The sequence below is a fragment of the Mobula hypostoma genome, chromosome 8, assembly GCF_963921235.1.
Source record: "Mobula hypostoma chromosome 8, sMobHyp1.1, whole genome shotgun sequence".
Taxonomy (NCBI): Eukaryota; Metazoa; Chordata; class Chondrichthyes; order Myliobatiformes; family Myliobatidae; genus Mobula; species Mobula hypostoma.
In genome coordinates, this window is record NC_086104.1 from 158865707 (window position 1) to 159002364 (window position 136658).

Consider the following 136658-nt stretch of genomic DNA (forward strand, 5'->3'; position numbering starts at 1 on the left):
CAGAAATCTCTATTTTTATTACTTTCTGGTACAGGATTGGAAAAAGCTGCAGAAAGTTTTAAATTCAGCTCCATCATGGGCTCTTGCCTCAGCAGTATCCAGGGCATCTTTAAAAAGTGATGCCCCAGGAAGGTGATAACCATCACTAAGGACCCCCATCACCCAGGACGTGCCCTCTTCTCATTGCTACCATCAGGGAGGAGGTCCAGGAGCCTGAAGACACACACTCAACGATTCAGGAACAGCTCCTTCCCCCCACCATCCGATTTCTGAACGGACTATGACCCCATGAACACTAACTCACCGTTTTTGTTTGCCTTTTTGCACATGTTATATTTCATATTGTAATTTAAATTAATGTTTATGTATTGCACTGCACTTCTGCCACAAAACAACAAATTTCACAGCGTCTCAGTGATAATACGCCTGATTCTGACTCTGAGAAATCTGTTGGCCGAGGGGAAGGAGCTGCTTCGAAAACATCAAGGCAAGTCTTCAGGCCCCTGCTCCTCCTCCCCGATGGTAGCAATGAGAAGAGGGCCTGTCGCAGATGGCGAGGGTCTTTGCCAGCTGCTCTACCCCTTTCCCCTTGTGCTGCCTCCTGACTCCCCCCGTCTCTCTCCCCCTACAGCTAGATGCCAAGAAGAGTCCGCTGGCCCTGCTGGCACAGACCTGCTCGCAGATCGGAAAGCCTGACCCTCAGCCGTCCAGCAAGCTGGGCTCGGTGGTCCCCAGCGAGAAGGAATCCCCCCGACCTGCCAGCTGCCTGAAGCTAGGGGAGGCGGGAGCCGAGGACAAGTCCAGCTTCAAGCCCTACTCCAAGGTGGGAGAGGCCGCCGAGGGAGGCAGTGACAAGCCTGGGTTCCGGGCGCCAGGCGGCCCTTGCCAGGCCTTCCCGGGCCGGCCACCCTCCCTGCCGGCCCTCAGCCCCTCGGCACACGTCGACCCCAAGGCTGGGGAGGTGGAGGAGAGGAAGGAAGCTGAGGGCAGAGCGTGCCAGGAACGTTCCCCCATCAGCACGGCCCACAGCAGGCCTGAGTCCGGCCCGCCCAGGGACACGGCCGGTGCGGCTAAGGGGGAGGTCAGCGGAGGGGGCAGTGGCCTGGTGCCTGGCCACGTGGCCCCCGTCTCCCCGTACAAGCCAGGACACTCCGTCTACGCTCTGCCCCCATCCAGCATGGGCTACCCGGCGTCAATAGTGGGCACTTACTCACCGGCCTTCCCCTCTCCGCTGGTAGGCGGTGTGGAGCCCAAGCCGGCTGTGGTGGGGGGCTCGCTGACCGGCTGCCCTCCCCTCTCTGCCGGCAAGTCAGCCAACTCCAGTCCACTGACCGGGGCCTCGCCCCCCTCCTTCATCCAGGGTCTCTGCCGGGACCCGTACTGCCTGAGCTACCACGGGACCCCTCAGCTCGGGAGCACGGGCTGCTCGTCCTGCCTGCCTGACCCCCCCTCCCTGAAGACCGGCTTCCCGCTGGTGTACCCGTCGGCCCCTCTGCACTCGCCGGTCCTCAGCACTGTCTCCACCCCGCCCCTCTACACCTACGGCTTCATGCTGCACAGCGACCCCCGGCCCCACGCCTGCAACTGGGTGTCGGCGAGTGGGCCCTGTGACAAGCGGTTCGCCACCTCCGAGGAGCTGCTCGGCCACCTGAGGAACCACACCGCCTTGCCCATGGCCGACAAGCTACTGGCGCATTACCCCTCGCCCGCCCCCTGCGGGCTCCACCTCCCTCAGGGACCGCCCGGCAGCCCCGGCGCACTGTCGCTGCGTAGCCCGCACAGTCTGCCGCTGGGCAGGTACCATCCCTACGGCAAGAGCCACCTGCCTACGCCCAGCAGTACGGCACTCAGCCTGCCCGTCACCAACCCATATTACTCCCCGTACTCCTTCTACGGACAACAGCTGACCTCCGCGTCTGCCTTGGGATACCAGTGAAAGTGCGAGTGTCCCAGCTTTTCTGGGAAGGGCAGGCGGTTGTCCCCTCTTTTTCTGGCCTTAGTCAGGACAGACTCGACACTCACACCAGGTACGTTAGCTCGGACCGCAGACTGTCCAATTTCACAATCTCACCACTTCCCTAACGATGAATGCAATGTACATACCAAACGGTCGGGTTTTTTTTGCAACAAGTTCTCTTATTTAAAAATATTTTTCATTCTGTTTCCTGTGGGAAGGGCGGGAGTTGAAATGCATGTTTTAGTAATCCCTCATTCCGTTCTCTTTGGAGATTTTTTCCCTTATTTTTAACCTGTACAATGGAGATGTAATATTTTTTTGTATTGTATTTCAAAGGGGATGATAAATATGATGGCAGGGCTATCCGAGATGTGGGACGTCTTATTTTGTTATTAAATGAGAGCCTGATTATATTTATATTCTGACGGCTTCTGCTTTTCATGAAATCTTCAGCCATTCCCCATGCTAAGCACACATCCCGAGGGCTGCTTGTTGCTGTAGGATACTGAAGGAGGCTCCTACTGTGGGAGGGGTGGTACTGAGGGAGGGTCACACTGTGGGAGGGGTGGAACTGAGGGAGGGTCACACTGTGGGAGGGGTGGTACTGAGGGTGAGTCACACTGTGGGAGGGTGGTACTGAGGGAGGGTCACATTGTGGGAGGGGTGGTACTGAGGGAGAGTCACACTGTGGGGGGTGGTACTGAGGGAGGGTCACACTGTGAGAGGGGTGGTACTGAGGGAGGGTCACACTGTGGGAGGGGTGGTACTGAGGGAGAGTCACACTGTGGGAGGGGTGGAACTGAGGGAGGGTCACACTGTGGGAGGGGTGGTACTGAGGGTGAGTCACACTGTGGGAGGGTGGTACTGAGGGAGGGTCACATTGTGGGAGGGGTGGTACTGAGGGAGAGTCACACTGTGGGGGGTGGTACTGAGGGAGGGTCACACTGTGAGAGGGGTGGTACTGAGGGAGGGTCACACTGTGGGAGGGGTGGTACTGAGGGAGAGTCACACTGTGGGAGGGGTGGAACTGAGGGAGGGTCACACTGTGGGAGGGGTGGTACTGAGGGAGAGTCACACTGTGGGGGGTGGTACTGAGGGAGGGTCACACTGTGAGAGGGGTGGTACTGAGGGAGGGTCACACTGTGGGAGGGGTGGTACTGAGGGAGAGTCACACTGTGGGAGGGGTGGTACTGAGGGAGGGTCACACTGTGGGAGGGGTGGTACTGAGGGAGGGGTGGTACTGAGGGAGGGTCACACTGGGAGGGGTGGTACTGAGGGAGTGTCACACTGTGGGAGGGGTGGTACTGAGGGAGGGTCACACTGTGGGAGGGGTGGTACTGTGGGAGGGGTGGTACTGAGGGAGGGTCACACTGTGGGAGGGGTGGTACTGAGGAAGAGTCACACTGTGGGAGGGGTGGTACTGAGGGAGGGTTACACTGAGGGAGGGGTGGTACTGAGGGAGAATCACACTGTGGGAGTGGGCGTACTGAGGGAGGGTCACACTGGAGTGGTTACTGAGGGAGTGTTTGATTGTGGGAGGGGCATTATCAGAAGTGCCTTGTTTGAATTAGACATTAAACTGGCTGTTCAGACACAGCATAAAAAACCTGCCAGCAGATTGGTATGCAGGGGATGTCCGACCGGTGTCCAGGATAATAATTAATCCTCCGAGTCACATCTCTCATGAAGGGTCCTTTGTAACAATGCCTTTTGTGGGATCTTGCTATGCACAGACAAGCGCCTTGATTGGTCCAGTACAACAGTGAGTGAAACACCCGATTGGCTGCGGGACGAGCTGATGAAAAGCGCTATGGAAACGTACCTGTCCTGTTGAGACTTGCCTGCAGTCCCTCTGGGAGATGTTACCATGTTCGGTTTAATGAGTTAATTTGAATGCAGATGAACACATCATAAATTTGACAGGGGGGGTGTGTGTGTGAGCATTGGGAAGTGCCGTGGGGTGGGGAGGGGGAGAGGGCTGTGTTTAACCTGAGGATTTTAACTGTGAAGACACAGTTCCAAAGGGAGAGTGCCCCAGGAACTGGCCAAAGTGAGGAGGGGTCGCCATCTAGTGGTGAAACCCACAAATTTCCCTTCGAAGCCCAGTTACTGGCAGGAATTGGGAACACAAGAGAGTCTGCAGATGCTGGAAATCCAGAGTAACACACACAAATTGCTGGAGGAACTCAGCTGGTCAGGCAGCATCCATGGAGGGGAATTAAGAACATTTTGGGTCAACTTGATTCTGACTTCTATCCTCTTCCTTTCCAGTCCTGACGAAGAGTCTCAGCCTGAACTGTCGACTGTTAGTTCCCCTCCACAGATGCTGCCTGGCCTGCTTGAGTTCCTCCAGCATTTTGTGATTGTGGATCAGGACTCCAGGGAAAGAAGTCCTGGATCAATCCAAGAGTACACACAACATCCAAGCCCTTTCCCAGCACGCCCTCCAAACCTGCAGACGCACGATTTCACCGTCAGCTCTGTCTGGAATATCATGTTTCAAGTTAAATCATTCTTAGTACTGAAAATTAAAATGAACATTTAAAGAATGGAGGGAAATTCTCCAAAAGGTTTCTCCCTGCCTGTTCTAATGCACCTTAAAGGCAAGGTTGTGGTGAATAGGTTTCACGTTGTCAGAGGATTCAAGATAATCTAATGTTGACGTGAGTTAGATGCAGGGATGTGTTTATGGACATCTTCAGTCTCTGGGCAATAGGGACTGCGGATCTGGGATGTGAATGATTAGTGGATTTATTTATTTATTTATTTAGAGATCCTTGCCATTCTTGTTCAACGAGTCCACGCTGCCCAATTACACCCATGTGGCCAATGAACCTACTAACATTAACGTCTTTGGACTGTGGGTGGGAGGAAACAGGAGCACCCGGAGGAAATCCACACGGTCACAGGGAGAATGTACATGCTCCTTACAGACAGCAGTGGATTTGAAGCCAGGTCCCTTGTGCTGTAATTGTTACACTCACTGCTACACTACCAGGCCGTCCAATCTGCCCTCGTATTCATTGATACAGGATGCCACTCTGAACTGATGGGTTCCGGACAAAGTGCTGGAAATACTCAAAGGGTCGGACAGCATCCGTGGAGAGAAGCAGTCATTTCATTTCCATAATCTTTCATCAAATCTGGAAATTGAGCAGATGGAGCTCATCATCTGTGGTTGGCGGCTCATCCAGGAGAAGGAAAGCTCTGATCTCAAACCTCCGCTGCCTTGTGGCTACACCCACTCGTGGGGAAGACTTTGGGAGTTAATCCCGGGGAAAAAATCTGGAACTGGAGTCCCTAAGGCAGTCCTACATTGAGTTCAATGTTGACTGGCAACTCCTGCAACACCGCTGATGCCAAACTGTATTGGTCTCTGCCGTTCCTTTGGATTCATCAGCTGTCTGGGAAAGGGGAGCTTGCTGCATGGGCAACAGCTCGCTCTCCATGTCGTACTGCCCTGGCTTGCGTATCACGTAGACGGCTCAGCTGCAACATCCATGGTTGACCCCAGCCAACAGAGGAGCCTTAGATCTGGAAACCTTTAGTTCTAATTACTTGTAACATTGACTCAGTTTCTCTCTCCACAGATGCTGCCTGACCCACTGAGTACTTCCAGTTCTTTTTTTTTTGATTTTAGTTCAGATTTGCAGCACCTGCAGTTGGTGGATGCTGGGTTGATGTTAGACAGGTGACTGATCTGTCAGTGTGGGGGTGATATGGGCACTGGATGGTGTAACTGAGATTAATACTGGATGAGCAGATTACAGGCTCTGAATTTATTGGAGAGGGGCCACTTGGCCCTGTGTGTCTATGCTGCCACTTTGAATGGACTCTCCAATCTGAACCACTGCCTCGTACTTTCTCCACAGCCTGTAAATATTTCCTTCCGTGTTGGCTTTTGAAAGTTCCTATTGATTTTGTTTCTACCGTGCTTTCAAGCAGTCAAAATAAATCCCCTCCCTCTGGGGGAGGGGGTTCCTGTTTGTACATTACGATGATTCTGTCTCAGTATTTTCCTGTCACCAAATTTAGACCCAGTTTTAACTGGCTCCATCAAATCTCTTCACAACTTACTGGACCTCGAGGAGGTAATGCCAACCCTCTCCAGAAAAATCAAGTGTATGCACATTTCTGACTTTTTCAGAATGTGACTTTTTTTTAATCCTTTTCCTCTCTGTGTGAGTGAGGGGAGAGAGTTTGATCCAGGGCAGAATTTGCTTTCAGAGCTGGATATTTACCAAGTGACGCAAGGTGCTGGAGAGGATACACGTGAACCGACAGTGTCTGTGTGGCTGTTGTACAGACTGTTTGCATTACCAACCTCTGAGCTGAGGTCAATTCGATTAGCTGTGGAGTGATGGCTGAATCCCAATGTTACACAGAACCTTGGAGTATGGATTGTGCACACAGGATTACGCAGCAGAAGAGAAGGTGAAGCTGACATTCAGAATTATGTGGGAATTATATTTAATGACTGGAAACTGGGAACCTAGTGCAACTGTTCTGTGGCCTCACTGTGCCCTTTGGAAACTCCCTCCACCATCCAGTGACTGTTTGGGATTACCTGCTTGACTGCGGACCCATCTGTTATAAAATTACCGTGTTGGGCTGCCCTCGTCCACTGGGGTGTGCAGACTGCAGATTTGTTGATTAGCCACAGAACTATTTGGTCAGGTGTCGACAGATTGTTTGTGATGTAAATCAGAACATTGATGTCTCCTTTATCTCTTATGAAGTGTCAATGCTCCCCTGTCCACTTGTTTCTGTATCTCTTTCAATCAATATCTATTGCTCTGTCTGTATCTTTCATTCTGAATCTATTGATCAGACTGTTCATTTCCAAGCCTATCGCCCCTTGTCTGCCTATCTCGATCAATGCACGTGTATCCATCGATCAATATCTGTTGCTCCAGCTATTGATCAATATCCATTGATTAGGCTGTTCACGTTGGAATCTATTGCCCCCACTCTGCCAATCTCTGTCAATTAATACATGTGGACCCATTAATCAATATCTATTGCTCTATCTATCAGTCAAAACCTGCCAGTGTACCTCTCGATCAACATCAGTCGATACTGTCATTTCATGACCGAGAAGAGGCAGCACCTTATATTCTGTCTGGGTAACTTCCAACCTGATGGCACGATCTCTCCTTCCAGTAAACAAGTTCCACCCCTCCCTTCCTCTATCCACCACTCTGACTTTTTAGCTCTTCTCACCTACCTATTACTCCGGTCAGGTCCCCTCCTCCTTCCCTTTCTCCTGTAGCTCAGTCTCGTCTTCTTGCTCAGATTCCTTCTTCTCCCAACACCTGGCTTCCCTTACCACCTCCCAGCTAGCCTCCTTCCCCTCCCCCCACCTTTTTATTCTGGCATCAACCCCCTTTCTTCTCAGCCCCGAAGAAGGGTCTCAGCTCGAAATGTTGGCTGTTCATTCATTTCCATAGATGCTGCCTGACCTGCTGAGTTCCTCCAGCACTTTGCGTGTGTTACTCGATATCTAATGATTTCATTGGTTCTATCAATCAATCAATATCTGTTTCCTTCTATATGTCAATAATTGTCTTTATCATTTGATTCATCTGTTGCCTTATCACGTCAAACTTGTGGCTGGATTTTGGAATGGACACAGGCTGCTCCTGTAAACCAGACAAAAGAGTGACGATGCTGGAGCCTGCAGCAAACAACTGTGCTCAGCAGGTCGGGCAGCGTCTACGGAGACAGTATCCGTACATCAATGTTTCAGGACTGATGTAGGGTTTCATCTCAAAACGTTATTGCTCCTTTTGCCTCCACAGATATTTCGGGACCTGCTTGTTCACATTTTGCCTTTGACAGACTATCTCCTGCTGGTGACCACTGGTGAGGGGTGTAATTACATAGAACATAGAATAGTACAGCACAGTACAGGCCCTTCGGCCCACAATGTTGGGCTGACCCTCAAACCCTGCCTCCCATATAAACCCCCACCTTAGATTCCTCCATATACCTGTCCAGTAGTCTCTTAAACTTCACTAGTGTATCTGCCTCCACCGCTGACTCAGGCAGTGCATTCCACGCATCAACCACTCTCTGAGTGAAAAACCTTCCTCTAATATCCCCCTTGAACTTCCCACCCCTTACCTTAAAGCCATGTCCTCTTGTATTGAGCGGTGGTGCCCTGGGGAAGAGGCGCTGGCTATCCACTCTATCTATTCCTCTTATTATCTTGTACACCTCTATCATGTCTCCTCTCATCCTCCTTCTCTCCAAAGAGTAAAGCCCTAGCTCCCTTAATCTCTGATCATAATGCATACTTTCTAAACCAAGCAGCATCCTGGTAAATCTCCTCTGTACCCTTTCCAATGCTTCCACATCCTTCCTATGGTGAGGCGACCAGAACTGGACACAATACTCCAAGTGTGGCCTAACCAGAGTTTTATAGAGCTGCATCATTACATCGCGACTCTTAAACTCTATCCCTCGACTTATGAAAGCTAACACCCCATAAGCTTTCTTAACTACCCTATCCATCTGTGAGGCAAATTTCAGGGATCTGTGGACATGTACCCCGAGATCCCTCTGCTCCTCCACACTACCAAGTATCCTGCCATTTACTTTGAACTCTGCTTTGGAGTTTGTCCTTCCAAAGTGTACCACCTCACACTTCTCCGGGTTGAACTCCATCTGCCACTTCTCAGCCCACTGCTGCATCCTATCAATGTCTCTCTGCAATCCTTGACAATCCTCTACACTATCTACAACACCACCAACCTTTGTGTCGTCTGCAAACTTGCCAACCCACCCTTCTACCCCCACATCCAGGTCGTTAATAAAAATCACAAAAAGTAGAGGTCCCAGAACAGATCCTTGTGGGACACCACTAGTCACAATCCTCCAATCTGAATGTACTCCCTCCACCACCACCCTCTGCCTTCTGCAGGCAAGCCAATTCTGAATCCACCTGGCCAAACTTCCCTGGATCCCATGCCTTCTAACTTTCTGAATAAGCCTACCGTGTGGAACCTTGTCAAATGCCTTACTAAAATCCATATAGATCACATCCACTGCACTACCCTCATCTATCTGCCTGGTCACCTCCTCAAAGAACTCTATCAAGCTTGTTAGACACGATCTGCCCTTCACAAAGCCATGCTGACTGTCCCTGATCAGACCATGATTCTCTAAATGCCTATAGATCCTATCTCTAAAAATCATTTCCAACAGCTTTCCCACCACAGATATAAGGCTCACTGGTCTATAATTACCCGGACTATCCCTACTACCTTTTTTGAACAAGGGAACAACATTCGCCTCCCTCCAATCCTCCGGTACCATTCCCGTGGACGACGAGGACATAAAGATCCTAGCCAGAGGCTCAGCAATTTCTTCTCTCGCCTTGTGGAGCAGCCTGGGGAATATTCCGTCAGGCCCCGGCGACTTATCTGTCCTAATGTATTTTAACAACTCCAACACCTCCTCTCCCTTAATATCGGCATGCTCCAGAACATCAACCTCACTCATATTGTCCTCACCATCATCAAGTTCCCTCTCATTGGTGAGTACTGAAGAAAAGTATTCATTGAGGACCTCACTCACTTCCACAGCCTCCAGGCACATCTTCCCACCTTTATCTCTAATCAGTCCTACCTTCACTCCTGTCATCCTTTTTTTCTTCACATAATTGAAGAATGCCTTGGGGTTTTCCTTTACCCTACTCGCCAAGGCCTTCTCATGCCCTCTTCTTGCTCTTCCCAGCCCCTTCTTAAGCTCCTTTCTTGCTTCCCTATATTCCTCAATAGACCCATCTGATCCTTGCTTCCTAAACCTCATGTATGCTGCCTTCTTCCTCCTGACTAGATTTTCCACCTCACTTGTCTCACATGGACTGTGACTGTTTACATAGGCAGTTTCCATTCCATATCAACCGATGCGCAGGCATAGGGGAAAAGTACCGGAATTTCTCTTTAAAGTGAGTTCTAATTTTGTCCTGCATTTGTCTTTTTTGATCCACTTACCCCATGAGATTTAATCTCAACTACTCCTGTCCCTATTTGTCAACTCACCGTGATCAGGACGGCTACTTAAATTTGGAATCTTGCAGGGACACTGATGTTGGAATGCGGAGCACCACACAAGATGCAGGAGGAACTCAGGGTCGAGCAGCATCTATGTGTGTGTGTGTGTGTGTGTGTGTGTGTGTGTGTGTGGGGGGGGGTGGTGGTGGGGGGTGGTTTGTGGGGATAGCTATTCAGATAAAAATTAGGTAAGATTAGCTTTATTTGTCACATGTACATCGAAACACACAGTGAAAGGGTGTGCTGGGGGCAGCCCACAAGTGTTGCCACTTTTCTAGTGCCAATATAACATGCCCACAACTCACTAACCCTAATCTGCATGCCTTTGGAATGTGGGAGGAAACCGGAGCACCCGGAGGAAACCCACACGGTCACGGGAAGAACGTACAAGGTCCTTACACTAATAATTATACTACCACACTGTGCCAGCTGTCGAGGTTTTGGGTCAAGACCCTGACACCATCTAATCTCTAACCCTGTGATCACTGACACACAGTGGGAGAATGTGAACTCCCTGTGACACCAGGAATCCCTCGTGGAAGTATTTTGGAGTCAGTTGTATCTAGGCCATACATCTTTGGACTGTGGGAGGAAACTGGAGTGTCCGGAGGAAACCCACGCAGTCACGGAGAGAACGTACAAACTCCTTACAGAGAGCGACGGGAATTGAACACGGGTCTCTGGCACTGTAATAGTGTAATGCTAATGGCTACACTGTGTATACAGAGACAATAACAGTGACTAACATTAACTGGATTAAACTGTTCCCCATCCCTGGCTAGGATGGTATTTATCCTGATGAAGGCTCTCGGCTTAAAACGTCAGCTCTTCATTTCTCTCCAGAGAAGCTGCTTGACCTGCCGAGTTCCTCCAGCTTTTTGTGCATTGCTCTGGCATTTGGTCCCGGAAGATCACCAGGCAGTCCGCCCAGGCGGGACCCTCTGCCACTTGCTATCTTGGCCAGCTGCCCCAGTTCCTTTCTCCCAAGGAGCTGGTGAGGGTGACGGGGGGGGGGAATGGAATATTAAAGATGCTGGGCACCATGCTCTAAGTCACTTGTGTGGGAACAGAACCATTATCAGGTTTAATATCACTGGCATATGTGGTGTGTCACGTACCCCGTGACGGGTTAAAGAACCAGCAGAAATGGAAAATACTTTGGACTCCAGTATTGCTATTAACTAATGGTATTTATTGGTAACTACGCAATACAGTAATATAAATGCAGATATATCAAATAGGTTAGCAATGATTTTATATATGTAAGTAAGTGTGGAAATATATCAAAACCAAGCTTCTTCAAGTCTAGGGGTAAATAGATAGTCTTATGATGATGGGTAAAGTTCAGTTCAGTTCGTGGTGTTGAGTTGAGTAGTGATGGAGAGAGAGGGAGAGATTTGAGTCTTCAGGTGAGCTGACGCCGTCGATCTTCCCGGTGTCCTCGGGAATCCTTTAGGAGTCACCGACTGTGACCACAACAAAGGGGACCGTTCTTCTGTGGTGGAATTATCAACCCAGGCAAGGGTCGGACACACGAATAACTCCCCACCAGTTACACCCTTTTCACACTGCAAAAGAAACTGATCAATCCGCCTGATCGATCCTCCAAAACCCACCTTTTCTGTGGGCACAACAAAGTTCATTCAGTGTCCAAAACCATGTGTCTGTGTGTCTACCATCTGACCTTCTATTTATCTCACCGTGCTGAATACCAGCTGTCCACCAAATAGCTCCTCCCTTTTCTCTCTGTAAGAACTTGGAAACTGCTCGTGTCCTTGTAGAAAGTGTAAACGTGCTGCCGAAAAATCATAACACCATCTCAAAGCCGTCTTTGTCTCTCTCTCTCTTTAACAACAAGGTGTTTGTGTTAGACACCTCTCTCTCCCTCCTTTCAAAAGCACAGTTCATAGGGGTGATTCAGGACCCCGTCACAGGTGAAATATGTTGTTTGGCGTCAAGAGCAGTATAATGCAAAAAACTGTAAGTTATGATAAGAAATATATGTATATGTTTATACAAAATTTAAGTTAGTAGTGTGAAAAGAGAGCACAAATGGTGAGGTGATGTTCATTATCCGTTCACAAATCTGATGGCGGAGTTCCCCTTCACACCTGATGAAGCTGTTCCTGAAACGTTGAGTGTGTGTCTTCAGGCTCCTGTACCTCCCCCTGATGGTGGCAAAGAGAAGAAGGCATGTTCTGTGTGATGGGGGTCCTTAATGATGATGCCACCTTTTTGAGGTGGGTGGGCTAGTGCCACAATGGAGCTGCTGAAGCCCAGTTGTTTCTGGTTCCCCGCAGGGAAACTACCTTCCCAACCCAGCACCGGATCATACTGGGGTGTTAGGGAGGTCAGACACAAGACAGCAGACAAACACAAGACAAGTGGAACTCAAAAATACTGGAAATGCTTGGTGGGTCAGGCAGCGCCTGTGGAGGGAAAAACAGCCATCGTTTCCGCTGGAAACTCTGTCAAGAACAGAAGCCAAAGTGCCAATAAGCATGTCAAAGTGCTTGTTCACATACTTGGGCAATGTTCCCAGACATCTCTCTTCCCCACCTCCTCCATACAATCCCTCTGGGAGTGCCTAGGACAATGTTCCCAGACCTCTCTCTTCCCTCCTCTGTATACAGTAATCCCTCGGGGAGTGCCTCCGATACATCTTCAGTGACAGGCAAACGTTGTCTTCGGGACTGCATACTAATCTCCTCCTTGTCTGCACCTGGAATCTGAGACTGACCCAAGATGTCACCAGAGGGACAGTAGAGTCTTCACTTGGTGATCACAGCAACGGATTGAACATTGGTACAGGGGTGGGAGGCTGAAGAAAGAGTCCATGTATATAAGGTCAGCAACCAGAAGGCACAGATATTTGGCAGGAGAGAACATTCCACAGTGCATTTGCTGTGATCACTCACACGTTGCGTGGTGACACATTCCCGTTCAGTGTTCAGACTGGTGCTGTGCACAACATCAGTCAGGAGCAGGGGTTGGTCACTCAATAATATCCGGTCCAATCTTAGACCATAAGGTAACAGAATTAGGCCATTCGGTCCATTGAGTGCTCTGCCATTCCACCATGGCTGATTTATTATCCCTCTGAACCCTATTCTCCCTTCTCCCTGTAACCTTTGACGCCCTCACTAATCAAGAACCTATCAGCCTCCACTTTGTCTATACCTAATGACTTGGCCACCGCAGCTATCTGTGGCAATGAGCTGTCTGTGGCAATGAATTCCACAGGTTCACCTCCCTCTGGCTGAAGAAATTCCTCCTCATCTCTCTTCTAAAGGGATGTTCTACTCTGAGGCTCTACACTACAGGAAACTTCTTATCCACATCCACTCTATCGAGTCCTTTCAACGTTCCATGGGTTTCAGTGAGATCCCCCTCATTCTTCTGAATTGCAGTGAGTACAGCCCCAGGTCTCAGTTTGACATCCTTGCTCATTCCTCATTCTTGTGAACCTCTCCGTACCTTCGCACATCTCCACTTCCTAAAGTGAATGACCAGCTCTTGTTTTGGTGACTTTGAGGGAAAGAACGATTCCATAACAATAACATGTCACAAAGGTCTCCATCACCCCCCTCTACTCTGACTCATCGTTACTTGAGATACTGCCGACTATGCTGGTACCTTCTGTTAGCTTGTGGATGGATCTAGAGCACAACCTGGCCATGCAGTTGTGAGTGTACATTCTCCATCGTTCTACCGCTCTATCCTTAGATAAAGAGCCCAAGACTGCTCACAATATTCCAAGTGTGGTCTGACCAACAGCTTATGAAACATCAGACTCAGAATCAGGTTTAATGTCACTGGCATATTAGATTAGATTATGAGGACACTCGGTCCTCATATATTGTCATTTAGTAATGCATGCGTTAAGAAATGATACAATGTTCCTCCAGTATGATATCACAGAAACACAAGACAGACCAAGACTAAAACTGACAAAAACCACATAATTATAACATATAGTTACAGCAGTGCAAAGCAATACCGTAATTTGATAAGAGCAGACCATGGGCACGGTAAAAAAAAGTCTCAAAGTCCCGATAGCCTCATCATCTCACACAGACGGTAGAAGGAAGAAAAACTCTCCCTGCCATGAGCTTCCAGCGCCGCAAACTTACCGATGCAGCACCCTGGAAACACCTGACCACAGTCCGACTCTGGGTCCGTCCGAAAACTTCGAGCCTCCGACTAGACCTCCGACACCGAGTACCGAGCACCGTCTCTGCCGAGCGCTTCAAACCCGCCCCAGCCGCCGAGCAACAAGCAAAGCCGAGGACTCGGGGCCTTCTCCTCCGGAGATTCTGGACCACACAGTAGCAGCAGCAGTGAAACAGGCATTTCAGAAGTTTCACCAGATGTTCCTCCATGCTCTCACGTCTGCCTCCATCAGATCAGGATTGTGCACGGCCTCCTACTTGACAGATTACAGATATTAATTCCAGAGTGGCCGCTGTGCACTGCCATCTTCTCTTCTCGACATATGTCGTGACATTTGTTGTTATGCGGCAGCATAATAATAAAACAGTAAATTACACTAAAGAATATATATATATATATATTATATATACGCACATTAGAAAGAAAGTTAAATTAAGTAGGTGGTGCAAGAATAGAAATAAAAAAGCAGTGAGGTAGGGTTCATGGGTTCAATGTCCATTCAGAAATTGGACGGCCAAGGGGAAGGGAACAAAGGGGCTTGTTTGTACATTCTCCTCGTGACCAAGTGGCTTTCCTCCAGATGCTCTGGTTTCCTCCCACAGTCGCTGAGCGTGTGTCTTCCGGCTCCTGTACATCCTCCCTGTTGGGAGCAATGAGAATCCTTGTTTTTAGAGAGAGATCAGATTAATTTGTCACATGCACTTTGAAACAAACAGTGAAATATATCAACAACCAACACATTCCGAGGACGTGCTGGGAGAAGACCACAAGTGTCACCATACTTCCGGTGCCAATGTAGCATGCTAACAGCTGACTGACCCTCACCCGTACATCCTTGGAATGTGGGAGGAAACTGAAGCACCCGGAGGAAACCCACGCGGTCACAGGGAGAATGTACAAAACAAGCCCATTCCTCCCTCCCACCCACACACAGGACAGAGCTTCCAGGCACCAAGTCTCCAATCTCCGGGCTCTGGCTGTCAGAACTTTGGCCGACCTTTGGGCTTTCATCTTCAGTATCGACCCCTGAAGTCTAGGCTCAGAACTCCTCTCTTTATAAGTAACAACACCCTATCTCAGCAGCCTCCTGGTGAAACTTCTCAGCATCCTCCCCAAAGCTTCTAAATCCTTCCTGTAATGGGGTGAACAGGAATGTAATGGAGTGAACAGAACTGTAATTGGGTAAACAGGACTGTAATTGGGTGAACAGGGCTGTAATGGGGTGAACAGGGCTGTAATGTGGTGAACAGGGCTGCAATGGGGTGAACAGGACTGTAATTGGGTGAACAGGGCTGTAATGGGGTGAACAGGACTGTAATGGGGTGAACAGGGCTGTAATGGGGTGAACAGGGCTGTAATGGGGTGAACAGGGCTGCAATGGGGTGAACAGGACTGTAATTGGGTGAACAGGACTGTAATGGGCACCAGAGTAACGGAGCAATTAGTGTGATGCCATTACAGCTTGGGGGTGTCAGGGTTGGATCCCAGCATCCTCTGTAAGGAATCTCTGTATGTTCTCTTCATGACCGTGGGTTTCCTCCGGGTGCTCCAGTTTCCTCCCACAGTCCAAAGACGTACCGGCTAGGTTAATTGGTCATTATGAATTGTCCTGCGATTAGGTTAGGGTTAAATCGGGTTGTTGGGGTCTGCTGGGCGGTCCACCCTGTGCCCCTGAATAAATAAACTGCACACAATACTTCAGGTATGGCTCAAGGTTTTATACAACTGCAACATAACTTCCCAGCTAGTGGACCCAACACCCTGATCATTGGAGACAGCTATGGTATATGGGTTCCTTGCTGCCCCGATCTATGTGTTATCACTTTCAAGTTGCTTTGGACTTGCACCCCAAGATCCATCTGTACATCAGTGTTCGTCAGAGCCCTGTCATTGTTCTGGCTTTGGCAATCCAAAGCGCAACATCTTACAGTAGTCCAGATTAAAAGTCACCTGCCATTCCTAACTGGTCCATATCCTTACACATCCTTCATCACTACTCACATTTTGCCAATTTTTATTTTGTCAGCACACTTACTTAATCGATCTTCATGCATTATCATCAAAATATACATCCAGTGTCCACTTTATTAGGCACACCTGTACCCCTGCTCATGAATGCAAAGATCTAATCAGTCAATCACATGGTAGCAACTCATAAAAACATGCAGACATGGTCAAGAGGCTCAGTTGTTATTCAGATCAAACATCAGAATGGGGGAAGAAATGTGATCCAAGTGACTTTGATTGTGGAATGATTGTTGGTGCCAGACGGGGTGGTTTGAGTATCTCAGAAACTGCTGATCTCCTGGGATTTACACACACAACAGTCTCTAGTGATTACAGAGAAAGATGCAAAAAGGAAATAAACATCATCAAGAAGCGGGTCTGTGGATGAAAACACCTTGTTAATAAGAGAGGTCAGAGGAGGATGGCCAGACTGGTTCAAGCTGACAGGAAGGTGACAGGAACTCAAATAACCACACATTACAACAGTGCTGTGCAGAAGAGAATCTCTGAATGCAGAACATGTTGAACCTTGAAATGGATGGGCTACAGCAACAGAAGATAACAAACATACACTCAGTGGCCACTTTATTAGGTACAGGATGTACCCAATATAGTTACCACTGAGTGCATATATTACACATAATATATATCATATAAATATATATGCAAATATACCAGAGACAACAGCATTCCAACACTAATCCCTGTGAACAGGCCTGGTCAGTGTCCTTCAGTCAGGTAACACCCCTTCATCAATATTGTCCAGTGTGCCCGGGCTAAGTCTGCGTCTAATTACAGGCCCTGCTGTGGTGTCGCAGTTAGCTCGATACTGTCACATCTCGGGGCATCAGAGTTCGAACTCCATCTCTACATCCTCCATGAGGAGTTTGTTCATCCTCCCTGTGGAATGTGGGGGTGTCCGCCAGATGCTCCAGTTTCTTCCCTCAGTCCAAACCCGACTAACCTATTAACCAGTTAGTAGGTTAACTGGCCATTATAAATTGTCCTGTGATTGGACTAGGGTTAAATTGGGGGCTGTGGGGTTGCTGGTGGGTGGCTCAGTGGGCTGGAAGGGCCTGTTCTGCACTGTATCTCAAAATAAATAAATGATATGTGACGTCTCCGTGGATCCCAAGTGCCTTAGTCTTCTGAATCCATGCCAACATTCCCAATGCAGCAGTGGGGCGGAACTGCCCTCTCTATGGACACAGCCCATGGATTAGAATGGTATGGATGGGACCTCATCACCCTCACAGGGTGAGATGGATGGGTGTGGGATCTGTAGGGGATCTTGTCACACTCACAGAGTGCGTGGGATGGGTGTGGGACTGGATGGGACCTCATCACTGTTACAGGGTGCTCTGGACAGGTCTAAGGACTGTACGGGACCTCATCACCATCAAGAAGATGAAATATCGATCTGTATTCCTCTAGGTTACTGTCCCAGTGACATAGTCAGCTAGTGTGTGTGTGTGTGTGTGTGTGACTATATGTGAAGGTAAGTGTGTATCTGTGTGTCCTGTTGTCTGAGAGTGTGTGTATGTGACTGTATGTGCATGTGTGTTTGTATATGTGTGCTTGTGCATGCGTGTGTCTGTCTGTGTGTGTGTGTATACGAGAGTGTACAGTATATTTGTATGTGACTGCATATCTGTGTGTGCCCTAATATCAAACAGACAATGTAAGCTTTTGAAAGAGGTAAAGACAATTCAATTGTGTAGCCTCTCAATATGGGATTTAATGTTCTGAAAACAAACACAAAGTTTGTAAGATATGTGCGTGTTTGATGAGATAGGAAATGGAAGTAGGTTATGCTTTTCTTTGCTCGATTGTTTAATGAAAGCCCAGCTCAGAGAAATGTAGCAGTTCATCTACATAGGAGATCCTGCAGATGCTGGAAATCCAAACAACACACACAAGATGCTGGAGGAACTCAGCAGGCCAGGCAGCACCTATGGAGAGAAATAATGTAGAGAAGATTCAATGGGCTGAATCACCTAATTCTGCAACCTTTAAACGCAGCACAAATCACCTTCTGCAGATGTTTAAACACAGCACAAAACACTGTCTGCAGATGTTTAAACACAGCACAAAACTCCTGCAGATGTTTAAACACAGCACAAAACGCCTTCTGCCGACCTTTAAACACAGCACAAAACGCTTTCTGCAGATGTTTAAACAGCACAAAACACTGTCTGCAGATGTTTAAACGTAGTACAAAGCACTTTCTGCAGACGTTTAAACGCAGAACAAAACACTTTCTTCAGGCATTTAAATGCAGCACAAAACGCCTTCTGCAGGCGTTCTTCGCCATCTGAGTCACTTTCAGGGCAATTTTTTTTCTTGCAACGTGTGGATTCTGTCCTTGTATCCTGAAGGAAGTTTTACCCTGGCAAAACTGTGCTCATTCCCATCTAAACTGTAATTTATTTTAAGCTCTTCCATATGCAAGCTGTCATTTCTGTTGTTTCCGGTGGGGAACAGAAGGCGAGCAAACTTTGGCCAGCTCTGACTGCTGGCAGTGGCTGGGCTCATTCTCAATCTCACCAGGACTCATTAATCATCCTCTCTGCTAACTGCCAGTTCCTTTCAAGATGTTTCAAGAAACATTTTCACCCAAAATAGACCGGCAAATGCGCTGGATCTGCCTGAAGCCATCAATCTGTGGATTACGGGGTGTGTCAGAGATCTGTGACAGACAAGGGCTCTCTGTTCAATCGGTCCTGACTCCCACAACCTGTCATATTAAGTGGCTGATGAGATGTGACAGCTTCACTGGTGCCTACAGAGGAGATGAAAGACACTGTTCATTCAAACAAATAACAAGTCCCAGATGTAAATAACCAAATGCATCTTCAGAAGAGCTTATTAACTGTGATCAACTCCGCTTGGAGTAAATTTTAACGAGTTCACGAGAGTCCGTCTGCATTGTTGCCTCCTGCAGCAGGCACTGAATAGGGGAAGTTAAACTCACACCGGGGACTGACACAATTCAGTTCAGGATTAACGACAGGAGTGCTTTCCAGTTCCGTGGGGTGAGGTCCTCTTCGTATCTCCCCTGCCCACGGCCACTCGGGTTATCCAAGGGGCGCCTCACCACCTCTTTACCACTGAACTGGATGGTCACGGGGGTCAGCTCGCCCCAGAGACCTGACCCAACCCACCCCCATCACCCCCCCATTGGTGTCGATCTCACAGTGTGCAACTGAGCGAACTTTGCACTGCGGGAGGGGCGGTACTGAGGAAGGGTCACACTGTGGGGGGGGTGGTACTGAGGGAGAGTCACACTGTGGGAGGGGTGGTACTGAGGGAGAGTCACACTGAGGGAGGGATGGTACTGAGGGAGGGTCACACTGTGGGAGGGGTGGTACTGAGGGAGAGACACTGAGGGAGGGGTGGTACTGAGGAAGGGTCACACTGTGGGGGGGGTGGTACTGAGGGAGAGTCACACTGTGGGAGGGGTGGTACTGAGGGAGAGTCACACTGAGGGAGGGATGGTACTGAGGGAGGGTCACACTGTGGGAGGGGCGGTACTGAGGGAGAGTCACACTGTGGGAGGGGTGGTACTGAGGGAGAGTCACACTGTGGGAGGGTGGTACTGAGGGAGAGTCACACTGAGGGAGGGATGGTACTGAGGGAGGGTCACACTGGGAGGTGTGGTACTGAGGGAGGCTCACACTGTGGCAATACTCCCCTCAATCTGTTGAAGCACCAGGATTGAGGGTTTCAGACGCTAATGGCAGCAGATGAGAATGTGGTTTCTATGAAGCAGCCTGTGAAAGATGGGACGAAAGGCCTCATTCTGAGCAATGGACATGGTCTGCCAATATCATCTTGAGGTGGTGATCAGGCCTGACCAGACATGCCAGCCTGCACCCACAGTCAGGGCAAAGAGGGGAACCTCTGTCGGATGTTTCCACCGTCAGGTCAACAAACTCATTTCCAACAATTGCAGGATGTGCCTTCCAAGGAAAATGAAAGAAGAACATTCATGTTTTTCAGAATGTCTCTCAGAGATCTGTTTTCCCACAGCATTTCCCTGCTGTGACCCAGAGTTTATCACATGACTCTCGAGGGTCCAGGAGCAGGGCCGAATTTCCTGGGTTGTTTGATCCAGATGTGCTGTGAGACAGCCTCCCGGACTCGAGATTCCTCCAGAACCATCTTCTTACAATGTCCTCCAGGATGTGTAACTGGGGCTGCTCCAATCCCCATTCCCACCAGGAATACCGGAGCAGCCCCAATCCCCTTTCCCACTGGAAACACCGGAGCTGCCGCAATCCCCGGTCTCACCGGGAATACCGGGGCTGCCCCAATCTTCTTTCCCACCGGGAATACTGGGGCTTCCCCAATCCCCAGTCTCACCGGGAATACTGGGGCTGCCCCAATCCCTTTTCCCACTGGGAATACTGGAGCTGCCCCAATCTCCTTTCCTACCGGGAACACTGGGGCTGCCCCAATCCCTTTTCCCACCGGGAGTACTGGGGCTGCCCCAATCCCTTTTCCCACCGGGAGTACTGGAGCTGCCCCAATCCCCTTTCCCACTGGGAACACCGGGGCTGCCCCAGTTCCCTTTCCCACCGGGAATACTGGGACTGCCCCAATCCCCAGTCTCACCGGGAATACTGGGGCTGCCCCAATCCCTTTTCCCACTGGGAATACTGGAGCTGCCCCAATCTCCTTTCCTACCGGGAACACTGGGGCTGCCCCAATCCCTTTTCCCACCGGGAGTACTGGGGCTGCCCCAATCCCTTTTCCCACTAGGAATACTGGGTCTGCCCCAATCCCCTTTCCCACCGGGAACACCGGAGCTGCCTCAATCCCTTTTCCCACCGGGAATACTGGAGCTGCCCCAATCCCCGTTCTCACCGGGAATACTGGAGCTGCCCCAATCCCCTTTCCCACCGGGAATACTGGAGCTGCCCCAATCCCCTTTCCCACTGGGAATACTGCGGCTGGCATGGACAGCAATAGATATTTCTCCTCCCTGGAAAACCATCAGACGTAGGAGCAGAATTAGGACATCGAGTCTGCTCCACCATTCCACCATGGCTAATTCATTTTCCCCATTTTCCTGCCTTCTCCCCGTGACCTCGATGAAGAACCTGTCAACTTCTGATGTAAATATACTGAATGACTTGGCCTCTACAGCCGTCTGTGGCAATGAATTCCACAGATTCACCACTAACTGGGTAAGGAAATTCCTCCTCATCTCTGTTCTAAAGGAGCGTCCTTCTATTCTGGGGCTGTGCCCTCTGGTCCTAGGCTCCCCCACTATGAGAAACATCCTCTCCACGTCCATCCTATCTAGGCCTTTCAATATTCAATAGGTTCAATACTCATTCTGCTAAACTCCAGCGAGTACAGGCCCAGAGCCATCAGACGCTCCTCAGGGAAGTGGGGGTAGGGTGTGATTCTGTTCTTCCATCTTGTTCCTCGACGGCCTGACCTCAGAGTTTGCTCTCCACTCCACGCCCCCCTCTCACTGGTGCTGACAGGATGGGGGATGGGGGTGCGAGCGCCTCCAGCTCTTTAATCAGTCACTGGACGGGATGATTTATTGGCCTGCTGAATGTTTTCTAGCTCTGTGTGAGAGTACAGAGAGTTTTTGATGCACTTGGGCCACACAGCATCCCTGGCTTTCAGAGTCGATTTGGATCATATTTTAAGCCAGCAACGTTAAACAAAGTCTGGAGTCGATCTGACGGCCTGCGCCAGGCAGATGGTTTTTAAAACCAGAGCTGGAGGATTCCTTACTGTGTCAGGGGATGATTAATGAAAGGCAGTCTGTGAGTTGGCTTCTCCGCCAGCTCAGCATTGTTCCCGCTGACAGCTGAGGAGAGCGGTGCAGTCTGGGCCAGGTCTCAGCCACGGGCTCTTTGTCTACGGGACAGCCCCAACACAGGCCCAGGCCGGCAGGGAGGGGGGCTTTGAGGACAAGAGGGATGGGGAGTTGAAGAAAGTGATGAATGCAGGGGCAGACGATAGCAGTGTAGTTTCCGCAGGCGGGGGTGAAGCCTGCTGTGAGTCGTCGGGCTGAATGGCTTGCAAGGTTGTGAGGAAATGTGGGAGAGGAGGAGGGGAGCAGTGGGGGACAGGCAGGGTAGAAGAGGATGAGGGGAACCCGGGGGAAAAGGAGCAGGGAGAAGGAGAGGAAGGAGAATGGGGAAGGAAGAGGAAAGGCAGGGGTCTGAGATGGGGACGGAGGAGGAGAGAGGGAGAGTAGAGGTAGGGGAGGGGGAGAGGAGGGGTTGGGTAGGAGTAAGGGAGGGTGAGTGGGGAAGAAGTGGGCTGATTAAAATGCAGCAGGTTAGCTGGAAGCATCTCTTGGGGGGAGCTCACACAGGACTCTCGAGTCCGGATGCAAAGTTTCGACCCAAAGTGATAACGGTTCCTTTCCCCCACCACGGAGGCTGCTCGGCCCGCTGAGTTCCCACAGCCGAGCGTGTGTTGCTTCAAACCCCAGCACCTGCTGCCTCCAGTACCGTGCTGCTGTTGTGCGTTACGTACCCGCTCTGGGCGTATCTCCGCTCGGTACAGCAACTGCTCCGCCTGTGACCACAAGAAGCTACAGAGAGCTCAACACATCACAGAAACCGGCCTCCCCTCCGTGGACCCTGTCTACGCTCCTCACTATCTCAGTAAAGCAGCCAGCATCATCAAAGACCCAAACCACCCCGGGCATTCTCCCTTCTCCCCACTTCCATCGTCCATCAGGCCAAAGGTACAAAAGCCTGAAAGCACATAGCACCAGGATCACCTTGTACACCTCCGTCAAATCACCTCTCATTATCCTTTGCTCCAAAGAGCCCCAGCTTACTCAAACTCTCTCTCCAGACTTTTCTCTAATCCAGGCAGCATCCTGGTAAATCTCCTCTGCACCCTCTCTAATCCAGGCAGCGTCCTGGTAAATCTCCTCTGCACCCTCTCTAATCCAGGCAGCGTCCTGGTAAATCTCCTCTGCACCCTCTCTAATCCAGGCAGCGTCCTGGTAAATCTCCTCTGCACCTTCTCTAATCCAGGCAGCGTCCTGGTAAATCTCCTCTGCACCCTCTCTAATCCAGGCAGCGTCCTGGTAACTCTCCTCTGCACCCTCTCTAATCCAGGCAGCATCCTGGTAGATCTCCTCTGCATCCTGCCTAAAGCTTCCTCATCCTTCCTATAATGAGGCGATCAGAAGGGAACACAACTCCCCGTGGGGTCTAACTAGGGCTTTACAGAGCTGCAGCATTACCTTGCGATTCGTGAATGAAATTCCTGACTAATAATGGCCAACACACCAAGTGCCTTTTTACCCACCCTGTCACCTGGACAGTAATGGGAGGGATTTAGGGGCAAGATCCCTCTGATCCTGCACACGGCTAAGAATGAAAGGTTAGAGTAGCTACTGGCCCAAGACGCACTCTCTCCAGTAACAACTACAGCAGCTTTCACTTATATAGCATCTTGACTAAAAAATTCCAAAAAACATCAACTGGTTGAGAACAGAGCCAGAGAGCGAAGGGATTCAATTCACAATCAAAAAGGAGAACAGAGAGGTTTGGAGCCCAGGGCTCAGGCACCAGGCTGAAGAACATTCTTCACAAGGTGACAAAGGACATCCATGGATATCAGTCTGTCCCAGGTGGCTGGGTCCTGCAGTCAGACATCCGTGTGAGCAGGAGGCATGGCAGCTGTGGAGGCCAAGTCTTCGGGTATATTTCAGGCAGAGGTTTATAGATTCTTGATTAGTCAGGGCATAAAGGGATTAGGGGAGAAGGTAGGGGATTGGGGCAGAGAGGAAAAAAGATTGGAGCCTGAAGGTTAATTGGAAATCCAGAAGTTGAAACCCAATGGCTGAAGACTAGAGGCCAGAGTTAGAGACCTGTTCTGGAGTTAGAGGCCTGTTCCGGAGTTGGAAGCCTGCTCCAGAGTTCGAAGCCTGTTCCAGAGTTGGAGGCCTGTTCCAGAGTTGGAGGCCTGTCTGGAGTTGGAGGTCTGTTCCAGAGTTGGAGGCCTGTTCCAGAGTCAGAGGCCTATTCCAGAGTTGGAGGACTGTCCCTATGTGTGGGTGGGATGGAGGAAAGTGGCTTGTTTTGCTGTAGTTGTTTTGTTGCCTGCTGTGTTCTATGTTGTTCTACAGAGCATTGTGGACATGTTATGTTGGCACTGGAATGTGTGATGACTACGTGTTAACATGTGTTGATTGTGAATGCAGATGATACATTTCACTGTATGTTACCATGTAGACGTGACAATTAATCTGAATACGGAATCTGAGGAACTGCTTCTATCCTATCAGACAGTTGTCCACTACAATAAAACGGATTTCTGACCTTAAAATCTACATCGTTGTGAACTTACGTTGCACTTTCTCTGCAGCTGTTACACTTTATTTTACATTTTGTTATTGTTTTACTGCGTCCTACCTTGACGAACTGGGTAGTGATCTGATCTGTACGCAAGACAGGTTTTTCACTCTATCTCTGTGAAGGTGACAATATAAACCAATTCCAATTCCAAATTCAATCAAATCAAAGGACATAATGACAGGGAACAACATACATCAAAGTTGCTGGTGACATAATGACAGGGAAGTTGCTGAGTCTTGATCTGAGTTATAGGGAAGGGTTCAAGAGGTTCCGGCTTTATTCCTTCGAACAGAGAAGACAGAGAAGTTTTGATAGAGATATAGAGAGGGCAGGTAGGCTTTTCCCACAGGGGTTACAGGTGAGACTAGAACTAGAGGACATGGGTTAAGGGTGAAAGGTGAAAAGTTTAAGGGAAACACAAGGGGGAGGGTGGAAGGAGCTGCCAGTGGCAGTGGTGACGGGAGTTTGATCTCAACATTTAAGAGACATACATGGACAGTGGGGAAGGGGTATGGAGGGCTATGGTCCGGGTATAGGTCAATGGGATTAGGCAGAATAACCGTTCACCATTGACTAGATGGACCAAATGGCCTGTTACCGGTCTGTAGTGTTCAATGACTCTAATTTTATCATCAGGAGCAGAACATAGCTTGAATCAGGACATGGGTGGCAGGGTTGGGGCAATTTTGACCTTCCAGAAAGGAAGGTGAAATACAAAATGAAATCTGTGCGCCATGTGTTCATTCCCTGCTGTTAGCTCAGAACAGAGTTCCAAAGCACTTTTATCCCAGGTGGCACACATCAAAGTTGCTGGTGAACGCAGCAGGCCAGGCAGCATCTCTAGGAGGAGGTACAGTCGATGTTTCGGGCCGAGACCCTTTGTCAGGACTGAAGTTGACGAAGGGTCTGAAGTTGATGAAGTCCTGACGAAGGGTCTCGGCCCGAAACGTCGACTGTACCTCTTCCTAGAGATGCTGCCTGGCCTGCTGTGTTCTCCAGCAACTTTGATGTGTGTTGCTTGAATTTCCAGCATCTGCAGAATTCCTCGTGTTTACGTTATCCCAGGTGGAAAGGCTTCTTCACCATGAACCCAACAGGGAGAAAACAGGGGCATGCTCCACCTGGTGGTCTGCCTCACAATTACAGCACATCCCAACCGTTCACCTGCAACACACACAAAACGCTGGACGAGCTCAGCAGCTCAGAAGAGGAATAAATAATGGATGTTTCAGGCCCAAACCCCTCTACAGATGCTGCCTGACCTTCTGAGACCCCAACCATTCTATGTGTGTTGCTCAAGACTTCCAACATCTGCAGAATCTCTGGTGTTTAAAACAACTCACCTATTAGTGTTGTCTACTATAAGCCTACTGACTCTCACAGCTACCTGGACTATTCCTCTTCTCACCCTGTCTCTTGCAAAAATGCCATCCCCTTCTCGCAATTCCTCCGTCTCTGCCACATCTGCTCTCAGGATGAGGCTTTTCATTCCAGCACGAGGGAGATATCCTTCTTTTTTAAAGAAAGGGGCTTCCCTTCCTCCACCTTCAACTCTGCTCTCAAATGCATCTCCCCCATTTCACGTACATCTGCTCTCACTCCATCCTCCCGCCACCCCACTAGGAATAGAGTTCCCCTTGTCCTCACCTACCACCCCACCAGCCTCCAGGGTGCAACATATTATTCTCTGTAACTTCCACCACCTCCAATGGGATCCCACCACTAAGCACATCCTTCCCTCCCCCCCCCCCCGCTTTCCACAGGGATCGCTCCCTGACTCCCTTGTCCATTCGTCCCCCCCATCCCTCCCCACCGATCTCCCTCCTGGCACTTATCTTTGTAAGCGGAACAAGTGCTACACATGCCCTTACACTTCCTCCCTTACCACCATTCAGGGCCCCAAACAGTCCTTCCAGGTGAGGCGACACTTCACCTGTGAGTCGGCTGGGGTGATATACTGCGTCCGGTTCTCCCGATGTGGCCTTCTATATATTGGCGAGACCCGACGCAGACTGGGAGATCGTTTTGCTGAACACCTACGCTCTGTCCACCAGAGAAAGCAGGATCTCCCAGTGGCCACACATTTTAATTCCACATCCCATTCCCATTCTGACATGTCTATCCACGGCCTCCTCTACTGTAAAGATGAAGCCACACTCAGGTTGGAGGAACAACACCTTATATTCCGTCTGGGTAGCCTCCAACTTGATGGCATGAACATTGACTTTTCTCTAACTTCTGCTAATGCCCCACCTCCCCCTCGTACCCCATCCGTTATTTATTTATATACACACATTCATTCTTTCTCTCTCTCTCCTTTTTCTCCCTCTGTCCCTCTCACTATACCCCTTGCCCAGCCTCTGGGTTCCCCCCTCCCCCTTTTCCATCTCCCTGAGCCTCCTGTCCCATGATCCTCTCGTATCCCTTTTGCCAATCACCTGTCCAGCTCTTGGCTCCATCCCTCCCCCTCCTGTCTTCTCCTATCATTCTGGATCTCCCCCTCCCCCTCCAACTTTCAAATCTCTTACTCACTCTTCCTTCAGTTAGTCCTGACGAAGGGTCTCGGCCTGAAACGTCGACTGCACCTCTTCCTAGAGATGCTGCCTGGCCTGCTGCGTTCACCAGCAACTTTGATGTGTGTTGCACCTATTAGTATTCATCTTTGAATCAAAATCTGGTTAAATATCTTTGGCATATGTTGTGAAATTTGTTGTTTTGTGGCAGCAAAACATTGAAATACATAATAAAAGAACTGAAAACTACAGTAAGTGTGCGTGTATATATATATATGTGTGTGTGTGTGTGTGTGTGTGTGTGTATGTGTGTGTGTGTGTGTGTGTGAACATATATATAAAAGATGAAATAAATACTGCATAAAGAGCAAAAAAAAGCAGTGAGGTATTGTTCATAGATTCCGTGTCCATTCAGAAATCAGATGGCAGAGGGGAAGAAGCTGTTGCTGGATCATTGAGTGTGTGTCTTCAGACTCCTGTACCTCCTCCCTGATGGTAGCAATGATGAGAGGGCATGTCCTGAGTGATGGGGGTCCTTAATGATGGATGCTGTCTTTTTGAAGCATCACTCCTTGAAGATGTCCTGGATACTGCGGAAGCTCGTGCCAGTGACGGAGCTGACTGAGGTCACAACTCCTTGCAGCTGATTTGATCCTGTGCAGTAGCCCCCCCCCCCGCCCCTCCATACCCGACAGTGATGCACTCAGTTAGAATGCTCTCCATGATACATCTCAAAGTGGAGTTTATTTTCATCTGCACGGGATGCAATGAAAAACTTACCTGTAACAGCAAGCCAAACATAAAGTCGCTAGCGCTTCCTTTTGATTGCATCGACATGCTGGACCCAGGACTGGTCATCCCATACTCTGATGTCCAGTAATTTAAAGCTGCTAACTCTCTCCACCGCTGATCCTCCAACGCACGCTGGTGTATGTTCGCTCTTTCCCCTTCTTGAAGGCAGCAACCAGCTCTTTAGTTGAGCGGCACCACTTTTTATTTCAAGTTCAGGCATGGGAAGAGTTCACAGCAACATCCAGGAAACGAAAGAGCTGGTCATTGATTTCGGGGGGTTGGTGGTGTACAGGCTCCTGTCTACATCAATGGTCTGAGGTCGAGGGGGTTGAGAACTTCAAGTTCCTAGGTGTGAACATCACCAGTAGTCTGCCCTGGTTCAACCACATTGATATTACGCCCCGGAAAGCTCACCAGTGCCTCTGCATTCTCATGAGGCTAAAGAAATGTGTCATGTCTCCGTTGACTCTCACCGATTCTCATCGAGACAAAACATTCAATCGGGATGCATCACGGCTCAGTACGGTGACCGCTCGGCCTGAGACCACAGGAAACTGCAGAGAGTCGTGGTCACAGCTTCGCACACCACGGGAACCCATCTCTCCTCCGTGGACTCTGGCCTAGCTCCTACTGGCTCAGCAAAGCAGTCCGCATAATCAAAGCCCACATCCGCCGAATACCATCTCTCTTCTCTCCTCTCTCACCAGTCAGGAAATACACAAAGCTGATAGTACTTACCACCAGGCTCAAGGCCAGCTTTGTTATAAGACTGTTGAATAGTTTCCTAGTATGAGAAATTGGACTTTTGGATTCATAACTACCATTTTATGATCTTGCACAGTATCATCTACCTGACTGCACTTTCTCGAAAGCTGTTACATTTCATCGTGCATTGCTAATGCTTTAACCTGTTCAACCTGTGTAATGAATTAAACTGTACGGACTGTATCTCAGTACTTGTGCCCGTGACATAGAACAGCACAGCACAGCAACAGGCCCTTCGGCCCATAATGTTGTGATGAACCAGCGAAAAAACAAATCAAAAACACCCAAACACTAATCGCTCACACTTACAGAGTCTATATCTCTCCACCTTCATGTTCATCGCTCACCCTTAGAGTCCATATCCTTCCATCTTCCATCTCAACATCAATCCTCCTCTACACCCTAAACCCAAACCCCAACATCGACCCTCCTCTACACCCTAAACCCAAACCCAAACCACAACATCAACCCTCCTCTACACCCTAAACCCAAACCCCAACATCAACCCTCCTCTACACCCTAAACCCAAACCACATCAACCCTCCTCTACACCCTAAACCCAAATCCCATCAACCCTCCTCTACACCCTAAACCAAACCCCAACACCAACCCTCCTCTACACCCTAAACCCAAACCCCAACATCAACCCTCCTCTGCACCCTAAACCCAAACCCCAACATCCAACCCTCCTCTACACCCTAAACCCAAACCCCAACATCAACCCTCCTCTGCACCCTAAACCCAAACCCCAACATCAACCCTCCTCTACACCCTAAACCCAAACCCCATCAACTCTCCTCTACACCCTAAACCCAATCCCCAACATCAACCCTCCTCTACACCCTAAACCGAAACCCCAACATCAACCCTCCTCTACACCCTAAACCCGAACCCCAACATCAACCCTCCTCTACACACTAAACCCAAACCCCAACATCAACCCTCCTCTACACCCTAAACCCAAACCCCAACATCAACCCTCCTCTACATCCTAAACCCAAACCCCAACATCAACCCTCCTCTACACCCTAAACCCAAACCCCAACATCAACCCTCCTCTACACCCTAAACCCAAACCCCAACATCAACCCTCCTCTACACCCTAAACCCAAACCCCAACATCAACCCTCCTCTACACCCTAAACCCAAACCCCATCAACCCTCCTCTACACCCTAAACCCAATCCCCAACATCAACCCTCCTCTACACCCTAAACCCAAACCACAACATCAACCCTCCTCTACACCCTAAATCCAAACCCCAACATCAACCCTCCTCTACACCCTAAACCCAAACCCCATCAACTCTCCTCTACACCCTAAACCCAAACCCCAACATCAACCCTCCTCTACACCCTAAACCCAAACCACAACATCAACCCTCCTCTACACCCTAAACCCAAACCCCAACATCAACCCTCCTCTACACCCTAAATCCAAAACCCAACATCAACCCGCCTCTACACCCTAAACCCAAACCCCAACATCAACCCTCCTCTACACCCTAAACCCAAACCCCAACATCAATCCTCCTCTACACCCTAAACCCAAACCCCAACATCAACCCTCCTCTACACCCTAAACCCAAACCACAACATCAACCCACCTCTACACCCTAAACCCAAACCCCAACATCAACCCGCCTCTACACCCTAAACCCAAACCCCAACATCAACCCTCCTCTACACCCTAAACCCAAACCCCAACATCAATCCTCCTCTACACCCTAAACCCAAACCCCAAAATCAACCCTCCTCTACACCCTAAACCAAAACCCCAACATCAACCCTCCTCTACACCCTAAACCCAAACCCCATCAACCCTCCTCTACACCCTAAACCCAATCCCCAACATCAACCCTCCTCTACACCCTAAACCCAAACCCCAAAATCAACCCTCCTCTACACCCTAAACCCAAACCCCAACATCAACCCTCCTCTACACCCTAAACCCAAACCCCAACATCAACCCTCCTCTACACCCTAAACCCAAACCCATCAACCCTCCTCTACACCCTAAACCCAAACCCCAACATCAACCCTCCTCTACACCCTAAACCCAAACCCCAACAACAACCCTCCTCTACACCCTAAACCCAAACCCCAACATCAACCCTCCTCTACACCCTAAAACCAAACCCCATAAACCCTCCTCTACACCCTAAACCCAAACCCCATCAACCCTCCTCTACACCCTAAACCCAAATCCCAACATCAACCCTCCTCTACACCCTAAACCCAAACCCCAACATCAACCCTCCTCTACACCCTAAACCCAAACCCCAACATCAACCCTCCTCTACACCCTAAAACCAAACCCCATCAACCCTCCTCTACACCCTAAACCCAAACCCCATCAACCCTCCTCTACACCCTAAACCCAATCCCCAACATCAACCCTCCTCTACACCCTAAACCCAAACCACAACATCAACCCTCCTCTACACCCTAAACCCAAACCCCATCAACCCTCCTCTACACCCTAAACCCAAACCCCAACATCAACCCTCCTCTACACCCTAAACCCAAACCCCAACATCAATCCCCCTCTACACCCTAAACCCAAACCCCAACATCAACCCTCCTCTACACCCTAAATCCAAACCCCAACATCAACCCTCCTCTACACCCTAAATCCAAACCCCAACATCAACCCGCCTCTACACCCTAAACCCAAACCCCAACATCAACCCTCCTCTACACCCTAAACCCAAACCCCATCAACCCTCCTCTACACCCTAAACCCAAACCCCAACATCAACCCTCCTCTACACCCTAAACCCAAACCCCAACATCAATCCTCCTCTACACCCTAAACCCAAACCCCAACATCAACCCTCCTCTACACCCTAAACCCAAACCCATCAACCCTCCTCTACACCCTAAACCCAAACCCCAACATCAACCCTCCTCTACACCCTAAACCCAAACCCAAACATCAATCCTCCTCTACACCCTAAACCCAAACCCCAACATCAACCCTCCTCTACACCCTAAACCCAAACCCCAACATCAACCCTCCTCTACACCCTAAACCCAAACCTCAACATCAACCCTCCTCTACACCCTAAACCCAAACCACAACATCAACCCTCCTCTACACCCTAAATCCAAACCCCAACATCAACCCTCCTCTACACCCTAAACCCAAACCCCAACATCAACCCTCCTCTACACCCTAAACCCAAACCCCAACATCAATCCTCCTCTACACCCTAAACCCAAACCCCAACATCAACCCTCCTCTACACCCTAAACCCAAACCCCAACATCAACCCTCCTCTACACCCTAAACCCAAACCCCAACATCAACCCTCCTCTACACCCTAAACCCAAACCCCAACATCAACCCTCCTCTACACCCTAAACCCAAACCCCAACATCAACCCTCCTCTACACCCTAAACCCAAACCCCAACATCAACCCTCCTCTACACCCTAAACCCAAACCCCAACATCAATCCTCCTCTACACCCTAAACCCAAACCCCAACATCAACCCTCCTCTACACCCTAAACCCAAACCCCAACATCAACCCTCCTCTACACCCTAAACCCAAAACCCCAACATCAACCCTCCTCTACACCCTAAACCCAAACCCCAACATCAACCCTCCTCTACACCCTAAACCCAAACCCCAACATCAACCCTCCTCTACACCCTAAACCCAAACCCCAACATCAACCCTCCTCTACACCCTAAACCCAAACCCCAACATCAACCCTCCTCTACACCCTAAACCAAAACCCCAACATCAACCCTCCTCTACACCCTAAACCCAAACCCCAACATCAACCCTCCTCTACACCCTAAACCCAAACCCCAACATCAACCCTCCTCTACACCCTAAACCCAAACCCCAACATCAACCCTCCGCCACAGCGCTCCCGTGGAGGAACTGTAGTGCGTCTCTGTCACCAGGAGGCGCCGCTGTTGCCATGTTTTGGACTTCGGGTCGCTCGCTGAGACGTCATCAGTGGTGGCCGCGGGCGGGGAGGTGAGTAACTTGGGGAGAGCGGTTCTGGCCGGGACCCGGTAGGGAGGCGGGAGGTCGGGGGTCGGGGGACGGGGGACGGGGGACGGGGGACGGGGGACGGGGGACGGGGGACGTGGCCAGGACTGGGAGGCGGGACGGGGATGGGGATGAGGGTCGGCGAGGTGCCGAGCCCGTGGATATCAGATGGGTGTTGGGGACCCGGGTGAGGTGGCTGTATGGCTGGGACTTTGCTCACCCCCCCGTCACCCTTCCTCACCTCCAGTCACCCTTCCTCACCCCCCCCGTCACCCTTCCTCACCCCCCCGTCACCCTTCCTCACCCCCCCGTCACCCTTCCTCACCTCCAGTCACCCTTCCTCACCCCCCGTCACCCTTACTCACCCCCAGTCACCCTTCCTCACCCCCCCGTCACCCTTCCTCACCCCCCCGTCACCCTTCCTCACCCCCCCGTCACCCTTCCTCACCCCCCCGTCACCCTTCCTCACCTCCAGTCACCCTTCCTCACCCCGTCACCCTTCCTCACCCCCGCGTCACCCTTCCTCACCCCCAGTCACCCTTCCTCACCCCCCGTCACCCTTCCTCACCCCCCCGTCACCCTTCCCCACCCCCAGTCACCCTTCCCCACCCCCAGTCACCCTTCCCCACCCCCAGTCACCCTTCTTCACCCCCCCGTCACCCTTCCCCACCCCCGTCACCCTTCCCCACCCTTCCCCTCACCCCTGTCACCCTCAGTCTCCCCCCGTCACCCTCCCTCTCTCCCCTTATCCTACCCTACCTGGCCCCTCCCCCACGCTCACGTCTCCCTCCCCATTGCTGTCATGCCCACAACTTACTAACTCTACCCGTATGTGTGTGGAGAGTGGTGAGCCCGGGGAAACCCCACGCAGTCGTGGGGAGAATGTTCAAACTCTTTACTGCCACTGGCAGAATTGAGTCCTGATCGCTGGTAATGTCGAGCTTTGGGTTGTCAGCTAAGCTACAGTGCAGTGATTGGGTGGAGTTGCTGGTGGGAAATGTCAGCACGATTTTTGGGCTGAATGGCCTTTGCTGGGTCTCTGCATCACCTTCTATCTGTCTGGCAGACTGCTGAAGATGGCTCAGCTCAGCTCAGTCCTGGCAGCGGCTGCGGCTGCTCTTGCTGCCATGATCTTCTCCTCGGTGCACAAGGTGGAAGAGGGTCACATCGCCGTGTATTACAGGTGAGCCGTGCAGGGTCCCCAGCCCCTGTGCCCTCACCCCCCCACCCAGCTGCATTGTGTGTCCCGCACAGGCAGGGCTGGAGGGAGGTTATTGGGCTTGGAAATGTGTTGTGGGGTGGGGGGGGGGGTTTGCTGGGCTTAGAGATGTGGGTGAAAGAACAACGGACAGCAGTGGGTAAACACAAAATGCTGGAGGAATTCAGCAGGTCAGGCAGCACCCATGGATAGGAATAAGCAGTTGATGTTTCTGGTTGAGACCCTTCATCAGGACTGGAAAGGAAGGGGGTGGGAGGGGAACGAGTGCAGCTCGCAGGGGGGAGGGAGAGGAGGAGGGGGAGGGCGTGGAGTACAAAGTTGGGGGGTGATGGGTGATAAAGGACAAGGGCTGAGGAAGGAAGAATTGGATGGGAGAGGGGAGGGGACCGTGGGAGGAAAGGAAGGAGAGGCACCAGAGGGAGGTGATGGGCTGGTGAGCAGAAGGGAAGATCATAAGATAGAGGAGCAGAATTAGGCCATTTGGCCCATCGAATCTGCCCATGGCTGATCTATTTCCCTCTGAACCCCATTCTGCCTTCTGCCCGTATCCTTTCATAACCTAACTAATCAAGAACCTATAAACCTCCACCTTAAATACACCCAATGACCTGGCCTCCACAGTTGTCTGTGGCAACAAATTCCACAGATTTCGTCACCTCTAGCTAAAGAAATTCCTCATCTCTGTTCTAAATGGACATCTCTGTATTCTGAGGCTATGCCCTCTGGTCTTAGACTTCCACACTAGAGGAAGCATCCTCTGCACATCTATTCTTTCGAGGCCTTTCAGTATTTGATGGGTTTCAGTGAGATCCCCGCCCTCTCATTCAGAATTCCAGCGAGTACAGGGGCAGGAGAGGAGCAGAATGGGAACTAGAGAAAGAAAGAAGGGTGGGGGAGTTTGAGAAATCTATGTTCATGATGTTAGGTTGAAGGCTATCCGGACAGAATATGAGGTGTTGCCCCTCCAAACTGAGCTGGGCCTCATGCTGGCAGTGGGTAAAGTTGGCACAGTGGCATTGTGTGTAACTGCCCAGCGAGATAGAACAAGTGGGCTATTCACAGGCTCGACAGCTGACTGAAGAGACCCGGACTGAGACTCCCAGCTCTTCAGTACAGTAGTGGGACCACATCAGGGGTGCAGCGTACAGTCCAGGTCACCCTGCTGTCAGAAGGATGCTAAGGTGGCAAAAAGTATCCACTGGGGGGCTGGAGACTGCATAGGGTGGGGCTGTTTGCCCGGAGCCAGGGAGGATCAGGGGTTATAGAGGTTTATAAAATCATGAGGGTCAAGGGTAAGGTGGAGGGTCTTTTCCCCGGGGTAGGGAATAGATTGAAGGTGAGGGAGAAAGACTGAGAAGGGGCCTGAGGGAGAGGGTTTTCACACACAGGCTGCTGAGTGGATGGAACGGGCTGCCAGAGGAAGTGGCTGAGGTGAGAACATTTGGACAGTTATTTAATTTTATTTAGAGATGCAGTGCAGAACAGGCCCTTCTGGTCCTTCGAACTGTGCTGCCCAGCGTCCCACCGATTTAACCCTCGCCTAATCCAGGACAATTTCAATCACCAATCGACCTACTCATTGGCGCATCTTTGGACTGTGGGCGGAAACCGGAGCACCCGGAGGAAACCCACATGGTCACGGGGAGAACATACAAACTCCTTACGGACGGCATTGAAATTGAACTACAAACATCTACGCCCCAAGCTGTGACAGCATTGCGCTAACCAATACACTACAGTGGTATCCTAACGTGGACAGGAACGGATTAGATCAGGGATCCCACCCTGGGTCCATGGACCCCTCGATTAATGCTAGGGGCCCATGGTGTAAAAAAAAAGGTTGGGAACTCCTGGTTTGGAGGGATCTAAGGTAAATGGGAATAGCTCAGATAGACAACACGGAATAGAAGGGCTGAAGAGCCTGTTTCAGTGATGTATGCACTGAACCGGCTGACGCTGTCAGTGGCTGGAGGTGGACTAACTTGTCACAGCCACAGAGTGACCCCCAGCTCCCTGACCCCCAGCTCCCTGACCCTCAGCTCCCCCTCAGAGCAGCCTGGGCTTACGGCAGCAGTCACCAGGAGCTGATGACAGGTTGTGGCAGGATGCCGAAACAGAAGTTTATCACAAGGACTGAAGCAGGTAGATTTGTTTTCTTCCACTGAGTTGGTCCCCTGACGATCCCTATCCCTTGTTCCTCAGGGGCGGAGCGTTGTTAAAGGCGACAAGCGGTCCAGGGTTCCATCTGATGCTTCCATTTATTACCACCTTTAAGGCAGTGCAGGTTGGTCTCCTGTGAGTGAGTGTATGTGCGTGTGTACGTGCGTGTGCAAGGGTGCAATGTTTTGTAAAGTTAATTCTGCCACTGGGTCTCTTTTCATCATGAATTCAATGGTGAGGGAAATGTGAACAGATCAGTCTTTCCACTCCCTGAGAAGGAGACGGTGAGCTTCCTCTGGAGCCTGGTCCATGTGGTGAGGTTTTCCAAAGCAAGCGTTAATTTTATTTTATTCAGAGATACAATCCAGAACAGGCCTCTACAGCCCTTTGAGACACACCACCCAGCAACCCTTGACAACCCCGATTCAACCCAAATCGAGTCACAAGACAATTTACAATGACCAGTTATCCTGTCCGGAATGTCTATGGACTGTGGAAGGAGACCAGAGCACCGGGGAAAATCCAGGCGTTCCACTTGGAGGACTTGCAAATTCCTTACACAGAACACTGGGATTGAACTCTAAACCCCCGACACCCCAAGCTGTCATTACGTCATGTTAGCTGCTACGCTTTCCTGGTACCCAGAAAAAGTCAAATCAGAGTATATTTATTATATGTATATGTCACCATAACCCACCTGAGATTCCTTTTCTCATGGGCAATTACAGGAAAATAGGTAAACAGTGCGCGCTGACTTTGCACAAGTCATTATTTATACCCTTGTTCTTTCCCTTTTTGTTTACCTGGTCTCTTTCAGAAGTTTTTGTTAATTCAGTCTTGGCAGTGAATCCAAAACCTTGAAACTTGTTAATTCAGTCTCAGCAGTGAATCCAGAACCTTGAAACTCAGTGGTCTCTTTAAAAATCCAGCATTTCCATGTGTGCCCTGTCAGACATCTTAAGCACCAAACCAGAGAATGATTGAAGAGATTAAAATTGGATTAGCTTTGCTTGTCACACACACATCGAAACACACAGTTTCGATGTCAACGACCATCATAGTCCGAGGATGTGCTGGGGGCAGCCCGTAAGTGTCACCATGTTTCCAGCACCAACATAGCAAGCTCACAATTTATAAACCCCAACCCGTACATCTTTGGAATGTGAGAGGAGATGGGAGCACCCGGAGGAAATCCATGGGTCACACGGATAACGTACTAACTTCTTGTGGACAGTAGTGAGAATTGAACACTGGTACTGTAAATTTTATGCTAACCACAACGCTTCCATGTTCCCCAAACTGCCAGGTTGCTCTGTGGCAAGTCCCACCAGTGCTTTGTAAAGCCTCAGTATCAAATCCCTGCTCTTATATTGAGGCTCTATGAGGCACTTGTGAGACCACACCTGGAGTATTGTGTGCAGTTTTGGGCTCCTTATTTTAGAAAGGATATACTGACGTTGGAGAGGGTTCAGAGAAGATTCACGAGAATGATTCCGGGAATGGAGGAAGATCTGGCAGTTCCTGGGCTGTATTCCCTGGAGTTCGGAGAATGAGGGGGGATCTCATAAAAACATTCCGAATTTTAAAAGGCCTGAATAGATTAGATATGGCAAAGTTATTTCCCATGGTAGGGGAGTTTAGGACAAGAGGGCACGACTTCAGGATTGAAGGACGTCCATTTAGAACAGAGATGCGGAGAAATTACTTTATTCAGTGGGTGGTAAATCTGTGGAACTTGTTGCCACGAGCGGCTGTGGAGGCCAAGTCATTGGGTGTATTTAAGGCAGAGATAGATAGGTTCTTGATTAGCCAGGGCATCAAAGGGTATGGGGAGAAGGCAAGAATTGATTGAATGGCGGAGAAGACTCGATGGGCAAATGGCCTACTTCTGCTTCTATATCTTATGGTCTTACATTCTAGACGCCTTGAAATGAATGCTAGCATTGCATTAGCCTTCCTCACCACTGACTCAACCTGGAGGTTAACCTTTAGGGTGCTGCACAAGGATCCCAAATCCCTTTGCATCTCAGATTTTTGGATTTTCTCCCTTTTTAGAAAGTAGTCTGCACATCTATTTCTTCTACCAAATTGCATGATCTTGCATTTTCCAGTGTTGTATTTCATTTGCCACTTTCTTGCCTGTTCTCCTAATCTGTCTAAGTCCTTCTGCAAGCTACCTTCCCCTCCACCAAACTTGGCAACAAAGCCATCTATTCCATCGTCTAAATCATTGATATACAGTATTAAAATAAGCAGTCCCAACACCGACCCCTGCGGAACACCACTAGTCACTGGCAGCCAACCAGAAAAGGGTCCTTTTATTCCCACTTGCTGCCTCCTGCCAATCAGCCAATGCTCTAACCATGTTACTAGTGTTCTTGTAATACCATGGGCTCTTAACTTGGTAAGCAGGCTCGTGTGTGACACCTTGTCAAAGGCTGCCTGAAAATCCAAATATACAACATCCACTGCATCCTCTTTAACTTGTAATCTCCTCAAACAATTCCAACAGGTTCATCAGGCAAGATTTTCCCTTAAGAAAACCATGCTGACTGTCCTACCTTGTCCTGTATCACCAAGTACTCCATCACCTCATTCTTAACAATTGACTCCAATGTCTTCCCAAACCCTGAGGTCAGGCTAACTGGTCTATAATTTCCTTTCTGCCATCTCCCTCCTTTCTTAAAGAGTGGAGTGACATTTGCAATTTTACAGTCCTCTGGAACCATGCCAGAGTCCAGTGATTCTTGGAAGATCATTGCTAATGCCTCCGTAATCTCTACCGCTACCTCTTTCAGAGCCCTAGGCTGCAGTTCCTCTGGTCTGGGTGAATTGTGTACCTTTAGGTCTTTCAGCTTTTTGAGCACCTTCTCCTTTCCTATATTAACTGCATTCACTTCTCTTCCCTCACACCCTTCAACACCTGGCACACTGCTCGTGTCTTCCACAGTGAAGACTGATACAAAGTACTCATTTAGTTCCTCTGCCATCTCCTTGACCCTGTTATTATTTCTTGGGCATCATTTTCTAACAGTCCTATATCCACTCTCATTTCTCTTTTATTTTTCATTTACTTGAAGAGGCTTTTTCTATCCACCTTGATATTGTTTGGTAGCTTGTTTTCATATTTCATCTTTTCCTTCCTAATGATTCTTTTAGTTGCTTTCTGAGGGTTTTTAAAAGCTGGCCAATCCTTGATCTTTCTGCTAATTTTTACTTTGTTGTATGCCCCTCTTTTGCTTTTACATTCGCTTTGACTCCCCTTGTCAGCCATGGTTGTACTATTTTGCCATTTGAGTATTTCTTTGTTTTTGGAATATATCTATCCTGAACCATCCTCTTTTTCCCCAGAAGCTCAAAGCCATCGCTACTCTGCTCTCATCCTTGCCAGCATTTCCTTCCAATTTATTTTGGCCAACTCCTCTCTCATACCACTGTAATTTCCCTTACTTCATTGATATACTGCTACATCAGACTTTACTTTCTCCCTATCAAATTTCAAGTTGAACTCAATCATATTGTTATCACTGCCTCCTAAGGGTTCCTTTACCTTAAGCTCCCGAATCGCTTCCGGTTCATTACATCACATAGCATATAGCTGATCCCCTAGTAGGCTGAATGACAGCCTGCTCTAAAAAGCTATCACATAGGCATTCAACAAATTCACTCTCTAGAGATCCATTACCAACCTGATTTGCCCAATCTACCTGCATGTTAAAATCTCCCACGACTATCATAACATTGCCCTTTTGACACTCCTTTTCTATTTCCCGTTGTGATCTGTGGTCCACATCACAGATACTGTTTGGAGGCCATCAGGGTCCTCCTACCTTTGCAGTTTCTTAACTCAACCCACAAGGATTCAAAATCTTCCAATCCTATGTTACATCTTTCTACTGATTTGATGCCATTCTTTACCAGTAGAGCCACACCACCCCCTCTGCCCACCTTCCTATCCCTCTGATATAATGTGTAACCTTGGACATTCAGCTCCCAACTACAACCATCCTTCAGCCATGATTCAGTGATGGCCATAACATCATACCTGGCAATCTGTAATATTGCAACAAGATCATCCACCTTATTTCTTATACTCTATGCATTGTGATACTGTATTTGCTCCCCTTTTTTGGTTCTACATCTCTAATGCACTGATACTCACCCTGCTGGCTGCAATTATGTCCTATCATCTGCCTGCCCTTTCTGACATTCTGACTGCTCACTACCTTTGCTTTTTGACCATCCGTCCTATCCTGAGTCCCATCACTCCGGTTCCCAACCACCTGCCAAATTAGCGTAACCCCTCCCCAACAGCTCTAACAAACCTGCCTGCAAGGATATTGGTCCCCCTCGGGTTCAGGTGCAGCCTGTCCCCTGTGTACAGGTCACACCTCCCCCAGTGGAGATCCCAATGATCCAAGAACCTGAAGCCCTGCTCCCTGCACCAGCTTCTCAGCCAGGCATTTATCTGCCAAATCATCCTGTTTCTACCCTCACTGGTGCGAAGCCTTCCCCATGAGTGGATATAGCCACAAGGCAGCGGAGATTTGAGATCAGAGCATGTAAGGTGTATATATGGCACACTCAAACAGTTGTGTTTTATCAGATTTCTTATCTATATTTATGTCTAGTGTGTTTTTTTATACAGCATCGAATCCATAATAATCATTTTGTTCTCCTTTATGCCCGTGCACTGTAGATTGACAATAAACCACCTTGATTCAATACAGTTAGAAACAGGTTTCTTGATATCAGTGTCTGGACATCCGTGATTAAAGAGCCCCCGATGACTTTCACTCGGTTCAAGATTAATGTCATATCTTGGCCTCAGGTATAAGGAGAATGAAAATAATTGTCCACATCCAGCACTGTATCCAGCATGAAACTGTTCCTTTCCTACGTTTGACTCGAAGTTTGTATTTCAGACCACTCTGCAGACCGATGAAGTGAAAAATGTTCCCTGTGGTACAAGGTACGTGCGTTGCTAGCCTGCGTGCGTCCCTGCCGTGTGCTGTCTGTCACCTGATCGCTCTCCCTCCCAGTAATACAGCACCTGAGGCAGAACTGATTTAATTGCATGGTCTATTTCTATCTTCTGCTTATGAACCCTGCATACATTGGCATATCTGTGTCACTGGCTTGATGTGGGTGAATTAGACTTTGCTTTAGCCTGAGCAGCTGATCTCTGGGTACTTTCTGCTGACTCCTGAGGATTGATGTTGGGCCCTGGAGGTTACTATTCCACGATTACAGGCACACGTCAACAAAAATATTGTTTAAAATTCATTGCCTGTCCTTTTCTGATTCAGTAGCAAGGGGTATCTGCAAACAAAGGAGGCACTGTATACCTGTTAAAGATTAGAAGAAATTATCTTGTCAAAGTGATATAAAATACAGAAAGAAAGAAAACTTGTTAATAATGTAGACAAAGTAATGAACTGGTCAGCGAGTCACTCCACACAATGTACCGCTGGAGGCAAACACAGATGCCTGCCAGCTCTCACCTTCCCCCCTCACCCACATTTCTCTGTGTTAACTTTGCTTTTTACCTCTCTCTCTGTCTCTCAGTGGTGGTGTAATAATCTATTTTGATCGGATTGAAGTGGTGAATTTCCTCATACCAAGTGCAGGTAATGAATTTATAATACTTGTATGCATAGCACATCACCTGTCTTCTTTCACCCCCCCACCCCCTTCCCTGCACTGCAGAAACACCCACCCACCCCGTTACTCTGTCACGCTGCAGCTCCACCCCAGCTATCATCCTGCAGTCCCCAGTTCACCCAAAACTCGTCACTTGTTCTGTAATGTGTGCCAAATCTTGTCCCACCCCTTCCTTACTCCTGTCTCCAGAACGACTGCTGCATTTTAAAATATTCACCTTGGATTCCAGAAAGATACAATTGAAGTGTCTTTTACCCTCTTGCTTTGGATATGCCTACGGGGGTGGAGGGTCGGGAGGGGGTAAACGGTGATCATCTCCCTTATTGTGCCTCTTATAATCTTATATATAATCTAATGTTCCAAGATTCAATATTGTTTACTGTCATTTCCAGTGCAGAAGTGGAAAGAAGAATGAAATAATTGCTATCCTGGATCCGATGCAGCACAGAGAAAACACAATAAGATAACAATAAATGTACAGTGCCTATAAAAAGTATTCACCTGCCCCAACCCCACCCCGGAAGTTTTCATGTTTTATTGTTTTTTTAATCGTTTTACAACATTGAATCACTGGATTTAATTCGGCTTTTTTTGACACTGATCAACAGAAAAAGATTTTCATGTCAAAGTGGAAACAGATCTCTACAAAGTGATGTAAATTAATTGCAAATTTAAAACACCCCAAATCATCACTGGTAAAGTCAATTGGTTTTAGAAGTCACATAATTAGTTAAGTGGAGATCACTAGTGTACAGTCAAGGTGTCATTTGATTGTATTAAAAATACATCTGCATCTGGAAGGTCCAACTGCTGGTGAGTCAGTATCCTGGCAAAAACTACTCTATGAAGACAAAAGAACACTCCTAGCAACTCTGCGAAAAGGTTATTGAAAAGCACAAGTGAGGAGATGGATACAAGATAATTTCCAAGTCACTGGATCACAGTCATCAATCATCAAGAAATGGAAATAATATGGCACAGCTGTAAATCTGCCTAGAGGAGGCCGCCCTGAAAACCTGAGTGACTGTGCAAGAAGGGGATTAGTGAGGGAGGCCACCAAGAGACCTATGACAACTCTGGAGAAGTTACAAGCTTCAGTGGCTGAGATGGGAGAGACTGTGCATACAACTGTTGCCTGGGTGCTTCACCAGTCACAGCTTTATAAGAGAGTGGCAAAGAAAAAGGCACTGTTTAAAAAAAACTCCCATGAAATCTTGGCTAGAGTTTGCCAGAAGGCATGTAGGAGACTCTGAAGTCAGCTGGAAGAAGGTTCTATGGTCTGATGAAACCAAAATTGAAGCTTTTGGCCATCAGACTAAATGCTATGTTTGGTGTCAGCCAAGCACTGCACATCATCAAAAACACACCATCCCCACCATGAAGCATGGTGGTGGCTGCATCTTGCTGTGGGGATGCCTCACTGCAGTGGGCCCTGGAAGGCTTGTGAAGGTAGAGGGTAAAATGAATGCAGCAAAATACAGGGAAATCCTGGAGGAAAACCTGACGCAGTCTGCAAGGGAATTGTGACTTGGGAGAAGATTTGTTTTCCAGCAAGACGATGACCTCAAGCATAAAGCCAAAGCTACACAGGAATGGCTTAAAAACAACAATGTCTTGGAGTGGCCAAGTCAGAGTCCAGACCTCAATCCAATTGCAAATTTGTGACTGGACTTGAAAAGGGCTGTTTACTCACAATCTATGCAATCTGACACAGCTTGAGCAGTTTTATAAAGAAAAATGGTGAAAAATTGCAGTGTCCAGATGTACAAAGCTGATAGAGACCTATCCACACAGACTCAAGGCTGTAATTGATGCCAAGGGTGCATCTACTAAATACTGACTTGAAGGGGGTGAATACTTATGCAATCAATTATTTTGTGTTTTATTTGTAATTAATTTAGATCACTTTGTAGAGATCTGTTTTCCCTTTGACATGAAAGAGTCTTTTTCTGTTGATCAGTGTCAAAAAAGCCAAATTAAATCCATTGTGATTCAATGTTATAAAACATGAAAACTTCTGGGGGGGGTAGTGGTGAATACTTTTTATAGGCACTGTAAATACAGATTAGCTTGTATACACAGACTGATTGTATGTACATAAAGTGACACCAGGTACAGATGTGACTGGCAGGAAATGATGGCCATAGTGGTCAGAGTCAGTTTAGTATCACTGGCATACAGTATGTTGTTCTGTGACACATAAGGGCCGGTGCAATAGCATAGTGGTTAGCTCAACACTCTGCGACCCGGGTTCAATTCCCACCGCTGTATGTACGTTCTCCCCGTGACTATGTGGGATTTCTGTGGGTGCTTTCACATTCCAAACACCTACCAGTTGCAGGTTAATTGGTCATTGTGATCGGGCGAGGATTAAATCGGGGGTTGCTGTGTGGTGCGGCTCAAAGGGCCTGTTCCACACTGTATCTCAATCAATAACATTAAACAAAAGTACTGTGGATTACATTAAGAAAAAAAATAAAATATTGAGGTAGTGTTTATAGGTTCATTATTCATTCAGAAATCTGATAGCAGAGGGGGAAAAGCTGTTTCGAAAATGTTGAGTGCGAATCTTCAGGCTCCTGTACCTCTTGCTTGATGAAGACAATGAGAAGAGGACATCCTACGATAGATGCTGCCTTTTTGAGGCATCTTTTTTTAAAGATGCCCTGGGTGCTGGGGAGGCTGGTGCCCATGATGGAGCTGTCTGAGTTTACAAACCTCTGCAGTTTTTCCTGATCCTGTGCAGTGGCCCTTCCATTCCAGACGGTGATGCAACCAGCTAGAATGCTGTCCATCGTACATCTTTAGAAATGTGAGAGTGTCTTTGAGGACGTACCAAATCTCCTCAAACTTCTAATGAAATATAGCCACTGCCATCCCTTCTTTGTAATTGATCCAGGATAGGTATGGAGGAGTGGGCCAGTGGGTGGAGGTGTTTATCAGCTTTACTGCTTGGGAAAAGTAGCTGTTTTTGAGTCTGGTAGTCCAGGCGTGAATGCTTTCCTCTTCCCTGATGGCCTCTCAGGAGAGCAAAGCCAGGCTCACTAATCTCTACTCGTGTCTGAAGTCTTCCAGTCCAGGCACCATCCTGGTAAATCTCTGCTCTCCCTCCAGTGCAACCACATGCTTCCCTCAGTGCAGTGACCCGAACAGTGGACAGTTCTCCCTCTGTATTCACTTACTGAGACCACGTAGAAAAACCATCCAAATGGCAGAGATGGCCAAACGGCCCAAGGAATCAGGAAGCATCTAAACAGGGGTTCCCAACCTTTTTATGCCATGGACCCCTACCATTAACCAAGGAGTCAGTGAACCCCAGGTTGGGAACCCCTGATCTAAGAGGAATGACAGAGGGGGTTTTTCCAGAGCTTGGACACAGGTTTCAATGATGAAGCAACTGAATTTAAGAGATTAAAAATAATTTGCTTTATTTGTGGTAAATAAATAGGAGGGAAGGGTTAGATCAGCAGTCCACAGACCCATTGCTTAATAGTATTGGTCCATGGCAGAAAAAAGGTTGGGAACCCCTGGATTAGATTGATCTTGCAGTAGGTTAAAAGGTCAGCACAACATCGTTGGCTGAAGGGCCTGTACTGTGCTGTTATGTCTTGTGTTCTATGCTTTATCTGTTTGTCAGTATCTAAACTCATAAGTTTACACACTTAACTAAACAAGACATAAAAGATACAGTCCTAATGTATCTCGATGCCTTGTCTACTGAGGGTATCATGGGAGTGTAGCACTATTACAGTAGCAATTGTAGGATCGAGATTCAATTCTTGCCGCTGTAAGTAAGACGTTTATACGTTCTCCCCGTGACCGCATGGGTTTCCTTCCACATTCAAAGATGTATGGGCTAGGGTTAGTGAGTTGTGTGCATGTTATGTTGGTGCTGGAAGCATGGTGTCACTTGCGGGTTCCCCCTAGCTGATCTGACTTGATGCAAACAACGCATTTCACTGTGTGTCGATGTACAAAGCTAGTCCTTTTTTAATGTGGAAATGGTATTCGTGTAGATGTGCATAGACACGGTGGGGTTGAAAGGCTTCTCTGCACTTGAGGGGATGACCGTAGCTGTGAGATCTTGCTGGATGCAGCAGGTTTCAGCCACTGGATGGCAGCAGCGAGCTGTCTGAGAGGCCACCTCTGACCCAGCCTCAGTGCAGCCCAACATGGCACCCCACCCAGCAACCCACGGGTTTAACCCTAGGGTAATCTCAGGACAGCCTACAATGACCAATTAACCTACCAACCCATTCGTCTTTGCAGAGTGGGGGGAAACCCACACGTTGTCATCTGCACAAGTCCACGAAAGGCTTACTTGCAGAAGCATCAGATACACAACATTCACAAGAAAAACATGAATTCAAATTTTTTGTCAGAAGGTGGTGAATCTCGAATTCGGTGCCACAGGCAGTTGTGGAGGCCAGATCATTGGGTATATTTAAGACAGATATTGATAGATTTTTGATTAGTCAGGGCATGAAGAGATACAGGGCGAAGGCAGGAGATTAAGGCTGAGATGGAAAATGGATCAGCCATGATGAAATGTTGGAGCAGACTTGATGGGCCGAATGGCCTAATTCTGCTCCTATATTATATGGTCTTAAACATTAGATACACTCAGCTTTTACAAAAACAAACATATCAGGGCAACAACAAGTGAGCAAAGTCCTTTTTAGTGCAGAATGATGAAAGTGGTCGTACTGCAGCTAAACTGTAGTAATTAGGCTTGTGCTGGTTGGTTGAAGGACACAGCTGTTTGTGAACCTGGTGGGGTGGCAAAAGCAGAGACACAGCGCAGAATAAAGAGCCACAGTTAAAGAGGAATTGCAGCACAGGCAGACAACAAGGTGCAAGGCCGAAACGAGACGGATTGAGGGGTCAGGAGTTGATCTTACTGTACTAGGACATGGTTCAAAAGTCTGACTTCAGGGGCTTAGAGGCTGTTCTTGAGCCTGGTGGTACGTTCTTTCAGGCTTTTATATCTTCTGCCCGATGGGAGGGGGGGAGGAGAGAGAATATCCAGAGTGGGTGGGGGCTTTTGATTATGCTGGCTGCTTTACCGAGGCAGCCAGAAGTATAGACTGGAGTAGAGCTGGGGAGGAGGCTACCTTTTGTGATGTGCTGAGCTGTGTCCACAACTCTCTGCAGTTTCTGGTGGTCCTGGGCAGAGCAGTTATCGTACGAGGCCGTGGTGCATTCGGATAAGTTGCAGAACTGTCTGTAGTTTCTGGTACCCCAGTTACCGTACGAGGCCGTGGTGTGTTAGGGTAAGTTTGCAGAACTGTCTGTAGTTTCTGGTACCGCTGTTACTGTACCAGGCTGTGGTGTGTTCGGATAAGTTTGCAGAACTGACTGTAGTTTCTGGTACCCGTTACTGTACCAGGCTGTGGTACGTTAGGGTAAGTTTGCAGAACTGTCTGTAGTTTCTGGTACCCCCGTTACCGTACGAGGCCATGGTGTGTTCGGATAAGTTTGCAGAACTGTCTTAGTTTCTGGTACCCCTGTTACTGTACCAGGCTGTGGTACGTTAGGGTAAGTTTGCAGAACTGTCTGTAGTTTCTGGTACCCCCGTTACCGTACGAGGCCATGGTGTGTTCGGATAAGTTTGCAGAACTGTCTATAGTTTCTGGTACCCCTGTTACTGTACCAGGCTGTGGTGTGTTCGGATAAATTTGCAGAACCGTCCAGTTTCTGGTACCCCTGTTACCGTAGGAGGCCGTGGTGTGTTCGGATAAGTTTGCAGAACTGTCTGTAGTTTCTGGTACCCCTGTTACCGTACGAGGCCATGGTGTGTTCGGATAAGTTTGCAGAACTGTCTGTAGTTTCTGGTACCCCTGTTACCGTACGAGGCCATGGTGTGTTCGGATAAGTTTGCAGAACTGTCTGTAGTTTCTGGTACCCCTGTTTCTGTACCAGGCTGTGGTGTGTTCGGGTAAGTTTGCAGAACTGTCTGTAGTTTCTGGTACCCCTGTTACTGTACCAGGCTGTGGTGCGTTAGGGTAAGTTTGCAGAACTCTGCAGTTTCTGTTACTCTGTGCAGAGCAGTTACTGTACCAGACCATGGTGCATTTGGATAGGATGCGATATGGTTTATTTTCTATTTCTCTTCCCTTTTTATCCCGCTTCTTATTTAATGTTTCTCTCTTTTCTGGCTCAGCCTTCCCCTTTGACAGTCTCACTGCTCATAGCCTCCATGGCTGGTTGTCCATCGTATCTGACGATGACAGGAAACCTGTGTGGGAAAGTTTTTAAAGTGGAAAAGCTATAGTACTAGGACATTTCCACTCTCTCAACCTCGGACATCTGGGTTCAGTAGTACGAGAAGTTGTCACAAACTGAGGTCTTCCTTGGTTGCAGGGGATGACCATGACATCTTCTGTGCCTTGTCATGCCCCTTTGCTCTCCACAAAGTATTGCAGAATTGCCTTCCTGGTTGTTGTATCTCATTGCTGATCTCATCTGCCCAGCGCACCGGAGCTGACTTCTCATGTTAGGACAGGCATGTCCCTATCCTGCCGGCTACCCTCACCTGGTTTAGCCCGTCTGTCGAAACAAGGTACCAGGGTGTGGCCACTGTTGCAGGCAAACAGCAACTCAGAACCACAGGTGAGAGCTGCAAGTCCGGTTGGGCCCAAAGGTGAATGGGCTGCCCCAGAACGGACCAGAGGTGTTACCCCATACCCCCCTGGGCACCCCATACACCCCACTGTAGCACAGAAACAAGCTCTCTTGAAGGGGGAAATAAACCCCTGGGGAAACCCACACAGTCACAGGGAGAATGTGGAAACTCCACACAAACAGCACCCCAGATCAGGATCAAACCCAGGTCTCTAGCACTGGGAGGCAGCAGTATCATCTGCTGTAATCACCGTCCTGTCTAGACATAGCTTCTCCAGAATCGCTCAATTTTCCGATGGATTTATTAAGGTCTGTTTTATGTCGATGCATTACGCTTTCACCTGCTGCATCCTTCAGTCAGGTGCTGAGAAGAGCCTCTACCTCTGTTCAGTTCTGGCCACCTGATTTCAGGAAGGAATCTGAGGCTTTAGAGAGGGTGCAGAGGAGGTTTACCAGGATGCTGCCTGGATTAGAGAGCATGACTTGTGAGGATAGGCTGAGCAAGCTGGGGCCTTTCTCTTTAGAATGAAGGAGGATGAGAGGTGACTTGATAGAGGTGTACAAGATAACAAGAGGTATAGATCGAGTGGATTGCCAGAGACTTTTTCCCAGGGTGGAAATGGCTAATACGAGGGGGCATAATTTTAGGGTAATTGGAGGAAAGTATGGGGGAGGTGGGAATGTCAGAGCTGGGTTTTTTCACTCACAGTGGTGGCGACGTGGAACACGCTGCCATGGCGGGTGGTGGGAGGGAAGGTGCTTTTGGGGCATTTAAGAGACTCTTAGACAGGTACATGGATGATAGAAAAATGGAGAGCTATGTTGGATGGAAGGGTTAGATTGATCTTGACTAGGTTAAAAGGTCAACATAACGTCACAGGCCAAAGGGCATGTATTGTTCTATTTTGGCCTCGCTGTTCAACATCACCCAGTTTGATCTGTTCTCCTCTACATTTCTTCATGTCACTCCTTTCAGTCCCCCAGTCAGGGCCTGTGTGCTCATGGAGAGAGCTTCTGGTCACCCAGGCTTCATGCCACACATCTTTAGAGACGTATGTCCCTCATCAGACCAAACCTCACATCTCTACAGAAGTCTGATTCTCACTAGACTAAAACCCACATGTCTGGAGATATCTGATCCTCACCAGACCAAATGCCACATTTCGGCCATGTTTGATCCTCTCTAGACCAAACGGCGCATCTCTGGAGATGACTGAACCTCGCCAGACCAAGCCCACATCTGTGGAGTCAGGTCCTCACCAGACCAAACACCCCCCCCCCACACTGGTGGAGGTATCCGATCCATACCAGACCAAACCACCCCCCCCCCACCAATCTGTGGAGATATCTGATCCTCACCAGACCAAACACCACATCTCTGATGACGTCTGAACCTTGCCAAACCAAAGTCACATTTGTGGAGTCAGGTCCTCACCAGACCAAACACCAACTCCCCCCCCCCCCCAATCTGTGGAGGTAACTGATCCTCGCCAGACCAGACCCCACATCTCTGCAGATGTCTGAATCTAGACTGATTAGGTTGGAGACCGACATTTGTTTGGAATTGTTATGTGCATTGTACGAAATAGTGAGAAATTACACCAGACCAAACCCCCCATCTGTGGAGGTATCTGATACACTAGACTGATCCGGTTGGAGACTGACATTTGTTTGTAATTGTGTGCAGTGTACGACATAGTGAGAAATTACACAGCAGACTATGACAAGACTCTGATCTTCAACAAGATCCACCACGAGCTGAATCAGTTCTGTAGCATTCACACGCTGCAAGAGGTCTACATCGAGTTATTTGGTGAGTGGGATTGACTTCTGTTGGTGGATGGAAGTATCAGGAAGGAGGGATATGGCAGTGGTGTGGTCACATAGCGGCCTGACCCACCACATCTACAGACTGTGTTGGTACTTGATATAAATGACACATTTCACTGTATGCTTCAATATACATGTGACAAATCAATCTAATGTTTACTGTGGTGGGAGGGAGTGAGTGATCACTGGGAAACAATCTCTCTGGTAACGTCTGATTCCTTGTCCCGTGGATAGAAGGATGCAGGGTGGTGGGAAGGTGTGAGTGATCACTGGGAAAACATATAACCTCTGGTGACTGTGTCCTGTCTGATTGGATTGTGGAATGATGGTGGGGAGGGATCCTGTGGTGAGAAGGTGTGAGTGAAACACATTCTCTCTCAGTGACGTTTCGCTCTTTGTCCCGTTAGATCGGATTGATGAAGACCTGAAGTTGGCATTGCAGCAGGACCTGACCAGTATGGCTCCTGGACTCATCATTCACGTGAGTTGGCTCCTTCCAGCTGACTACCACTGGCGCAGCATAGTGCAGAGTTGTAGGGCATCGAGTGCCAGACGCAGGGACGGGTGTGTTTTCCCACACTCGCTTCATCATTCAATAACATCGCAGCCAATTCTGTCTAACCAATCTTCACTCTTCAAGAAGGGAGAGAGGCAGAAGAAAGGAAACTATAGGCCAGTTAGTCTGACCTCAGTGGTCGGGATAGTGTTGGATTCAATTATTAAAGATGAGGTCTTGGGGTACTTAAAAGCACATGATAAAATAGACCATAGTCAGCATGGTTTCCTTAAGGGAAATCTTGTCTGACATATCTGTTGCACTTCTTTGAAAAAATAACAAGTAGGATAGACAATGGAGAATTGGTTGAGGTTGTGTACTTGAATTTTCAGAAGGCCTTCGACAAGGTGCCACACCTAAGACCATAAGATATAGGAGCAGAAGTAGGCCATTCGGCCCATCGAGTCTACTCCACCATTTATCATGGCTGATGCAATCCTTCCAGTCATCCCCACACCCCTACCTTCTCCCTATACCCTTTGAGGCTGCTTAACAAGGTATGAGCCCATGGTATTACAGGAAAGAATCTAGCAAGGATAAAGCAGTGGCTGATTGGCAGGAGGCAAATAGTGAGAATAAAGGGAGCCTTTTCTGGTTGACAGCTGGTACCTATTGATGTTCCACAGGGGGCTGTGTTGGGATGGATTCCTTTCATGATATATATTAATAATTTGGATGATGGAATTGATGGTTTTGTTGCAAAGTTTGCAGACAATATGAAGATTGGTGGAGGGGCAGATAGTTTTGAGGAAGTAGAGAGGCTATAGAAGGACTTGCACAGATTATGAGAGTGGGCGAAGAAATAGGTGGAATACAGTGTCAGGAAGTGTACGGCCATGTACTTTGGTAGAAGAAATTGAAGGGTTGACTATTTTCTAAATGGAGAGAAAATACAATAGCTGAGGCACAAAGGGATTTGGGAGCTCTTGTGCAGGAGAAGGCAGGAGATTGGGGCTGAGAGGAAAATTGGATCAGCCATGATGAAATGGGCCAAATGGCCTAATTCTCCTTCAATATCTTATGGTTACTTTCTTCAGCTCCTCCAGAATCCAAAGCCTTGTGGTAGAGAATTTGGAAAATTCACATCCATCCAATGAAGAAGCTCCTCCATCTCAGTCCAAATGTCTCGTCCCTTCTCTGGAGACCGAGGAGTAATCTCTCTTGTCAGGACAAACATAACACATTCTGCAGAAAGGAACAAACAGTTGACCCAAAATGTCATTTGTTTATTCCCCTCCATAGATGCTGCCTGACCTGGTGAGTGCCTCTAGCACATTGTGTGTCAGGACAATCAGACGTTTATTTTTTATGTTTATTTAGAGATACAGTGCAGAACAGACACTTCCGGCCCAAGGAGCCACGCTGCCCAGCAACCCCCTGACTTAATCCTAGCCCAATCACGGGACAATTTACAATGATCAATTAACTTACTAACCGTATGTCTTTGGACTGTGGGAGGAAACCGGAGCACCCGGAGGAAACCAACACGCGTAAGGGAAAAATGTACTAACTTTATAATAGCAGATGCGGACTTGAACTCTGACCTCTGGCCTGAGCTGTAATAGCATCACACTAACCGCTACACTTCCATGGCACCCAAGTGTATATTCTGTCAGTTTCTGTTTGAAGTTTGTACGTTTCAGTGAGTTCATCTCTCATTCTCAGATAGTAGGGATTCTCTATCCACCTTAGAGAGCAACCCATCACACCCTGTCAGCAGGAACCATTGTCCCTTCAGTAAGGAACCACAGCTGGACACCATACAGCAAAGGTGTTTCTCACCACCACCTCGAAAACAAGACTTCCTTACTTTTATTTATTTATTGTGACACAGTGGAGAGTAGATCCTTCTGGCCCAGCAACCACCGATTTACCCCCAGCCAAATCACAGCACAATTTGGAATGACCAGTTAATCTACCGACTGGTATGTCTTTAGACTATGGGAAGAAATGGTTACGGGGAGAATGTACAAACTCGTTGCAGACAGTGGCGGGAATTGAACCTGGGTTGCCGGAACCGTAAAGCGTTGTGCTAACCACTAGGCTACTGTGGTGCCTAAACCCTTGCACTAATTGTGAAGGTGCTGTTCGGTGTCCTGATATTCTTGGATTGTAATGTTCTGTCATTCACCTGTGACAACTCACCCACTCAACGTTTGTTCCCCCATCACTTTATTTTAAAAAAGATGGACCCAAAGCATCAGCTGTTCATTCCCCACCACCCCACTGCTGCCTGACTCGGATCCTCCTGGTTCCAGGATTTGTGGCAGCACAAAAGTGGAGCTTGAGGAACCCGTATGAAGAGTTTCAGCCAGAAGAATGAGGGGTAACCTCATTGAAACCTATCGAATATTGAAAGGCGTGGATGTGGAGAGGATGATTCCTACAGAGGGACATCCAGTTAGAGTTGAGGAATTTCTTCAGCCATAGAGGTGAATCTCTGGTGTTCATTGCCAGCTGTGGAGGCCAGGTTATTGAGTATATTTAAGGCACATGTTGATGGATTCTTGATTGGTCAGGCCATGAAGGGATACTGGGAGAAGGCAGGAGATTGGGGCGAGAGGGAAATGGATCAGCCATGATGAAATGGGGAGCAGACTTGATGGGCCAATTGGCCTAATTTTGCTCCTATGTCTTATGGTCTTATGGAAACTGTTTATTCCCCTCCATAGATGGTGCCTGACCTTCCAGCATTTTGTGATGCTAGAGGAACTCGGCATCAATGGAGGGAAATCGACAGTCAAAGTTTCAGGTTGAGACCCTTCATCGGGTCACTAATTGTGTCCAGCACCGGCACTCTTGTCTTTTATTCTTCCTATTAAAATGGAAAGTTTCACATTTCTCTGTTTCAGCCCCTCTGCCCAACAACAAGACACACACCCAACAATATATCATCAAAGAACGTGTGAGTTTTCACTGGCTTTGTTAATCTAAGAATTGTGCCTAGCAGGGAAACAAGCCCTTCGGCCCAACTCATCCATTCCAACCAAATTGTCTACCTGAGCCAGAGCCACTTGTCTGTAGGTGGTCCGTATCTCTCTGAACCTTCCCTATGCATGATTGGGGCAGTTAGAGGGAAGAGTGGGTAAGGAAAGAGTAAGGGGTGGGGGGAGGAGGGGGATGGGTAGGAGACGGGTTGGGGTGTTGATGGGGCAGTGAGGTCCAGGAGAGGGTAGGGGAAGGAGAAGGAGTGGGGCATGGCAGTGAAAAACATCAACACTATCAGTCTGTCAACTCCAGCACACCGTCCTTTATTCCTACACTTTTTCCTACCTGTTGGCCAGTCTTGAATCTGTGGTAATCCTGTATAACTCTGCTCTGTGCTACTCTGGATTCACTGTGAGGACTTCAGGTTATAGAAACATAGAAAACCTACAGCACAATACAGGCCCTTCGGCCCACTATGCTGTGCCGAACATGTACTTTAGAATACCTAGGGTTACCCATAGCCCTCTATTTTTCTAAGCTCCATGTACCATGGAGATGTTACAGAGATGTATTCCAGCTACTGTTGAATCGGGAGCCCCAGGGGTGACCTGCAGTTCTGGGGCTTTGTGTCCGCACCAGACTTTCTTGCTCTTTGTCTGTGAGTGGTGTGGGTCAGGCAGGATGGTGTGTACACCTCAACATTCCCTGCTCCCGAGTGACCACAGCAGAAGCCAGTGATGTTTTCCTGAATCCCCTATCTTGTTTCTCTGCAGGCAGTACGAGTGACCAAGCCAAACATTCCAGAAACCATCCGGAGAAATTATGAACTGATGTAAGCTCTGGGACATTGGATCTCCATTTAGTAACTGTAACTTCCACCCTGCCCTTGAACTCACTCGGTCCTTTTCTGACACCTCTCTCCCCTTTCTCGATCTCGCTGTCTCCTATAAAAATGCTATTCCCTTTCCTTAGTTCCTTTGTCTCTGCTGCATGTTCCCAGGATGAGGCTTTCCTTTCCAAGACATCAGAGGTGGCCTCCTCCTTCAAAGAGCCGGGTTTCCCTTCCTCCACCATTGATGCTGCCCTCACCTGCATCTCTTCCATTTCCCGGACATCCCCGCTCACCCAGTCTTCCCACCGCCTCAACAATGATAGAGTTCCTCTTGCCCTTGCCTACCGCCCCATGAGCCTCTGCATCCAATACATCATTCTTCACAACTTCCACCATCTTCAAAGGGATCCTACCACTAAACATCTTTACTTCCCTGCCCCCCCCACAATTCTCCACTTTCTGCAGGGATTGCTCCCTCTGTGATTCCCTTGTCCATTTGTCCCACCCCACTAATCTCCCTCCTGGCACAAATTCCTGCAAGTGACAGAAATGCTATACCTGCCCATTCACCTGACCTGCTGAGTTCCTCCAGGATTTTGTGTGTGTTACTCTAGTTTTCCAGCATCGGCTGAATCTCTTGTGTATAAGGGAGAATTCTGTTGGAATGTGCTCTGTACTTAACTGTTGTAGTGACATTGCTCATTTCTGTCTCCTAAATTTTTAACTACCTGATGATTGATATAAAAACAGGAAATGTTCGGCAGGCCAGTTGGCGTCTGCGGCAAGAACATTATAATCTTTCAGATGAACACATTTCCGAACAGCTTTTCAGCGAATGAGGTACCACCCATCCCTGGCAGGGCGTTCTGCACACCTACCACTCTTTGTGTTTTTAAAAAAAACACAAAACAAACTACCTCTGACTCCCCCCCCCCCACCCCAATAATTTCCTCCAATCAGTTTAATTGCCTCGTATTAGCCATTTCCGCTCTGGGAAAAAATCTCTGCCTGTCCACTTGATCTATGGCTCTTATGATCCTGTATACCTTTATCAAGTCACCTGTCATCCTCCTTCACTCCAAAGAGAAAAGCCCTCGCTCACTCAGCCTATCCTCATAAGACATGCTCTCTAATCCAGGCAGCATCCTGGTAAATCTCCTCTGTACGCTCACTAAAGCTTCCACATCCTTCCTACTGAACAGATGTAGAGACCCTTCTCAGGACCCAACTGAAGGATACACCAGGTGAAAGCGTAACACTTTGACATAAAACGAATCGTAATAAATCCAAAAGATTATATACACATTTTAATCATCTGTACAGCGTCTTGATTGCTCTGACAACACCTGTAAACCCACCCTCGTGTCTTTAAGACACGATGCTCCACATGTGTCAATTATTTCTAATCTGAGTATGAGATGAACACCATTTCCTTTTCTTTGCTCATGGTGCAGACTGCAATGATTGATCATGTCTTGTCCTTTCTGTCTTTGTCCAGGGAGAGTGAAAAGACCAAGCTCCTGATTGCAGCTCAGAAACAGAAGGTGGTGGAGAAGGAAGCAGAGACCGAACGGAAGAAAGCTCTCATTGGTCAGTACATACCAGGGTTCAGGATCTCCCCGTACCTAATCCCTCTGCAACACCCACAAAATGCTGCAGCGACTCAGCAGGTCGGGCAGCATCGATGGCAGAGGTTCCCAAACTTTTTTTATGCCAACACGAGGAATTCTGCAGACGCTGGAAATTCAAGCAACACACATCAAAGTTGCTGGTGAACGCAGCAGGCCAGGCAGCATCTCTAGGAAGAGGTACAGTCGACGTTTCAGGCCGAGACTCTTCGTCAGGACTAACTGAAGGAAGAGTGAGTAAGAGATTTGAAAGTGGGAGGGGGAGGGGAGATGCAAAATGATAGGAGAAGACAGGAGGGGGAGGGATGGAGCCAAGAGCTGGACAGGTGATTGGCAAAGGGGATACGAGAGGATCATGGGACAGGAGGCCCAGGGAGAAGGAAAAGGGGGAGGGGGGAAAAAACCCAGAGGATGGGCAAGGGGTATAGTCAGAGGGAGAAAAAGGAGAGTGAGAGAAAGAATGTGTGTATATAAATAAATAATGGATGGGGTACGAGGGGGAGGTGGGGCATTAGCAGAAGTTAGAGAAGTCAATGTTCTTGCCATCAGGTTGGAGGCTACCCAGACGGAATATAAGGTGTTGTTCCTCCAACCTGAGTGTGGCTTCATCTTTACTGTAGAGGAGGCCGTGGATAGACATGTCAGAATGGGAATGGGACGTGGAATTAAAATGTGTGGCTACTGGGAGATCCTGCTTTCTCTGGCGGACAGAGCATAGGTGTTCAGCAAAGCGGTCTCCCAGTCTGCGTCGGGTCTCGCCAATATATAGAAGGCCACATCGGGAGCACCGGACGCAGTATATCACCCCAGCCGACTCACAGGTGAAGTGTCGCCTCACCTGAAAGGACTGTCTGGGGCCCTGCATGGTGGTAAGGGAGGAAGTGTAAGGGCATGTGTAGCACTTGTTCCGCTTACTAGGATAAGTGCCAGGAGGGAGATCAGTGGGGAGGGATGGGGGGAACGAATAGACAAGGGAGTCGCGTAGGGAGCGATCCCTGCGGAAAGCAGAGAGAGAAAGCAGGATCTCCCAATGGCCACACATTTTAATTCCACATCCCATGCCCATTCTGACATGTCTATCCACGGCCTCCTCTACTGTAAAGATGAAGCCATACTCAGGTTGGAGGAACAACACCTTATATTCTGTCTGGGTAGCCTCCAACCTGATGGCAAGAACATTGACCTCTAACTTCTGCTAATGCCCCACCTCCCCCTCGTACCCCATCTGTTATTTATTTATATACACACATTCTTTCTCTCTCTCTCTCTCTCTCCTTTTTCTCCCTCTGTCCCTCTTGCCCATCCTCTGGGTTCCCTCCCCCTTGTCTTTCTCCCTGGGCCTCCTGTCCCATGATCCTCTCGTATCCCCTTTTGCCAATCACCTGTCCAGCTCTTGGCTCCATCCCTCCCCCTCCTGTCTTCTCCTATCATTTTGGATCTCCCCCTCCCCCTCCCACTTTCAAATCTCTTACTAACTCTTCCTTCAGTTAGTCCTGACGAAGGGTCTCGGCCTGAAACGTCGACTGTACCTCCTCCTAGAGATGCTGCCTGGCCTGCTGCGTTCACCAGCAACTTTGATGAGTGTTTTTTTTATGCCACTCTGTTTTTGAGTACCTACCTTCTTGTACCAATATCCCAACCTTTTGCTAGGTATGAACGTGAAGCAGCTGGACCTAGGTTAGTCCCTCAGTACGATTCAGACTCGCTATCATCTTCCACTTGAACAAAGACCCTACACAATGATCAATTCTAGTATTGGAGCTGTCTGTCTGACTGTCCCAGAGTTTCAGACAGATATGAAAAAGACTGCAGATGCTGAAAACAAAGTGTCCGGAGAGCTGACCAGTCTGGTGCTCAAAGTGTCCGGAGAGCTGACCAGTCTGGTGCTCAAAGTGTCCGGAGAGCTGACCAGTCTGGTGCTCAAAGTGTCCGGAGAGCTGACCAGTCTGGTGCTCAAAGTGTCCGGAGAGCTGACCAGTCTGGTGCTCAAAGTGTCCGGAGAGCTGACCAGTCTGGTGCTCCCTCTCCTCAGCATGTCTGCTCATTATTTATATTATCTGCAATTACTTGTGAGGTCATGGAAAACATAAAAGCTGCGATACTGTGATCAGGCTCCACGTGAGGGCAATGTGCCAAAGAGCAGTCACGGGGTCACACAGCACACGCTAGCAGTATGAAACTAAAAGTTATGAGGTAAAGAATTGCTATAAAACAGGACACTATTACAGAACTGGAACCCTCTACTCCTCCTTTGCCTTCCCCTCCACCTTCCTTTTCTCCCAAGGTCCACTGTCCTCTCCTATCAGATTCCTCCTCCTTTTTTCAGCCCTTCACCTCTTCCCGCTAACACCTCCCAGTTTCTCACTTGACATGCCCCTCCCCTTCACCTGGTCTCACCTGTCACCTGCAAGCGCTGTCATGCCTCTACACCAACAAAGCATGTCCCCAGTTACTAACCCTAACCTGTATCTACACCAACGAAGCATGCCCCCAGTTACTAACCTTAACCTGTATCTACACCAACGAAGCATGCCCCCAGTTACTAACCTTAACCTGTATCTACACCAACGAAGCATGCCCCCAGTTACTAACCTTAACCTGTATCTACACCAACGAAGCATGCCCCCAGTTACTAACCTTAACCGTATCTACACCAACGAAGCATGCCCCAGTTACTAACCTTAACCGTATCTACACCAATGAAGCATGCCCCCAGTTACTAACCTTAACCTGTATCTATACCAACGAAGCATGCCCCCAGTTACTAACCTTAACCGTATCTACACCAATGAAGCATGCCCCCAGTTACTAACCTTAACCTGTATCTATACCAACGAAGCATGCCCCCAGTTACTAACCTTAACCGTATCTACACCAATGAAGCATGCCCCCAGTTACTAACCTTAACCTGTATCTACACCAACGAAGCATGCCCCCAGTTACTAACCTTAACCTGTATCTACACCAACGAAGCATGTCCCCAGTTACTAACCTTAACCGTATCTACACCAACGAAGCATGCCCCCAGTTACTAACCTTAACCGTATCTACACCAATGAAGCATGCCCCCAGTTACTAACCTTAACCTGTATCTACACCAATGAAGCATGCCCCCAGTTACTAACCTTAACCTGTATCTACACCAATGAAGCATGCCCCCAGTTACTAACCTTAACCGTATCTACACCAACGAAGCATGCCCCCAGTTACTAACCTTAACCGTATCTACACCAATGAAGCATGCCCCCAGTTACTAACCTTAACCGTATCTACACCAATGAAGCATGCCCCAGTTACTAACCTTAACCGTATCTACACCAATGAAGCATGCCCCCAGTTACTAACCTTAACCTGTATCTACACCAACGAAGCATGCCCCCAGTTACTAACCTTAACCTGTATCTACACCAACGAAGCATGCCCCCAGTTACTAACCTTAACCGTATCTACACCAATGAAGCATGCCCCCAGTTACTAACCTTAACCTGTATCTACACCAATGAAGCATGCCCCCAGTTACTAACCTTAACCTGTATCTACACCAACGAAGCATGCCCCCAGTTACTAACCTTAACCAATATGCCTTTGGACTGAGGGAGGAAGCCCGTGCGGTCGTGGAGAGAACATACAAATTCCTTACAGACAGCAGTAGGAATTGAACCTGGGTTGCTGGCGCTGTAAAGTGCTGGCTAACCACTAACCTACTGTGCTGTCAAACATTCAAATTAGTCTTTTTAAATAAAACTATTTTAAAAAGTTTCACATTTTAAACATTTGAAACAGGAAAGATTCTAGCAAGGATAAAGTAGTGGCTGATCGGCAGGAGGCAAAGAAAGGGAATAAAGGGAACCTCTTCTGGTTGACTGCCGGTGACTGGTAGTGTTGACAGGGGTCTGTGTTGGGAGCAATTCATTTTGTGTTATACATCAGTGAGTTAGATGACGGAATTGGTGGCTTTGTTACAAAGTTTGCAGACGATATGAAGATGGGTAGAGGGGTAGGTAGTTTTGAGGAAGTAGGGAGGCTACAGAAGGACTTGGGCAGATTAGAAGAATGGGCAAAGAAATGGCTAATGGAATAGTGTTAGGAAGGGTATGGTCATACACTTTGGTAGAAGGAACAACAAGGTTGATTATTTTCTAAATGGAGAGAAAATACAATAACTGAGATGCAAAGGAACTTGGGCATCCTTGTGCAGGATTCCATAAAGGTTAATTTGCAGGTTGAGTCTGTGGTGAGGAAGGCAAATGCAATGTTAGTATTCATTTCAAGAAGACTGGAATATGAAAGCAAGGATGTAATGTTGAGACTTTATAGAGCACTGGTGAGGCCTCACTTGGAGTATTGTGAGCAGTTTTGGGCCCCTTAGAAACAATGTTCTGACATTGGAGAGGGTTCAGAGGAGGTTCACAAAAATTATTCTAGGATTAAACAGCTTGTCATGTGAAGAGCGTTTGATGGCTTAGGACCTGTATTCACTAGAATTCAGAAGAAAGAGGGGTGACCTCATTGAAATCTATCGAATGGTGAAAGACCTTGATAGAGTGGATGTGGAGAGGATGTTTCCTATGGTGGGAGAGTCTAAGACGAGAGGACACAGCCTCAGGATAGAGGGATGTCCTTTTAGAATGGAGATGAGGAATTTCTGTAGCCAGAGAGTGGTGAATCTGTGGAATTCTTTGCCACAGGTAGATGTGGAAGCCAAGTCTTTTTGTATACTGAAGGCAGAGGTTGGTCAGGGAATAAAGGGTTACAGGGTGAAGGCAGGAGATTGGGGCTGAGAGGAAAATCGGATCAGCCATAATGAAATGGTGGAGCAGACTCATTGAGCTAAATGGCCTGATTTTGCTCCTACCTGTTATGATCTTATGGGATCTGAATGTGAGCAACAGGGCCTGTGAAGACTTGATCAGCTTTAGCTAAGGCTAGGCCAAGTAGTCTGGCTGAGGTTGTGTTGGTTGTTAATGCAACAACGCCTTTCAGCGTATGTTGCACAGTTCCATGCACACACGATAAATAAACCTCAATCTGACCATGCTTTTGTTCTGAAATGTGACAGACAAGATGGTATCTGTGCTGTTAGCTTTGATCAGAGATGTATCCCCGCTACTGTAACCTCAACCTCTCCACACTGTCTTGCAGAGGCCGAGAAGATCGCACAAGTGGCTGAAATCAAGTTTGCTCAAATGATCATGGAAAAGGAAACTGAGAAACGGATTTCGGAGATTGAAGGTGGGTGTAATGTCTCGTGCCACAGCTCCTGTCAGGCAGGAAAGCCCCAGGACATCTCGCACCACACTGCACACTCTTCAGCTGTGACAGCAGGTTGGGCACTCGCTGGGTCACCAGATTTCACGTCCGGCGATGGGAATCCCGCCTCACTGCTTCTGTTGTGTCATCAACCTTTGGAGCGGCTGGAGGGAGGAGGAGTCAGTGGGGTTTAGTGGCTGCAGACGGAGGAACAAACCTGTGTGTGTGTGTGTGTGTGTGTGTGTGTGTGTATACGTACATGGTCTTGTAATGCTACGCTCACCCCCATGTCTTCTGTCTCACCTTCCTCCCTCCCACAGATGGAGCCTTCCTCGCACGGGAAAAAGCTCGAGCTGACGCGGACTTTTACACAGCCAAACGAGTGGCTGAGGCAAACCGGGTGAGAACCTGGGGTGAGGGGAGGGAACTAGATGGGCTGTGGCAGCATGCGGTGGGGGGGTGGGGCAGCATGCGGTGGGGGGGGTGGAAGATCAGACACAAGAGAAGTAGGGTGAGGGGGGAGAACAGGATGAGGTGGGGAAGGAGGGAAGCTGGTCACTGTACTGAGGAAGGGCACAGACTCCCGGGAGAGGGAGGGTTCCTGTATTGTGGAGGGGAGCAGCCTCAAGGGAAGAGGGAGGGTCACTGTGCTGGAGGAGGGGGAGCAGCCTTGAACATTTGGGTGGATGAAGAGTTTGCATCCTAGTTTTCTGTGTTTCTCAGCCTAACAAACAGGACGTTGAGTGAAAACCTTCCCAGCAGAGGGACTGTGGGGATCCCGGGGAAGGGCACCCCAGGTGAGGGGCATGGGGACCCCGCTGGTGGAGGGACCGTAGGGACCCCGGGGGAAGGGACCGTGGGGACCTTGCGGGCGGAGGGACCGTAGGGACCTCACGGGCGGAGGGACCGTGGGGACCTCGCGGGCAGAGGGACCGTGGGGACCCCGGGGGAAGGGACCATGGGGACCCCACTGGCAGAGGGACCGTGGGGACCCCAGCGGCGGAGGGACCGTGGGGACCTCGGGGGCAGAGGGACCATGGGGACCCTGGGGGCGGAGGGACCGTGGGGACCAACTGAAGGGATTAAAGGCAGATAAATCCCCAAGGCCAGATGGTCTGCATCCCAGAGTGCTTAAGGAAGTAGCCCAAGAAATAGTGGATGCATTAGTGATAATTTTTCAAAACTCTTTAGATTCTGGATTAGTTCCAGAGGATTGGAGGGTGGCTAATGTAACCCCGCTTTTTAAAAAAGGAGGGAGAGAGAAACCGGGGAATTATAGACCGGTAAGCCTGACATCGGTGGTGGGGAAACATGTGATAACAGCACATTTGGAAAGAGGTGAAATCATCGGACAAAGTCAGCATGGATTTGTGAAAGGAAAATCATGTCTGACGAATCTCATAGAATTTTTTGAGGATGTAACTAGTAGAGTGGATAGGGGAGAACCAGTGGATGTGGTATATTTGGATTTTCAAAAGGCTTTTGACAAGGTCCCACACAGGAGATTAGTGTGCAAACTTAAAGCACATGGTATTGAACTGGATAGAGAATTGGTTGGCAGGCAGGAAGCAAAGAGTGGGAATAAACGGGACCTTTTCAGAATGGCAGGCAGTGACTAGTGGGGTACCGCAAGGCTCAGTGCTGGGACCCCAGTTGTTTACAATATATATTAATGATTTAGATGAGGGAATTAAATGCAGCATCTCCAAGTTTGTGGATGACACAAAGCTGGGCGGCGGTGTTAGCTGTGAGGAGGATGCTAAGAGGTTGCAGGGTGACTTGGATAGGTTAGGTGAGTGGGCAAATTCATGGCAGATGCAATTTAATGTGGATAAATGTGAGGTTATCCACTTTGGTGGCAAGAACAGGAAAACAGCTTATTATCTGAATGGTGGCCGATTAGGAAAAGGGGAGGTGCAACGAGACCTGGGTGTCATTGTACACCAGTCATTGAAAGTGGGCATGCAGGTACAGCAGGCGGTGAAAAAGGCGAATGGTATGCTGGCATTTATAGCAAGAGGATTCGAGTACAGGAGCAGGGAGCTACTGCTGCAGTTGTACAAGGCCTTGGTGAGACCACACTTGGAGTATTGTGTGCAGTTTTGGTCCCCTAATCTGAGGAAAGACATTCTTGCCATAGAGGGAGTACAAAGAAGGTTCACCAGATTGATTCCTGGGATGGCAGGACTTTCATATCATGAAAGACTGGATGGACTAGGCTTATACTCTCTGAAATTTAGAAGGTTGAGGGGGAATCTTATTGAAACGTATAAAATCCTAAAGGGATTGGACAGGCTAGATGCAGGAAGATTGTTCCCGATGTTGGGGAAGTCCAAAACGAGGGGTCACAGTTTGAGGATAAAGGGGAAGCCTTTTAGGACCAAAATGAGGAAAAACTTCTTCACACAGAGAGTGGTGAATCTGTGGAATTCTCTGCCACAGGAAACAGTTGAGGCCAGTTCATTGGCTATATTTAAGAGGGAGTTAGGTATGGCCCTTGTGGCTAAAGGGATCAGGGGGTATGGAGAGAAGGCAGATACAGGGTTCTGAGTTGGATGATCGGCCATGATCATACTGAATGGCGGTGCAGGCTCGAAGGGCTGAATGGCCTACTCCTGCACCTATTTTCTATGTTTCTATGACCCAGGGGGAAGGACTGTGGGGACCCCGGCGATAGAGGGGCTGTGGGGATCCCGGCGACAGAGGGGCTGTGGGGACCCCGGCGACAGAGGGGCTGTGGGGACCCCGGCGACAGAGGGGCTGTGGGGACCCCGGCGACAGAGGGAGCGCCGGGAATCGAGATGCTCTGTTATTTTTTTTTCTCTCCATTTGGCAGATGGTGTCTTTCCAAATACTCAAACAATTCTGTTCTAACATTCATCTGTCTAATTAGTGTCTAAAGGTCAGCCATTAAGCCCAGATGTAAATCTGGGCTAAAAATCAAACATAAAGCCCAAAAACAGTGAAAGCAGTGGAATGCCTTAAAGTCCCCCAGTTTAGATTTCAGAGTTAAATTTATTTATTACACTTACATTCAAAATGTACCATGAAATGTATCATTTGCGTCGACAATCAACACAATTAAGGGTGTGCTGGGGGCAGTCCCCATTCTGGTGCCAACATAGCATGCTGATAATGTTCAGTAGTACAACACAGAGCACAACAATAGTGTAACAAGGCCTTGCCCTCTCTCCCTGCACATACACGGTCCCCTAACCCCATGAGAGGCCATCTTCAGCACAGACACTGGACCGTGACTTCCAGACATTCGCAGACCAGGGGTCCAGCCGTCAGGACTTGACTCGACATCCGATTGACCTTTGAGCATTGAACCAGATCCCTGATGTTCGTTGAAGAACAGAGTCCACCTTCCTTGCCCACGAGGCCAGCCCTACCGCTGTGCGGCCAGCTATCCTTTGAGATGGCCTGGGAAACCAATCAGTCCAAGCTGCAATGCATCTCACCAAAAAACTCTGGCCAACTCTGTAGGTCCCCAGTGAGAAATATCCTGATGGGTTGCATCACAGCCTGGTATGGAAACGCTAATGCCCAGAAATGGAAAGGTCTACAGAAACTGGTGGATACAACCTAGTCTATCACAGACAAAGCCATCTCCACCATTGAGTGCATCTACAAGGAACATTGCCACAAGAAAGCAGCATCCATCATCAAAGATCCCCACCATCCAGGCCATGCTCTCTTTTTGTTCGCACCATCAAGTAGGAAGTACAGAAGCCTTTGGTCCCACACCGCCAAGTTCAGGAATAGTTATTACCCCTCAACCATCAGGTCCCACACCACCAGGTTCAGGAACAGTTATTACCCTACAACCATCAGGTCCCACACCACCAGGTTCAGGAACAGTTATTACCCCTCAACCATCAGGTCCCACACCACCAGGTTCAGGAACAGTTATTACCCTCAACCATCAGGTCCCGCACCACCAGGTTCAGGAACAGTTATTAACCCTCAACCATCAGGTCCCGCACCACCAGGTTCAGGAACAGTTATTACCCTCCAACCATCAGGTCCCACACCACCAGGTTCAGGAACAGTTATTACCCCTCAACCATCAGGTCCCACACCACCAGATTCAGGAACAGTTATTACCCCTCAAACATCAGGTCCCACACCACCAGGTTCAGGAACAGTTATTACCCCTCAAACATCAGGTCCCACACCACCAGGTTCAGGAACAGTTATTACCCCTCAAACAATCAGGTCCCACACCACCAGGTTCAGGAACAGTTATTACCCCTCAACCATCAGGTCCCACACCACCAGGTTCAGGAACAGTTAATACCCTCAGACATCAGGTCCCACGCCACCAGGTTCAGGAACAGTTATTACCCCTCAACCATCAGGTCCCACACCACCAGGTTCAGGAACAGTTATTACCCCTCAACCATCAGGTCCCACACCACCAGGTTCAGGAACAGTTATTACCCCTCAACCATCAGGTCCCACACCACCAGGTTCAGGAACAGCTGTTACCCCTCAACCATCAGGTCCCACACCACCAGGTTCAGGAACAGTTATTACCTCTCAACCATCAGGTCCCACACCACCAGTTTCAGGAACAGTTATTACCCCTCAACCATCAGGTCCCACACCATCAGCTTCAGGAACAGTTATTACCCTACAACCATCGGGTCTCACACCACCAGGTTCAGGAACAGTTATTACCCTGCAACCATCAGGTCCCACACCACCAGGTTCAGGAACAGTTATTACCCCCTGAAACATCAGGCTGCTGAACTGGTGTGGATAACTTTACTCACTTCTACTCTGAACTGACTCTTATGACCTACAGACTCACTTTCAGAGATTTTACAGCTTGTATTCTCAGTATTATTTTTTATTTGCACAGTTTGTTGTCTTTTGCACATTAGTTGTTTGTCAGTATGTTTGGTTTTATGTAAGTTGTACTGTGTTATTTATTTTTTCTGTAAATGCCTGCAGGAAAATGAATCTCAAGGTATAAATGGTAACGTGTACTTCAATAATAAATTTACTTGGAAACTTTAAACTGTTGCTGGAGTTGTTAATGACGCATGTCCTGTGAGCTAATACGAGACCTTCCCTGGTGGATGTTGTCCCCTTTGTTCTGTCTCCCCAGCTGAAGCTGAGTCCTGAGTACCTCCAGCTGCTGCGGTATCGTGCAATCGCCTCCAACAGCAAGATTTACTTCGGGAGGGACATCCCCAAGATGTTCTTGGACCTGAGCGCCTTTGCTCCAAACTCTGCGGGTAAATCATCGGATGAAGCAAGCTCCTCTCCTGAGCTCAACGACAAGCTGAAGGAATTTGAGGACAATCTGTAATGATGTGGATGGACCGGTGGGTGCAGTTCAGCCACTGTAAAACCAGCAGAAAATGCACTGAATCACTTAAGCTCATTTTGCACCCCCCCCCCCGCCCCACCCCCGGAGTGATGTCTCCTTAACTGTAATTACGTTGTCGCCTCTGTACCAGTGGGTATGTTACAGATGCCTGTGAAAACTCAAGGCTCTGAGGACACAGTCTTGCAGCCAGCACAGTATAACTGCGGACTAACTCTGCACTGGACCTGTGTCATAGTTATCTGCTGCCTTGGAATCAGTGAACAGCTAGGTGCATGAGGGTGAGAACTGGCCGGCATTACACTGGGTACTGGCACTCGCCTTTTCATGCCTGTTCACTCAGTGATAGCCTTTCTGCTGCCCTGCTGAAATCTGACACAAAGGCCCAAATTAAATTTTATTATCAAAGTACGTACATGTCACCATATACAACACTAAAATTCATTTTCTTGAGGGTGTACTCAATAAATCTATAGAATAATAACTATGACAGAATCAATAAAATACTGCCTAACTAGTACAGAAGATAGAGAACAGAGTGCCGTACCTGCCTGGTCAATTGAGTCCTTCAGGTGGTCATGAGATCTGTAGTTTATAAAATTGATTTAAAAGTACATTGTTTAAAGGGAAGTTGCATACTGCAGATTGCAATGGGAATAATTCAAAAGGATATTTAGAACTGTTGTCTGCAGCCCTCAGAACGTCACTGACAATCACTGGTGCCATCTTGCTCACATGTTTAGGTGATGTGGATATTCGGCCTTCCGGAGGCTTTGATGAACTAATCGAAGTTGGTTCATTGCATGCATCAGTAGGTGTTGGATAACTGAATGTTTCCTGAACAGTCATCGACTGATGTAAAATCCCATGGTTGGGTTCGAGCTTTTCTATTTCATTCTCTCCTCTTGATGCTTCTCGGCAGGAGATGTCTTGTCTCAGTCTGGAAAGGTCCAACATACTGGGGAGACCTTTGGTTAACTCCACTCATGCAGCCAGCATCCCTCACTCCCTAACTATAGGTTCCTCCTCTCAAAAAGCGAGTCTGAATCCCGAGAAACCATGAAGTGAACAAACGTTAAATACAAATAAAATTAGATTCCAGTAATCCACAGCACATGTGCTGTGTGGCATGTTGATGCACATGCCGGCTTGCTGTAGTAGTGAGAATGTTTTAAACCAGCACGCTCAGTTAGGCAGGCAGCTCTCGGTTATGTACGAGAAGTACCCTTACACCTGCTGTGAGCTCAAACCGGGGGAAATAGCAGACAGTCCAGGTCAGATTTGACTTGGATTCATCTGTTTATCACATGTACATCAAAGTGTGCAATGAAATGCGTCAACACAAACTGTTTCTGTGGCTGGCCAGTGGTGTAAAGCTGTCGGCACCAGACTCTGAGGTGAGTGATCCCGGGTTCGAACCAGCCGGCTCCTTGCGTGCTTTCCGTCTCTGCTGGGTTGACCATCGAGCTAGCAACTTGGCCTCGTAAAAAACAGACATGCTAAATAAACGGCAGGGTTGCTGCCCAATGTGTGTTGGGGGTGGGGGGGGAGACCTGTAGGTGTGCCGGAGGCACAAGTGTCAGCACACTTGTGGGTGTACCTACACCTCAGGGACTGCAGCGGTTCAAGAAGGCCTTCTCAAGGGCAACTAGGGATGGGCAATAAATGCTAGCTTAGCTGCCGATGCCCACATCCCATAAATGAATAAATAAAACAATGCATTCTGGTGCCAACACTGCATGCCCACAATGTTCAGCAGAACACACCAACAGCAAAACGCGCCCCCTTCCTCTCTCCCTCCCCTCCACTCATGTACACGGGCCTGTTCTGGGCCTCTAAACTCCAATGGACTTATGGACATCGCGCCTCCAACTTCCCCAGTGGACTTGCAGGCCCAAGACCTTGAATGTACCAATGCATATTTTTTGTACTTCTAACTCAGTTTGCTGACATGCTCTCTCTGCATCTTCTGCATTCACATTCCTGCTGCCTTCTCTTTGGCAGGTCTGCTTCGATCAGGAGTGGTCAGATTGTGAGGCAGCAACTGGCGTACATAACTTAGGTTCTCTGTAATGTTCCATATCATGATTCTGTAATTGCTATTGCGTGGACTTGGTCTCTCCCCTTGAGACTGCTGAGGTTGCTGACCATGTAATTTTTCTTTGCCATGCGCTGCAGATTCTCTCATTACCTAAAGTGGTTTAATGTCAGTGACAGATTTGAACGGGCTCCTCCTGCCCAACCCCCAAGCTGCAGTGCGCTCCAGACAAACGTGGGGAAGGATCTCTGGCGGGTCTCGTAGCTGCACTGACTCCTGGCCCCCATCCGTAACTGAGAATGTGAGGCACAGCCAAGTTATCAGCAGCATGTGGATTTGTATCCTGTGCACGCCACAAGCCTGTGTTTCTAACACCGTCCCAGCAGGACCAGGCCTTGTGCACCCACACTTGCTGCCTGTTGTTCCTGCTTTGTCCTGCAGTGCTGAACGATCTGCGTGGTCAGCTAGATGGGGACTTCCCTTTTCAGTCACATCAGTAAGAGATCAGATTCCTGCTGTGAGCCTGTAGCTCACGTCAGTGAAAGGACCAGGTGACAGTTCTCTCCCAGAAAGTCAGTGTCCTCCCTGGTTTGCAGTCCAGCTCTGATCCTCTTTCTCTCCCCCCCCCCCCAACCCCCAAGTCTCACTCTGCTCCTCTCCCCCCCAACCCCGAGTCTCACTCTGCTCCTCTCCCCCCCCACCCCGAGTCTCAGTCTGATCCTCCCCCCACCCCCGAGTCTCAGTCTGATCCTCCCCCCACCCCGAGTCTCAGTCTGATCCTCCCCCCACCCCCCGAGTCTCAGTCTGATCCTCCCCCCACCCCCGAGTCTCAGTCTGATCCTCCCCCCAACCCCCGAGTCTCAGTCTGATCCTCCCCCCCACCCCCCGAGTCTCACTCTGCTCCTCTCCCCCCCACCTTGTCTCACTCTGCTCCTCTCCCCCCCACCCCGAGTCTCACTCTGATCCTCCCCCCCCCACCTCCGAGTCTCAGTCTGATCCTCCCCCCCCACCCCCGAGTCTCAGTCTGATCCTCTCTCCCACCCCCGAGTCTCAGTCTGATCCTCTCCCCCCACCCCGAGTCTCAGTCTGATCCTCCCCCCCACCCCCGAGTCTGTCTGATCCTCCCCCACCCCCGTCTCAGTCTGATTCTGCCCCCGCACCCCCGAGTCTCACTCTGCTCCTCTCCCTCCCCCCCACCCTGTCTCACTCTGCTCCTCTCCCCCCCCACCCTGTCTCACTCTGCTCCTCTCCCCCCCACCCTGTCTCACTCTGCTCCTCTCCCTCACCCCCGAGTCTCACTCTGCTCCTCTCTCCCACCCCCGAGTCTCACTCTGCTCCTCTCCCCCCCCACCCCAAGTCTCACTCTGCTCCTCACCCTTGCCCAAGCATTTTTTAAATTCTCTTGCTGCAGAATCATGTAATTTTTTTTCTGCCTGTTGAGGTTGAGAATATTGAATCATTCTCTATAATCAGCAATTTAACGAGAAAATATTCACGTCTGTACACACATCTCGTCACATCCCATGGTTTAAACTGCTTGTACTGTGGGGAGGTGCTCCGTCTGCAGTGGCATGGAGGTGTAGTCACAGTATGATCTGTTTGCATGAACGTTTAACATCATAAAAGTTGTAATGAAATTCCAAGCTAACTTTAAAATGTCTGTTATTTGCTCTGTCCTGAGATAGGGTCTCGGCCCAAAACACTGGCTCTATATTCCTTCCAAATTTGGGAAGTCCTAATGAAGTGTCTTGGCTCAAAATGTTGACTCTTCATTCCTTTCCGTAGGTGCCTGCTGACCTGCTGAGTTCCTCAGGCGTTTTGTGTGTGTGTGTAGCTCTGGGTTTTGGTACACCAGCTCTCTCATTAAAGCACAATGCCCGATCCACGTTTTCATTAAGGGTTTCTGTTAACTCAGTTTAAGACCATAAGACATGCTGTAGGAGCAAAGTTAGGCTATTTGGCAGTTTCAGGTTTGCTCCATCGTTCCATCACAGCTGATCCGTTCTGCTTCCTTCTCCCCATAATCTTTGGCACCCTTATTAGTCAAGAATCTATCAACCTCTGCTTTAAATATACCCAATGACTTTGTCTCCACAGCCATCTGTGGCAGTGAATTCCACAGATTCACCACCCTCTGGCTAAAAGAAAATCCCTCGTCATCTCTAAAGGGACATCCTTATATCTGCAGTTGTGCTCACTATAGGGAGGCAACACACAAGATGCTGGAGGAACACAACAGGTCAGGCAGTATCTATGGAGAGGAATAAACATTTGACATTTCAAGCCGAGACCCTTCATCAAGATGCAGTTTCTCTCCCCACGGATGCTTCTTGACCTGCTGAGTGTTTCCAGCACTTTCTGTTGATTTCAGATTTCCAGCACCAGGCAGTTCTTGATGACTGGTGAAGGCAAGCACTGGGTGTGAGATTTGGGAAAGAAACCTCCCCAGATATCACCCCAATTTTTCCTCTGTATCTTAAAACAAACTTAATTGCTGTTCACTCCACTCTTATTGACCCTTGCACTAAAACAGGGGTTCCCAACCTTTGTCATGCCATGGACGCCTACCATTAACTGAAGGGTCCATGAACCCCTGGTTGGGAATGCCTGCACTTAAATAGAGCTGATGTGATCAAGCACAAACATCCCACACTTGAACGGTATCATATTTTTCTTTTTGGTTCTTACCTGCTCATGACAGGAACTGAATGTGATCTAACGTGTGTGTGTGTGTGTGTTTGTGTGTATATACTTTTTAAATGATTTAAATCAGGTGGTAGTCTGGCTGGTACCATTTCAACTGTGACCTCTGTTTTGGATTTTTTATTCTTGTGTTCAAAGCATTCGGTTGTATTTGGAATATATTTTCTGTGAACCCTAATAGGTTCACTTCAAGATGTCCTGAAATCTTACAATAAAAGGATTGTCAGACTGGTGAGTGAATACATTTATTTCGGGAGGGGGTGGGTTCCCTGTCTTGGTCCCTCACCCTCACCCTCCATGCTGACGATTTCATTGCAGAGGGGATAGAATGAGTTGGAAGGACATGGAGCTGGTGAGATTCATCACGTAAACCCTCTTCAACTCACAATAAGTGAGAAGTCACAAACTTAACAACACTGCACCCTTCACGCCCTCAGGGTATATCAACACACTTTGTGGGTTGTTTGGGGAACAAATTTGTATTTGCTGGAGTATAGAAGAATGGGGGGGGTGGATTTCACTGAAAGCTAACAAATAATGAAAGGCCAAGAACAATCGGTCATGGAGCAATCATGATCGTCCATGTCATACGACATGGCACATGATAGTGACTAAACGCCTTAGATAGAGAGAACATGGAGAGGATGTGGGAGTGTCTAGGATCAGAGGGCACAGTCCCAGAATAGAGGGATGTCCATTTAGAACAGAGATGAGGGGGAATTTCTTGGCCAGAGGGTGGTGAGTCTGGAATTCATTGTCACAGGTGGCTGTGGAGGCCAAGTTATTGGGTGTATTGACAGCAGAGGTTGATAGGCTCTTGATCCGTCAGGGCATCAAATGCTACAGGGAGAAGGCAGGAGAATGGGGCTGAGAGGGAAAATAAATCAGCCATAATGGAATGGGGGAGCAGGCTTGATGGGCTGAATGGCCTGCCTGCTCCTGTGTCTTGTAAGCTTTGTGTTGTTTTCCACATTCCACATGGTGCATAAGAGGAAACCCACGTCGTGACAGGGAGAATGTACAAACTCCTTCCAGACTGTGGTAGGAATTGAACCCTGATTGCTCGTGCGGTAATGACATTACACTAACCGCAATCTACCGACGGGGAGGGCAGGTGGCTGAAGTATCAGAGGGAAACACTTTGAGCAAATTCTATTAATTTAAAATAGTCACGGAAAAAGATATAACTGGATAAGATAGATTCAGAAAATGGAATCTGATATGAGAGGACAAGTTATGTGACATTTCTTCAGCCCAACAAGCCCATGCTGGTTGTGAGAGCATCCACATCTAAACATTAGGGGGCTGGTTTCAGCAGCTTGGAAATGTATGGATAAAGTTTAAAAGGGAAGGAGAGTGTAGGAGACGTTACTGAAGTCTCCAGAATAAACACAGAACATAGAAATTTATGGCACATTACAGGCCCTTCGGCCCATAATGTTGGGCCAACCATGTAACCTACTCTAGAAACTGCCTAGAATTTGCCTAGTGCATAGCCCTCTATTTTTCTAAGCTCCTTGTACCTATCTAAGAGGCTCTTAAATGACCCTATTGTATCTGCTTCCACCACTGCCACCGGCAGTGCATTCCACGCACCCACCACTCTCTGTGTGAAAAACTTACCCCTGACATCCCCTTGGTATCTGTTTCCAAGCACCTTAAAGATGTGACCCCCTCGCATTAGCCATTTCAGCCCTGGGAAAAAACCTCTGGCCATTTAAAAAATTATATTCTGACAAAATTAAAAAATGTGAGTACAGAACTCAAGGTGCACACAGTATACCAAATAAAGTAGGTGATCTGATAGCACAGTTAGAGATTGGCAGATTTGACGTTGTGGGCATCACTGAGTCATGGTTGAAAGAAGATCACAGTTGTGAGCTTACCAGTCAAGGATACACATTGTATCTACAGGACAGACAGGTGGGCCGAGGGGATGAGGTTGGCAACAAAAATGATATCAAATCCTTCGAATGAAGTGATCTAGGATAAAAAAAGATGTAGAAACCTCGTGGGCAGAGTTAAGAAGCTGCAAAGGTAAAAAGACCCTGGAGGGAGTTATATTCAGGCCTTCAAAAAGTTTTTAAAAAATCAAAGTTATTTACACTATTTCTACCCCGGGATTCATTTTCTTGCAGGCATTTGCAGCAGGACAAATAAATACAATAGAATCAATGAAAAACTACGCATGATTGACAAAAACAATGTGCAAAAAACAGACAAAATACAAATACAAAAAACTAATGATAAATAGTACTGAGACCATGAGTTGTAGAGTCTCTTACAGTGAGTCTGTAGGTTGCAAAGTCAGTTCAGAGTTGTGGTGAGTGAAATTATCCACACCGGTTCAGGAGCCTGAAGGGTAGTCACTGTTCATTGTGCATTCTAACAATTTGTGTGGCACCGTTTCTTGACAAGTGCACTCTCTACAACTCCCCTGAATCATGCAGGTTAATTTAGACCAGGGAGTTATTCCAACGAATATGCCCAATAAATAAATGTGCAAGTGTAACAACTTCCCTCCTTTTATATCCATCTACTAGTTGAGTTCTCACCATCCTCTGAATTTTATATAAATGTCATCCTTTTATTTTACTTATCCCAACTTTGTTGCCACAGTGATTGAAAAGGCCTTTTTAATTAAGCTTCTCACCTCTCCCTTATACAAAGGCAGCACTACATTAATTTTGCTTGCTGGAATGTCCGCCTCCTCGTTTCCTGCAAACCCAACATGGGCAAGGACCCAGAAGAATTGGATATACACGCCTGGACCCTGCAGTCTCGACAGGTATTCTCCGCTCTCAAGAAGAATGTCTGGCTTACAGTTTGAAATACCCGATTATTAAATGTCAAAACTGAGAATGAATCAGAGCACAGAAGCACATCTTCGAAACAGGGCGTACTTGTTCCACCCATTCCAAGCCTAAAATGATAGCAACCATCTCAGATGTGAATACTGATACCTTGTCTGATAATATTTTCTGATAAGTCACCTGAAACTTTGGAACAGAAACACCTGAACGACCTGTCACCGGATCTTTTGAACCATCTGAGTGTGTGTATATATATATAACCATAATATCTGCCTTGCATATATTACTGAACTTCCTGCCCACAAATGAACAATCACTCCTCATCTTGATCTGTTACAACCACAGGCGAAGCGGAAAACCATGGGGCAGCGACAAGGGGTTCACTGACACCACATTTCATATTAAACAGCTCAAAATGTTGTGCCCATTTATTTCCCATCCACCCAAAACTGAAGAGCTTGCTAACGCAGTGCTCCCAACACGACACGAGGGTGAGGACCAACTTTACGTCCTTTATCAGCCTGATCTCTGATCCGAATCCGATTCCAGCACCCGCGGCGCTTTCATTCGCTGAGGAGGGCGCGTCAGCGGTCCGTCGTTGGGGGATGTGATTGGTTGAGAGGGCGGAGCGTTCAGTCGGTGCCTGCGATGTAATTGGTCTCGGTTTCACGGGTTGTGATTGGTCAACGCTGCTCGGTCGGAAATGGCGGGTGACGTGGGCAGGAGGCTTCTCAGCGTTACGGAGCGGATCAGCAGCGCTGCGGAGCGAAGGTCGCGGGTGAGGCGGAGGGAGATTTCCGGGGTGCGGTACCCCATCTAACCAGCCGCAGACTGACAGCTCTAACTCAACCCCGCCGCTCCAGATCAGTCACCCCATCTCCTCCAACCCTTCCCGGACTGGTCACCCCACCCTCCAAACAGATCACCACTCCCCTCTCCCCCCCCAGACCGGACAGACCCATATCATCCCCTCCCTCCCGGACTGGTCACCCTATCTCCCCCCACCCACCAAACAGATCACCACTCCCCCCTCCCCCCCCCAGACCGGACAGACCCATATCATCCCCACCCTCCCGGACTGGTCACCCTATCTCCCCCACCCCCCAAACAGATCACCACTCCCCCCTCCCCCCCCCAGACCGGACAGACCCATATCATCCCCACCCTCCCGGACTGGTCACCCTATCTCCCCCCACCCACCAAACAGATCACCACTCCCCCCTCCTCCCCCCCAGACCGGACAGACCCATATCATCCCCACCCTCCTGGACTGGTCACCCTATCTCCCCCCACCCACCAAACAGATCACCACTCCCCTCCCCCCCCCCAGACCGGACAGACCCATATCATCCCCACCCTCCCGGACTGGTCACCCTATCTCCCCCCACCCTCCAAACAGATCACCACTCCCCCCTCCTCCCCCCAGACCGGACAGACCCGTATCATCCCCTCCCTCCCGGACTGGTCACCCTATCTACCCCCTCAACCCCCAAACAGATCAGCACTCCACCCCTCCCCCCCCCATACGGACAGACCCATATCATCCCCTCCCTCCCGGACTGGTCACCCTATCTCCCCCCACCCCCAAACAGATCACCACACCCCTCTCCCCCCCCACCAGACCGGACAGACCCATATCATCCCCTCCCTCCCAGACTGGTCACCATATCTCCCCCCACCCCCCAAACAGATCACCACTCCCCCCTCCCCCCCCAGACCGGACAGACCCGTATCATCCCCTCCCTCCCGGACTGGTCACCCTATCTACCCCCTCAACCCCCAAACAGATCAGCACTCCACCCCTCCCCCCCCCAAACCGGACAGACCCATATCATCCCCTCCCTCCCGGACTGGTCACCCCACCCCCCAAACAGATCACCACTCCCCTCTCCCCCCCCAGACCGGACAGACCCATATCATCCCCTCCCTCCCGGACTGGTCACCCTATCTCTCCCACCCCCCAAACAGATCACCACTCCCCCCTCCCCCCCCCAGACCGGACAGACCCGTATCATCCCCTCCCTCCCGGACTGGTCACCCTATCTCCCCCCACCCACCAAACAGATCACCACTCCACCCTCCCCCGCCCAGACTGGACAGACCCATATCATCCCCTCCCTCCCGGACTGGTCACCCCACCCTCCAAACAGATCACCACTCCACCCTCCCCCGCCCAGACTGGACAGACCCATATCATCCCCTCCCTCCCGGACTGGTCACCCCACCCCCCAAACAGATCACCACTCCCCCCTCCCCCCCCCAGACCGGACAGACCCATATCATCCCCTTCCTCCCGGACTGGTCACCCCACCCCCCAAACAGATCACCACTCCACCCTCCCCCGCCCAGACCGGACAGACCCATATCATCCCCTCCCTCCCGGACTGGTCACCCTATCTCCCCCACCCCCCAAACAGATCACCACTCCCCCCTCCCCCCCCCCAGACCAGACAGACCCATATCATCCCCTCCCTCCCGGACTGGTCACCCTATCTCCCCCCACCCCCCAAACAGATCACCACTCCCCCCTCCCCCGCCCCAGACCGGACAGACCCATATCATCCCCTCCCTCCCGGACTGGTCACCCTATCTCCCCCCACCCACCAAACAGATCACCACTCCACTCTCCCCCACACCCCCAGACCGGACAGACCTATAACATCCCCTCCCTCCCGGACTGGTCACCCTATCTACCCCCTCAACCCCCAAACAGATCAGCACTCCACCCCTCCCCCCCCAAACGGACAGACCCATATCATCCCCTCCCTCCCGGACTGGTCACCCTATCTCCCCCCACCCCCCAAACAGATCACCACTCCCCCCTCCCCCACCCCAGACCGGACAGACCCATATCATCCCCTCCCTCCCGGACTGGTCACCCTATCTCCCCCCACCCCCAAACAGATCACCACTCCCCTCTCCCCCCACCCCCAGACCGGACAGACCCATATCATCCCCTCCCTCCCGGACTGGTCACCATATCTCCCCCCACCCCCCAATCAGATCACCACTCCCCCCTCCCCCCCAAGACCGGACAGACCCATATCATCCCCTCCCTCCCGGACTGGTCACCCTATCTCCCCCCACCCCCCAAACAGATCACCACTCCCCCCTCCCCCCCCCAGACCGGACAGACCCATAACATCTCCTCCCTCCCGGACTGGTCACCCTATCTCCCCCCTCCCCCCTCCCCCCTCCCCCCCGCCCCCAGACCGGACAGACCCATATCATCCCCTCCTTCCCGGACTGTTCACCCTATCTCCCCCCACCCCCCAAACAGATCACCACTCCCCCCTCCCCCCCCCAGACCGGACAGACCCATATCATCCCCTCCCTCCCGGACTGGTCACCCTATCTCCCCCCACCCCCTAATCAGATCACCACTCCCCCCTCCCCTCCCAGACCGGACAGACCCATATCATCCCCTCCCTCCCGGACTGGTCACCCTATCTCCCCCCACCCCCCAAACAGATCACCACTCCCCCCCCCCAAGACCGGACAGACCCATATCATCCCCTCCCTCCCGGACTGGTCACCCTATCTCCTCCCACCCCCCAAACAGATCACCGCTCCCCCCTCCCCCCTCCCCAGACCGGACAGACCCATATCATCCCCTCTCTCCCGGACTGGTCACCCTATCTCCCCCCACCCCCCAAACAGATCACCACTCCCCCCTCCCCCCCGCCCCCAGACCGTACAGACCCATATCATCCCCTCCTTCCCGGACTGTTCACCCTATCTCCCCCCACCCCCCAAACAGATCACCACTCCCCCCTCCCCCCCCCAGACCAGACAGACCCATATCATCCCCTCCCTCCCGGACTGGTCACCCTATCTCCCCCCACCCCCTAAACAGATCACCACTCCACCCTCCCCCCCACCCCCAGACCGGACAGACCTATAACATCCCCTCCCTCCCGGACTGGTCACCCTATCTCCCCCCTCAAGCCCCAAACAGATCACCACTCCACCCCTCCCCCCCAGACCGGACAGACCCATATCATCCCCTCCCTCCCGGACTGGTCACCCTATCTCCCCCCTCAACCCCCAAGCAGATCACCACTCCCCCCTCCTCCCCCCCAGGCCGGACAGACCCATATCATCCCCTCCCTCCCGGACTGGTCACCCTATCTCCCCCCAAGCCCCAAACAGATCACCACTCCACCCTCCCCCCCCCAGACCGGACAGACCTATAACATCCCCTCCCTCCCGGACTGGTCACCCTATCTCGCCCCTCAACCCCCAAAGAGATCACCACTCCACCCCTCCCCCTCGGACTGGTCACCCTATCTCGCCCCCAACCCCCAAAGAGATCACCATTCCACCCCTCCCCCCGGACTGGTCACCCTATCTCCCCCCACCCACCAAACAGATCACCACCACCCTCCCCCCACCCCCAGACCGGACAGACCTATAACATCCCCTCCCTCCCGGACTGGTCACCCTATCTCCCCCCTCAACCCCCAAACAGATCACCACTCCACCCCTCCTCCCCCAGACTGGACAGACCCATATCATCCCCTCCCTCCCGGACTGGTCACCCTATCTCCCCCCTCAACCCCCAAGCAGATCACCACTCCCCCCTCCTCCCCCCCAGACCGGACAGACCCATATCATCCCCTCCCTCCCGGACTGGTCACCCTATCTCCCCCCTCAACCCCCAAACAGATCACCACTCCCCCCTCCCCCCCAGACTGGACAGACCCACATCATCCCCTCCCTTCCGGACTGGTCACCCTATCTCCCCCCAAGCCCCAAAGAGATCACCACTCCACCCCTCCCCCTCGGACTGGTCACCCTATCTCGCCCCCAACCCCCAAAGAGATCACCATTCCACCCCTCCCCCCGGACTGGTCACCCTATCTCGCCCCTCAACCCCCAAAGAGATCACCCCTCCCCCCGGACTGGTCACCCTACCTCACCCCTCAACCCCCAAAGAGATCACCACTCCACCCCTCCCCCCCGGACTGGTCACCCTATCTCGCCCCTCAACCCCCAAAGAGATCACCACTCCACCCCTCCCCCCTGGACTGGTCACCCCATCTCCAACCCACCCCCTAAACAGATCACCACTCCACCCCTCCCCCCCAGACCAGACAGACCCATATAACTCCCCCCGCCCCCCAGACCAGCTACCACTCCACACCCCTGACCGTTGCCTAGTCCCACTTCTGTCACCCCCTCCACTGTCACTCCACCACCGTCACTGCCCTCCTCACTGTCACCTCCCCTACTGTCATTACTTGTCCCCTCTTCACTGTTATGAACCCTTGTCATCATCCAACATCCCCTTATAGTGAATGCCAAAATGCCTTGTCCCCCCCCCACACACAGTAATCCCCCTCCCAACTTTCAGACCCTCTGACGACTCCTCAAACCTCATCCCTCCTCTCACGTCACTGCTCACTTCCACCTGCCACTCCACCCTAGCTCTCTGGCCTGAAGGACCAGAATTACCCATAAGGAGCCTTACACTCAACAGCTTCATCCCCTCCACCAGCAGATTTCTGAATGGACAATGAGCATTCATTATAATCATCATCATCAGTATGTTCTGTGTTGTATGATGTGGACGATCATGGTCTTGACCATGATTGTTTTTGGCAAATTTTTCTACAGAAGTGGTGCTTCTTCTGGGCAGTGTCCCAGCCATTATCAATACTCTTCAGAGATTGTCTGCCTGACATCAGTGGACACATAACCAGGACTTGTGATCTGCACCAGCTGCTCATACGACCATCCACCACCAGATCCCATGGTTTCATGTCACCCCGATCGGGGGCTAAGCAGGTGCTACACCCTGCCCAAAGGTGACCTGCAGGCTAGTGGAGGGAAGGAGCGCCTTACACCATCTTTGGCAGAGACATATCTCCACCCCACCCCCCCACCACCCCACCACCCACCACCCACCACCCACCACCCACCACCCACCACCCACCGTGAACATCCCCTCACTTTTTATTTCCCCTCTGATCTAATTATTTATTTTAATATATATTTCTAATTCTAGTGTATACTTTTTATTGCTATGTATTGCAATGTACTGTTGCCTTAAAACAACAAATTTCAGGACACATGCTGGTGATAGTCAACCTTTCTGATTCTGATTCTGTTCTGATATTCCCTTTCCTCTCACCTGCCCAGGTGTTACCTGCTGTTGTACCACGTCTTGTGGCTGTTGGTAAGACCAAACCGCCGTCCCTTCTGATCGAAGCTTACCGCCATGGCCAGAGGCACTTTGGGGAAAACTATGTAAGCATGCTTCCAGTAAGCCGCAGGTGTCCTTGTGCTGTCTGTGCTTGGGAGGGTTACGTACTGAGGCAGGCAGAACGTGGTACCAATTTCATCTGTCTACAGTCAGGAAGGGCTGGAAGCAGTTCTGAGGAAACCTTTAACTTACAACATAGAACCTTACAGCCTATTCAGACCACAACACTGAGCCGATCATATCACCAACTCTAAGATCAATTTAACCCTGCCCTCCTATATAGCCCTCTGTTTCTCTATCATCTCTGTGCCCATCTAACAGCCTCTTAAGTGTCCTTAATATAGCTGCCTCTCCCACCACCCTGGCAAGGTGATCCATACACCCACCACTCCCAGTGTAGAAGACAACTACCTCTGACATAGCCCCCCCTTTAATTTCCTCCAATCCCCTTACAACTATGTTCTCTTGTTAGCTATTCCCGCCCTGGGGAAAAGACTAACTGTGCACTCTACCTATGCCTCCCTCATGTTGGGTCTGGTAATGTTTATCCTGCGGTTTTTCTGGAAGTAAAGAATAAGGTATAAAATTTGGAGGTTACAGCTGGTTTATTAAGTGTTAAAGGAACAAAAAATAAACAAAGGAAAGGAAATCGTAATTGTCTCGTACACAAACTACAGATAACAACATTGCAATTAACCTATGAAATAGCCAGGTTCAAATAGCATGACATCTGCTGCAGAGAAAAAAAATACTGAGAAGCTTCTAGAAAATACTGAATACTGTAATTCTCAAAACAGTTACGCATATATGGGGGACTATACACTCAGTGGCTACTTGATTACGTACGTCTGATCGTTAATGCAAATGTCTAATCAACCAATCACTTGGCAGCAACTCAATGCATAAAAGCATGCAGACATGGTCAAGAGGTTCAGTTGTTCAGATCAAACATCAGAATGGGGAAGAAATGTGATCTAGATGATTTTGATCACAGGATGATTGTTGGTGCTAGATGGGGTGATTTGAGTATCTCAGAAACTGTTGATCTGGGATTTTCATACACAACAGTCTCTGCAGTTGTTCTCAAACTGGGGTCCACGGACTCCTTGCTTAATGGTATTGGTCCAGGGCATACACAGGGTTGGAAACCCCTGCTCCAGAGTTTACAGAGAATGGTGCAGGCAACAAAAAACATCCAGTGAGAGCAGTTCTGTGGGCGAAAACGCCTTGCTAATGAGAGAGGTCAGAGGAGAATGGCTAGACTGGTTCAAGCTGACAGGAAGGCAACAGTAACGCAAATACTTTATTGTTGTCAAACAATTGCTACTAGAATGTACAATCATCACAGTGATATTTGATTCTGTGCTTCGTGCTCCCTGGAGTACAAATTGATAGTAAATATTAAAAATTTAAATTATAAATCATAAATAGAAAATAGAAAAGGGAAAGTGAAATAGTGCAAAAAAACCGAGAAGCAGGTCTGGATATTTGGAGGGTACAGCCCAGATACACTCAGTGACAACTTTATTAGGTACAGGAGGCCATTGAGTGTGATATATAAAAATATAAGCAAACGTAAGAAAGTTAAACTACAAGAAAAATAAGTTCTACATCCCAATCCAACACTTGTGTGCCTTGACTTAGGAGAAATGTTGGCAGCTGAACAGATCGTCCCACCGCTCTTTGTAGAAGTCACACAGTATATCCAGAGAGGAGTTTTGAGGCTAGATACTCACCAAGGGCTGCTTTGTCAATGTGTTGCAGCACTCAAAATGTTGGAAAAATTCAGTGGGTCAGGCAGCCCTGTCTTGATAATAAGGCATTGGTCAGACCACACTTGAATCATTGTGGGCAGTTTTGGGCCCTTTATCTATGAAGTGATGTGCTGGCATTGGAGTGAATCCAGAGGAGGTTCATGAGAATAATCCGGGGAATGAAAGGGTTAACATATGAGGAGCGTTTGATTCTCTGGGACTGTATTCATTGGAGTTTAGAATGAGGGGGGATCTTACTGAAACATAATGAATATTGAAACGTCTGGATAGACTGAATGTGGAGAGGATATTTCCTATAATGGAGAGTCTAGGGCTAGAGGGGATAGCCTCAGATTAGAGGGGTGTCCCTTAAGAACAGAGAAGAGAAGAAATTTTTTTAGCTAGAGGGTGGTGAATCCGTGGAATTCATTACCACCCACGGCTGTGGAGGCCATGTCATTGAGTATATTTAAGTGGAGGCTGATAGGTTCTTATTAGTAAGGCAGTCAAAAGGTATTATCCCGCTCAACCCAGTTCTCCTGCCTTATCAGGGAGAAGGCCAGAGAATGGGGTTGAGAGAGATAATAAATCAGCCATGATGAAGGCAGAGCAGACACATGGTCTGGTCCTTCTCTTCTGTCTTATGGTCTTATGCTGCGCGGCCCTCTGAGTTCCAGCACCATTTTGAGTGTTGCTTCACATTCCCAGTATCTGTGGTCTTTCTTCTCAAAGTTGTTAAGGCTCCGAGGTTCTGACTTGCTGTTTGTGTTTCTAGGTGCAGGAGTTGGTGGAGAAGGCTTCTGACAGCCAGGTACGGTGAAGATGTCCGTAGTCACAGGGTATGGTTGTGTCCACACTCCATTACGGGTAGCACCTTTATTTGTATATCAAGAAAAGACAATGATAAAAATTGGTTTTATTTGCCATAACTACATTGAATCGTATGGTTTCTGTAGCGGTTACTGAAAACAAACCAAAATGGCTGAGAGACTGAGTACGGGCATTGACACTGTATGACATGCTTCCACATAACTGAGTTCCCAGTCAAAGAAAGTACATACAAAACCAGCAAAGATGAAAGATCTTAGCTAGAGATAAAAAACTAAATTAATGAAATAGAGTAATTAGCGTAATTAAGTAGTCAACCAAAAAAATAGCATTTCCCAAGCTCACTCCCTCTCAGCTAAACCAAACTAAGTAGGACAAAGCGTTCATACGTAACTATACTTATTTGCTTCAGCCACTTCCCAACCTACATGACAGAATACTGTGACCCATAATCAACGTGCAACACAAAATGCAAAATACAATCCAGACAGATAGAAAATGGATACGTGGCTCCTGCAATGTCAGTAGCCATCGCAATGCGAGGGTGTGCTGCTGACCGCCTACAAGTGTTGCCATGCTTCCGGCATCAAAGTAGCATGCCCACAAACTTTTTATTCTGCCCAATCCCAATCCTGACCTGCATGTAAACTCTGAACCAGAGTGAAGGTGTTGCGACGAACGAGGCGAACCCAAACCCACAGGCACAGAGATCTTGACACGGAGCGTAGAAGGGAAAACGGCAGACAAAACTTTTCTTAGTACGGAGGGAAAGAGTTACACAGGTAAACCTCGGTGCTGAAGTAAAACTTAGAATACTTATCTTGACACGGAGAGACTGAGTTTCACAGGTAAATCTCGGTACCGAAGCAAAACTTCTGTCTGTATCTTGTTTTACGGCGGTTGGCATCCAGCTTAATGGTGCATTACCACCACCCTCTGCTCCGGAATGTGCACTAGACATACATTCTAAATCCCTTCACCCAATCGCGCGCGCGCGCGCACACACACACACACACACACACACACACACAACAAACCTACACTTTACCCTCCCATCTTTGACCATCCTGGTACCCTATTCCTGTTTATCCGTCATATCCTATAAAAAACCCCTGTACCCCTTAAAAACGCTAAAAATACCCGGACTTATGCTCTTTCACCCATGCCCAGCAACCCTTTTAATGTGAATTCCTGCACCCCCAACTCCCTTAATTTAATTCTCCGTCATCTCTCTCTGTATCCCATACTTCCTTCAACTCAGAACTACCTGCTCTACTGACTCCTCTTCCTGACATTCCTCACACAATCCTATCTGGTGTTTCCCTATCATTTTCAATGTTTTGTTTAATGCACAGTGCCCCAGCCTTAACCTAGTCCACATAATTTCCTCTCTTCTGTTTCCATTACCTACCCTAGTAACTGCAACACTCTTTTGTATTTGATACAAATGCCTCCCTTTCCCCTCCCTGTCCCATCTTTCTTGCCACATTCGGTTGACTTTTTCCCAGATTACACACGTAACCTCTGCTTTACTGGTACTAATGTGCATTTCCACATTTTCTTTCTTTAACGCCCTCTTTGCCAACTCATCCACCCTCTCATTCCCCTTCACCCCTACATGTGCTGGAACCCATAGAAATTTTACCTGATCTCCCTGATTTGCAATTCTTGTAACTAACTGAAGGACTTCATAAAGTACATCTTGCCAACTGTTTGTGTGAAAAGACCTTAAACTTGCTAGAACTGAGGATGAATCTGAACATATCAATGCTTTGACTTGTCTGGCTTTCTGCACCCATTGCAACGCAACCAACACCGCCAGCATCTCCACTGTAAACACCCCTAACTTATTAGATGTTCTTCTGCTAATTCCAATTTCTTTTGCTGGTATTACCACCCCAAACCCTGTCACTCCTGTTTCAGGTTCCTCCGCACCATCCGTATAAATGTGAGTATAATCACTATACTTTTCCATCACATAACAGTTAAATGCTTTTACCAAATCTGTTTTATATCTTTCTTTCCTTTTTACCTCTAACAAATGCCAGTCTATGTCAGGCCATACAAGCTTCCATGGAGCTACAACCGGATAAACTACTGAAGGACTTATCCTCAGATCAAACACTCCACATTCTTTCGCGATATCATTCCCTACCCGACTAAAGGTATCCCTCTGAAACCTCCCATTTTCCCAGCACTCCTGCAACACTCCTTTAGCAGGGTGAGAAGAAGCAAAACTTAGAACACATAATCCTAAAGGATGGGAAACATTAATTACCACACTGGCAAAACCAATGATCTGGCAACTAGTGGGTGCAAAGCCGGGGTTCTTATGCTGCAGGTCTTGATGAAAACCAGGTGTGGCGCCATCAAAGGTAATTAGGAGAAAATGGGGAATTAACTGTCGGAACTGTGGCACAATCAAAGGTAATTAGGAGAAAATGGGAAATTAATGGTCAGGATCATGACAGTCCTCCCCTCAACGGGAGTCTCCAGGTGAACCACCAGGCTTGTCTGGATTGTCTCGATGAGGGAAGGGTCCAAGATGAAGGAGCGGGGAATCCAGATGCGCTCCTCAGGACCGTATCTCTCCCAATTGGCCAGGTATTGGAGACCCCTGCCTCGGTGACGCACATCCAGTATTCGCCGGACAGTGTAAGCTGGGTGGTCGTTGATGACCTGGGCGGGTGGAGGAGGTTCAGCAGGAGGGCACAAAGGGCTGACAGACACGGGTTTCAGTTGGGAGACGTGGAACGTGGGATGAATGTGCATGGATCTGGGCAGTTTGAGTTTGACCACTGAGGGGTTGATGATGCTCTCAATTTTGAATGGTCCGAGGTAACAAGGGGCGAGTTTCTTGGGTTCATTCTTGAGGGGGATGTCTTTTGAAGAGAGCCCTTCTTCTGACCAGGCCGATAGTTGGGCGCAGGAATTCGATGGCGATCGGCCATCCCCCGGTTGCGGTCAGCGGAGCAGAGCAGGGCCGCGCGTGCATCCTTCCAGACCTTGCGGCACCGGCGGAGATGGGCCTGAACTGAAGGCACAGCACTGTTGTCTTCATGGGCAGGAAACGGGGCGGCGGGGGGGTGGTGGTTGATAACCGAGGGAACATTCAAAGGGAGACATTCCAGTGGTGGTGCTGACCAGGGAGTTGTGGGTGTACTCCACCCAAGTGAGTTGGGTGCTCCAGGATGATGGGTTGTTGGCGGATATGCAGCTCAGAGTTGCTTCCAAATCCTGGTTTGCTCGTTCTATTTGACCATTAGTCTGTGGATGGAAACTGGAAAACAGGCTTAATGAGACTCCAAGGGCTTGACAGAAGGATCTCCAGACTTGAGAGATGAATTGGGGTCCTGGTCAGAAACAATGTCAGAGGCGGAAGACGTGATGGACAAGGAGTCGGCTGTTTCACGGGCTGTAGAGAGTTTAGGAAGGGCTATGAAGTGCACAGCTTTGGAGAAACGGTCCACCATGGTGAGTACAACAGTGTTACCATGTGAAGGGGGTAGTTCAATACTGAAATCCAGAGCAATGTGGGACCAAGGGCGGCGAGGGACAGGTAGGGGACAAAGCAACCCAGCAGGTGGTCGATGGGAGGCTTTTCTGCGGGCACATACAGAACAGGCAGAGACGAAGGAGCGAGTGTCAGCATCCATGGTAGGCCACCAGAAATGTCGCTTCGGAAAGGACAGAGTTTGATAGATTCCAGGATGGCAGGTGAAACGAGAAGTATGATCCCGCTGCAGAACCTGAGACCAAACAGAGTTAAGCACGAAGAGGCGATTGGGGGGGTCCATTGCCTGGGTCAGGTAGAGTCCATTGGGCCTCTTTGTCTATGGATTCAATCTCCCAGATGAGGGCAGCCACAACACAGGACGGTGGAAGGATGGTATCGGGGTTGGGAAGGCCCTCATAGACGCATTGACGAGAGAGAGCATCTGGCTTCCCGTTCTTGGAACCAGGATGATAGGTGAAGGTGAATTTGAAATGACAAAAAGATAATGCCCAACGGGCTTGGCAGGAATTCAGGTGTTTAGTGGTCTGGATGAATGCCAGGTTCTTATGGTCCGTCCAGACAATGAATGGATGTTCAGCTCCCTCCAGCCAGTTCCTCCACTCCTCCAAGGCAAGTTTGATGGCCAGCAACTCCCGGTTCCCAACGTTGGAGTTCCGTTCCGCGGGGGATAGACAGTGAGAGAAGAAGGTGCAGGGATGGAACTTTTGGTCTTGGGCGAAACATTAGGAGAGGACCGCTCCCACCCCAGAGTCAGAGGCGTCGACTTTCACAATGAATTGGCGAGAGGGGTATGGTTGGACCAGGATGGGAGCAGAGGTGAAACGCCTCTTCAGCTCCGAGAAGGCTGAGTCCGCTTTGGGGGTCCAGTGAAAAGGGGTCGTAGGAGAGGTGAGTATTTAGCAAGCAACAGGCTCTTAGGTAAGGGGCACTGCCACCCGGCTGTAGTCCCTGATGAAGCGACGGTAGAAGTTTGTGAACCCCAGAAATCGCTGGAGTTGTTTGAGTGTCGTGGGTTTTGGCCACTCCGCCACCGCCCGGATCTTTTCAGGATCCGCCCTCAATGATGTACCTCAGGAAACTGACAGAACAGGCATGGAACTTGCACTTCTCTGCCTTAATGAATAGCTTGTTCTCCAAAAGAATCTGAAGAACCTGACGGACATGGTGGGTGTGTTCCTGAAGACTACGGGAGAAGATTAGGATGTCGTTCAAATAAACAAAAATGAAACAGTTAATAAGGTCCCTAAGGACGTCGTTTACCAGGGCTTGGAAGATGGCGGGGGCATTGGTGAGACCGAATGGCATGACCAGATATTTGAAATGACCGAGGGGGGTGTTAAAAGCTGTTTTCCATTCATCTCCCTCCCTTATCCTGACCAGGTGATAGGTATTCTGCAGGCCCAACTTAGAGAAAATTGTGGCTCCGTGAAGGGGCTCGAAAGCAGAGTTGATAAGGGACAGGGGATACTTATTCTTTATGGTGATGCTGTTCAGGCCACGGTAGTCAATGCAGGGGTGCAGTGAGACGTCTTTCTTCCCCACAAAGAAGAAACCTGCGCCTTCAGGGGAAGATGAGGGTCGGATAATGCCAGCCGTGAGAGAGTCATTTAGGTAAGCCTCCATTGCTTCCCTTTCTGGTCAGGACAGGTTGTACAGCCGGCTGGTGGGTAGAGGGGCTCCGGGGAGAAGGTCAATTGCGCAATCGTAAGGGCGGTGTGGAGGCAGGGAAAGAGCCAGTTGCTTGCTAAATACTTCTCCCAGATCGTGATAAGTCAGGGGGTTCAGAGACGGACGAGGTCGCGGTGACCTCCACTGGGGAAAGGGCTGATTGTAGACAAGTGGAATGGCAGAACGAACTCCAGCTGACTCTTCCCGGTGGACCAGTCGATGTGGGGGTCATGACGGTTTAACCGGGGTAACCGAGAATTATAGGGGCTTGAGGAGAGGAAATTAAATTGAATCGTACCTGTTCCCGATGGTTTCCGGAGAGAAGGAGAGGCAGGGGTTCTGTGCAGTGTGTGACTCGGGCCAGTAGTATACCGTCCAGTGTCCAGGGGTGGGGGGGGGGTTACTCAATGGCTCACGAGGAATTCCGGCTTGGAAGGCTAAGTTTTCATCTAAGAAGTTTCCCTCAGTGCCGGAGTCCACTCGTGCTAACAGAGGCAGGGACTGTTGGTTGTACAAAAAGTGGCTTGAAGCTGCATCTGGGGTCAGGGGACGGAAGGGAATGTTGTTTGGCTCACCAGGGTCCCCCCTGGTACTGGTGGGCCTTCCCTTTTTGGCTGAAGAGGGCAGATGGCAAGGAAGTGACTAGACTGGCCGCAGTAGTGAAGAAGGTGAATGCAATGTTGGCATTTATTTCTAGAGGAATAGAGTATAGGAGCAGGGATGTGATGTTGAGGCTCTATAAGGCGCTGGTGAGACCTCACTTGGAGTACTGTGGGCAGTTTTGGTCTCCTTATTTAAGAAAGGATGTGCTGACGTTGGAGAGGGTACAGAGAAGAATCACTAGAATGATTCCAGGAATTAGAGGGTTAACATATGAGGAATGTTTGTCCTCTCTTGGACTGTATTCCTTGGAGTTTAGAAGAATGAGGGGAGACCTCATAGAAACATTTCGAATGTTAAAAGGCATGGACAGAGTGGATGTGGCAAAGTTGTTTCCCATGATGGGGGAGTCTAGTACGAGAGGGCATGACTTCAGGATTGGAGGGCACCCATTCAGAACAGAAATGCAAAGAAATTTTTTTAGTCAGAGGGTGGTGAATCTATGGAATTTGTTGCCACGAGCGGCAGTGGAGGCCAAGTCATTGGGTGTATTTAAGGCAGAGATTGATAGGTATCTGAGTAGCCAGGGCATCAAAGGTTATGGTGAGAAGGTGGGGGAGTGGGACTAAATGGGAGAATGGATCAGCTCATGATAAAATGGCGGAGCAGACTCGATGGGCTGAATGGCCTACTTCTGCTCCTTTGTCTTATGGTCTTACAGTCTAATATAGACAATCACCCGCTCTCAATCTCCGGAGTCGTTCTGTGGGAGAAAGACGGTTCTGTCCCAGCTGCATGGTTTCCTCTCCCGGGGCGGTGGAAACGGCCGGGCTGGGAGCTACTCGGGGTGCAGAAGGAGGAGAGAATCTTGTTCTGGCGGGAGGCGGAAATGAGTGCTGAGGAATGGCCCAAGTTCTGTCTCTATGGCATTCTCGGAGGCGATTGTACAACTTGGTGGCTCGGGAGATCAGGGAATCCAGGCAGTCGGTGTCATCTCTTGCCACCAACTCATCTTTCACCATGTCGCTGAGACCATTCCAAAATACCCCTTGGAGTGCCTCATCGTTCCACCCTGAGTCGGCCGCTATGTCCGGAACCCCATGGAATATTTGGCAACACTGTGATCCCTGGTGGAGAGTGAGTAGACACTTGGCGGTGTCTTTGCCACGGACAGGGTGGTCAAAGATCTTTCTCATTTCCACGATAAAGGTGGCGAAGGAAGAGCGGATATCCGGTTGGTTATCCCAAACAGCTGTGGCCCACGCTAATGCACTTCCCCGCAACAACCCCATGATATAAGCAATCTTTGACTTATCCGTTTAGTACGTGGATGACTGCTGTTTGAACACCAAGGAGCACTGAAGAAGGAAGGCCTGGCACTTCCCCAAATCTCCATCGTAGTGCTCCAGTTTAGGTACGTGAGGCTCTCTTGGCGTGGCTGTTGCTGACACATAGGTCGTTGCTGCTACAGGCTGTCTGGGCTGGTTAGACAGAGTTCCAGGAATGGGTTGAGTAAAATGAGTGGATACACAGTTCACCTGGTCACCGATCTGCGTGACGTGAGCAGACAGGGAACGGAGGTTCTCCATGACCTCCCGGAGGAGTTGGTCATGCTGTCCCAGTAGGGATCCCTGGCTGGCGAGGGCTTGTTGAAGGGTATTTGTGTCCGCTGGGTCCATGGTGGCCAGATTGTTCTGTTGCAACGAACGAGGTGAACCCAAACGCAGGACACAGGCACGGAGATTGGGTTAGGATGCAGACGCGGGCGTGAGCGTTGAACGGCAAACAGGAGGGAGTGCAGGAAAGCAGGAGGCAGGCAGAACTTAAGGGAAAATGGCAGACAAAACTTTTCTTAGCACGGAGAGACAGTTACACAGGTAAACCTCAGTGCTGAGGTAAAACCTAGATACTTATCTTGACATGGAGAGACTGAGTTTCACAGGTAAATCTCGGAACTGGAGTAGAACTTAGAACACACAATCCTAAGTGGCCGGGAAACGTTAACTACCGCACTGGCAAAACCAGCGATCTGGCAACTAGTGGGTGCAAAGGCGGGGTTCTTATGCTGCAGGTCTTGATGAAAACCAGGTGTGTCGCCATCAAAGGAAATTAGGAGAAAATGGGGAATTAACGGTCGGGACCGTGACAGAAGGGCTTAAAAATAGCTTCAAAGCCCAATGATCTATCTTCGTAGTATTAATGGAAATTGGTGAAATTAACCCCTTCTGTCCATTGGAAAATGCAGGACAAAAGGTCTCCTGGAAATACACACAGTGGCCACGTTATTAGGTGCACCTGATCGAAAATGCAAATATCTAATCAGCCGATCGTGGCAGCAACTCAGTGCATAAAAGCAAGCAGACATGGTCAAGAGACTCAGTTGTTGTTCAGACCAAACATCAGAATGGGGAAGAAATGTGATCTAAGTGACTTTGACTGTTGAATGATTGTTGGTGCCAGATGGTGTGGTTTGAGTCTTTCAGAAACTGCCGATTTCCTGGATTTTCATGAACAGTCTCCAGGATAGGGGTTTTGAAGCTTTTTGATGCCATGGACCCCTACCATTAACCAAGGGGTCCATGGACTCAAGGTTGGGAACCCCTGCTCTAGAGTTTACAGAGAATGGTGTGAAAAACAAAAAAAATCCAGTGAGCTGCAGTTCTGTGGGTGATAATGGTTTATTAATGAGAGAGGTCAGAGGAGAATGGCTAGACTGGTTCAAGCTGACAGGAAGGCAATAGTAATTCAAATAACCACACGTTACAACAGTGGTGTGCAGAAGAGCACTTCTGAACATAGAACATGCGGAACCTTGAAGTGGATGGGCTACTGAAGCAGAAGACCATGAACACACACTCGGTGGGTTTATTAGGTACAGGAAGTACCTAATGGCTGCTGAGTGTAGAGTGTTCATTGGGATCAGCCACATAGAACGAGTGACACGAGAGGCTGAATGGCCTCCTTATGGTCCCAGTTCAGAACAAACTGACAACTTCTAGTCACCCTCAATGGTCAATACTTTGCACAAAAAAATTACGGGTACTTCTGGGTACTTGCTACTATTCTTAAGAGATATTTTCTGTTGATCTCAGGGCAAAGGGGTAGTTCAGAATGCTGATTACTTTGGCTTTCCAGCATCTGCAGAATCTCTTGTGTTTGTGGTGGTTTCAAGTCAGGTTGAGGTTATTATCATGTCCACAAGGATGGTGAGGAACTGGTATAGTGAAAAACTCACAGATGCATGATCATTTGTTTGTTCGTGAAGCCACTCTTGTCATCCATGATTAGTAGGGACTGGACTGGTCTGTGGGTACACAGATGGCTGGAGAGGCCAATACAGACTTGAAAAGCCCTTTGGCAGCATGGACAAAAGATGGCAGCCATATTGGTTTGGGGGTTGCTGGCTTGAGCTTTTCTAGCCAACTTGCACCTCTGCTGCAATTGTTCTTTCTGCCTCATGTATCACTGCACCCTTATGAAGGGCGGAGAGCCATTCAGCCTGATCCTGGGCAATATGTTCCCCTGTGTCTGCACTGCATCATGGGCATGTTGGTTCAGACAATACACTGAGTGTAGATTAGACATAAATCATGCAAGACAACAAAGAGACATAGGACGAGGCAAAATAACAGTTCAGAATGGACCTGATGGGCTGAAGGGCCTACTTGTAGTGTTCTATAACTCTTTTTTAAAAACTGCAAAAACAAGACATTGTGTGTAATGTCTCATCTGAAGATGATTGGATTTGACTGCAATATTTTCTAAGCACAGATACGTCTGGTGGGGATATGGTTATGTACTAGGACCATGGCTTCCAGGAATAAGGATAAATTGTTGAAATGCCTGAATAATTTATAACAGAATTGTCTCTTCCTCCTGAACTAGCGGATGTATGCATCTTAAACACAAGAGATTCTGTAGATGCTGGAAATCTAGAGCAAGACACACAAAATGCTGGAGGAATTCGGCACCTCAGGCAGTATCTATGGAAAAGAGCAAACAGTGATATTTTGGCCTGAGATGTTGACTATTTTTTCCCCTCCACAGATGCTGCCTGACCTGTTGAGTTCCTCCAACATTTTGTTTATTTAGCGGTATAGCATAGAGTTGGGCCTTCTGGTCCTTTGAGCCATTCCTGCTCAGCAACCCCACAACCCCAATTAACCTTAACCTTATCACAGGGCAATTTACAATGACCAGCTAACCCGTCTTTGGACTATGGGAGGAACCCAGAGCACCTGGGGAAACCCCACACATTCCGCTGGGAGATTCTTACAGAGTGGTGCTGGAACTGAACTTGGGACGCCAGAACACCCCGAGCTGTAATAACGTCAGGCTAACTGGTATGCTACCGTGGCACCCCTAGGCATGTATGCACCTTATTGTCTCAGTTTGTGGCCTCAGTGAATTTGAGTCTGAATGTTTCTCTCTCTACCTGGTTGCAGATCCTTTCCCTCTGTCCTGAAGTAAAGTGGCACTTCATTGGGCACCTCCAGAAGAACAATGTCAACAAGCTGATGGGTATGCGCCCCCCCCCCGCCGTACCTCGCTTCATCTTCCCTACTGATGTTTTAGCTGTAGATTAGTGCACAGTAAGACCATGAGACACAGGAGCAGAATTAAGCCTTTTGGCCCGTTGAGTCTGCTCCTCCATTCCATCATGGCTGATTTCAACCCCATTCTCCTGCTTCGCCCTGCAACCTTAAGAACCTATCAACTTCCACTTTAAATATACCCAATGACTTGGCCTCATCTCTATTCTAAAGGGACATCCCTCTCTCTGAGGGTGTGCCCTCTGGTCCTAGACTCTCTGTCTATAGGAAACGTCCTCTCCACATCCACTCCATCTTCTCCCATGGTCGCAGTTCCCCAGGTATTTTGCTGACCTATGAACAAGAGTCTCCCATGGAGTCTTGATAGATGAACGGAATGCCTGGGGAGCGGCAGCTTCTGTTTTGGCTGAGAAATGATGTCCCTGATTGTGGGGAGAGTGGTCCTCCTCTGAGCTGTGCCCAAGGGAGCAGATGGAGCTTTGCTCTGGAATTTCTTCTGAACAAGAGTGACCCTAACAGAGCAGCACTGTGTAGAGCCCAGTGCTTCAGCCAATGTCTCATCTTCAGAAGATGGGTTCAGCCCTATCCTCCAGTGCCTTCTGTGTGAGGGTTGCACATTCTCCCTGTGACCACGTGGGTTTCCTGCATGCTCTTTACTTCCTCCTGTGTCCCGAGGATGAATGGTTCGGTTAATGGGCTGCTATAAGAGTAGGTGAGTGGCAGAGTTCGGGGGGGGGCGGGGGCGCGCGTTGGGACTCCCTCTGTGTGGGGGAATGAGATGGGGTTGGTGTATGTGAGTGTCTACAGTTGGCCTGGACTCGATGGGCTGTAGGCCTTGTTTCTGTGCTTTGACACAAGAGCGACGAGGTTGGCTTGAATGCTCTGCAATAACATGGAGGTGAGTCGAGACACATACCTCACAGGTAAACAATCTGGGTTACCAAAACAGAATCAAAATCAGGTTTGTTATCACCAATATACACGATGAAATTTATGGTTCTGTTGCAACAATACTGTGTGATTGTAAAATGTACTGTAAATTGTAATATAAATATGTATGTGCAGATATCTGTAGATAATAAGATGTACAGATTCAGAAATCCAATGGCTGAGGGGAGGAAGCTGTTTGTAAAACAAGATGGTAGCAATGAGTAGAGGGCATGTACTGGACAGTAAGGGTCCATAATGATGGATGTTGCCTTCATGAGGTACTGCCTTTTAAAAATGTCCTCAGTGCCGAGGAGGCTGGTGTCTGTGGTGGAGGTGGTAGCTGAACTTTGTCTCCACTGGTTGAATTGTGCAGTTGCACCTCATTGGTGATGGGATTTTGTTATCAGTAGTGCCCACTCAGTGAGTGATGCTGGTTCCAACACGCTCGTGCACCTGCGTCATGTGACCTCATGATCTCCTCAAACTGACCTCAATCTTGCTATGCCTCAAATCTGTGCCAACAGGTGCTCCCAACCTGTTCATGATTGAAACCATCGACTCCATCAAACTGGCTGATAAAGTGAACCTCTCCTGGCAGAAGAAGCAAGCTTCACATCGACTGAAGGTCATGGTACAGGTTAACACCAGCGAGGAGGACAGTAAGTATGGACTCCCTGTGTTTCAAGCCCCAAGGGAGAACGGGAAAATGCTGCAGGGCTACACAAGGGAGGGAGACTACCCCTGGGGGGGGGGGCGCGGGGAATAATCAATGGATGTAGTCATCTTGCACACATTTCCAAGCATGTTTGCTGAGTGATGTGTGGTCATGATCGTGAAGTCCGGCCAGTAGCAGAGATGTTTTCCAACAGCATTTTACAGCTAATCAAGGAAATTATTATGTCTTCTCTCCCCTTCTGTTGAGCAGAAGATACAAAAATCTGAAAGTACAAACCACTGGGCTCAAGCATAGCTTCTAGCGCACTATTGCTTGCTTACAGCTTCTTTGCTGCTTTTTAAAGTTTTCACAGTCTTCCAGTTTCCCACTACTCTTGGTGACTCTGTATGTATGAACATTTAGTTTGATCCATTCTTTCATTTTCTTAGTTTTCCAAGGCTGGCTCTCCCCATATTTATTATCCTTGCTTTTAACTAGAATATATTTTTGTTAATAGGTGGCGAGGTGGAGATACGTATGAGGCACTCCTTTCCTCTGCTAGTCTGCAGGTCACCCTTGGGCAAAGTCTAGCACCTGCTTATCCCTCCCCCACCCCTCGCCCTGCCATTCAGGGTCATGTGAAGCCATGGGGGCGGGTGGTCGAAGGTCATATGATAATTCCTGGTTATATGGCCAATGACGCCAGGCAGTCAAGCTAGCCTGCTGCTCCCACATCACGTTGAAGTCTCCCTTGTTTAGGTATAATACACTGGTTTTAGTTCAGGCCATCACACCTAACGTTTGTACGAGGAATTCAATCACACTGTGATCACTCTCCCCAAGAGAATCCCGAATGACAAAATTGTCAATTTGACCTGACTCAATGCACAGAACCAGATCTAAGAAAACATTTTCTCTTGTATGTTCATAACTAAGGAATTTATCACAGATGCACTGTATGAGGTCAAGACTGCCATGACCAACTTGATTTGTCCAATCTCTTTGCAAGTTAAAGTTCCCCATGAGAACTGCTGTTCCATTTATACGGGCAGTGGATACTGCTTGATATATTTCCCATGTCAATGTAATGTTATTATTCTGTGGTCTATGGACAAGTCCCACTGTTGTTTTTCCCATTTACTATTTCTAATCTCTACCCAGATAGATATAACATTCCGCTCCTTAGATGCTACATCATCTCTCCCTATCACCCTGATCTCATCCTGACTTAAGAGCTCCACCCCACTTCCCTTACTTTCCTACCTATTCTTCTGTGCAACCTGATTCTTAATTCCCAATCATCTCCAACCTGCAACCATGTTTCTCTAATGGCCACAGAATCATACCTATTTAACAGATTTTGTTTAACTGGACCTTCCATAGAGGAGGTGCAGGAATCAAACCAACCACTGAAAGCTCTCACACCCGTTGATTAATGGTGCAGATCTTTGTTTGAGCCTGGAACACTGGGGAGAGTCATGTTTCGCTTACAATTAGCGTCATTGCCCATCCCCTGTGGGAAGTGAAAGGATCTGATTGTCAGCCACACTGCCAGCTCTGGCGGTGTGTGGGACTGTGTTGGAGGTAGATACCCTAGATGTGGGAAGCCTGTGGTCTGTAGCTGAGTTTTGGTAGCATAGTGATCAGCAGGATGTTGTTACAGCTTGAACAGCCCAGGTTTAATTTGCACCGATGTCTATAAGGAGTTTGTACGTTTTCCCCATGACCATGTGGGTATCCTCTGTGTGCTCCAGTTTCCTCCCAATTCCATAGTTGTATGGGTTAGGGTTATTAAATTGTATCCATTGAGCAATACGATAGGGAAGTGGTCAGTGTAATGTTATTATGATGCCGGCAACCTAGGTTCATTTCCTGCTGTTGTCTGTAAAGCGTTTGTACATTTTCCCCATGACCGCAGGGGTTTCCTGTGGTTTCTGCCCACATTACAAAGATACATGAGTTAGGGTTAGTGGGTTGTGGGCATGCAGTACGAGTTCGGGTTAGTGAGCTGTGGGTATGGGTTAGGGTTAGTGAGTTGTGGGCATGTATGAGTTAGGGTTGGTGAGTTGTGGGCATGCTGTGTGTTAGGGTTAGTGAGCTGTGGGCATGCTGTGTGAGTTAGGGTTAGTGAGTTGTGGGCATGTATGAGTTAGGGTTAGTGAGCTGTGGGCATGCTGTGTGAGTTAGGGTTAGTGAGTTGTGGGCATGCTGTGTGTTAGGGTTAGTGAGCTGTGGGCATGCTGTGTGAGTTAGGGTTAATGAGTTGTGGCATGCTGTGTGAGTTAGGGTTAGTGAGCTGTGGGCATGCTGTGTGAGTTAGGGTTGGTGAGCTGTGGGCATGCTGTGTGAGTTAGGGTTGGTAAGCTGTGGGCATGCTGTGTGAGTTAGGGTTAGTGAGCTGTGGGCATGCTGTGTGTTAGGGTTAGTGAGTTGTGGGCATGCTGTGTGAGTTAGGGTTAGTGAGCTGTGGGCATGCTGTGTGTTAGGGTTAGTGAGCTGTGGGCATGCTGTACGAGTTAGGGTTGGTAAGCTGTGGGCATGCTGTGTGAGTTAGGGTTAGTGAGTTGTGGGCATGCTGTGTGAGTTAGGGTTGGTAAGCTGTGGGCATGCTGTGTGAGTTAGGGTTGGTGAGCTGTGGGCATGCTGTGTGAGTTAGGGTTGGTAAGCTGTGGGCATGCTGTGTGAGTTAGGGTTAGTGAGCTGTGGGCATGCTGTGTGAGTTAGGGTTAGTGAGCTGTGGGCATGCTGTGTGAGTTAGGGTTAGTGAGCTGTGGGCATGCTGTGTGAGTTAGGGTTAGTGAGCTGTGGCATGCTGTGTGAGTTAGGGTTAGTGAGCTGTGGGCATGCTGTACGAGTTAGGGTTAGTGAGCTGTGGGCATGCTGTGTGAGTTAGGGTTAGTGAGTTGTGGGCATGCTGTGTGAGTTAGGGTTAGTGAGCTGTGGGCATGCTGTACGAGCTAGGGTTAGTGAGCTGTGGGCATGCTGTGTGAGTTAGGGTTAGTGAGCTGTGGGCATGCTGTGTGAGTTAGGGTTAGTGAGCTGTGGGCATGCTGTGTGAGTTAGGGTTGGTGAGCTGTGGGCATGCTGTGTGAGTTAGGGTTAGTGAGCTGTGGGTATGCTGTGTGAGTTAGGGTTAGTGAGTTGTGGGCATGCTGTGTGAGTTAGGGTTAGTGAGCTGTGGGCATGCTGTGTGAGTTAGGGTTAGTGAGCTGTGGGCATGCTGTGTGAGTTAGGGTTAGTGAGCTGTGGGCATGCTGTGTGAGTTAGGGTTAGTGAGCTGTGGGCATGCTGTGTGAGTTAGGGTTAGTGAGCTGTGGGCATGCTGTGTGAGTTAGGGTTAGTGAGCTGTGGGCATGCTGTGTGAGTTAGGGTTGGTGAGTTGTGGGCATGCTGTGTGAGTTAGGGTTAGTGAGCTGTGGGCATGCTGTGTGAGTTAGGGTTGGTGAGCTGTGGGCATGCTGTGTGAGTTAGGGTTGGTAAGCTGTGGGCATGCTGTGTGAGTTAGGGTTAGTGAGCTGTGGGCATGCTGTGTGAGTTAGGGTTAGTGAGCTGTGGGCATGCTGTGTGAGTTAGGGTTAGTGAGCTGTGGGCATGCTGTGTGAGTTAGGGTTAGTGAGCTGTGGCATGCTGTGTGAGTTAGGGTTAGTGAGCTGTGGGCATGCTGTACGAGTTAGGGTTAGTGAGCTGTGGGCATGCTGTGTGAGTTAGGGTTAGTGAGTTGTGGGCATGCTGTGTGAGTTAGGGTTAGTGAGCTGTGGGCATGCTGTACGAGTTAGGGTTAGTGAGCTGTGGGCATGCTGTGTGAGTTAGGGTTAGTGAGCTGTGGGCATGCTGTGTGAGTTAGGGTTAGTGAGCTGTGGGCATGCTGTGTGAGTTAGGGTTGGTGAGCTGTGGGCATGCTGTGTGAGTTAGGGTTGGTGAGCTGTGGGCATGCTGTGTGAGTTAGGGTTAGTGAGTTGTGGGCATGCTGTGTGAGTTAGGGTTAGTGAGCTGTGGGCATGCTGTGTGAGTTAGGGTTAGTGAGCTGTGGGCATGCTGTGTGAGTTAGGGTTAGTGAGCTGTGGGCATGCTGTGTGAGTTAGGGTTAGTGAGCTGTGGGCATGCTGTGTGAGTTAGGGTTAGTGAGCTGTGGGCATGCTGTGTGAGTTAGGGTTAGTGAGCTGTGGGCATGCTGTACGAGTTAGGGTTAGTGAGTTGTGGCATGCTGTGTGAGTTAGGGTTAGTGAGCTGTGGGCATGCTGTGTGAGTTAGGGTTAGTGAGCTGTGGACATGCTGTGTGAGTTAGGGTTAGTGAGCTGTGGGCATGCTGTGTGAGTTAGGGTTAGTGAGCTGTGGGCATGCTGTGTGAGTTAGGGTTAGTGAGCTGTGGGCATGCTGTGTGAGTTAGGGTTAGTGAGCTGTGGGCATGCTGTGTGAGTTAGGGTTAGTGAGTTGTGGGCATGCTGTGTGAGTTAGGGTTAGTGAGCTGTGGGCATGCTGTGTGTTAGGGTTAGTGAGTTGTGGGCATGCTGTGTGAGTTAGGGTTAGTGAGCTGTGGGCATGCTGTGTGTTAGGGTTAGTGAGCTGTGGGCATGCTGTACGAGTTAGGGTTAGTGAGCTGTGGGCATGCTGTGTGAGTTAGGGTTGGTGAGCTGTGGGCATGCTGTGTGAGTTAGGGTTGGTGAGCTGTGGGCATGCTGTGTGAGTTAGGGTTGGTGAGCTGTGGGCATGCTGTGTGAGTTAGGGTTGGTGAGCTGTGGGCATGCTGTGTGAGTTAGGGTTGGTGAGCTGTGGGCATGCTGTGTGAGTTAGGGTTAGTGAGCTGTGGGCATGCTGTGTGAGTTAGGGTTAGTGAGCTGTGGGCATGCTGTGTGAGTTAGGGTTAGTGAGTTGTGGGCATGCTGTGTGAGTTAGGGTTAGTGAGCTGTGGGCATGCTGTGTGAGTTAGGGTTAGTGAGCTGTGGGCATGCTGTGTGAGTTAGGGTTAGTGAGTTGTGGGCATGCTGTGTGAGTTAGGGTTAGTGAGCTGTGGGCATGCTGTACGAGTTAGGGTTAGTGAGCTGTGGGCATGCTGTGTGAGTTAGGGTTAGTGAGTTGTGGGCATGCTGTGTGAGTTAGGGTTACTGAGTTGTGGGCATGCTGTGTGAGTTAGGGTTAGTGAGCTGTGGGCATGCTGTGTGAGTTAGGGTTAGTGAGTTGTGGCATGCTGTGTGAGTTAGGGTTAGTGAGCTGTGGGCATGCTGTGTGAGTTAGGGTTAGTGAGTTGTGGGCATGCTGTGTGAGTTAGGGTTAGTGAGCTGTGGGCATGCTGTGTGAGTTAGGGTTAGTGAGCTGTGGGCATGCTGTGTGAGTTAGGGTTAGTGAGCTGTGGGCATGCTGTGTGAGTTAGGGTTACTGAGTTGTGGGCATGCTGTGTGAGTTAGGGTTAGTGAGCTGTGGGCATGCTGTGTGAGTTAGGGTTAGTGAGCTGTGGGCATGCTGTGTGAGTTAGGGTTAGTGAGCTGTGGGCATGCTGTGTGAGTTAGGGTTAGTGAGCTGTGGGCATGCTGTGTGAGTTAGGGTTGGTGAGCTGTGGGCATGCTGTGTGAGTTAGGGTTAGTGAGCTGTGGGCATGCTGTGTGAGTTAGGGTTAGTGAGCTGTGGGCATGCTGTGTGAGTTAGGGTTAGTGAGCTGTGGGCATGCTGTGTGAGTTAGGGTTAGTGAGCTGTGGGCATGCTGTGTGAGTTAGGGTTAGTGAGTTGTGGCATGCTGTGTGAGTTAGGGTTAGTGAGCTGTGGGCATGCTGTGTGAGTTAGGGTTAGTGAGCTGTGGGCATGCTGTGTGAGTTAGGGTTAGTGAGCTGTGGGCATGCTGTGTTGGTGCCAGAAGCATGCTGACAGTTGTGGACTGCTCCCAGCAGAATTCTCGGACTGTGTTGGACTTTGACGCAAACGATGCATTTTACTGTATGTTTTAATGTACTTGTGACAAATAAAACTAATCTTTGTCTTTGCCTCACGGTTCCTTCTGCCTGACCTCAGTTTATCTTTCATTTCCCTAGGCAAACATGGTCTGTCGGCAGAGCACACCGTAGAAACAGTCAGGCATATTTTTGACAACTGCCCGAATCTAGAGTTTGTTGGGTTGATGACGATTGGAAAATATGGTTATGATCTGAGTGCAGGTCCCAATCCAGACTTTCAGGTAAAACAGTGGAAAGGTTAATTGTTTCTCTCTCACTTTATTCCCAGTATCTGCTGTTTTCATTGCATTTCAATAGCATTTGCCTCAAAACAGCGATGATTCTGAAAATTTTGGAGAGCACGTCCATAGATCCTTCAAAGTTGCTGTGCAGGTTGATAGGCGGTTAAGAAGGGGTATAATGTGTTGGCCTTCATTAGTTGGGGAATTGAGTTCAAGAGCCGTGAGGTAATGTTGAAGCTCTATAAAACTCCTGTTAGACCACATTTAGAATATTGTGTTCAGTTCTGGTTGCTTTATTATAGGTTGGATGTGGAAGCTTTAGAGAGGGCGCAGAGGAGACTCAGGATGCAGCCTGGATTAGAGAGAGTGTCTTATGAGGAAAGGTTGAGTGAGCTAGGGCTTTTCTCTTTGGAGAAAAGGAGAATGAGAGGTGACTTGATAGAGGTGTACAAGATGATAAGACCATAAGACCATAAGACAAAGGAGCAGAAGTCAGCCATTCGGCCCATCGAGTCGTTTTATCATGAACTGATCCATTCTCCCATTTAGTCCCACTCCCCTGCCTTCTCACCATAACCTTTGATGCCCTGGCTATTCAGATACCTATCAATCTCTGCCTTAAATACACCCAATGACTTGGCCTCCACTGCTGCCCATGGCAACAAATTCCATAGATTCACCACCCTCTGACTAAAAAAAATTTCTTCGCATTTCTGTTCTGAATGGGCGCCCTTCAATCCTTAAGTCATGCCCTCTCGTACTAGACTCGCCCATCATGGGAAACAGCTTTGCCACATCCACTCTGTCCGTGCCTTTCAACATTCGAAATGTTTCTATGAGGTCTCCCTTCATTCTTCTAAACTCCAAGGAATACAGTCCAAGAGCAGACAAACGTTCCTCATATGTTAACCCTCTCATTCCTGGAATTATTCTAGTGAATCTTCTCTGTACCCTCTCCAACGTCAGCACATCCTTTCTTAAATAAGGAGACCAAAACTGCCCACAGTACTCCAAGTGAGATATCACCAGCGCCTTATAAAGCCTCAACATCACGTCCCTGCTCCTATACTCTATTCCTCTAGAAATGAATGCTAACATTGCATTCGCCTTCTTCACTACTGACTCAGCCTGGAGGTTAACCTTAAAGGTATCCTGTACAAGGACTCCCAAGTCCCGTTGCATCTCAGAACTTTGAATTCTTTCCCCATTTAAATAATAGTCAGCCTGTTTATTTTTTCTGCCAAAGTGCATAACCATACACTTTCCAACATTGTACTTCATTTGCCACTTCTCTGCCCATTCTTCCAATCTATCCAAGTCTCTCTGCAGACTCTCCGTTTCCTCAGCACTACCGGCCCCTCCACCTATCTTCGTATCGTCAGCAAACTTAGCCACAAAGCCATCTATTCCATAATCCAAATCGTTGATGTACAATGTAAAAAGAAACGGCCCCAACACAGACCCCTGTGGAACACCACTGGTAACCGGCAGCCATCCAGAATAGGATCCCTTTATTCCCACTCTCTGTTTCCTGCTAATCAGCCAATGCTCTATCCACGTATGTAACTTTCCCGTAATTTCATGGGCTCTTATCTTGTTAAGTAGCCTCATGTGTGGTACCTTGTCAAAGGCCTTCTGAAAATCCAAATATACAATATCCACTGCATCTCCCTTGTCTAGCCTACTTGTAATTTCCTCAAAAAATCGTAATAGGTTTGTCAGGCAGGATTTTCCTTTAAGGAATCCATGCTGAGTTCTGCCTATCTTGTCATATGCCTCCAGGAACTCTGTAACCTCATCCTTGACAATCGACTCCAACAACTTCCCAAGCACCAATGTCAAGCTAACAGGTCTATAATTTCCTTTTTGCTTCCTTGCCCCCTTCTTAAATAGCGGAGTGACATTTGCAATCTTCCAGTCCTCCGGAACCATGCCAGAATCTATCGACTTTTGAAAGATCATCGCTAAAGCCTCCGCAATCTCCACAGCTACTTCCTTCAGAACACGCGGGTGTATTCCATCTGGTCCAGGAGATTTATCTACCTTTAGACTATTCAGCTTCCTGAGTACTTTCTCTGTCGTAATTGTGACTGTGCATACTTCTCTTCCCTGCTACCCTTGAGTGTCCCGTATGCTGCTGATGTCTTCCTCAGTGAAGACTGATGCAAAATACTCATTCAGTTCCTCTGCCATCTCCTTATCTCCCATTACATTTTCTCCAGCATCATTTTCTATCGGTCCTTTATCTACTCTCACCTGTCTTTTACTCTTTATATACTTGAAAAAGCTTTTAGTATCCTCTTTGATATTATTTGCTAGCTTCCTTTCATAGTTAATCTTTTTCCTCTTAATGACCTTCTTGGTTTCCTTTTGTAAAGTTTTAAAAACTTCCCAATCCTCTGTCTTCCCACTAATTTTTGCTTCCTTGTATGCCCTCTCCTTTGCTTTAACTTTGGCTTTGACTTCTCTTGTCAACCACGGTTGCATCCTTTTTCCACTGGAAAATTTCTTCTTTTTTGGAATATACTTGTCTTGCACCTTCCTCACTTCTCGCAGAAACTCCAGCCACTGCTGCTCTGCCGTCTTTCCCGCCAGTGTCTCTTTCCAGTCAACTTTGGCCAGTTCCTCTCTCATGCCACTGTAGTTTACTTTACTCCACTGAAACACCGACACATCAGATTTCGGCTTCTCGTTTTCTAATTTCACATTGAACTCAATCATGTTATGATCACTGCCTCCTAAGGGTTCCTTCACCTCAATCTCTCTAATCACCTCCGGTTCATTACACAATACCCAATCCAGTACAGCCGATCCCCTAGTAGGCTCAACAACAAGCTGTTCTAAAAAGCCATCTCGCAGACATTCTACAAATTCTCTCTCTTGAGATCCAGTGCCGACCTGATTTTCCCAATCCACTCGCATGTTAAAATCCCCACAATTATCATAACAGTGCCCTTCTGACAATCCTTTTCTATTTCCAGTTGTAATTTGTAGACCACATCCCTGCAGCTGTTTGGAGGCCTATAAATAACTGCCATCAAGGTCCTTTTACCCCTGCTATTTCTTAGCTCAACCCATAAAGATTCTGCACCTTCCAATCCTATATGAGCTCTTTCTAATGATTTAATATCATTTCTTACCAATAAAGCCACACCTCCCCCTCTGCCTACCTTCCTATCCTTCTGATACACCGTGTATCCTTGGGCATTCAGCTCCCAGAGACATGCATCCTTTAGCCAGGTCTCAGTGATGGCCACAATGTCATACCTGCCAATCTGCAGCTGTACGACAAGATCATCCACCTTATTCCTTATGCTGCGTGCATTTAAGTATAACACCTTGAGACCAGTATTTGATACTTTTCGCTTTGATTTCACTGCAACTTTGATAAGAGGCCTAGACAGAGTGGAGAACCAGAGACTTTTTCCCAGGGTAGATAGATAATATGAGGGGGCATAATTTAAAGTGCTTGGAGGAAAGTCTAGGGGAGATGTCAGAGGTAGGCTTTATACACGGAGAATGGTGGGTGCGTGGGATGTATGGCCAGGGGTAGTGATAGATTTAGATACATTAGGGAGCCTTAAAAGACTTTTAGGTAGGCACGTAGGAGGGGAGGGTTAGATTGGTCTGAGTAGGTTAAAGGGTTGGCACAGCCTTTTCACAGAGGGCCTGTAATGTTCTATGTTCTACACAGTCTGACTTCCTCCAACTGTGTTGTCACACTCATCAGGAGTGTCCAGCCCTAACCATCCCTACTGATAAGCATGTGGCTTATTAGGCGTTCCTGATTTTCACCCTGCATTCTGTGGGTGACGAGTTGGGTGGAATTCCAGAGGGGTGTTTTTTACAGAGGAGAACCACCTGGTAACTAGTGACTCACCTCTTGTTCGTGTCTGTTCAGGTAATGTTAGCGTGCCGTCAGGAACTGTGCGGTAAGCTGAACCTGCCTCTGGAAGCAGTGGAACTCAGTATGGGGATGTCTACAGACTATGAGCACGCCGTAAGTTTCTCTAATTGTCCTGGATTTCCTCTCCCAGTGGCTTGCTAATCTCCTATTTCCTTGCACAAATAAATAAATTTTTGTTTTGCTTTAATGTGTTCCAGACACTCAGTGTCAGGACGGTTATGTCATGGGTGGCAGGGAATGTTGTTGTCTCAGTTTATTGACCGTCAGCCTAAACCCCAGCTATTCTGGCAGATATCCTAGAGAGTAGAGTGTTAACCCTGCAACAGTGGAAGCCTTTAGAGTCTGTGACCTGGTGCTTAGGCTTAGAGTGTTCCCTGTATCATTGCTTAGGTAGTCCTGCCACCTTAAACACTGGGATGTGAAGTGAACTTTCTCTACCCACACTTTCCTTCAACAACTGCTTGTTGCCAACATGGCCATATTCAGATTTACATTGATATATCCCATCTACATTGAAGCATACAGTGAAATATGAACGTTGTGTTAACAACCAACACATCTAAAAGTGAGCTGCAGGCAGCCCGTATGTGTCGCCACACATTCTGGTGGCAACATAGCATGTCCACCATGTTCAGCAGAACAACTCAGAGCACACCAAACGACAAAGCAACACCAGCAAAACAAGCCGTTCCTCCCTCCCTCCCTCCCGCCCTCCCACACACATACTTTGTCCTCAAACCCCAGGACAGGCATCTTCTGTCTCCAGCCTCTAGCGTACTCACAGATTCACAGATGTTAAGCCTTTAACTTCCCCAGCAGACACTCAGAGATGCGCAGATTCGGGGCTCTGGTCACTGGGACTCAACTCCTGGACTTCCACTTGACCTTTGGGCTTCGATGTTCCGTATTGACCCAGGACTCGCTGACGATGAGTAAGAACTCAAAATCCAGGCCTCAACCTTCAGACTCGTGCGATGGGATCCAAGCACTAGGCCTCAAAGGACCTTGGGCAAGGATCCAAAATCCAGGCCTCGACCTCCAGACTTGTCTGATGGGACCTGAACACCAGGTCTCAAAGGCTGGTCTCACGATTCGTGTACCTAGGCGGTCACTGCCCCATATTCCTCCTGCCCACACGAAGCTTTGATCCCGGAACACGCTAACAATTCTAGCCCTGTCCTTGCTGGTTTGCAGGCTCCATATCTGAGCACGTCCATGTGTTACGTAACCGGCAACAATGAATATTAATCGAGACTGGATTTATAAAAACAACCGAACATTTATTAAACACAGATAAGCGATAAGGGAAAAAAAAACAAAGGAAAACTTAAACCGGAGGTTAAACAGGTACGCAGCCTTTCATCAACTTCACTTGGCTCTGGCTCTTAAAGAGTTAAATGCGGAGACAGTCCTTAAAGCGATACAGTCAGATATAGTTCTTAAAGCGATAATTTCAAAAGTCCAACAGTTTCATACATTAAATTGGGAGAGACTTCTCTGGAGAACGATTTCTTCACCGACGCACCTTTACTGCCGGTTCTGTCCACAGGATTCCCGATGCTGAAATTAAACAGTTTAAGTCGACTGACCTTAAATTCCTTTTAGAGAGAGAGCCTTTTTGCATGAACTCATTGCGCTTTTACAAGAGTTATCTCAATGCAGGTTCTCTTCAACGAAGACTCAATAAGGTCGATCCTTTATTAAACTGCCAAACCAATGCCGACCTCTCTCAATCCTTCACTTCGACGAATTCTTCACTCTCCCTTCAAAACTGTCGGAATTGAGTAAATTGGCACTTCCAGCCACAAATTTCCAGTTCAATAATACAAATCTTTTAAGAGAATGCACCTTCCGTTTTAAAAATGAAACTGCGTCACAAAAACAAACACGCACCAGAAACAGAGGCACAACACGTTCTACCTGGAAAACTACAAACTCAAAAAAAACCCACTGCGTCACCTGAGTCGACCCTTATATAGTCATGGGGGGGGGGCACGTGTCATCACGTGACCTCACATCGGCGGGAAAATCACATCAGGTGACCTCCAAAAGACCATTACAGCATTCTCAAAAAAAAACAGATCTCCTTGAGCATGTAACACCTCCCTCCAAAAAAAAATTTTTTGGTCTCTTATTGAATTTTCAAAAAGAATACATGAAAAAAAAGAATCTACCCTCCCCCCTCCCCTTAACCCTCCCTCCCCCATATATAGTCCTACCTAAAAAGAAAGAAAAAGAAAAAAAAAGAAAAAAAAGGAAAAGAACCGCCTGGTTATTGGAAGGTTTCCACATGCTCCATGGGATTCAAAATGAATTTGGTATAATTATTCGTTACTTTCCCCAAGTGACCAAAGTCTTTATCGGAGCACTTAAATATGCCATCCTATCTTTTGTAAATAAGGGCGCCAAGTATTCAAAAATGTTACATATTTATCTCTTAAATTATAAGTAATTTTTTCAAGTGGAATAGAACTAGCCATTTGATTATTCCAACGATCCATATTTAAATACGAATCAGATTTCCAAGTAACTGCTATAGTCTTCTTAGCTACTGCCAATGCAATTTTTATAAATTCTTTCTGATATTTATTCAATTTAAGTTTCGGTTTTATCCCTTCAATATCACCTAATAAAAATAATACAGGGTTATGTGGAAGTTGAGTTGCAGTAATTTGTTCCAATAAGATTCTTAAATTTATCCAAAAGGGTTGAATTTTAAAACAAGACCAAGTAGAATGTAAAAAAGTACCAATTTCTTGATTACACCGAAAACATTTATATCAGAAAAATTTGAATTTAATCTACTTATTTTTTGCGGTGTAATATATAATTGATGTAAAAAATTATATTGTACTAATCTAAGTTGAACATTTATTGTATCTGTCATACTGTCAAGACAAAGTCTTGACCAATTTGTTTCATCAATAATAATATTCAGATCTGTTTCCCATTTTTGCTTTGACTTATGGGTTCCTTGTTTGTCTGTTCTTGAATCAAATTATACATACAAGAAATAAATTTTTTAATTTTCCCTTTTTGAATTAAAATTTCAATTTCATTAGGTTTTGGCAAAAACATTGTTTGACCCAGCTTACCTTTTAAGTAAGCCCTTAATTGAAAGTAACAAAAGAAAGTATTATTAGATATTTTATATTTATCCTTTAATTGTTCAAATGACATCAATATACCTCGTTCAAAACAATCTCCTATAAATTTAATCCCTTTTTGGTACCAATTATATAAAAGTTGATTGTCCATTGTAAAAGGAATAAGTCTGTTTTGGAACAAAGGTCTCCTTGCTAATAGAGATTTCTGTGTTTCATTATCAACATTTATCTTATTCCATAGATCAGTCAAATGTGTTAATATAGGAGATTCTTTCTTTTCCCGTATCAATTTAGATTCCCATTTATATATAAAATCTTCAGGTCTATTTTCTCCTATCTTGTCTAGTTCTATTTTAATCCATGCTGGTTTTCTATCATCAAAGAAAGATGCAATAAATCTAAGTTGATTTGCTTTATAATAGTTTTTAAAGTTTGGAAGTTGTAACCCTCCTAACCCAAATTTACATGTCAATTTTTCCAATGATATTCTTGACATTTTACCTTTCCAAAGAAATTTTCTCACACATTTATTTAACTATTGAAAAAATTTCTGTGGCAATTGTATTGGTAATGTTTGAAACAGATACTGTAATCTAGGAAATATATTCATTTTTACAACATTGACTCTACCTACTAATGTTATTGGTAATATCATCCATTTGTCAAGATCTTCTTGAATTTTTTTTCAATAGTGGTAAATAGTTAAATTTATATAAATTCTTTAGATCATTATCAAATCTTATACCTAAATATTTTATACCTTTTACCGGCCATCTAAATTGGGTTACTAATCGACATTGACTATAGTCTCCTTTAGTAAGAGGTAAAATTTCACTTTTATTCCAATTTATTTTGTAACCTGATACCTTCCCATATTCATCCAATCTAGAAGATAATTTATGTAACGAATATTGTGGATTTGTTAAATAGATCAAAACATCATCGGCAAAAAGATTAATTTTATATTCCTCCTGATTAACTCTAAAACCCATAATATCTGGATCAATTCTAATTAGTTCTGCTAATGGCTCTATCGCCAATACAAATAAAGCAGGTGATAGTGGACAACCTTGTCTAGTTGACCTTTTTAACTGGAATGGTGTTGAAATTTGAGAGTTTGTCACCACTTTAGCTTTAGGGTTAGAATTTAAAGTTTTAATCCAATTTATAAAAGATGTTCCTAACCCATATTTTTCTAGTACTTTAAATAAAAAATCCCATTCTAATCTATCAAATGCTTTTTCTGCATCCAAAGCTACTACTATACTCTTCTCATCCCTTTTTTGTGCCAAATGAATTATACTGAGTAGCCGAGTTACATTATCTGCCAATTGTCTATTTTTAATAAATCCTGTTTGATCCATATGTATTAATTTTGGTAAATATTTAGATAATCTATTCGATAAAATTTTTACTATTATTTTATAATCCGTATTCAATAAAGAAATAGGCCTATATGATGCTGGTTTCATAGGATCTCTGTCTTTTTTTGGCAATACTATTACAATCGCTGTTGAAAAAGATTCTGGAAGTTTATGTATTTTTTCTGCTTGACGTATTAGTTCCATAAAAAGAAGAATTTTATGTGCTCTCTCACCTAACTCATAATACCTTTGTTTAGTTCTTATAATTGCTTTTTCCGTTCTTTATGTCTGAAGCGTATTATATTGTAACTTCTTATTGACAAGTTGTTTTCGTTTTTCTTCTGACATATATCTTTGAGATTCTTTTTCTATTTTTGTAATCTCTTTTTCCAATTGATCTAGTTCTGCCATATATTCTTTCTTAATTTTAGACGTATAACTTATTATCTGGCCCCTAAGATATGCTTTCATCACATCCCATAATATAAATTTATCATCCACTGAATGAAAATTTGTATCCAAAAAAAATTGAATCTGCTTTTTCATAAAATCACAAAAATCTTGACGTTTTAATAATGTTGAATTAAACCTCCATCTATAAGCCACTTCTTCCTTATCAGCCATTATTATTGTCATTAATAAAGGGGAATGATCTGATAATATTCTTGCTTTATATTCCATATTTTTCACTTTGTGTTGAATATGCATTGATAATAGAAACAAATCTATCCTTGAGAAAGTTTTATGTCTATGGGAGTAGAACAAATAGTCTCTTTCTTTAGGATTGATTCTTCTCCATATATCAATCAGATTTAAATCCTTCATCAATGATAAAGTTAAATTTACTACCTTCGATTTTATAACAGCCTTGGTTGATCTATCTAAGACTGGGTCTAAGCAAAAATTAAAGTCTCCTCCAATTAATATTTTTTCATGTGCATCCGCCAAATTCAGAAAAGCTTCTTGTATGAATTTTGCATCATTTTCATTTGGTGCATAAATATTCATAAAAGTCCATAGTTCAGAAAAAAGTTGACAATGTATAATCACATATCTCCCCGCAGAATCAATTATTGCATTTTGTATTCTAATTGGTAACGTTTTATTGATCAAAATTGCTACTCCCCTCGCTTTTGAATTAAATGAAGCCACAACAACACTACCCACCCAATCTCTCTTTAGTTTCTGATGTTCTGTTTCTGTTAGGTGCGTTTCCTGTAAAAAAGCTAAATCTATCTTCATTTTTTTAATATGTGTGAAGATTCTTTTTCTTTTCACTGGTCCATTAAGCCCGTTAACATTAAAACTCAAAAAATTCAATAAATTAGTCATTATTCTTCACAAAGTTACTCCAATCTAAAACATTATTTATCTTCTCAACTTTCATAGTTCCTTGGGGAATCTCTTTAAACTTCACCATGTTGCTATGTGTCTCCCTCCCAACCTTCCAGACAGAAAGAAAAAAGAAGAAAGAAAAAGTACAAAAAAAGAAAAAACAAAATACCCCCCCACTAATGTTGTGAACGAAAAGATACACAACACTACCCCCCTCCATTTTGCGGGTTGTGGCAAAAGCCACGCTTGCACACATGACTAGCGTAGCAATCGATCAGTGCTTCTTCCAGTTCCTCCGCAACAAAAAAAACATTATATATGTATAGACAAAATTAGTATTACTCTTCCCAACTAATATTCCTCCAGTTTTAACCTTTCTTACCCCCTCGTATAATTAATAATATATTTATACATTCATCCAGCTTCAAAAATCCATCAAGTCCATTCTTTAACCCAATCTTCATCTTCAATCTATCTCGCTCTCCTGGGTTTGTTCTTGTGTCTGGTGAGTTTTCAGAGAATCTCGCACAAACTGCTCTGCTTTCTGATAATCATCAAAAAATCTTTTTTCTCCACCAGACAAAAAAATCTTCAAAGTTGCAGGATAACGCAGTGTAAATTGATAACCATGCTCCCATAGGGTTTTTTTTCACTGGATTAAATTTCTTCCTTCTCTTCAAAAGTTCGTAACTTATATCAGGATAGAAAAAACTTTGTTCCCTCCAATTATCAATGGCCCTTTTGGTCTCTTGAAGAACAAAAATTTAACAATTTATACAAAAAAATACAAAGGTATAAAATTTACAAAATGCACAATATATACAATCTTATCTTTCAGCCCTTTACAAACTAATGTACAGTAGGAGTGTTACAAATAAATATTACTTCAAAAAAAAACAAATTTTCATTGTACATTTAACATCTAGACAAACAGTCAACAAGCACATTGTCTTTACCCTTGATATGAGTGATCAAAATATTATATTCCTGTAACATTAAACTGGATTATTAAATTGGAGTTTAATTTCCTTAACCCTTTTCCTTGACAGTCACAGTGGCAACTTCTCTCTCATAATACGGCTCACCAAATACAGGAATTGGTTGCAGTGAAGCCACTGGAGTAACCTGATTAGGTTTACCAACAATTTGACATGTATGACACGTTCTGCAAAATTTTGCCACATCTTGTCTTAAACCAGGCCAATAGAAATGTTTAGAAACTTTGTTCATAGTTTTCTTTACCCCTAAATGACCACCCAAAGGAATACTATGAGCCATAGTCAAAATCTCATTTCGGTAAATTTTAGGAACAACAACCTGATGATTAACTTCCCATTCCTCACTAGCGTGAATTGTAGGCAATCTCCACTTTCTCATTAATACCCCCTTTTCAAAATAATATCCAACTGGTGCTTTTCCAGTTTCACTATCTGGAAGAGCTTGTTCTTTTAATTTAGCTATCTCAGGATCCCTACCCTGCTCTGCTATCATCTCCTTCCGAGATAAAGACAAATCTTCCTGATCAGACTTACCATCAAAATCCTGATCAAATAAGGTAGGTAAGAAAGTTTCTGATACATCCTCAAAATTCATATCTTGATTTGAACTGTCATGGGTAACAACCTCATTCTTTACATCAGTCTTTTTAGCCATAGCTCTTGTTACAACACAGGAAGAATCTGTGTTAGAATCCCTCTGTGGTTTCTCAGAATTTGAACTTATTGTCAAATGCACTTCAGGAAAAACTTGTCCACCTGCTAAATCATTCCCTAACAAAAGAGAAACATCATTCACAGGTAAACTGGATTGTAGTCCTACTTTAACAACCCCTGTAACTAATCCTGACCTTAAATTTACTCTATGTAAATGTACTGGCATAAGGGCAGTCCCTACTCCTCTTATATAATTTACCTCACCAATGTCAGACTCATCATTAAACCTTAACACACTATCTAATATTAGTGATTGTGAAGCTCCAGTATCTCTAAGTATCCTTATTGGTACTGCATTGGATCCTTCTTTCAAGGATACAAATCCTTCTGTTATAAAAGCCTCATATCCCTTCTTAACTTGGTCAGACTCTGTCACATCTTCATTAATATTTTCTAAACCCTGTAGCTTTACGGGGTTTCCAATATGCTGCACACAAGCACCTGGGGCCACTTCTTTCTCTTTCCGTTTCAATCGGAAGCAGTTAGCCACTAGATGTCCAGGTTTCTTACAATAATTACATATAATACCAAAATGTCTTTCCTTCACATGTCTCTCTTCATCCTTACTTTTCTCACTAACTTCAGATTTAATTTCTGATTTACCTTGACTCTCTGTGCTAGTTCTCCTTGTAAAAAAATTTACCTGGAGAAAATTTATTCTTGAATATTAAAACATACTCATCAGCCAATTTAGCAATCTCCTGCAATGTAGTAGTGCCCCGTTCATTTAAGTACGTTCTTACTTCAACAGGAATGCTTCTTTTAAATTCCTCCTGCAAAATCAGCTCTTTCAATTTATTATACTCCCCATTCACATTCTTAGAGGAAACCCATCTCTCAAAACATACAGATTTCTCATAAGCAAATTCCACATAAGTTTTTTCCACCAATTTCTTTAAACTTCTAAATCTTTCTCTATACGCTTCTGGAACCATCCCGTATGCTTTTAATATATTCTCTTTAACAATATCATAATCCAATGCTTGCTCAGCATTGAAAGTTGTATAAACTTGTTGTGCCTCGCCTTTAATTACACTTTGTAACATCACTGGCCATTGGTCCTTCGGCCACTTTAAATTCACTGCAACTGTTTCGAAATGCTGAAAATATGCATCCACATCAGCTTCATTAAATGGAGGAGCCAAAACAACCTCACGACTAGCAATAAATTGTTTTGTAGAACCAGAAGACTGATTCCTGGACCTTATTTTCTCCATCTCTAGCTCAAATTTCCTCTGGTTTTCAGCTTCTCTTTCTCTCATTTCCACTTTAAATCTTTCAAACTTTAACTGTTCAAGATGCAACTGCATTTCCAGATTACTCATTGGAAACTTATCTAACACATCCTCCTCAAAACATTCCAAATTAATGTAATGTTCAGCGATTTTCCTTTGTATGAAAACCTTGGTAGAATTTCTTGTAATTCCTTTAATATCCAACTTCTTAGCAATCTCCAATACCGCAGGTTTTCTCGCATTCTCTAAAAATCCCGAGTCAGGCGTCTTCAAAAACTCGTCAATATCCATTGTTGCCGAATACAACACACACACCAATCAAACCAAAAAAAATCGGGTATTCCCTTTTACCAAATCAAAATGGCAATTTCCAGCACTTAAACTCAAAATCGGAACATATCACGGCCGAGCCCCCACAAAATTATGTTACGTAACTGGCAACAATGAGTATTAATCGAGACTGGATTTATAAAAACAACCGAACATTTATCCAAGATATCCTGAAGTGGGAGGGTGAGGAGCCAGAGGTCGTGGTACATATAGGTACCAATGACATAGGTAGGAAAAGGGATGAGGTCCTGAAAGAAGAATATAGGGAGCTAGGAAGGGAGTTGAGAAAAAGGACCGCAAAGGTAGTAATCTCGGGATTACTGCCTGTGCCACGCGACAGTGAGAGTAGGAATGCGATGAGCTGGAGGATAAATGCGTGGCTGAGGGATTGGAGCAGGGGGCAGGGATTCAAGTTTTTGGATCATTGGGACCTCTTTTGGCGCCGGCGTGACCTGTACAAAAAGGACGGGTTACACTTGAATCCTAGGGGGACCAATATCCTGGCAGGGAGATTAGCGGGGGCTACTGAGGTGACTTTAAACTAGAATGGTTGGGGGGTGGGAATCAAATTAAAGAGGCTAGGCGTGAGGAGGTTAGTTCACAACAGAGGGATGGGAACCAGTGCAGAGAGACAGAGGGGTGTAAAGTGAGCGTAGAAGCAAAAAGTACAAAGGAGAAAAGTAAAAGTGGCAGGCCGACAAATCCAGGGCAAGCATTAAAAAGGGCCACTTTTCAACATAATTGTACAAGGGCTAAGAGAGTTGTAAAAGAGCGCCTGAAGGCTTTATGTGTCAATGCAAGGAGCATTCGTAATAAGGTGGATGAATTGAAAGTGCAGATTGTTATTAATGATTATGATATAGTTGGGATCACAGAGACATGGCTCCAGGGCGACCAGGGATGGGAGCTCAACGTTCAGGGATATTCAATATTCAGGAGGGATAGACATGAAGGAAGGGGAGGTGGGGTGGCGTTGCTGGTTAAAGGAGAGATTAACGCAATAGAAAGGAAGGACATAAGCCGGGAAGATGTGGAATCGATATGGGTAGAGCTGCGTAACACTAAGGGGCAGAAGACGCTGGTGGGAGTTGTGTACAGGCCACCTAACAGTAGTAGTGAGGTCGGAGATGGTATTAAACAGGAAATTAGAAATGTGTGCAATAAAGGAACAGCAGTTATAATGGGTGACTTCAATCTACATGTAGACTGGGTGAACCAAATTGGTAAAGGTGCTGAGGAAGAGGGTTTCTTGGAATGTATGCGGGATGGTTTTTTGAACCAACATGTCGAGGAACCAACTAGAGAGCAGGCTATTCTGGACTGGGTTTTGAGCAATGAGGAAGGGTTAATTAGCGATCTTGTCGTGAGAGGCCCCTTGGGTAAGAGTGACCATAATATGGTGGAATTCTTCATTAACATGGAGAGTGACATAGTTAATTCAGAAACAAAGGTTCTGAACTTAAAGAGGGATAACTTTGAAGGTATGAGACGTGAATTAGCTAAGATAGACTGGCAAATGACACTTAAAGGATTGACGGTGGATCTGCAATGGCAAGCATTTAAAGGTTGCATGGATGAACTACAACAATTGTTCATCCCAGTTTGGCAAAAGAATAAATCAAGGAAGGTAGTGCACCCGTGGCTGACAAGAGAAATTAGGGATAGTATCAATTCCAAAGAAGTAGCATACAAATTAGCCAGAGAAAGTGGCTCACCTGAGGACTGGGAGAAATTCAGAGTTCACCAGTTATTGAAAGTGGGCATGCAGGTACAGCAGGCGGTGAAAAAGGCGAATGGTATGCTGGCATTTATAGCGAGAGGATTCGAGTACAGGAGCAGGGAGGTACTACTGCAGTTGTACAAGGCCTTGGTGAGACCACACCTGGAGTATTGTGTGCAGTTTTGGTCCCCTAATCTGAGGAAAGACATCCTTGCCATAGAGGGAGTACAAAGAAGGTTCACCAGATTGATTCCTGGGATGGCAGGACTTTCATATGAAGAAAGACTGGATGAACTGGGCTTGTACTCGTTGGAATTTAGAAGATTGAGGGGGGATCTGATTGAAACGTATAAAATCCTAAAGGGATTGGACAGGCTAGATGCAGGAAGATTGTTCCCGATGTTGGGGAAGTCCAGAACAAGGGGCCACAGTTTGAGGATAAAGGGGGAGCCTTTTCGGACCGAGATGAGGAAAAACTTCTTCACACAGAGAGTGGTGAATCTGTGGAATTCTCTGCCACAGCAAACTGTTGAGGCCAGTTCATTGGCTATCTTTAAGAGGGAGTTAGATATGGCCCTTGTGGCTACAGGGGTCAGGGGGTATGGAGGGAAGGCTGGGTTCTGAGTTGGATGATCAGCCATGATCATAATAAATGGCGGTGCAGGCTCGAAGGGCCGAATGGCCTACTCCTGCACCTATTTTCTATGTTTCTATGTTTATTAAACACATATAAGCGATAAGGGAAAAAAAGGAAAACTTAAACCGGAGGTTAAACAGGTACGCAGCCTTTCATCAACTCCACTCGGCTCTGGCTCTTAAAGAGTTAAATGTGGAAACAGTCCTTAAAGCGATACAGTCAGATATAGTTCTTAAAGCGATAACTTCAAAAGTCCAACAGTTTTACACGTTCAATTGGGAGAGACTTCTCTGGAGAACGATTTCTTCACCGACGCACCTTTACTGCCGGTTCTGTCCGCAGGATTCCCGATGCCGAAAATAAACAGTTTAAGTCGACCGACCTTAAATTCCTTTTAGAGAGAGAGCCTTTTTGCATGAACTCATTGTGCTTTTACAAGAGTTATCTCAATGCAGGTTCTCTTCAACGAAGACTTAATAAGGTCGATCCTTTATTAAACTGCCAAACCGATGCCGACTTCTCTCGATCCTTCAATTCTATGAATTCTTCACTCTCCCTTCAAAACTGTCGGAATTGAGTAAATTGGCACTTCCAGCCACAAATTTCCAGTTCAATAATACAAATCTTTTAAGAGAACGCACCTTCTGATTTAAAAATGAAACTGCGTCACAAAAACAAACACGCACCAGAAACGGAGGCACAACACGTTCTACCTGGAAATCTACAAACTCAAAAAAACCCCACTGCGTCACCTGAGTCGACCCTTATATAGTCATGGGGGGGGGGCACGTCATCACGTGACCTCACATCGGCGGGAAAATCACATCAGGTGACCTCCAAAAGACCATAGAAATTACAGCACAGAAACAGGCCTTTTGGCCCTTCTTGGCTGTGCTGAACCATTTTCTGCCTAGTCCCACTGACCTGCACACGGACCATATCCCTCCATACACCTCCCATCCATGTATCTGTCCAATTTATTCTTAAATGTTAAAAAAGAACCCGCATTTACCACCTCATCTGGCAGCTCATTCCATACTCCCACCACTCTCTGTGTGAAGAAGCCCCCCCTAATGTTCCCTTTAAACTTTTCCCCCCTCACCCTTAACCCATGTCCTCTGGTTTTTTTCTCCCCTTGCCTCAATGGAAAAAGCCTGCTTGCATTCACTCTATCTATACCCATCATAATTTTATATACCTCTATCAAATCTCCGCTCATTCTTCTACGCTCCAGGGAATAAAGTCCTAACCTATTCAACCTTTCTCTGTAACTGAGTTTCTCAAGTCCCGGCAACATCCTTGTAAACCTTCTCTGCACTCTTTCAACCTTATTTATATCCTTCCTGTAATTTGGTGACCAAAACTGAACACAATACTCCAGATTCGGCCTCACCAATGCCTTATACAACCTCATCATAACATTCCAGCTCTTATACTCAATACTTTGATTAATAAAGGCCAATGTACCGAAAGCTCTCTTTATGACCCTATCTGCCTGTGACGCCACTTTTAGGGAATTTTGTATCTGTATTCCCAGATCCCTCTGTTCTACTGCACTCCTCAGTGCCTTACCATTAACCCGGTATGTTCTACCTTGGTTTGTCCTTCCAACGTGCAATACCTCACACTTGTCTGTATTAAATTCCATCTGCCATTTTTCAGCTCATTTTTCCATCTGGTCCAAGTCCCTCTGCAGGCTCTGAAAACCTTCCTCACTGTCTACTACACCTCCAATCTTTGTATCATCAGCAAATTTGCTGATCCAATTTACCACATTATCATCCAGATCATTGATATAGATGACAAATAACAATGGACCCAGCACTGATCCCTGTGGCACACCACTAGTCACAGGCCTCCACTCAGAGAAGCAATTCTCTACTACCACTCTTTGGCTTCTTCCATTGAGCCAATGTCTAATCCAATTTACCACCTCTCCATGTATACCTAGCGACTGAATTTTCCTAACTAACCTCCCATGCGGGACCTTGTCAAAGGCCTTACTGAAGTCCATGTAGACAATATCCACTGCCTTCCCTTCATCCACTTTCCTGATAACCTCCTCGAAAAATTCCAATAGATTGGTCAAACATGACCTACCATGCACAAAGCCATGTTGACTCTCCCTAATAAGTCCCTGTCTATCCAAATGCTTGTAGATTCTGTCTCTTAGTACTCCCTCCAATAACTTACTTACTACCGACATTAAACTTACTGGCCTATAATTTCCCGGGTTACTTTTCAATCCTTTTTTAAACAACGGAACAACATGAGCCACTCTCCAATCCTCCGGCACCTCACCCGTAGACAGCGACATTTTAAATATTTCTGCCAGGGCCCCCGCAATTTCAACACTAGTCTCCTTCAAGGTCCGAGGGAACACCCTGTCAGGTCCCGGGGATTTATCCACTTTAATTTTCCTCAAGACAGCAAACACCTCCTCCTTTTCAATCTGTACAGTTTCCATGATCTCACTACTTGATTCCCTTAATTCCATAGACTTCATGCCAGTTTCCTTAGTAAATACAGAAGCAAAAAACCTATTTAAGGTCTCCCCCATTTCCTTTGGTTCCGCACATAGCTGACCACTCTGATCTTCAAGAGGACCAATTTTATCCCTTACAATCCTTTTGCTCTTAATATACCTGTAAAAGCTCTTTGGATTATCCGTCACTCTGACTGCCAAGGCAACCTCATGTCTTCTTTTAGCCCTCCTGATTTCTTTCTTATTTTCTTGCACTTATTATACTCCTCAAGCACCTGATTTACTCCCTGTTTCCTATACATTTCATACAACTCCCTCTTCTATCAGAGTTGCAATATCCCTTGAGAACCAAGGTTCCTTATTCCTATTCACTTTTCATTACAGCATTCTCAAAAAAAACAGATCTCCTTGAGCATGTAACACATGTTGCTGACTTTTGAACACAGAGCAGAGGCTTAGGCTTTGCCCTGTCCTCTTAATTCCCCCACATCCTTGTCCCTAAACCCTAAGCTGACCCATAACTCCACTCTCTGTCCCCAAAACCATCCATACGAATCTAAAAAATAGTGACCTTGATAGAGACAGCGGCTTAGCACCATCTTGGTCAGTCGAACACCATAGCCAAGTTGCACTAAATGTCTGAGTTCCTTCACAATAGTTAAACACTTCTTGTACTCTCAGGACACTGTAGCCAATTAATTAAATTCAAGACTTGTTATCATACAGGAAATGTGGTCAGATTGCACACTTGACATCCCAGAAAGAGGGACGAAATGAAACATTTCCAGGCTGCTTTTTGGATGTATGTTGGCTGGGATGCAGAGGATAACATACTTGCTCTAACTGATTTCCACAAGATGTGTTTGTGATTGTCATTTGCGTGCCTTGCCTTGTAACCTCTATTCTGAAAGATACCACCTCCAAGAATGCAGAGCTCCCTCAGGGTGATCGCCTGCTTGCCTGGGGTTTCGAAAGATTTTATGAACTCGAGTATCAGCATTTTCCCTTTGAAGGGCTCCTGCTGCTGGCAAAGATTTCTGCTTCACCTAATGGAACTTTACAAACTGACTCTGGGAACGTGTTGTGATGGCACTGTGCTTGCAGAGAGAGGTCTGAGATGGGGGGATTGTCTTCACTCTGCACCCCTGGTTTCGTGCCATGTAACTGGGAAGTAGTGGGTGAGGAAAAGGTACAGGACGGTCAATGTGGAAGGATGGTCAGGGTGGGGATCTCTTCAGCACCTGAGCCCTTCCACCACAGGATGCTCTGAAACTCCTCTTTTCCTTGTAGATTGAAGTGGGGGCCACCAGCGTGCGGGTTGGAAGCGTCATATTTGGTGAACGGACGTACCTCAATAAACCGGGCTCCAACAACGAGGCAGACAAGCCTGGGACAACAACAGGAGGAATGGTTGCCAAAATGTCTTGAGCTATTGGACAGAGGGAAAGGTGGGGGTGGGATTGGGAAAGTCTTGCTTCGAATCCACTGCCCGAATTGAGTCTTTCACCGCAAACCTCCCAGTATTTGAATAATTTGTTCTGAAGACATTGGTCTGAGAGATTTTTCCTGCTGTCAATGGATGTAAATATAATTGTGATTGTCGTGCTCCTTTCCAGCTGGAACCCCATGATCGCAGTAGTGTAGTGATTGTTACTCTGATTACACCTATAGTATTGGAGCAGATAGGAGGGACATCATTTGACATCTCTCCTATTAATTCCCTCTGGAAACATTTCAAGTGTTCATCCAATCCCTTTTAAAAAGTTATTAAATCTCTCAACAGTACTTCCAGTCAGCACCCTCTAGCCTTGTCTAACTATCATTTCACATAGTCTTATACAGTCACGCAGGCCACACTGATTATCAAACACCCACTTCCGTTGATCCCTCCTCAGCTCCACAGAACGGTTTTAATCCCAGCCTCTGGCACTGTCTGTGGAATTTGCACGTTCTCCCTGAGACTGCATGGTTTTCCTCCCACTTGGAATATTGTATCCTAAAGAAGGGTCTCGGTTTGAAACGTCGAACGTTTGTTCATTTCCATAGATGCTGCCTGACCTGCTGAGTTCCTGCAGCATCTTGTGTGCGTTGATATTGTGTTGCAGTTCTGGTCGCCTTGTTACAGGAGCGATGTGGAAGATTTGGAGATGGTGCAGAGGAGATTTACCAGAATGCTGCCTGGATTAGAGAGCATGTTTTATGAGAAGAGGTTGAGTTAGGTAGGGCTTTTCTTCTTGGAGTGAAGGAGGATGAGAGGTGACTTGATAGAGGCAGACAGGATGATAAGAGGCAGAGACGGAGTGGATAACTAGAGACGCAAACAACAGGAATTCTGCAGATGCTGGAAATTCAAGCAACACACATCAAAGTTGCTGGTGAACGCAGCAGGCCAGGCAGCATCTCTAAGAAGAGGTACAGTCGACGTTTCAGTCCGAGACCCTTCGTCAGGACTAACTGAAGGAAGAGTTAGTAAGAGATTTGAAAATGGGAGGGGGAGGGGGAGATCCAGAATGATAGGAGAAGACAAGAGGGGGAGGGATGGAGCCAAGAGCTGGACAGGTGATTGGCAAAGGGGATATGAGAGGATCATGGGACAGGAGGTCCGGGAAGAAAGACAAAGGTGGGGGGGGGACCCAGAGGATGGGCAAGGGGTATAGTCAGAGGGACAGAGGGAGAAAAAGGAGAGTGAGAGAAAGAATGTGTGTATAAAAATAAATAACAGATGGGGTACGAGGGGGAGGTGGGGCATTAGCGGAAGTTAGAGAAGTCGATGTTCATGCCTTCAGGTTGGAGGCTACCCAGACGGAATATAAGGTGTTGTTCCTCCAACCTGAGTGTGGCTTCATCTTTACAGTAGAGGAGGCCGTGGATAGACGTGTCAGAATAGGAATGGGATGTGGAATTAAAATGTGTGGCCACTGGGAGATCCTGCTTTCTCTGGCGGACAGAGCGTAGGACCCTGTCTCTTGCAAAAATGCCATCCCCTTCTCGCAATTCCTCCGTCTAAGCCGCATCTGCTCTCAGGATGAGGCTTTTCATTCCAGGACGAGGGAGATGTCCTCCTCTTTTAAAGAAAGGGGCTTCCCTTCTTCCACTATCAACTCTGTTCTCAAACGCATTTCCCCCATTTCACGTACATCTGCTCTCACTCCATCCTCCTGCCACCCCACTAGGAATAGGGTTCCCCTGGTCCTCACCTACCACCCCACCAGCCTCCGGGTCCAACATATTATTCTCTGTAACTTCTGCCACCTCCAATGGGATCCCACCACCAAGCACATCTTTCCCTCCCCAACTCTCTCTGCTTTCCACAGGGATCACTCCCTACGCGACTCCCTTGTCCATTCGTTCCCCCCATCCGTCCCCACTGATCTCCCTCCTGGCACTTATCCTTGTAAGCGGAGCAAGTGTTACACATGCCCTTACACTTCCTCCCTTACCACCATTCAGGGCCCCAGACAGTCCTTCCAGGTGAGGCGACACGTCACCTGTGAGTCGGCTGGGGTGATATACTGCGTCCGGTGCTCTCGATGTGGCCTTCTATATATTGGCGAGACCTGATGCAGACTGGGAGATCGTTTTGCTGAACACCTACGCTCTGTCTGCCAGAGAAAGCAGGATCTCCCAGTGGCCACACATTTTAATTCCACATGCCATTCCCATTCTGACATGTCTGTCCACGGCCTCCTCTACTGTAAAGATGAAGCCACACTCAAGTTGGAGGAACAACACCTTATATTCCGGCTGGGTAGCCTCCAACCTGATGGCATGAACATCGACTTCTCTAACTTCTGCTAATGCCCCACCTCCCCCTCGTACCCCATCCGTTATTTATTTTTATACACACATTCTTTCTCTCACTCTCCTTTTTCTCCCTCTGTCCCTCTGACTATACCCCTTGCCCATCCTCTGGGTTCCCCCCCCCCCGCTTGTCCTTCTCCCTGGGCCTCCTGTCTCATGATCCTCTCATATCCCTTTTGCCAATCACCTGTCCAGCTCTTGGCTCCATCCCTCCCCCTCCTGTCTTCTCCTATCATTTTGGATCTCCCCCTCCCCCTCCCACTTTCAAATCTCTTACTAACTCTTCCTTCAGTTAGTCCTGACGAAGGGTCTCGGCCTGAAACGTCAACTGTACCTCTTCCTAGAGATGCTGCCTGGCCTGCTGCGTTCACCAGCAACTTTGATGTGTGTTGCTTGGATAACCAGAGACTTTCCCCAGGGCAGTAATGGCTAATACCAGGGGGCATAATTTAAAGGTGATTGGAAGAAATTATAGGGGGGGGATTTCAGAGATACTTTTATTTTACACAGAGTAGTGGGTGTGCAGAATGTGCTGCCAAGGGTGGTGGTAGAGACATTTAAGAAACTCTTAGATGTGAATGTGGATGATGGAAAAATGGAGGGTTATGTAGGAGGGAAGGGTTAGATTGATCTTGCAGGTTGAAAGTCAGCAGAACATTGTGGGCCGAAGGGCCTGTACTGTGTTGTAATATTCTAGGTGCTACAGGCATGTGGGTTGGTGGGTTAAATGGCTGCTGTGAGTTGTGAGTAGCACAGCTGGTTCAGAACGCAGAGCCGGGTTGACCTGCTGTCCTGACTGCCGCTCCGCCTCACGTTAGATTTCCTCTCTGATGAAGACCATTAGTATTTTATAACTCTGACAATTTAATGTGTTGGAGAATTTAGTTGATAGCTACTGGCTCACCCCATCCATTAGTGTTCCATCTTTAGGTTTACCTAGCAATCTCTGGAATTAGAGATCTGCTAGACCTTCATGTGAGAAAAATCTTAAAGATTAACTTTACTTGTCATGTGTACATTGAAACAGCCAGTAAAATGCATCACATATTAGCAGATAGTAATGGATCATTTCCGAGCACACTCAGAGGTATGTTGTTGTTTAGATGGTGTTCGGGTATAAAGTTCAAATTATTATGTGTGGAAGCCTGTTACCTGTGATCTAACCAGCACCAAGTCCCATCACCGTCACCCTGGACCAGGCTGGCTCCTGGTTTACCAATACCCTGATTGTCAAGGGGAAAAGTCTCATAACTAAAGTCATTGTTCATTTTGAAATTCTCTGTCAAGCTTACTGCTTTGACCAAGATTCTGTTTGTTTGTGCTGAGCTCCCCTCTTGTTGCTGGATTGGGCGCCACGGTAGTGTAGCAGCTAGCGTGACGATATTGCAGCTCGGGCGTCCTGGAGTTTGGAGTTCAATTCCGGTGTCCTCTGTGAGCAGGTTTCTGCTTTCTTCCCGTGTGTGCATGGGGTTCCTTCCATAGTCCAAAGATGTATCGGGTAGGTTAATCAGTCATTGTAAATTGTCTCATGATTGGGTTACGGTAAATCAGGTTTGAGGGTGCTGGGTGGCGTGGCTGGAAGGGCTTACTTTGCAGCGTATCACTAAATAAGTAACAATTAATAGATGAGATTTTTGTGTGATTATGTTCTTGTGAAACATTTTGGCATATTAAAGCTGCTCTATAAATTCAGCTGCTTGAGTGAATGCATCAACAGGCCCTTCTGTGTCACATGTAAAAGAGTGGGGAGCTCGGCTGTGTGTGGGCATTTAATGGTTCGGGCAGACACTGTGCATTGGAACGGACAACTTGGACTTTAGCAGCTGAACAATTCCTTAATTCAGTTGGAGCTGATTGGAGATTCTACTTGCCGTAGTCTTTCCTGTTCTGTGATTGTACCCAGCTCCTCCACAAGTAGTGGATATAGAGAACGATTAGAAAATAGGTACAGTGGCCACTTTATTATATACCTCCTGTACCTAATAAAGATGCCAGTGAATGTATGTACATGGTCTTCTGCTGATGTAGCCCATCCACTTCAAGGTTTGACATGTTATGCATTCAGTGATGCTCTTCTATACACCACTGTTGTAACACATGGTTATTTAAATTACTGTCACTTTCCTGTCAGTTTGAACCAGTCAGGCTATTCTCCTCTGACCTCTCTCATTAACAAGGCATTTTCACCCACAGAACTTCAGCTCGCTGGATTTTTTTTTTGTTTATCACACCATTCTCTTGTGTGTGAAAATCCCAGGAGATCAGCAGTTTCTGAGATACTCAAACAACTCGGTCTGGCACCAACAATCAACCTATGCTTTAGATATACCCAATGACTTGGCCTCCACAGCTGTCTGTGACGATGAAATCCACAGATTCACTGCTCTTTAGATAAAGAAATTCCTCCTCATCTCTGTTCTGAATGAACATCCTTTTCTAAATTGTGAGGTTGTGCCCTCTGATGCTAAACTCCTGCTCTAACAGAAACATCCTCTCCACGGCCACTCTAACTAGGCCTTTCAATATTTAATTGGTTTCATTGCGATTTCCACCTCCCTTCCATTACTGTAAACTCCAGGGAGTACCAGCCTAGAGCCATCAAATGCACCTCATGTGTTAACCCTTTCATTCCTGGGATCATTCAATGCCAGCACATCCTTTCTTAGATAAGGGACCTAAGACTGCCCACAATACTCCAAGTGCTGTTCGGCCAGTGTCTTATAAAGCCTCAACATTACATTTGTGCTTCTAGTCCTCTCGAAATGAAAGCCAACAATTGCCTTCCTTACCACCAACTCAACCTGCAAGTGTCTCCCAGGGTAAACAAATGCGGGTGGCACTATGATAGTTGCTAAAATTCCATCTTCCCTCAAAAGAAAACATACTGGTGCAATTCTATACTGCCATCATAGAGCCTCACATCAGTCTGTACTGCCTGGTTTGGTTTGCTTGGGGTTGGGGTTGATCATGGATGTTGTGTCCTAACTGTCTGTGTGACACACAAGCCAGGGCACTGTGATGTGGAGAGCAAGCTGTTCCCATGCAGCAGGCTTCCCCTTCCATGCAGCTGATGAGTCCAAAGGAACGGCGGAGAACGTTACAATTTGACACCAGTGGAGTTGCAGGAATTGGTTTTCGGCCCTGAACTCAACATAGGACTGCCTTAGGAACTCCAGCTTCATATTTTCCCTCAGAGTTTACTCCTGAAGCCTTTCCTGTGAGTGGATATAGCTGAGTTGGAAGTTTGAGATCAGAGTTTTCCTTCTCCTAGAAGAGCAGACATCTGCCCAAAGTGACTTTTTATGGTGCCAGTAACTCACCTTTACCCCTTCTCCTGTCAGTAGAAGTTGTTCCACCAGGTTTAGTAGCTAAGCCACATGTGCAGGCCAGGAGCTGGACTTGATTGGCTTTAGACCAGATGGACAACACAAACACCTATGTCAGGATGCTGTTCATCGACTATAGCTCAGCAATTAATACCATCATTCCCACAATCCTGACTCAGAAGCTCAGAACCTGGGCCTCTGTACCTCCCTCTGTAATTAGATCCTCGACTTCCTAACCAGAAGACCACAGTCTGTGCGGATTGGTGATAACACGTCCTCGTCGCTGACGATCGACACTGGCGCACTTCAGGGGTGTGTGCTTAGCCCACTGCTCTACTCTCTCTATACAGATGACTGTGTGGCTAGGCATAGCTCAAATACCATCTATAAATTTGCTGACAATACAGCCATTGTTGGTAGAATCTCAGGTGGTGACGAGAGGGCATACAGGAGTGAGATATGCCAACTAGTGGAGTGGTGCCACAGCAACAACCTGGCACTCAACGTCAGTAAGACAAAAGAGCTGATCGTGGACTTCCGGAAGGGTAAGATGAAGGAACACATACCAATCCTCATAGAGGCATCAGAAGTGGAGAGAGTGAGCAGTTTCAAGTTCCTGGCTGTCAAGATCTCTGAGGATCTAACCTGGTCCCAACATATCGATGCAGTTATAAAGAAGGCAAAACAGCCACTATACTTTATTAGGAGTTTGAAGCAATTTGGCATGTCAACAAATACACTCAAAAACTTCTATAGTTGTACCATGGAGAGCATTCTGACAGGCTGCATCACTGTCTGGTATGGAGGGGCTACTGCACAGCACTGAAAGAAGCTGCAGAAGGTTGTAAATCTAGTCAGCTCCATCTTGGGCACTAGTCTACAAAGTACCCAGGACATCTTCAGGGAGCGGTGTCTCAGAAAGGCAGCGTCCATTATTAAGGACATCTAGCACCCAAGACATGCCCTTTTCTCATGGTTACCATCAGGTAGGAGGTACAGAAGCCTGAAGGCACACACTCAGCGATTCAGAAACAGCTTCTTCCTCTCTGCCATCCGATTCCTAAATGGACTTTGAAGCTTTGGACACTACCTCACTTTTTAAAATATATAGTATTTCTATTTTTGCACATATTTTAAATAATCTATTCAATATACATAATTGATTTACTTGTTTATTTATTATGTTTTATTTATTATTGTTTTCTCTCTCTGCTAGATTATGTATTGTAAACTACTGCTGCTAAGTTAACAAATTTCACATCACATGCCAGTGATAATAAACCTGATTCTGATTGTCAGAGGCTATTTGAAATGCACACCATTGGGAGCATTTAATAGGTAGTGGGAGCTTATCCCCATTACCACCTCCCTTTCCCTGGCTGTAACAAGGAACCAGCATCCTCTCACAATATATGAAAACTACAGTGAACTGTCAAGACAGTAGCAATGTTCGTTGGTTAACAGTCTATCATCACTGCAGGACTTGTGTGTGTGTCCAGGACAAAGAAGTCGGCAGGAAATATCATTGCGGACACAACCCACCCAACAAACTGTCTTTTCCAAAAGCTCCCTTCTGTAAAGTGCAATTGGGCTATTAAAGCAAAAAATTCATGGCATCTTAAAAATTTCTTCCCCCACGCAGTTAATCTGATTTAGTTAGCCCTCACACCCATCCTCTGTCTAAGGCCCCCCACCCCAGTCACTACACTGCACTCCACTTCCTCATAATGTTTACATTGTAAATACACGATGCAGTTGTGCATTTCTGCCTGTTTTATTCTATATCTGTACTTTAACCTCTAACTTTATTTTTATATAATTCCATGTACTTTATAGTTGTTGAATGTTGTTTTTGTTGAGTGTCATGCCCTGACCAACCCAGCACAGTAAAATCCTGACACATGCAGTGTGAATATAGTTGATCCTTGCCCTTGAATTGCCATTGGTGTAGCAGAGTAATGTTCAGCAGGCCTGAGGGTGTGGGAAAGGAGGGATTGTTGCTGTAGGATGTAACGAAGGATGTGAGTGTTGCATGGAGCCACGGAGGTGATAGATAGTGCAGCTGGAGGGACATACGGAGACTGTGCAACAAAATGTTGAGAATCAGTGAATCCAAGTGGCTGCTGCTGCCCAGTCCAACAGTAGAGGGCAGTGGTTCACTTACTAGGCCAGCTGCAAACAATGAGTGTTTCTCTCTCTCTGAATAGGGAAGGGCTTTACGTCATACAAATAGTCACTGTACTGAGAAACATCTGTATGTTGTATAGTGTAAGTACCAGCAGAGAAAAACTTGCAAGATTTTGAGCAACCATTTAATTCACTCAGAAATTCCCCTTCCCATGTTGTGTTATTAGACTGTAAGACGTAGAGGCAGAATTAGGCCATTTGGCCCATCGAGTCTGTTCCACCTCTCAATCATGGTTGATATATTTTCCCTCTCCTGCTTTCTCCCCGTAATCTTTGGTACCCTTACCAATCAAGAACCTATCAACCTCCACTTTAAACATTCGAGATGCAAGTTTATTTATCACATGTAAATCAAAACATAGCAGTACAGTGAAATGTGTTGTGTGCATTAATAATCAATGCACAAAGGTGTGCTGGTGACAGCCTGCAACGACTTGGCCTCCACAGCTGCCTGTGGCAAAGAATTCCACAGATTCACCACCCTCTGGATTGAGAAATTTCTCCTCATCTCCATTCTAAAGGAATGTCTCTCTATTCTGATGCTGTACCCTCTGGTCCTGGACTCTACTGCTATTGGAAACATCCTCTCCACATTTTGGGAGTATTTCTGTTGTTATTAACTCAGCTTCTTCACAGTTACATTTTCCCTCTGGCAAACTGTAACTCCAGTGATGTTCTGGTGTTTATTCCCCTCAGTGTTCTGTGTCACTGGCTGTACTTCAACTGATGTCAGTCCAAACAGTGTGCCCAGTGACCCCTCTTCCCCAGCCCCACATGTTACTGATTGTATCTGCTGAAATTAATCCCGTTCCTTCAGTAAATCCTCTCTCCCAGCTGTCTACTATTAATTGTAACTCCACTGATAATAATTCAGCACCCTTGCAGCAACATCACTCTCTCTGTTCCGTTTCCCTTTGCTCCAGTGCCCTGTGTCACCGCTGGTGTTAAAACAGCTTCCTCAATGCCCTGCTCTCCCAGTGCTCTGACTCACTATATCTCTAATACTGACCCAGCTCCATCATTTGAGCCTTTGTTATTCACTATACCTCTGACTGAAACAGTTCCTTCACGTTAACTCCTCCATTGTAGTTGCAACCACATTGATGGTGACCCAGAGCAACACACACAAAATGCTGGAGGAACTCAGCAGGTCATGCAACATCTGTGGAAATGAATGAAACAGTTGATGTTTTGGGCTGAGACCTTCCTCAGGACTGGAAAGGAAGGGGACAGAAGCCAGAATAAGAAGGTGTGGGGAGGGGAGAAGTACAAGCTGGCAGGTAACAGGTGAGACCAGGTGAGAGGAAACCTCCAAGAGGACCACAACCTTGTGGTTTGGAGGCTTGTGTGCCTCAATGACCCGGAGAGCTATGGTGGCTGGAGTCAGGGCTTTATGCTTTGGCTTTTGGTTGGGTCACCCATGCCAAACAAGACAACGTATAGAGGCCAGACCAAAGAGTGGTCATCAAGTCCTCCCGATTCAGGAGTTTCAGCTCAGGGCTAACAACCCTGATTGGTTAAACAACACTGTTACGGAATCACCAATGAAGAATCCTTCTACACCTGTACGCAATGGTGTTCCTGAGTCTCCACCTGGGACTTGCATAGGTGACAGTAGTGAAAACAGAGAGGAAGCTTCTGGCATGATGAAGGAAGCCCTGAACACCGCCAAGACTGAGAGGACAGACAGAGATAGAGAATCTTCATTGCAGCTCTAAGCGCCTGTGGCCTAACAGGCAGCAAGCAAGTAAGGTGAGGGCAAAGCTGGGGGAGGTGGGGGGAGAGGTAAAGAGTTGAAGAAGGAATCTGATTGGGATTGTAGACCGTGGGACAAAGGGAAGGAGGTGGTGCGCCAGAAGGAGGTGATGGTTGGGGGGGGGGGGATGAAGGAGGACAATAATCCAGCTCTCTCACAATGTCAGTCAGTAAAACCTTTCCTCCAATGCTTTAACTCCACTGATAATCCTGCTCCTTCTTAGTAAACCCTCTCCAGCACCTCCTTATACTTACTGCATCCCTTTGTTCAAGAAAGATTACAAGAATAATCTTGGGAATTATGGACCATGAGTCTTATGTCAGTGGTGGGCAAATTATTGGTGAGCATTCTTAAGAACAAGGTCATGAATATTTGGAGAATTATAGTCTGATTAAGGATAGTCAGCATGGCTTTGTGAGGGCCAGGTTGTGCCTCAGGAGCCTAATGGAGTACTCTGAGGAAGTGACACAACAAATTGCTGAAGGTAAAGCAGTGGATGTGGTGTGCTTGGAACTTAGTAAGATGTTCAGGAAGGTCCTCGGTGGTAGGCTCATCCAAAATGTCATGAGACATGGAATGCAGGGAAACTTGGCCAGTGGGTTCAGAATCAGCTAGTCCATCGAAGGCCGAGAGTGGTCATACTGGAGTATATTTTGCCTGGATGTCAGTGAACAGTGCTGTTCCACAGGGATTTGTTTTGGGACCCCTGCTTTTAGTGATTTTTATAAATGACTTGCATGAGGAACTGGAGGGGTGGGTGTTTAAGTTTGCAGATTAGCTAGGGCATCAAAGGTGAAGGCAGGGGAGTGGGGATAACTGGAAGAATTGGATCAGCCCATGATTGAATGGCGGAAAAGACTCGATGGGCCAAATGACCAACTTCTGCTTCCATATCTTCTGGTTTTATGATCTTATTACATGAAGGTTTGGTGGTATTTTAGATAGTGTAGAAGGTTGTTATGGGTTACACTGGGAAATTAATAGGCTGTAGACATGGGCAAAGAGATGGCAAATGCAGTTCGATCAGGATATTGAGAAGTGACAATCTTTGCAAAATCAAACTTGGAGGTGAAATATAAGATTTGTGGTAGGATTCTTATCAGTGTGGAGGAACAGAGGGGACTTGGAAACCTTAATCTATGGATCACTCAATGTGGCCATATAGTCATAGAGCACTACAGCATAGCATGACTTTACATAGTACTGCCCCTCTCATAGTGTGACCCACCCTCAGTGTCGCCCCTCTCATAGTGTGACTCTCCCTCAGTACCACCCCTCCACAGTGGGACCCTCCCTCAGTACCACCCCTCCCAGTGTGACCCTCCCTCAGTACCACCCCTCCCACAGTGTGAACCTCCCTCAGTACCACCCCTCCCTCAGTGTGACTCTGTCAGTACCACCCCTCCCACAGTGTGACTCTTCCTCAGTACCACCCCTCCCACATGTGACTCTGTCAGTACCACCCCTCCCACAGTGTGACCCTCGGTACCACCCCTCCCACAGTGTGACTCTCCCTCGGTACCACCCCTCCCATAGTGTGACCCTCCCTCAGTACCACCCCTCCCACAGTGTGACTCTCCCTCAGTAGCACCCCTCCCACAGTGTGACCCTCCCTCAGTACCTCCCCTCCCACAGTGTGAATCTTCCTCAGTACCACCCCTCCCAGTGACCCTCCCTCAGTACCACCCCTCCCACAGTGTGACCCTCCCTCAGTACCATCCCTCCCACAGTGACCCTCCCTTAGTAGCACCCCTCCCACAGTGACCCTCCCTTAGTAGCACCCCTCCCACAGTGTGACCCTCCCTCAGTGTGACTCTGTCAGTACCACCCCTCCCACAGTGTGAGTCTCCCTCAGTACCAGCCCTCCCAGTGTGACCCTCCCTCAGTAGCACCCCTCCCACAGTGTGACCCTCCCTCAGTACCACCCCTCCCACGGTGTGACTCTCCCTCAGTACCGCCCCTCCCACAGTGTGACTCTCCCTCAGTACCACCTCTCACACAGTGTGACCCTCTCTCAGTACCACCCCTCCCACAGTGTGACCCTCCCTCAGTACCACCCCTCCCACAGTGTGACTCTCCCTCAGTACCACCTCTCACACAGTGTGACCCTCTCTCAGTACCACCCCTCCCACAGTGTGACTCCCTCAGTACCACTCCTCCCACAGTGTGACTCTCCCTCAGTACCACCTGTCACACAGTGTGACCCTCCCTCAGTACCACCTGTCACACAGTGTGACCCTCCCTCAGTACCACCCTCCCACAGTGTGACTCCCTCAGTACTACCCTCCTCACAGCACCGCGCTCACTCAGTATATGCAGGGAATGTCAGCCCAGCTTTTACACACACAAAGCAGTGTCCTACGTCATCAGGTTCCTCAGAGAGGGACCAGGGCCATTGGTTCCAGATCAGTCACCTGGGGTAAGATATAGTTAGCTGGGATTGCCAGGAACAATTACAGTATCTGACAGTAATTCAAGTGGCCTGGGTGGAATATCGTCACCAAAACGGACTAGTTGGTCAAATGGCTTTTATAGATGCTGTAAATGTTGTTGTAGTTCTATATCTTTGGAATTAAATGGCCCCCTTTTACTCCTTCTCACCTGCCCATAATCTCCCTCTGGTGCCCCTTCTCCCATGGTCCACTCTCCTCTCCAATCAGATTCCTTCTTCTTCAGCCCTTTACCTTTTCCTCCTATCACCTCCTTACTTACTCCTTACCTTCTTCATTCCCCCTCCCCCACTTGCCCACCTTCCATTGACTTGGTCTACCTATCACTTTCCTCGTCAACATAAATTTATCATCAAAGTACATATATGTCACCACATACAACCCTGCGATTCATTGTCTTGCAGGCACACCCAGTAAATGTATAGAATAACAACCACAACAGAATCGATGGAAGACCGCCCAACGTGGGTGTTTTACCGTTGTGCAGAAGACAACGAACTGTGCAAATACAAAAAGAAGGAAATCGTAATGATAAATAAGCAATATATATCGAGAACATGAGATGAAGTGTCATTGAAAGTGAGTCCATTGTGGGAACAATTCAATGATGGGGCATGTGAAGTTGCCCCTCAGGTTCAAGAGATCGATGGTTGAGGGGTAAATACTGTTCCTGAACCTGGTGGTGTGAGTCCTGAGGCTCCTGTACCATCTTCCTGATGGCAGTAGCGAGAAGAGACCATGTCCTGAATTGTGGGAGTCCTTGATGATGGATGCTTGTTTCCTTGTACAAAGTGTAGATTGTGATCCTTCTCTCCCCTCCCCCCACCTTCTTATCTGATGTCTTCCCCCTTCCTTTTCAGTCTTGATGATCTCAGCCTAAAACATTGGCTGTTTATTCCTCTCCATAGATGCTACCGGACCTGCTGAATTACTCCAGCATTTTGTGTGTGTTCCTTTGAAAATGATCCACATTTCAGTAACAAATGAGAAAATATGCAGATGCTGGAAATCCGAGCAATACACACAAAATGTTGACGGAACTCTGCAGGCCAGGCAGCATATATGGAAAAGAAAACAGTCAGCGTTTCAGGCCGAGACCCTTCAGCCGGACTGGAGAGGAAAAGAGTAGAGTTAAAGGGCGGTGGGAGGGGAAGGGGGAAACACAAGGTGATAGCTGAAACTGGGGGTTGAGGGGTGAAGTAAAGAGCTGGGAAGTTACAGGGCTGGAAAAAATTCACATTTCAGTAATGTGATTTTATCACCACGGAATTACGTCAACTTGCCAGTGATGCTGTTGCAGTGTGGTGTGTTTACATAAGAGATCTTCCATGATAAATCTGCTCTCTGATTTGTTCATGTTTCTGCTCAGCACTGACTGACCATCACTGTTTACCCCTCAACTGAGGAAATGCCTGTAAATGCATCCTGAAAGAAAAAGCTGGATTCCACAATTCTCCAGGATGCTCACAGACTTTACCATTAACAGAGGAGAGAATTTCCATCTATTTTCAAACTCCAAATGTCTGAGAAGGCCGAAGGTCAAGGGAAAATTCTGGAGGTTTGCAATAGGTCAGGCAGCATCTGTGGAGAGGGGAGAAGGTGAGGCCTCACCAGAGCCTTACAAAGCCTCAGCATCACATCCTTGCTCTTGTATTCTAGACCTCTTGAAATGAATGCTAACATGGCATTTGCCTTCCTCATTCCCGACTGAACTTGCAAGTTAGCCTTTAGGGTGTTCTACACAAGGACTCCCAAGTCCCTCTATCTCAGATATTTGGATTTTCTCCCCATTTAGAAAATATTCCGCACATTTATTTCTACTACCAAAGTGCATGACCGTGCATTTTCCATGTTGTATTTCATTTGCAACTTTCTTGCCCATTCTCCTAATTTGTCTGTCCTTCTGCATCCTACCTGTTTCCTCAACACTACCTGCCCCTCCACTAATCTTCGTATCATCTGCAAACTTTGCAACAAAGCCATCTATTCCATCATCTAAATCATTTATATACAGCATAAAAAGAAGTGGTCCCAACACTGACCCCTGCGGAACACCACTAGTCACTGGTAGCCAACCAGAAGAGGATCCTTTTATTCCCACTCGCTGTCTTCTACCGATCAGCCAATGCTCTAACCATGTCAGTAACTTTCCTGTAACACCATGGGCTCTTAAATTAGTAAGCATCTTCATGTGTGGCACCTTATCAAAGGCCTTCTCAAACTCCAAATATACAACATCCACTGCATCCCCTTTATCTATCCTACTTGTAATCTCCTCAAAGAATTCCAATAGGTTTGTCAGGCAGGATTTTCCCTGAAGGAAACCACGCTGACTTTGTACTATCTTGTCCTGTGTCACCAAGTACTCCATCACCTCATCCTTAACAATTGACTCTAACATCTTCCCAACTACTGAGGTCGGGCTAACCGGTCTATAATTTCCTTTCTACTGCCTTCCTCCTTTCTTAAAGAGTGGGGTGACATTTGCAATTTTCCAGTCCTTTGGCACCATGCCAGAGTCCAATGATTTTTGAAAGATCATTTTTAGCACTAATCTCTAATGTTACCTCTTTCAGAACCGTAGGGTGCAGTTCCTCTGGTCCGGGTGACTTATGTACCTTTAGGTCTTTCAGCTTTTTGAGCTCCTTCTGTCTTGTAACAGTAACTGCACCCACTTCTCTTCCTTCACACACTACAACATCAGGCACACTGCTAGTATCTTCCACGGTGAAGACTGAGGCAAAATATTCATTTAGTTCATCAGCCATCTCCTTGTACCCCATTATTATTTTTCCTGCCTCATTTTCTAGCGGTCCTATATCCACTCTCGTTTCTCTTTTATTTTTAACATAATTGAAAGAACTTTTACTACCTATTTTGAAATTATTTGCTAGCTTATTCGTATTTCCTCTTTTCCCTTTTAATGATGTTTTTAGTTGCTGTCTGTAGGTTTTTTAAAACTGCCTAATCCTCTATCTTCCCACTAATTTTTGTTTTGTTGTATGCCCTTTGTTTTGCTTTTACAATAGCTTTGACTTCCCTTGTCAGCCATGGTTGTACTATTTTACCATTTGAGCATTTCTTCATTTTTGGAATACACACGTCCTGCATCTTCCTCATTTTCCCCAGAAACGCACGCCTTTGCTGCTCTGCTGACGTCCCTGCCAGCAGCTCCCTTCCTATTTACTTTCACCAACTCCTCTCTCATACCACTGTAATTTCCCTTACTCCACTGAATACTGCTACATCAGACTTTACTTTCTCCCTATCAAGTTTTAAGTTGAACACATTCATATTGTGATCACTGGTTCCTAAGGGTTCTTTTACCTTAAGCTCCCTAATCGCCTCTGGTTCATTACATAACACCTAATCCAGTTTAGTTGATCACCCAGTAGGCTCAATGACAAACTGCTCTAAAAAGCTATTATCTGTATATGGCATCAAATAATTCAGCTCTCATTTCAGTGGAACCTTCCAAACCCATGACCTCTTCCTGGACCTATTTATTGTGATCACAAGACCCTGTTGGACATTGGTCATGCAGAATACTGCAAGTCCGATTCACTGGTTCATTGGCGGGACTGACAGCAGGAGAGCTGTGTTGTCTTGGTTATTGTGCAGATAAGGCCCTCGTGCCTTGCATCCGGGCTATATGCCATTGGATTCCGCACTGGGTTGGGAGTTGCCCCTTCCTATCAGTGCTGCCCTCCAGTGTTCGTTTGGTGGAAGACAAACTGGATTACATTCATCTTCATGGTATGAGAAATTGCTACAGGCTGTTCTTACAGAAATTTGGCTCCAGGGCACCATCCATGCATCATCAACCTACAGACAAGTACTTGGGCAATATCATTATTTTTTATATATATCTTTGTAACTGTATATTTTTCGGCTATCATAATTATACATGCTGTGTGTGACTATATATACTGTGTTGTTCACAGCAGTTGGCTCTGGAGGAATGCTGTTTCATTTAGCTGTATGCGTGTTTATGGTTGAATGACAATTAAACTTGATGTTGAACTTGAACTTTCACCCCGGACACCTGCATTCAAGAGGTCTAGGCCTTTGGAAAGACCACCATCTGTAAGTGACCATCCATGTGACACACATCCTGAAGATTGAGTGTGTCACTGCTGAGTTGTCACTGCCTGGTCCAAGTGCTGGAAGTCCCTGTTCAACAGCAGACTGGGATCAACATTACCCACGGACAGCAG

The 136658-nt window shown here is 47.5% G+C and overlaps 3 protein-coding genes across 5 annotated transcripts in view; all 3 read left to right on the forward strand.

Annotated features, from left to right (window-relative positions):
• The window catches only part of LOC134350308 (zinc finger protein 703-A-like), a 4786-nt gene extending 2412 nt beyond the window's left edge, over positions 1–2374 (forward strand). The window contains exon 2 of the mRNA XM_063055351.1: positions 632–2374. Coding sequence (XP_062911421.1) covers positions 632–1936 — 1305 coding nt within the window. The 3' untranslated portion in view covers positions 1937–2374. The remainder of the gene's footprint in view (positions 1–631) is intronic.
• A 30210-nt stretch (positions 2375–32584) lies between these two features.
• LOC134351127 (erlin-2-B-like) lies at positions 32585–69586 on the forward strand. Of its 2 annotated transcripts, none has more exons than XM_063057231.1 (12): positions 32585–32612; positions 33694–33810; positions 36049–36130; positions 40932–40978; positions 41575–41636; positions 49982–50107; positions 50532–50605; positions 54382–54440; positions 55939–56030; positions 61211–61300; positions 61639–61718; positions 66438–69586. In XM_063057231.1, exons 2-12 carry the CDS (start codon positions 33704–33706, stop codon positions 66639–66641), a joined length of 1023 nt encoding a protein of 340 aa, XP_062913301.1. In that variant the 5' UTR covers positions 32585–32612; positions 33694–33703; the 3' UTR covers positions 66642–69586. The 2 variants fall into 2 exon arrangements, with proteins under 2 accessions (XP_062913301.1, XP_062913302.1); XM_063057232.1 differs by lacking the exon at positions 32585–32612 and adding an exon at positions 32637–32650.
• A 5275-nt stretch (positions 69587–74861) lies between these two features.
• Positions 74862–121306, forward strand: plpbp (pyridoxal phosphate binding protein). 2 transcript variants are annotated; one of them, XM_063055352.1, is made up of 8 exons: positions 74862–74991; positions 80358–80465; positions 82951–82986; positions 93234–93309; positions 94796–94930; positions 100947–101089; positions 104991–105089; positions 120212–121306. In XM_063055352.1, the coding sequence occupies exons 1-8, from the start codon at positions 74917–74919 to the stop codon at positions 120347–120349; spliced, it is 810 nt and encodes a 269-aa protein (XP_062911422.1). In that variant the 5' UTR covers positions 74862–74916; the 3' UTR covers positions 120350–121306. The 2 variants fall into 2 exon arrangements, with proteins under 2 accessions (XP_062911422.1, XP_062911423.1); XM_063055353.1 differs by lacking the exon at positions 80358–80465 and having other exon boundaries at positions 74916–74991.
• Positions 121307–136658: the final 15352 nt, after the last annotated feature.

Bases quoted from the DNA above. Each gene is read 5' to 3' on its own strand.
- LOC134351127 (XM_063057231.1), top strand. From the start codon at position 33,704: ATGGCTCAGCTCAGCTCAGTCCTGGCAGCGGCTGCGGCTGCTCTTGCT. The intron at 41,637-49,981 runs GTAATGAATTTA...AATTGTGTGCAG, and splicing joins TTTCCTCATACCAAGTGCAG to TGTACGACATAGTGAGAAAT. The intron at 61,301-61,638 runs GTGGGTGTAATG...TCCCTCCCACAG, and splicing joins ACGGATTTCGGAGATTGAAG to ATGGAGCCTTCCTCGCACGG.
- plpbp (XM_063055352.1), top strand. From the start codon at position 74,917: ATGGCGGGTGACGTGGGCAGGAGGCTTCTCAGCGTTACGGAGCGGATC. The intron at 82,987-93,233 runs GTACGGTGAAGA...ACCTGGTTGCAG, and splicing joins AGAAGGCTTCTGACAGCCAG to ATCCTTTCCCTCTGTCCTGA. The intron at 101,090-104,990 runs GTAAAACAGTGG...GTGTCTGTTCAG, and splicing joins GTCCCAATCCAGACTTTCAG to GTAATGTTAGCGTGCCGTCA.